Source organism: Grampus griseus (assembly GCF_964374135.1).
Source record: "Grampus griseus genome assembly, chromosome: 3".
Lineage (NCBI taxonomy): Eukaryota > Metazoa > Chordata > Mammalia > Artiodactyla > Delphinidae > Grampus > Grampus griseus.
In genome coordinates this window covers 163,190,620-163,330,896 of record NC_139019.1, presented here as the reverse complement: position 1 = coordinate 163,330,896, position 140,277 = coordinate 163,190,620, and the positions used below count along the sequence as shown (strand labels likewise).

Below are 140,277 nucleotides of genomic sequence, written 5' to 3'. Positions count from 1 at the left end.
AAGCACTGGGAGGTGGTGGCGGGAGGGGTCCTGAGAACCCGGGGCCCCTGTGAGTCCCCAAGGGGCTGCAGTGGGGGGCGGAGGCTGAGGAATGCTCCGGCTAGGTGGCCCAGCGCCTGGGAAGGGGGTCTTCCCAAGCCCCCCAGGCCAGCCCCTCCCTGTGCCTGGCCTGGTGAGTGGGGAGACAGTTGCTAGGGATTAGGAGAGGGGGAGCAAGAGCCCCCCGACTGTGCACGAGTGTGTGCTAGAGAAGGCAATGCAGACCTCGCACCACCTGCCGTCCTCTCCCAGCCCGGATCCCTGATCGGATTGGGGTCAGGGGGTGGGACGGGGAGGCAGAGGGGCCAGGAGCATGCAGTGCCCCCCGCGGGTCCTGGGGAAGGACAGACAGTAGCTCGTGACCAAGATGGTGGGCGGGTGTGACAGGAGGGGGAGTGTGACAGCCCCGCGGGAGGGTCCGCTGGGGGTTACTGGAGGGCCTCCTCGGCCGAGGGGCCGGCCTCGCCGTCATGGCTGGCCGTCTCGAAGCCGTGCTCCACACCCATCATGTCCGGCTCTATCTTGCCCGTGTAGCTGATGAAGGTGGTGTACGCGTCACCCTCGGCCATAAGCGGCTTGACCTTGGGGATCCAGCTCTTCCTCACAACGCGGCGGGCATTGGTGCACATGTCGGCTGCGATGGCGTTCATCTCGCTCTCCTTGAAGTTGGGAGCAAAGTTCTGGCAGTAGTCTGTGCGGGCAGAATGGGTAGCTCATGCCGAGCGTAGCCTGGGCCTCCCACCCTCCCAACAGGCACTCAGCCCCCACACTGCTCCTGAACACCCCCCGGAACCATGGCACCCCTGAATGCCCCCCTTGGAGCTGAGGAAACTGAGGCCTTGCGGACAGCACGCTACACCACATCAGTGGGCCCAGGACTGACAGAGCTTGGCCATGCGTATGGGATGTGTGGATTTGATGCGGGATGGCCCAGTGCTCTTGAAAAACGTGGGTCATTCGCCAGAATTCAGAAACTGGGAGATTCCACTTGAAAACCTAGACTTCCCTCCTGACAACTGGCTGAGGCCTGGCCACTTCATCACTCTGATGACCAGGATAAGTTTGAGACCCCCCCCTCCCATAGGCTTCGTGGCTTTCCTTCAGTGTCCTACCCACCCCCTCAAGAAATCTCTAACCAAGAACCCTCTAACCAATCACAGCCCTCTTCCCACAAGCCTAGACTGAACCTCAGAATCCTTCTTAATACCAAACCCTACCTACCCATCCATCAGGGCCAACACCAGAGAAAAGGACCACCTGCCCGCCCCAGACCTCCATCCCCCAATCCCGACTCCAGAAAGGTGGACACTTACACTTGACAGCGTGCAGGACGCGGCTATCCAGCGGTTTGCGGCTGGGGTTGTTACTGGAAGAGCGGATGCCGGTGCCACAGCTATTGGCCAGCGTGTTCCTGGGCGAGGGGTATGGGAGAGGGGAGTCAGGCCCCCTGTGGTGGTGGTGAGGGGCATGGGGCACCCCGTCCTCCCCCACATCTGGGCTCTGGCATGGGCCTCACCGGTCGAAGAAGGAGGCCAGGAGGCGCCGCAGCAGGACCTTGTGCCGCGTGCCCGCGCTGACGTGGCAGTTCATGAGCTGCGCCCTGGTGATATACACGTTGGTGCCTGGGGGGGGGAGCCAGAGGATGATGGGCAAACCGCCATGTTCCCCACTCGGCCAAGCCCCGTCCTGGGCCCAACCAAGACCCCCCCACCCCGCCCCAACCACTCAACTTAGAGCGTCCTCCTCAACACTCAGGAAAGGACAGAGACTGTGGCGCCACCATCCACAGGGCACCCAACGTGCCGGGGCCCTTGCCCACAAAACCACCAGCATCAGAAAGAACAGGCAGCAGATGCTCGCACCCTGACACCCTGAGTCCGAGGGCCAAATTCTTAACCACCGTGTTGATCAACCCTCAAACCACGCTATGAAGCCACTGATCTACTCCCATGTGGCCAACAATGCTGGCCCACACTTACACCAGACTCCGGGGTGGAAAGCTACAAGCCAGTCTTTGATTTGTATCAATGCAAAGAGGTGTCAGCTGCCCCAGGACACAGCCAGTGGGCGGCAGGGCTGGGGTTGGACCTTGAGCCTGGCTCCTAAGCACTGTGCTGCAGGCTGCTGGCCCAGAGGGCATTGAGGCCCAAGGTGGGGGAAGGGGGAATTCAGGGAGCAAGTGAGGCCAGCCCACCTGTTACCAGCTCCAGCTTCTCAGAGGGGTCACCCTCATCGTAGAGCTTGGGGTGGCAGCGGTTGCCGATCTGGTTGATGAGCTCAGCAGGGAGAGACGCCAGGTCTTGCCGCACTCGGATGCGGTTCCGGGACTCGGGGGCCACCTGCTCAGGGAGGGCCTCCACCTTCTCGGCTGTCAGGGGCGAAATTGGTGTGTTGGGGGCAGGGCCGGGGGCGGGGGCGAGGGGCCAGGCTTGGGGTTGTGGTGGGGCACCTCACCGGTCTGGCCGACGTTCATCATGCTGTACATGGTGTACATATTGCAGATCTGCCGGTACTGCTCGTCTGTGCCCTCCTCGCCCGCGTCCTCCTCCTCATCTTCCTCGTGGTAAGAGCCAGGGCTGTCGCTGGTGTAAGCGCTTGAGGTGCCCGGGCTGGTCCGCTCCGACGTGCTGGGCCCACTCACCACTCCGCCTGCCGCTGCTGCCACGCCCCCTGCCGGCTGCCCGGCCCCGGGCCCCCCCGCCACTCCGGTGGGCTGTGCTGCCGCCACGACCGGGGCCTGCTGGGGCAGCCGGTTAGCGGCCAGGTCCGGGGTGGAGAACTTGGCCATCTTGCGGCTGCCGTTGCCACTGCTGCCACCGCCGGCCTCCTTCTGGCTGCTGTCCCACAGCCGCTTGGCCACGGGCGTGCACTGCACAGAGTCCGACTCCTGCTGCTCTGTCTTGACGCGAGACACGAGGGGCAGTGGGGTGCCGCAGGCCGGCCAGCTCGACGTCTGCGCCACAGGGCTCTGGGGCTCGGATGAGGGGGCCTCCTCGGCGTGCAGGCCCTGGGAGTCACAGCTGGGGGAGCTCACCTTGAGGAAGAACTCTGTGCCCTTCTCCATGATCTCCTGGATCTGCAGGAAGCCCGCTGTGTACATGAGCAGGAACTGGTCGCCCATGTTCATGCTCAGCCGGCCCGTGTAGCAGAAGCTGAGGATCTGCTGGAAGGACTGGGGCTGCACAGCCGCCGGCAGCTCCACCACCGCACTCCGGCTGCTGTTGAACAGGTCCCGGAAGTAGGAGCTGCTGGCGGCCAGCACGGCCCGGTGGGCCTTGAAGGCATGGCCCTTGACCACCACCGAGACATCACAGTACAGGCCCTGCAGCCGCTGCTCGTTGAGGCACTCCAGAATGCTGTTGCCGAAGTTCGGGATCTCCATCTGCAGGGTCTGGGCCATGGCGGCGGCGGCTGCGCAGGGGACAGGGAGAGACGGAGGGACAGGGTCAGATGGCAGACTCAGCCCGCTGCAAGGAGACACACGGGAGCGTGGACAGCCACATGGTGGAATTTGCCACGACTGTAAGAATCACAGGTGCCGCCCACTCCTGTCCCAGCATGGCCTTTCCTCTGTGACAGACTGTCAAATCAGCTAAGTCAGCTATAGGCCGGGGTGGCCTATGCCGTCCCTTTGCAGAAAGGAGGGCAAAGGCATACTCACACGTCTGTGCTTGAATATTAAATGAGATAACACAGTGAGCCCCCCGTGAGCATTAACCACCACTAGCACTACACACATAGGGTAACAGGCATAGAGACACCAAGAAGGCAGAGTCATCCGATTTTTCACACTGCGTTTGCAGTGCTGAGCACGTGACGCTCAATCACCATTTGCTGAATGACTGAATGACCACTCGAGAAACCCTGAAACTGCATGAGAACATCACTAGTCATCAGGGTAATGTAAATCCAAACCACAATGAGACACCATTCCACACCCACTAGGCTGGCTAGAATAAGAAAGATAAGTATTGGTGAGGATGAGAAATGAACCGGAACCCTCCTACACTGCTGGTGGGAATGTGAAATGGTGCAGCTGCTGTGGAAAACCGTTCCTCAAATGGTTAAACATGAAGTTGCCATGTGACCCAGCAATTCCACTTCTAGGAATTATTCCTGAGAAATGAAAACATATATCCACACATACACCTGTACGTGAATGTTTACAGCAGCACTGTTCACAATAGGCAAAAGGTGGAAACAACCCAAATGTCCATCAACTGATGAATGGATAAACAAAATATGGTCAATCCACAATGGAATACTACTCAGTCATAAAGAGGAATGCACTACTGCTACATGCTACAACTTGGATAAACCCTGAAAACATTATGCTAAATGCAAGAAGCCAGACGAAAAGACCACATATTATACAATCCCATTTATATGAAACGTCCAGAACAGGCAAATCGATGAGAGACAGAAAGCAGATTAGTGGCTGCCTGGGGCTGGGGGTGCTTGGAGGATTAGGGGAGTGTGAGCAAACAGGTGCAGGGGTTCTTCTTGCCCTCGTGAAAAATGTTCAGAAATCGTGGTGATGGATGCACAACTCCGAATATACTAAAAACTCCTGAACCTGTACACTTCAAACGGGTGAACTGCTTGGTATATGCATCTCAATAAAGCTGTAAAAGGACGAAAGAAACCATAAGACTAATGTCCTCTGTGTAGAACTGGGGATGAGACTTACCATGTACATTCTTAGGGTCTTTTTTTTTTTGGCCACACTACACGGCTTGTGGGATCTTAGTTCCCTGACCAGGGATTGAACCCAGGCCCTTGGCAGTGAAAGCTCAGAGTCCTAACTGCTGGACTGCCAGGGAATTCCATCTTAGGGTCTTTTAAATTTTGAACCTGGTGAATGTATTACCTATTTACAAAAGTAAATAATATTTAAAATAAAGTGTGTGGGACTTCCCTGGTAGCGCAGTGATTAAGAACCTGCCTGCCAGTGCAGGAGACACGGGCTCAAGCCCTGGTCCGTGAAGATCCCACATGCCACGGAGCAACTAAGCCCGTGCACCACAACTACTGAGCCTGCGCTCTAGAGCCCGTGAGCCACAACTACTGAAGCCTGCGCGCCTAGAGCCCATGCTCTGCAACAAGAGAAGCCACCGCTCGCCTCAACTAGAGAAAGCCTGTGCACAGCAACAAAGACCCAATGCAGGCAAAAATAAAATAAATTTTAAAAAATAAAATAAAATAAAAAAATAAAGTGTGTGAAATCACACCACAAACAATTCACCCCAAAGTGCTTGAGGGGTGGGTGGAGAAAGAAATGTGAATTTAAGGAACTGCATGAGATCCTGCTCAGGGAGCCCACCCCCATCCTGACCTGTGAAGTACCACCTGGGGGGCCCTGGCACCTCTCAAATGTGTGACCTTCTGCATCAGAGCCTATTCCATCAGTGCATGTTCCAACCCAGGAGGAAGAACTGGTCGGGTGAGGACAGCATGTCTGATGCTCTGCAGGCAATCATAAAAGGGCTCTGGGGGAAGATATGGCTTTACAAGTGCCCCCACTGGTAAAACTGAGTCCCCTGCCATTCTATAGTTGTGGAGGGCAGTTGTCCTGAATGGGCAGGTATGGGTGAGAAGAGAGGCCTGAGCAGAGTGTCAGGCTGGTGAGAAGAAAGAGGAAAAAGGTGAAGAGTGTGTGCAAAGGCCCTGAGGCAGGAACTAACTAGAGCCCCCAGCTGTTCATCTCTCACTCCCATGTTAGCTCTCATGCATCTTTCAGTTTTTTTTCTTTAACCAGTCTATTCTAAGCTGCCTCGATGGGCTGAGGATTGGGGATGCAGTGAAGACTTGGGCCCTACCCAGGTTCATTCAGAAAGGGCTACCTGGAGGAACACAAGGGGCCATGCGCCCATGGGCTCAGAGGTGCACTTCAGGGCAAGGGTGAGTCCTGGCTCCCCCAGATCTGTCTGGGCACTGAAATCCATGATTCCCCTCTGCTGTACCCTCCTCTTCCTCATCAAAATCATTGTCGCCACCGCGAAAAACAAAAAGGCAATCAGGAGGGGGAGGCAGAGACAGGGAAATCCTAATTAGACGGCAGCATGCACGTCCCAGGAGGTCAAACTAAGGGCCGGACAGGCTAGGAGCTGGTGCTTCAGTTTCCCCTACCGCCTCATTCAGAGCTGGGCCTCTGAATGAGGCGGTAGGGGAAACTGAGGCACCAAGAGGAGGCAAAGGATAGAGCCCAGAGAGCCTCCTCCAGGGCCCTGGTAGCCCTGACCCGCCTCCCCAGGCTGCCAAACAGAAGACCCCCCGGGTACTAGGGCCCAAGTGACCAGGGCCGAGGCAGCCAAGGAAGAGGCTGCCTGGCCTCTAGTCCCTGGAGGGGTGCTCTAGACCCCTGGCTTGGAAGGCTTACACCCCAAGGGGGAGGACCAAAGCAGGACATGCATGCGGTGGAGCTAGAGTCCCTCAGACCTGGGTTCTGCTGCTAGCCCCACTCTGAAGCTGCATGACGTCAGGCCAGCCGCTCACCTCTCTGTCCTTCAGTTTATGTGTAAAATGGGGAGGTATACATCCAACCCACCCGATGGACTGCAAGGTGCTGGGGACATAGCCCTGAAGAGGACTGGTTGTGCCCACATGTAGCTCACTGTCTAGTGAGGAGCCACAGGGCGTGATTTTAGTTGGGGTGAGTGTGTCACTGAGTGAGCGAGGTAAAGATGGGGAGATGGAGAGAGCAACCAACAGTCCTGGGCAGGAAGGAGCCAGTGTGGCTGGAAAGCGGCACAGGGTGTGGGACAGGTGGGCCCTGGCCTGGTGAGGATGAATGTCTGAGAGTGAGCAATGGGAAGCCCGGAGCAAGGGAGACTGGGCCCAGACCAGCTTTGGGAGAATTCCCAGCATCAGTGGCGGGGACAGAGAGAAGCGGGTGAGTGACTCAGGAATGAGCCTCTACGGGAGACAGGGTATTGTTTTAAAAGTTGTAGACAGGGGACTTCCCTAGCAGTCAAGTGGTTAAGACTCCATGCTTCTACTGCAGGGGGCACGGGTTCGATCCCTGGTTGGAGAACTAAGATCCTGCATGCTGCATAGCGCAGTCAAAAACAAGTTGTGTAGATAGGTACTCCGCAAGGAGACTGTCAGCTCCAGAGGGGGCAGGCATGCTGGCAGATTTGCTCATGATTAGCTCATCAGAACAGAGAGAGGCGGTCAATAAATATTTGTAAACGTGTCAGATAGTGTACCAAGGCAGGAATAGACTGCTCCTGTCTGGGAAATGGCAGCTGCGGGGTGGGGGTGGGGAAGCATGGGGGAACGGGGGAAGGGGGCTGAGGCAGTACACATATGGGTGTGGATGCTTCTGGGGCTACGGAGGGCGTTGCAAAGTGTCCTCCTAACTGTGCTCGGTGTGACGGACACTGTTGCACGCATTTCCGGAAGGCTACCAAAGTGCTCACAGCACTCCACAGTGAAGGCTAGCAGGGCCCCACTTTGTGCGTGGTGATCACAGCACCGCCCTGCCCCGTCCCAAGCAGTTGGACTTCAGGGTCTGACCCCTCACCGGGAATTGGTGCAGGATGGCTTTGTGGTGAGCGCTCAGCATGGGGGCGATAAGGTTCTCAACAGGAGGGAAAAGAGATGCAAGGAGGAGGGCTCCCGAGGGCGAGAGCCAACCTGACACTCAGTCTGGGGTCCCCAGGCCTCGTGAACCCCATGGGGCCTCAGAGCCCAGCACCCAGGGCTTTGAAGCCTTCAACTAGCAATGGCGGCGGGGGGCGGGGGCACAACTTCTGCAAAAGGCTGATGCAATCCGTGCACAGGCACGCACCCTCTGCAGTGACAGGGAGTGGGGTGCTAGGTCTGCCTCGCTGCCCCTGTAAGTAGGACAGGGTATGGGGTGGGGGGAGGTGGAAGAGGCCACTGGAGACCACTAGAGACCCACCCCTGGATCGTGGCACCAATCCAGGCTGCCAGACTCAGAAGAACAATGGCCGGTGGTCCTGCCCCTCACCTACACCAGCTGTGAGGGAGGAGCCGTGGAGCCAGATCAGGCTTCCAGAGGAAACAGGTCGAAAGCAGCTGGCGCTCGGCCTGGGTCACCTGCTGGTTGGGAAGTGGTAGGATGGAGAGCCGGGGTGGGGGTGGGGGTGGGGGGCGGTGCGGTCCTCTAAACCAGCCAACAGTTCTGTCCTCACCAGCCCGAGTCCCTCGCCTGTACTGCACGGTTCCCCTCAGCCAGACCTTTACCCAAGCTGTGCACCCTGCCCGGAGCGCCCTTCTCCTCCCACTACCCGCATCTTCCTCATTCACCCTCAGCTGCCCCGTGCTCTGAGAACTCACCAGACTGGAGAAGATGCCCTCTTCGGCACTCCCCGCAACCCCCAAGCCACAGGGCCCTTATGCTTACCTCTGAGAACATTAAATCCCACTTGACTATAATCTCCCCAGGGGCAGAAAACCGTATTTGAATTCTCTCTCCTCACAACTTGGCACATGAGCCGGCACATCTTCTGGGGTGCCCAGATCCCCCTGCAGGGAAGGGGCGGCCCCCAGACCCACACAAGGCCAAGGGGACCCTTCCATCGCTACTCCTGGCCCCGGAAGAGAGTGGGTTTCCTGACGAGACGCAAGGGCACGACACAGGGTTTCCATGACCTCTCAACAGTCACTCAACAAATATTTGCCAAGCGCCTTGCCTGGGGCAGGAAGTGCCCAGAGCCTGAGGCAGGCCACCACTAAGACAAGGCCCTGCCTCCGGAGCTCATGGTCCAGGAAGAGACATGACCATTCATCCAGGGTCACACGGATCAACGAGCTGCAGGTCTGCGCCTCTGACCTCACCCGGAGGAGGGGACACTGGAGCTGAGGTCTGGGGGGCACAAGGGGGTGGAGGTGGGGGGTGATCTAATGGGGCAGTGGTGGGCTGGGAGCGTGGTCCTCAAGGAACAAGGAAGGTGTGCAGAGCCCCAAGGGAGAAGCAGGCACGGCCCTTCCAGAAACTGGAGGAAGGCAAAGCTGGCTCTGGGCTCAGTCTTTAGTCTGCTTCTCTCCTTGGGGGATCACACCCAGTCTCAGTGCTCTGATGTGGACTAAATTGTGTCGCCCACCCCAATTTCTAAGTTGAAGTCCTAATCCCCCGGGTGGCTGTATATGGAGACAGGGTCTTATTTGAAGGTAATTAAGGTTAAATGAGGTCATAAAGGTCGGGCCCTAATGCAACAGAACTCTTTGTCCTTATAAGAAGAGGAAGAGAGAGTTCTCTTTCTCTCTCCAAGCGCAGACACTAAGGGCCACATGAGCACACTAGAATCCAACCAGAACCTGACTGCGCTGGCATCTTAGACTTCCAGCCCCCAGAACTGTGAGAAAATGTCTGTTGTTTAAGCTGCCCAGTCTATGGTATTTTGTTATGGCGACCCAAGCGGACTAAGACAGGCTCAAAACACCATCTACTTGGACTTCCCTGGAGATCCAGGGAAGTTAAGACTTCATGCTCCCAATGCAGGGGGCACAGGTTTGATCCCTGGTCAGGGAAGATCCTGCACGCCGTGGCCAAAACCAAACAAACATCATCTACTCACCCCACAACTCCCTCATGGAGCCCCTGGCCTGGACCTCCCCTTGGACGGCAGACTTGCACATACCCCAGATGCCCACACAATGCATCCTCAGCCGAGCCCTTCTCCCCTCAAGCCTGCTCTGGCTGCAGTGCACACAGGCTCTATCTAGCCCTCCTTGCTTGGGTGAAGAGCCTAGGATTCACACCTCCGATTTCTTCAAAACCAGTTCTCACCACCTGTGCCCCTACGATGTGTATGGGGGTCCTGCACAGTAAGGACTGCCTGCTCTCAGACCTCTTACAAGGCAGGCCCCAAGATGGTCACACCCCTGATCACCTATCTCAGATTTCCAAAGACAGCCTTTGCCAACCCCAATTCCTCCGGCCACTTCTGCTTCACTTTTCCTCCTTGGCACTTCCCACCATCTACCAACTAGATGTGTCCCTGGCTTTGTGTCAGCTCCACCAGGGCAGGGCGACTGCCTGTCTGGTTCACACTACTATGTCCCCTGCCCCTACAACTAGACAGGCACACAGTGGACGCACAATCGTTGTTAGCGGAATGAATGAATGATTTGTTACTTCCAACTACACTCCCCTTTTAGTCGCACTGTGACTAGAACAGAGTGGGACTTGGAAGAGGTCTCTGAGGCTGGGCAGGGGTGCCACCCGCACCGCAGTGGGGGCCGCCGGGGCCAACGCAGAGGGTGCTGCTCAGACAGACACCCTCCTCTGGCAGCCATAGCAGGTGGGTGGCCTGCAGTCAGGGTCCCACTTGGGGCTCAATGTAACTGAACTTGGGATTCCCACTGACTGCTGTCCTACTGCCGGATCCCGCTAGGGTGCGGCAGGCTTGAAACGGAGGTGCTTGTGTTGCAGTGCAATTCCTAGGGGTGGAAACTGCCAGCTCTTTGAAGGAGCTCCGAGTACCCCAGCCAGCAGTGGCTGGGGGGCAGATCTATGTCTGCCTCACCAAGGACTGTCTTTTCTGGCTGACTTTCCAGGGAAGTGGTGAGCTGCCCATTGACATGTAAGCTGGTTAAGGGAACCCACTAACTCCAAGCGTAAGAAGGACAGAGGCCCCTGGAAAGCCCCACAATCCTTCACCCAGCTCAGCATGAGGTCAGAGTGACAACTGGGGGCAGGAAAGTGGCACACCCCCCAGGCTGCTCGGAGTGCATTCCTGGCCCAAAGCCATTCGGACCCTCTGCAGGAGCCGAACTGGAAGGTAGTTTAGGCAAACATTAGCTAGTGAAGAACAAGGCGATACCCGATTGTACAGATCTTTTTAAGGTACATGCACATTTAATTCATTTTCTTTTTCCCTGAAAAGCTCCTGTTAACTCCACAGTGGGTGACAGGATTAGCAATGGTTGGTGGCATGGAAGTTGCCCCTACTGTGCACCAGCACCCGACGAGGGCTCAGCTATTCCTCTCACCAGTTTCTGAGGAAGAAATGAGTCTTCCTGCCATTTTACAGATGAGGAGAGCAAGGCCCAGGATGGCATCCAGGCCACGTGGCTCCTGTCCAAGAATCAGGAGATAATGGCAGTTGGGGCTCCCTGACCATGGCTGGCCCAGGCTGCACTCATCCTCCGCATGGCCCTGCTGCTCCCTGTGGCAGGCGGCCACCACAGCTAGACCCATTTCATGACTGGGAAAACTGAGAAACCAGAGCTGAGAAGGGAAGCCGAGACCCGAGCTGGGGTCTGCTGCCCACCTGAGGCCCCAGCCCAAGGGTTCTAGGTGCTATTCCCGCTCCCCCTGAAGCCTTCTTCTTTCCCCCAGCCTCCCCCAGCTACTCTCTACTCTTCCTCCCCTCACTGCCACCTCCGGGAAAGAGCAATCCAGCCTGCTGCCTCTCCTCCCTCCCCCCTCCCACTCTCTCCTCGAAGTCCTCAGCAATCTGGCTTCTGCCTGCAGCAGCTCCTAAGAGAACCCAGCCAGGCCCCACCCCCTTCCCACTCTGACCTCAAGCCCACCTTTGTGAGTTACCTCATACTCCCGGTGTGCCTCCAGACCCAAGGACAAGGGGGCAGGGCAGCAGCTGCACAAAGGGTGGAGGGAAGTGCAAAGGCCCTGAGGTGACCTTGGGGAGGCTAACACAAAGGAGGCTGGGCGTTACTGGGGATGGGTCCTGGAGATGTGCTTGGAGACCCTGCAGGGCCTTGGCAGGACAAAAGAATCAGAATCCTGTTTTACTAGCCTCAAATATCCCTTACAAAGCTTCCCCGCTTAGAATTACGCTTTCCTTCCTCTACGCTCCCAGAAAACATTTATCTGTACTAGTGCTTACCACCCCCCACGTCAGTCTTTCCCAACTATAAAACAAGCAGCCGCCTCACAAGGCTGTTTTGAGGATTAAACCACCTTAAGGTAACACAGGTAGGTAGGCTGGTGCTGACTTTGCAGTCAGTGCTCAGCTGCTATTATTAGTTATGTTCCCCCTTCTGTCTGTCCCCCTAGCCCCTCACAGGACTGCAAACTCCCTGACAGCAGCAGAGGCATCTTATACCGCTCACCATCTCCCAGAACCTTAGGCCATTTCATGAGCTATCAGGCCATACTTACTGAGGGCTCCCTGCACTGCCTTCCCAGCACCAGCTGATCACACCCCAGACACCAACGTCTCACATGACCCTCCCAATAACCACGCAGCGGGGAGCCCCAACTGAGGCCCTGCTGCCACTGGGGCCAGATCATCCGCTGTCGTGGAGGCTGCCCTGTACATTATATGATACTGAGGGGCATTCCTGGCCTCTACTGTGACAGCTGTGACAACCAAAAATGTCTCCAGACATTTCCCAAGCATCCCTTGAGGGGGGCAGAATCACCCCTGGTTGAGAACCACTGCAGTGCAGGTATGCCTGCTTGTCCCCACTTATCAGATACTTAAACTGAGGCGCCAAGGCCACAGCATTTGCCCAGGGTCTCCTGGCTGAGCAAGGTGGCACTAACAGTGGAATCTGACTCTCCACTACACCATGTTTGCTCACCTTTACCCACCCTCTGCTTACTTCAGTCACGGTCCTCACAGAGGGCCCTCGGACCTCTAAGGATGCTGAGACCTTCACATCCTGTCTATCCTGAGGAGACAGGGGCAATGATCACAACCAGATACTGGACACAACGAGACAGCCACCTGTTCAGTCCCACCTCACAGCCTCTGTGGCTCAGAAGGCTCTTCAGGAGGAGACAGAGGGATGACACTCTTGCCCAAGGGGACCCAGGAGCAGAGGCAGGGAGGCGGGCCTGCGTGCTCATGCTAGGCATAGGCTTAAGTGATTTACAAATGGGTGAAAGTGCTCAGAGCAGCGTGACACCCAGGAAAGGGATGGGAGTGATGAGAGGCAGGGAGGACCCAAGAGAAGGAGCAGAGGCTGGTGCAAACACCACCTCCATGTCTTCAAGGCCGGCTCACCTTTGCCTCAAATGCTGCAAGCCCCACCTGAACCTGGCAGGCCCTCCTCCACCACAGTCTCTGGCAGTGACACTGATGAGCCGGGTCAGACTTTCCTGGACCAACCCGCAACCCTCTCCAAACCCCATGCCTCCAGGCTGACCTCCATGACGGGTCCTGCCAAACTGACCGAAACTCATTTCCTTGCAGCCCTGTGCAAGAACCTGCTGGGGCTCCCCACTGCTTGGCCGGGGCAACAGATTTTAGAAGGCCTTGGATGTAGGCCAAGGGGTCTGGACTTGCATTTGGGGGCAATGGGGTGATCCAGGACACCCTGAGATCAGACGCTTCTTTTCTGGGAACGGCACTAAGGGTCTCTTATCTCCACGCTAGGGTCACCCTTCACTCCTTCCCTCATGAAGACAAAATGTTTAGAGCACTTAGCAGGAGCCTGGCACATGCTAAATAAAGGCTTTCAATGTGTTGTCCTGTCTGCCTAGAACATTCGCCCCTCCCTGCCGCAGCTCCCCCACCAGCAGGCTGATCTCTTATTATTCAGAGCTCAGCTCGCCTGGAAGCCTTCCCTGACCACCCAAATCTAATGCTTTCCACCCACCCCAGCACCATCACTTCTCTTGGTTTTACTATATTCATGAACGCGCGGATATCAGAAATGAGCTTGATCATTTGTTTGTCTGAGGTCAGTCACCTTCAGACAAACCTTTGTCTAACCTTCACTAGAAGTTGCTGAGAGCAGTTCTAGGAGCTGCTTTTCAGGGCTGCTCCCCGGGCCCCAGCAGGGAGTTGGCACCCATGTGAAATCAAACTGTCCCAAGGGTCCCTTAACTTGTTGCTCTTGCCTGCCAGGCTATTTTGGCCTCCTCTGGCGCCCCAGGTCTGGGCACCCTAAATCCTCACAGAAAAGCAATTATTAAGAGTGCTTTCTCCAGCTCCAGGCACAGGCTCGGACTCACTGCCCCCTTCTCTGCCATCACACACAGCGGCCAACTCCTACCAGTCTCTGCCCCCGTTCCAGCTCTATGACTGGAGGCAGCTGTGCCCAATCCTAAGTACCCAGCCCGGAGCCCCGGCCGAGGCCCCAGGCTGCGCCACGGCAGCCAGCCTCAGCCCAACCAGGCAGGGGGAAGGCTTCTTTACATGGGGCTGCTGGCCCAGTTTCTACCCCTCCCAAAACCAGGAGGCCAGCCAAAGAGGGAAGGAGGGCCGAGCCCAGGTGGGGGCAGTTCTAGGAACTACAAGGAGATTGGGGGAAGGGAGGGAATGAGGTGACAAGCCATCATTAAACCCAGATCTAGCTGATACCACTCGACCCAGCAGTTTGTGGTTCCTGCCTCAGGTACTGAGGCTCCCAAGTCAACGTTCCCAGGACACATTGGTAACAGCTTTGCAGTTAGCCCAGAGAGAAGGAACAAAAGCAGGGGTGGTCTGACTGGGGACCAAACAGAGGGAAAGATAAACCAGGAAAAAAAGCAAAAATCCAGCTCCAGAGCCAGGTTCCATCCTCATAACCACCTCCCTCTGCCAGCCCACAGCTCTGTGACCCCTGACCTCTTGGCTCCCATTATAACAGGGATGACCTTGCCTCTGGGAAAAAAGCTTCCACTGATCTGGCTCCCCGGGACACCAGCAAAACTGTCCGCAAGGGATGGGCAAGAGAAAAGTCCTGGACAGAGAATTCCCACCAGGGAATCCAGAACAGTGGGCTCTTCCAGTCACGCTCCTAAAAGGCCAGCTCTAGGGGACTGCGGGCTGGGGCGGAGGATCAGTCAATCCCAGTCGGCCACTGTCTAGCTGTGGGACCTGGGACAAGTCATGGGGTCGCGGCTTCATCCCCAGTACCATGAAGAAGGCCTAAGTTGACCTGGTGGTGGTGAGCAATCAATGAGCTCATCTAACCAGCAAGCTCAGCACAGGGCCTGCCCCAGGAAGAGCACCGCAGAGGCAGAGCCCTGGGACCCGGAGCACCAAAGGCCTGGGCCAGGGTGTAGGTGCCTGGTTTGATCCCTTTCTTGGTGACCTGCCTTCCCCCCATCAGGAGCCTTCAAGACACAATGAACAGAGCTTTATATGCTCACCTCCCAGTAACTCACCTGCGGAGAGCTGGTGCCTGAAAGGTAGTGAGGTCCCAACCCCTAGGCTTGAGCCTCAAGGCTCTGGTCACAAAAAGTGGAGAAAGAATCTTAGGACCCTAAGATACTCAGGGGCTGGGCTGCCTCCCTACAGATATATGGGGTGGAGGTGGACAAAAGGGTGGTAAACAAGATGCCCGAGCTAGGTGTTCCAGACGATTTCCCAAGCTGCCCACACAAACGCCCAGGTGGGCGGGCTAGCACCTTGGAGCAGCCAGCAGAGGCTTGCCCAAAGGGTATGTCAGGACCCAGAGCCTGAGACAGGCAGGGATGAGGTGTGAGAAAGAAGAAACCCCTCAGATTTGGCCCCAAGCTAACGCCTGGACGGGGAAGGGGGGAGGGGGTGCACCTTGGCACTTGCCTTTTGATCACACTAGTTTCTCCGGACCTGCTCCCACATCACCACTAGCCTACTTAGCGCAAAGGCTCTGCCTCCCCCGGACTCCCAAAGCTCCTACAGTAGTTCCTCAACCTACCTGATCGCCTCCGTATCAGGTCCTCGCCACCCCCTCCCCACTCTCCGAACTGAAACCTCATGTGACCCCTGCAAACATTTCAGGGATCTCCTAACCGCCCCCACTAGAACTAACTCCGCCCACACCCACCCTGCCCCACTTCCTGGGCTTCTCCTCAACCGCCCCCAGGCCTGTAACCTGACCCACCTCCTCCAGCGCCCCGACTGTACCTGCCAGCCCGGCCCCTCCCCGCCCCCCCCTCGGGGCCGTTTCCCTCCGGCCAAGCCACTCTCCCCTCCTCCGCCATTCGGCCGGCCCAAAGCCCGACTCCTCCTCCCCCTCCCCCTCCGGTCTCCCCGGCGCCTCCTCACTTTTCCTCCACCGGCCCTCCCTCCAACTTCCCGGCCCCCAGCCACCCCTGCACCTGCCCGGGCCTGGTCTCGCTCCCCTCTCGCGGGGAATGACAGGAGGAGGTCTGGGCCTGATCCCGACGCCCCCAAGCTCCGCGGCCCGGCCCGGGGCTGGACGCTCAAGGCCGCTCGCGGGGACCGGGACTCTCCGCACTCGGGCCGGGGCACAGTGCAAGCTGCTAACCAGGTTCCTCCCCGGTCGGAGGAGGCCCCCATGTCCTCCCCCCTCAACCCTTAGCCGGACCTCGGATGCCCTCCGGCCGTCCCGGCGAAAGGAGGCCGGAACCGGGCCTGGGGCGGGCCGCCTCACCTGCGCCGTGGCCGCGCTCCGGGGGCTCCCGGCGAGCTCCGCAGCGGCGGCTGGGGCCGGGCCTGGGCCCGGGGCGCGCCCCCCTGCGCCGGGGCCTCGGCGTCCGCCTCCGCGGCCTCCGCGGCCTCCGCTTCAGCAGCAGCGGCAGCCGCGGCGGCCATTCATTGTGGGCCAGGCCGCCCCAGCCGAGCGCCGAGCGAGCGCAAGGCGCGCCGCCGCCGCCGCCGCCGCCGGGCCGGGGAGGAGCGGCCGTGGCCCCGCCCACGCACCGCCCCCGGTGCCCGCCCCCGAGGCTAGGCCAGCCGAGCGCCGAACGCGCCCCTTCTCTCCTCAGTCTCTTCCCTCGGCCCCTCGGAATCCCCGTCTGGACCTTGGCTCTCCTACAGAGTTCGAGTCCCGACCTCGCCACCATCTAGTCCCGCGACCTTAAACAAGTCGCTCTGCCTTTCGGAACTTTAGTTTCCTGTAAAAACGCAAACAATAATATCTGTTGTTTATTGTGCCAGGAACTGTTTTAGGTTCTTTACGGGATTATCTCGTTTAAACTTCACAGTAGTATCTTTAGGTAGGAATTATTTTATAAACACACACACACACTTTATAGAAAATAAGAAAGGGAGGCACAGAGAGATGAAGAAACCTGCTCCAGGTCACACAGCAAGGAAGTGGTGGCGGGTGCCAGGATTCAAAACCGGGCCCAAGAAGAAACAATAAAAGTTAACACTTGTCCGATGCTTATGCGACGCCAGATTCCATTCTATGCATTCTACCTGCACTAACTCGTTTAATTCTCATCACAACTAAATAACGAATGTTAAAAAGTTCTGCCCATTTTGCAAATGGGGAAATATAAGCAGAGAGCATTAAGAACAAGTAGGAAGGCAAGCTGGGGCTGGAACCAGTCAGTACCGACACTACGGTCTCTTTTCCTACACCGGTTAGAACGTTCTGAGGGTTTGCTATGTGAGAGAGCCTACTTTGCACATTTCCCAGGCATTCTGTCGTTTAATCTCTGCTCTATCTTGGAAGCTAGGGCTCTTATTTAACAGGTAAGGAAAGTGAAGCCCAGAGAGTTTAAGTAACTTGTCAAGAGCATGTGGTAGGACTGGGATTCAAACGCAGGAAATCTGATTTCAGAGTCTGAGTTATTCCCGCAGGGTGCCCTGACATACTGTGTTTACAAAACCCAGCACACGGGAGGCGATCAATAGGTGTTGGATTTCTCCGCTTACCGCCCCTTTTCTGAGTCTCACCTTCCTCATCCGTGAAATGGGGCTAGTGTGGTGTCCCCTCCCAGGGGAGCCGCAGTGATTAAGGCCGTCACACACCACGTTCAGCGCTTTCCGCCGTGCATTTTGATCCCAGCTGCCCACTATAGGTAGCATCAATGATTGACTAAACTCTGTCACATGATCTGCCCTCCCACTGTGCCAACATGGCGGCGCCCAGGTCCTAATCTGGGGAAACGTGCACCGAGACCGATTTGGTTTTCGGTGCCGCAGGAGAAGGTGAGGGGGGCCTGGGCGACGCGGGGAGGGATCCGGAGCATGGGTGGGCCCGCTCGAGGGCTTCCGGCTTCTCAGGGACAGTCCTCCAAAGACGGGGGGTGGTGTCAATTTACTGAGGTCACAGGGTTTCCTTAGTCCCTACTTTACACTTGTGTAGGCCATCCGGCCAGGAAAGCAGCTCTCTGATGCTTTGGCTATTCTCTCCCCCGCCCTCCGAACTAGGCTTGGCGGGCAGAGGCGCCCGCGGATGTCCCGTGCGAGGATCGTTCTGTGGCTAAGCCTGAGTCTCCGCTCCGCCCGCAGCTTCTCTAGAGCCCGGTTTATGGAGGGGCAGCCCCAAGGGCCGCCAAATCCAGCGGCAACGGAGAATGGCACCGAGCCCTGCGGAGAAGAGCGCCCACCTGAGGTTCAGGAGACGACGGTCACTGAGGGGGCCGCCAAGATCGTCTTCCCCAGCGCAAACGAAGTTTTCTACAACCCAGTGCAGGAGTTCAACCGGGACCTGACGTGAGCAGAGTCCGGGGTCAGCTTGGCAGAGGGCAGTGGGTCTATGAGGATGAAGGGGTGTGAGCTGACTCTCCGTTTCCCGCAGATGTGCTGTGATTACCGAGTTTGCTCGCATTCAGCTTGGGGCCAAAGGAATCCAGAGTGAGTAGAGGTCCAGGCTCCTGGTGGGCAGGGGTGTCACGCAGGGCTCTCTCGTTGCCCCGCCCCTTCTCTCCCTTACCTTCCAGAAAGACTCCAGCCGTGTAGCAGGCCCTGGGCTCTGCTCCTCTGCCTTTCTCCAGGGACTTCGGGGAAGATTTTCTTCCCTGAATCTTCTGTATTCTGAAGAGTTGGGGGAGGTTTCTCAGATGGCGCTTTGATATCCCCTAACTCGTGCGTCTGGATGGCTGCAGTCAAGGTGCCAGGTGAGAAGGATTTGCAAAAGGTGGTCGTGGACTTGTCGGAGCAAGAGGACGACAAGGCTGAAGTGAAAGAGGGTGCAAACCTGGCCCCGGGAGACCAACCTCGAACAGCTGCCGTGCGAGATATCTGCGAGGTGGGGCCTGAACGTGGGAGGTAGCAGCCCTGGAGTCCGGTGGGTGGTAAAAGAAGGAAGGCTCCTGGAGGGGGAGAGCGATAGGAGCTGGGAGGGGGGGCTCCTTGGCGCCCAGCAGAGGATGGAGGCATGGATGTGAGTGGGGCTCCCTGCTTACTCCAACAGGAAGGGCTGCGAGTGCTGGAAGGCCTGGCAGCCTCCGGCCTCCGTTCCATTCGCTTTGCGCTAGAGGTGCCTGGGCTCCGATCCGTGGTTGCCAATGATGCCTCTGCCCGAGCCGTGGATCTCATGCGCCGTAATGTGCAGCTCAACGATGTGGCCCACCTTGTACAGCCCAGCCAGGCGGATGCCCGGTAGGTGCTGGGCAGTAGAGGCTAGCTGCTGGAAGGTGCTTTCTGGAACAGAGGTCCCTGGGGTCAAATCCTGGCTGTGTCATAATCTTGCTCTGTGACCTTGGGGGAGTGGCCTTAGCCTCTTAGAGCCCGAGTTTCCTTGTCTATAAAACAAGGACAGTAGTTTTATAGGGGTTGCTGTATGTTATAGGGGTTACTGATTATACCTGTGTGGCTTGTGCTCCGAGGTGGAAATAAGTACCATTATGGTCTCCATTTTAGACTCAACTTCTTGTAGTTTTATTCAGTCAAGTGAACCAGTGTATATCCAGTGCCAGGCACCATTCTTTCTTTTTTTTTTTTTCATTCTTTCTTTAAAAAAATAAATTTATTTATTTATTTTTGGCTGTGTTGGGTCTTCGTTGCTGCGCGTGGACTTTCTCTAGTTGCGGTGAGCGGGGGCTACTCTTGGTCATGGCGCACGGGCTTCTCATTGCGGTGGCTTCTTTTGTTGTGGAGCACGAGTTCTAGGCACGCAGGCTTCAGTAGTTGTGTCACGTGGGCCCAGTAGTTGTGGCTCGAGGGCTCTAGAGCACAGGCTTAGCAGTTGTGGCGCACGGGCTTGGTGGCTCCGCAGCATGTGGGATATTCCTGGACCAGAGCTCGAACCCATGTCCCCTGCATTGGCAGGTGGATTCTTAACCACCGCACCACTAGGGAAGTCCCCAGGAGCCATTCTGCCTGTCAGGACTGCATCGGTAAACAATACAGACAAAATCCCTGACCTTGTGGAGTTCATAATGCAGGGGTCAGCAAACTGCAGCCTGCGAGGCCCACGCCTGTTTTTTTATGGCCTGCCATCTAAGAATGTTTTTCACATTTTTAAAGGTTTAGAAAAAGAAGAATATGTGATAGGGACCATATGTCTCGCAAAAAGCCTAAAATACTTACTACCTGACCCTTTACAGAAAATAAATGAATTAAAAATGTTTGCTTTCTTGACCATATTAGAATCTAATAGGGGGACTTCCCTGGTGGTCCAGTGGCAAAGAATCCACCTTACAACGCAGGGGACGCGGGTTCGATCCCTGGTCAGGGAACTAAGATCCCACATGCCGCGGGGCAACTAAGGCCACGCACCACAACTACTGAGCTCGCGCGCCTCAACTAGAGCCCGCATGCCACAAACTACAGAGCCCACACACTCTGCGACCCGCGTGCCACAAGTAGAGGAGAGAAAACACACACCACAACTAGAGAGAAGCCCATGCGCCAACGAAGAGCCCGCGTGCCACAACAGAGACCCGACGCAGCCAAAAATAAATAAGTAAATAAATCTTTTTTTTTAAAAAAAAAGAATCTAATAGGAAACACAGATGATAACCAATAATCATGACAAATAAATAAACTGTGTAGTAAACTAGAGGTGAGAAGTGCTGGAGGCAGGGGTGAAATAACAGGGTACAAGGGATGGACGAAGGAAGGGTTGCAGTTAGAAATTACACGGTCAGGAGCATTTGCATTTTCTCACCTGCAAAGAACAACAATAGTTTCAAATCTGTGGAAGATTGTGTGATTAGATGAGTTAATACATTTATAAACCGCTTGAAACAGTGTCAGGTAAATATGTGCTGCATCAGTATTGGCTATTATTGCCATCTTGTTTTTCTGTTTTTGGGTTTTTTTTTTTTTTTTTTTGGCCGCGCTGCATGGCTTATGGGATCTTAGTTCCCCGACCAGGGATTGAACACAGGACCTCGGCAGTGAAAACACGGAGTCCTAACCACTGGACCGCCAGGGAATTCCCTATTATTATTGCCGCTGTTGGATAGGTAGACAGACCCAAGAAGGAAAAGTTAATATAGTTAGCAGATGGATAAGCCAGGATCTGAAGCCGCGCAGCTGGCCCCCAAGTCCAGGCCAAAACCATCACATTGTGTGAGTGAACGTGTGTAGGGGACAGCACGGGTCCCTGGTGCAGGGGATTGAGGACCTGGCCCTCTCGCTCCTAGGATGCTGATGTACCAGCATCAGAAGGCGTCGGAGCGGTTTGATGTCATTGACCTGGACCCCTATGGCAGCCCCGCCCCCTTCCTGGATGCAGCTGTGCAGGCTGTGAGTGAAGGAGGTGAGGCCAGCCTGATGCAAGGGCGGGGTGGGGATGGGTTGGGGGGGGTTATGTACTGAGCAGGGCTTGGGGTGTTGGAGGGTCCTCACTGCCGGGTCCCTCCCCACAGGGCTGCTGTGTGTGACCTGCACAGACATGGCAGTGCTGGCGGGGAACAGTGGGGAGACATGCTACAGCAAGTACGGGGCCATGGCCCTCAAGAGCCGGGCCTGCCACGAGATGGTGAGGGGCCTCCCAACTCTCCTCCCACCCCCAGACCTGCTTGGCCAGATCCATCCCAGGATTTCGATGACAAGCACGTTCTTTGTTTTTTTAAAAATATTTATCTATTTATTTTTTTGGTTGTGCTGGGTCTTAGTTGCAGCAGGCGGGCTCCTTAGCTGTGGCATGCGAACTCTGAGTTGCGGCACGCATGTGGGATCTGGTTCCCTGACCAGGGATCGACCCCGGGCTTCCTGCATTGGGAGCACGGAGTCTCAGCCACTGTGCCGCCAGGGAGGTCCCAACAAGCACGTTCTTTAACCCGCATAGTTCCTGAGAGCATGGCTGCCAAATATGGTCCTTTGGGGGCGGGGTGGGGCAGTAGTTTTGCCCAGGATAAGAGTGGGTGATTACATTATTCTTTCTAGTATTCTCTACTTCAACAACTTTGCAATTTTCTTTTCTTTGTTTTGTTTTTTGTTTTGTTTTTTGTTTTTGCCGCACTGCATGACCTACAGGATCTCAGTTGCCCGACCTGGGATTAAACCCAGGCCGTAGCAGTGAAAGCCTGGAATCCTAACCACTAGATCACCAGGGAACTCCCACAAAATTATTATTATTATTATTATCTCTAATTTTATACTTCTTATTTATTTATTTATTGGCTGCTTTGGGTCTTCATTGCTGTGCGCGGGCTTTCCCTAGTTGCGGCGACCCGGGGCTACTCTTTGTTGTGGTGCGTGGCTTCTCATCGTGGTGGCTTCTCTTGTTGTCAAGCACGGGCTCTAGGCGCGTGGGCTTCAGTAGTTGCAGCACACGGGCTCAGTAGTTGTGGCACGCGGTCTCTAGAGTGCAGGCTCAGTAGTTGTGGTGCATGGGTTTAGTTGCTCCGCAGCATGTGGGATCCTCCTGGACCAGGGATCAAACCCTTGCCCCCTGCATTGGCAGGCAGATTCTTAGCCACTGTGCCATCAGGGTTGTCCACAAAATTTTTTTTTTTTTTTTTGCGGTACGCGGGCCTCTCACCGTTGTGGCCTCTCCCGTTGTGGAGCACAGGCTCCGGACGCGCAGGCTCAGCGGCCATGGCTCACGGGCCCAGCTGCTCCGCGGCATGTGGGATCTTCCCGGACCGGGGCACGAACCCGTGTGCCCTGCGTCGGCAGGCAGACGGACTCTCAACCATTGCGCCACCAGGGAAGCCCACAAAATTATTTTTTAAGGCAGTTTTTCCAGGTTTGCATTTGGCTCTGGGTTCAGGTCCTAGTTTTGCTGGTGGCTTTGGGCAAGTGACTTCACCTTTTCTGGGCCTCTGTTTTTGCATCTGTGAAATGGGTATGATGATGACCCAGACCCCACCAGGTTGCTATGGGGATTCAAGAAGGTCGGGTTGGCGATGTTGAGGGGCTGGGAAAGGAGGGCTCTTGTCCTTGTTCCTTAAGGACCTTGTTGTCAGGTCAGTCTGGAAAATGCTGCCTCCTTTCCCGTGTCAGAGTCTTACTGCAGCCTCTGGCAAGGAGAAGGCCCCAGTAGTTCGCAGCACCCAGTATCCTGCCCAGAGGAATGCAGGTCCTTGTGCCCCATCACACAGCATGGGGCATGCTGAGAATGCTAGTTGGAAGAGGTTTGGTTTACTGGGCCTGTGCTTTCCTTAATCATTTTGGGGGGGGGGCGGGGCGTGCTGCACGGCACGTGGGATCTTAGTTCCCCGACCAGGGATGGAACCCATGTCCACCGCACTGGGAGCGCGGAGTCTTAACCACTGGACCGCCAGGGAAGTCCCTTCCTTAATCATTTAGCGCCAGGGCCTTAAAGAGACAGACTGGTGTGATTTCATAGATGAGGGAACTGAGGCTCTCACTTGCCAAGGGTCACTCAGGGCTGGCCTGAGAACCCGGGGAGCCGGCCCTGACCCTGTACTTGCGAGCACCTTGTGTGGCTCCCTGTAGGGGAGGTGGCGGCGGGGGCAGGACTGATGGCTGGCACCCGCCCCCCACGCCAGGCCCTGAGGATTGTCCTGCACAGCCTGGACCTCCACGCCAACTGCTACCAGCGCTTCGTGGTGCCCCTGCTCAGCATCAGCGCCGACTTCTACGTGCGCATTTTCGTTCGCGTCTTCACCGGCCAGGCCAAGGTCAAGGCCTCGGCCAGGTTAGCCTGGGGCAGGGAAGGGTGATGGATGAGGGAGGTCACGGGGCCTTTCCCGGGGCGGGGGGAGGGAAGGCTGCCCTGGGGAGCCCAAAGGGGACCCAGTCAGCCTGAGGGAAGAGTTGGGGTGCGGTGGCAATTCCAGGAACTGGTGGCCACCCTGGTCTCCCACAGCAAGCAGGCGCTGGTGTTCCAGTGTGTGGGCTGCGGGGCGTTCCATCTCCAGCGCCTCGGGAAAGCAGCGGGAGCCTCCGGTGGCCGGTGAGCAAGGGGGAGCTGGGGGGGAAGGTGAAGGGGGCATCCCAGCCAGGGTCACCACCCCCGACCTCACCCCTCTCTGTGCAGGGTCAAGTTCTCTGCAGCCTGCGGCCCCCCCGTGGCCCCAGAGTGTGAGCACTGTGGGCAGCGACACCAGGTGGGGCTGGGCGGGGGTGCGGGGGGGAAAGGCCAGGGGGAGGTGGGGGTCCTGGCTGTCCTGATCCCTGCTTATCTGGTCCCTGTGTGTCCATAGCTTGGTGGCCCCATGTGGGCGGAGCCCCTCCACGACCTAGACTTCGTGGGCCGTGTCCTAGAGGCTGTGAGCGCCAACCCTGGCCGCTTCCACACCGCCGAGCGGATCCGCGGGGTCCTGAGCGTCGTCGCCGAGGTGGGGACCGCGCCGTGACCGGGAGGAGGCCCCGCGGGTGCCCAACCATCCTTCCTCGGTCTGCCCCACACCCATCCCGTCCTCTCTGGCAGGAGCTCCTGGATGTACCTCTCTACTACACGCTGGACCAGCTGAGCAGCACCATCCGCTGCAGCACACCCAGGCTCTTGCAGCTGAGGTGAGGCTGGGCCCGGGGTGGAGCCTCGGCCTGACCCCTGGGTGCCCTTGGGCACGTCGGCTCCCTCTTGGACTGGAGTCCCCTATAAAATGGAGGTCAAACATAACCCCGGTCTAGGGCTTCTCATGCACAAGAGCTTAGAACAGCTCTTGGAAGCCATGAGCCCTGGCCACGGGGATAGTCTTACTGTGAAGGTGGTTGGCATTATGCAGGCAATGTAGTCACCAGGAGACGTGCAGCCATGCCAGTCTGTGAAACAAGGGTCACACTCACAGGTCAGCACCGACCTTGGGGTCCAGCCTTCCCCTCCCCCTCACAATCCCTCCCGGTCCCCAGGTCTGCCCTCCTCCATGCTGGCTTCCGGGTCTCCCTCTCCCATGCCTGTAAGAATGCCGTGAAGACGGACGCCCCCTCCTCGGTCCTCTGGGACATCATGCGCTGCTGGGTGAGGCCAGGCCTGACCAGATGGAATTGGGAAGGCAGGGGACGGTCAGTGCCAGCATCCTCTGACCTCTGACCTTTGCCTCCCAGGAGAAGGAGTGTCCGGTGAAACGGGAGCGCCTGTCGGAGACCAGTCCGGCATTCCGCATTCTCAGTGTGGAGCCCAGGTAGGGGCATGGCACGGATACGGCTGCCCGCAGGCACGGGAAGTAGACGACACAGACCCTTCTCCTCACAGACACACGCTCATTCTTCAAGTGAGATCCAGAATCCATCCACTTCTCTCCCTCCCCTTCTGCCCTCACCCTATTCTGGCCCCAGTACTGCTCAGCTGGACCAGTGCAGTGGCCTTCACCCTGGTCCCCCAGCTCTCCTCCCCCCACATTCTGTTCCCCCCCGCAGTGGCCAGAGGGCACCTGTGAGCACAAGTCAGATCCCGTCCCTCCTCTGCTCAGAACCCTCCGTGGCTCCCACCTGACTCACTAGAAACAATTCTATCTGCAGGCCCCGCACCATCTCCCCCTCACCTCCCTGCCCTCATTCGTCCACCACCCACCCCCCCAACTCCACACTGGCCTCCTCACCCAAACTCACCAGGCACAGCCCCTCCTCAGGGCCTCTGCATGGCTCCCAGACTCCCCATTCCCTCTACCGTGCTCTTTTCCCCAAAACTCTTAATCTCATGCCCTCACACGTTATAATTTGCTGATTTCTGATTTGCCCCATTGCTTGCCTCTCTTGTGCATTAGAATGTCAGCTTTACTGGCAGCAGACTTTAGGCACACCGTAGGCACTTGATAAATGTTTATTAAATGAATGATAGAAACCTGACGTCTGCAGACACAGTTTTCCCAAAGTACGTTGAGCTGCACTGAGGTGGGCAGGTGGCCTGGGCGGTGTGTGCCCGCCTGCCTGGTAGATGCCCTTCAGCCCCCACCCTCATTTCCCTAGGCTGCAGGCCAACTTCACCATCCGGGACGATGCCAACCCCAGCTCCCGCCAGCGAGGACTCAAGCGCTTCCAGGCCAACCCCGAGGCCAACTGGGGTCCCCGGCCCCGCGCCCGGCCACGGTGAGTGAGAGTGGGATGGGGGCGGGGCTGGGCTGGGGGGAGTGGGCACAGAGGCCAGACGGAGCCTCCGCTACTCGTCTCCCTACGCAGAGGCAAGGCGGCAGGCGAAGCTGTGGAAGAGAGACGCAAGCTGCTCCAGAATAAGCGAAAGGAGCCGGAGGAGGACCTGGCCCAGCGGGCTGCCCAGCTCAAGACATTTCCCTGCAAGAGGTTCAAGGAGGTGAGGGGCCCCCCAGCCCCCACTGAAACACACATGGGTTCGCCTCCTGGCAACAGGGCTGGGCCAATGGGCAGGCAGGGCTGGGAGAACTGGGGCCAGGCAAGTGTGTGGGAGTGAGCTCCCCATCCAGGGAGGGAACCCAGCAGAGGCTGCTGAGCTCCGGGCCAGGGTTCATTCACACCCATCATACTCCCACCAGGGCACCTGCCAACGTGGGGAGCAGTGCTGCTACTCGCATAGCCCCCTGACACCCAAGGCCACTGCTGAAGCCACCCCCACTGACTGTCCAGAGGCCCCCGATCAGAACCCCCTTGGGCCTGGGGCTGCTGCTGGTCCAGGCGAAGACTGAGCCAATAAAGACTTTTCACCTTCCCCTGACTGTCATTTGTCTGAATGGGGAGGCTGCCTGTGGTGTGTCTGTCCATCTGCTGGAGGGGCTCTGTCCATCTCTTCAGCTGCTTGTCTGGGGTCTGTTCCTCTGTCCATCTGTTTTGACTCCCTTGGGGAGCTCTGTGCATCTGGGCTGTGTTTGTCCCTGCCCGAATGAAGTGTTGTCATTGTTTCTGACGGGAGTGTTCTGTCTGTATTGGAGAGGTGGGGAGCTGATCGTCTTCCTGCAAGGTGCTTAGCCACCCATTTGCTGGCGCCTGCCATTCCCGAGGTGGCCACGGGGCGGCAGCCGTGCGCTCACGCCCGCAGGGACCTTTACCCCCTTCCCCTTCCTCCCACCCTCCCAGCGTGGGCGCGCCTCCTGGACGCAGGCACGCGCGCAGGCTGGTGTTCTAGACCCCGCGCCCGCTTATGGACTCGCGCCCCCGCCGCCGCCACCTCGCCGCCTGGTTTCTCTGGCCCAGTTCCCGCCAGGGCCCCGGTGGCGGAAGCCGGACCGGAACCAGGCGCCTCATGCATCCGCTCCAGACCAGGTGCTTCCTGCCCTGCGGCCCCTCGGGCTCGCACACTGAGGCACCCGGCAGCCTGCTGCAACCCCTCCCCCCAGGGCAGGGGCGGGTGGCAGCGTTAACGAAGAGGCCTGGGGCAGAATCCCCACCCTGCCACGTGGTAGCTGTGGGACCCTGCAAGCACCCTTTACCTTGCTTCATCCCCATCTGTAAAATGAACCTAATTCCAGAACCCACCTTGTAGGGATACCAGAGTTAACTCGTATGTTTAGAACTGTACTCTTGCTTCCCTGGGACAGTAGGAAGGTTGCTTGTGGGGTCCTGGGCTTCAACTGATTCCTGAGTGGGGGGGCGATAGTTCGGTGCTGGGGGGCAGCTGAGGGCCTGCCTGGGGCTCCTGCAGTCGCCCAGATATGCACTGGGCAAAGTACGACTGACCTGCTGGGAGGTTGCTGGGGATGAGGGACAGTGTTATGCTGACAGTGTCACTGCTTACGTTGTGGTACCCAGCACCCCTCCCTTTGTGAGGCCCAGCAGGAACTTGAGCTTTACCACCATTCCAAGATATTTACCCAATGCCTCTTTATCACTGTCCACCCTGAAGTGGACCCCACTGTGGGATGAGGGCCGAGGACCTCTGAGTTGGGGCTATGTGATCCTGTGACGTGGAGGCCCAGGATTGTGGGGACCTGCTGGGGAGGCACCTATTAGAAGGTTCTGCCAGCTCTGGCATGGGAGGAAATCTCCCCCAGCTGCGGCACTTCCCCTCACCCTCCTGGGCCTGGAAAGGTGGTGTGGATAGTGCACGGGGAGGGGGGGGCGCCCAAGACACCTGCCTAGGCTGGACACCCAAGGCCAAACTGTCAGAACTGCCCTCCAGTCAGTGCCCCACTCCAGGGTGGGGTTGGCAGAAAGGCGGGGAAGCACTCTGTAGAAAGAGGAACCAGGCAGGGTGAGGAGAGAAGGGGGCCCCTGGGTCACGAGGCCCCAGCAGGGCCGGAAAGAGCTCTCCTCCACCCCCATCAGCACGGACACAGCAAGGGGTATTCAAAGCTGGAGGACAGACCCAAGTGACATAGGGACCACTGCATCCATCCCTGCCTCAGTGTCCCTTCTGCATGCAACTGGGCACCTCACTCCTAGGGGTGTGCACCCTGGCTGGGATCCTTCAGTGCCTGGGGGAATGGAAGGTGAGGCCTTGAGGGGTGACAGTCAGTCCTGCATGTGCCGGCTGGGGGCGGGGACTTGAGGCCCGCGCTAGGAGATCCCCGCCCGCTGGTTTCCTCCGGGGTCAGCCCGGCTCCTTATCAGGCACGGCCAGGCAGCCAGGCCCTTATCTGCACTGGCCCAGCATCCTCCGGCCGCTGCGCCAGGGGTGAGAGGGAGGAAACCCGGCCGCCAGGGGCGGGGAGAGGGCAGGCGGCCCGGAGCTGCTCACTTTCCCTGGAGGGACCTACCCTGTTGCCACCGCCGCCGCGGTGGCCCTTGGGAGCCAAGGAAGCGGGGCGGCCTGATGCTGCGGCCCAAACAGGGCCTCCGGCCGCCAGCAGCACGCAGCGCGGAGGCCCGAGCGCGCGGCGGTGCCTTGCCTGAAGTCGGAACCACATCCTGGACCTGAAGGACAGAGTCACGGCCATCAGCAGGCATCCGGAGCAGTGCTGGGGTAAGAGTGGCGTGGGCCTGAAATTGGGGGATCCCGGACCCGCCTACATTCATTCATTCGTTCCTTCCTTCATTCATCTAGGGGGCCCACTAAGTGAGAGACTAGGCCTAGCTAGGGAAGACAGGGCAGAGGGGCCAGGAATCCCAGACATTGCTGGGACACGCCAGGCCATGAGGCCAAGAGTGAACAGGGATATGGAAGCAGGGTGCAAAGGGGTGGATACTGATGGGGGGTGGGGAGGACACAAGAGCCAGAGGGAGGATTGGGGCATGACTGTGCTGGGCAGTAGGGTTAGCATCTGGAGTCAATGTCAGCAGTGGGGTCACAGGGGACATTTTCAGCGGGTGGGGGCGTGGTCACTGGAGTGATTATGGAGGACTTTCAGAGTCTGACATGGAGACAATGGGAAGAGCCTCAGGGTTATAGCTGAGGGCCACATGGTCAGCCAGGGGGCAGTGATCAGTGAAGGGTCAGTCAATCGTGGAGGGATTCCAAGGTCCATGGTGTCCATGAAGGGTCTTGGGATCAGATCTGAGGGTTTAAGGGGCACCCTGTGGTCAAAGGGTCCATCATGGGCTCCCTGCCTTGCCCTTCCCTCCAGGCTCCAGGCGAGAGGGGATTCTGGAAGAAGGGAAATTTGCTCAGGGGCTCTACAACTAAGGCCTCATGGGTCACAGACAGCTCAGAAGCAGCATTGCTGAGCTCAGTGCTGCCCAGCACCTCAGTGGGCACCTCCTGTCCTTGTGTTGGACCCCCTCCCATGTCCTGGTAGTTTCTGGGCCCACCCTGCATCTGCCTTTGCCCACTGAACTGCCACCCCCTCCAGTCTTCCTCCCATTTGAGGGCTCTGTTGGGCTAAGGGTGGGGGGTGGCTTCTGATTCCCCCCTCCCCGCTGGCTTCCTTCCTCCCACAGGTGAGCACCCCCTCGGGGTCCATGTGCCCGCCCGAGGCCCAGGCAGAGGTGGGCCCCACCATGACCGAGAAGGCCAAGATGGTGTGTGCCCCCAGCCCAGTGCCTGCCCCGCCCCCAAAGCCTGCCTCCCCTGGGCCCCCAAAGGCGGAGGAGGTGGGCCACAGAGGCTCCTCGCCACCCAGGCTGCCCCCTGGCGTGCCAGTGATCAGCCTGGGCCACACCAGGCCCCCAGGGGCAGCCATGGCCACCACGGAACTAAGCACCCTCCGTCCCCCGCTGCTGCAACTCTCCACCCTGGGAACCGCCCCAGCGCCCCTGGCCCTGCATTACCACCCTCACCCCTTCCTCAACAGGTCAGTGGGGGACTGGGGCCTGGGGGGAATCCGGGGTCAGGGTCCTTACCCACAAGGCATTAGTGACCCACGACCCCTTACAGCCTCTACATTGGGCCGGCAGGACCTTTCAGCATCTTCCCTAGCAGCCGGCTGAAGCGGAGACCAAGCCATTGTGAGCTGGAGCTGGCTGAGGGTGAGTATGGGTTTGTGTTCGCCCAGCCACCTCTGCTGGGGCCCACGTCTGTCACATAGCCTTCCGCAGGGAAAGGTTATGTGACATCGCACACAGACATACACAGGACAGCCCACACAGGGGCTCAGTACTCAGGCAGGTTACGCCCACGTGCAAAACCCCAGAAAAATGGCCAGTTCCACACAAGCGCAGCCACCCAACGAGCCACAAAGGGTCGCGGCAAGACACAGCATGGCATGGGGGCTTCAAAATGACAGCCACGCACATGCGCAGGCACACAGGAAACAGCCACGGGACAGCAACCATCCAAGAGACAGCCACACAAGAGAGAGAGTCACAGGACCGCAACCACAGCCACTGAGGTCCATGGCCACACAGGAATTAGCCACACAACCACACGGCAATGATCACACACCACAGCCATTTAGATATACCAGGAGTTCACAAGGCCACCTGAGACATGAACGGCACCACAATCACTGGGAGAGAAACTCTCAGAATGAGAATGAGGACCATAGGGACAGCTCCCCGGACCGGCAGCCACACTCCCTAGAGAATTTCAGCCCTTAACATCAAGGTGTAGACAGAGGTACAGAAGGCTTCAGTTGTCTGCAGCTTGGGCCTGTGACAGTCCTTGTCTAGGCAGCTTAGAGGTGGGGCTGCGGGGGCTGCTAACTGGCAGGAGGGCTACACGTGGATCCTACGTGTGTATCCCTTGGGTGGAGAAAGGCCCAGCTCCCCGCCGGGGATGAAGTCCCATGAGGGTGCTGGGAGTCTGGAGTAAGGGCAGGTAGGGGTGCCTGCCTCCCCCGGGCCATGGCGCCAACCCTGCCACTCCTGTCCTCAGGGCACCAGCCCCAGAAGGTGGCCCGGCGCGTGTTCACCAACAGTCGGGAGCGCTGGCGGCAGCAGAACGTGAACGGCGCCTTCGCCGAGCTCAGGAAACTGCTGCCAACGCACCCGCCCGACCGGAAGCTGAGCAAGAACGAGGTGCTCCGCCTGGCCATGAAATACATTGGCTTCCTGGTGCGGCTGCTGCGCGACCAGGCAGCGGCTCTGGCCGCAGGCTCCGCCCCTCCAGGGCCCCGCAAACGGCCGGCGCACCGAGCCCTGGACGACGGCGCCCGCCGCGGGCCTTGTCGCAAGGCCGAGGTGGTGGCGCGCCCGCAGCCCGCGCCCCCAGGCAGCCCCGATGGCAGCCCCGGTGGGGCGGGCCGACCCATCAAGACAGAAAAAGCGGCTGTGAGTCCGGAGGTGCGATGACCTCCACGGTGTCGCCTCTGAGCCGAAGGGCACTGGGAACTCAGCCCAGGGCCGTCCAGGAAGGGGCGGACGACGCTCAGCGCCTGCTCTGGAGATAACTCCCCCGAAGAAGGACCAGTGAAGAGTCCCCTACAGGGGAAAGGGCCCGGGGGTCTGGAAGGGCGACCGTCGCCCCCAGGGGCCCTGCAGACCCTTTTATCGCCCACCGCCCGCTGGAAGTGGCCTTGTCCGCGTACCCCTCCCGGGGGAGAGGCCCGGGAACCAACACGTCATCGGAGCGGTCATCGGACCCAAGTGGTGCCGCATTTTTACGTGCTGGGGTCACCGAGGGAGGTGGGGAGGGACCGGAGAACCTACTCCTTTCTCACCGGCGCCCCCTCCCGGAGACCAAGAGATACGCGCTCCTCGACGGTAGCGGCCGCCGGCCTGGCGGGAGGAGAGAGGCGCAGAATCCATGCGGCGGCCCCCCCCCCCCACCGATCCCGAAACTGTCCCGCACGATCGCGTTAGCGAAGGCTCAGGCGCTCTTGCTTTTGTTTTTCTTTATTTCTTTATTTCACATACACATTAGCCATTCAATGGAGAAGCCGGAGAGAGTCAGGCAAAGATGGTATAACAGAAGCGCAGTGACGGGGGCGGGTTGGGGTGGGGCGGGGCGGAGAGGGAACGTACGGGCTGGCTGCCTACTTGCATTCCGCTAGGACACTGAAAACCCAGAAAACAAAACAGACAGTAAACTACCCTTGTTTCTTATGTATCTCAGTGCAGAGACGGGGGTGGAGGGCAGAGAGGGGGAGACCAGGCTGAAGGAAGAGGAGCGGAGGGACGGGGACGCTAAGGGGGAAGCACACCAAATCCATTAGTACTATATATAGAGATACTCGTATATACTGCGTTTCTTAGCCTAAGAAGAAACTTGTTTGACGGGACGGGCGGCCTTTGCGGTCCGCGATGCTGGTGCTGGTCGGGCGCACGGATCTCCCGGGGCCGAAGCGGGGCTGGCCCAGGCTGGCTTGCGGGGGGAGGGGGGCGCCCCAAGGGTGGGTGGGGGGGAGCAGAGGCGGGGCTGGGGTGCCCCTCGGGCTCTCGATTGGGGGACGAAAGTTCTCGTGACTTTATTGCTCCTTTATTTTCTCTCGTGTGTGTGTGTGTCGGGGGGGAGTGTCCGTTCAGCACGGTCGGGGTGGGGAAGTGGTGGGTCGTCTGAGCCACCCGGCCCCTCTGGGACCCAGAGCGCGGCGTCCGCTCCGCCAGCACGGGGGTGAGAACAAGGCACTAGGTCGGCCGGCCAGCGCGGGGGCGGGTGTGTAAGGCAGTCGACGGGGTTGGTTGCAGGGTAAGGATGGGGCTGTGTGCGGGGCCGTGTGCGTGCGTGCGTGCGTGCGCGGGCCTGGGCGAATCGACCTGTCAGCTTGGCTGGTCCTGTCCTGGAGCGTCGAGCCTTCCCCGTACTCCCCGGAGGGTGACCGGGGTGGGGGTGGGAGGGTGATGTTGAGTCGCGGGCGCCGGGGAAGCGGTGGGGGGGCGGGGGAGGGGAGAAACTACCAACTTGCTGAGCGCGCTCCTGATAATGCTGGTGAGGGTCAAGTTGGCGTCTGGCTCAAAGAAGGACGCTCGGGTTGGAGAGGGAGGGAGGGGACGTTTGTTCGTTGGCATTGACCTCTGCGGGGGAGGGGCTGGGGACCCGCCGCCGCGCCCCCGGGCCCGGACGGGGATGGGGCGAGGAGGGGGCGCTGGGCCCCGGGGAGGGGGCGCCCGGGGAGACCCGCGGCCAGAGCAGCCCGCCGCCGGGCGCACGCCGCTGTCCCGTTCCGTTAAACTCAACAAAGAAGGGATATGCGTGTTCCTAACAAGTGCAGGATATTTAATTGATTCATAAACTTATGTATAATAGTTTGTGGGTTTTTTAAAACGTACTTTATAATGTAAGAAGCACCAGGGTTTTTATGTTGAATTATCTTTAAAATAATTTTCTCTCGTCCTTTTCCTTTTTGATCTTGTGTTGGTTTTTTAATGTCGAGGTGTTGTTTTTTTATTTTTCAATTCTAAAATGTGAACGTTTCCTTCAGCCCTCCCACCGAAACCGAGAACGAACGACGAAACAAATAAAAACCCCAGATCATCCTCGTCAACGCAGGAAAACGACTTAAAAAAAAAAAAAAAAGAACAAAAAAAAAAAAAAAAGGAAAAAACACTCAGCTTTCGTTACCCCCGCACAAGGCGGGGCAGGCCCGGTTCTTTTAGCGTCCCCAGAGCCGCGAGGACATTACAACAAAAATAGAATTTTTTTTCTTAATCTCTTAACATACAAAGATAGGAAAACTCTCTGATGCATTGCACTTGGTTCAATGAAAAAAAAAAAAAAGTTCATTTCCCCCATATATATTTTTTGTGGGTTTTTTCTCTTCTAACACGTCCCCACATCTCCTGTCGCCCTCGTCGCCCCTCGCCTGCCCCTCACAACAACACTTAGGAAAGGAGCGGCCCCCAACCCCCGTGCCCACCCCGGCAGCCCTGCAGGGCGCGCTCCCGCCCCGGCCCAGCTGGCCTGCAGCTTCCGACCTCGCCTGGGCGGGCGCCCCGCAGACCCCCGCCCCCGAGGACCCACCGCGCCCGCGGCCCCGATTGTCTTCGAGGGAAGGGGCGTGTGCGGCCGGGCAGGGGGGCAGGGGTCCCTTCTGCTCCCCTCTCAGCTCTGACCCTGTTTAGCCAACCAAACTGAAAAATCATTGCACTTTGACCGCGCGTCACGCCCGGCCCACCCGGCCCCCCACCCCCCGCCCTACTCCCCACGACCCCCAGGCTCCCGCGGATTCCCCTATCCCCTGCTTCTCAGACCCGGTCCTCCTCGAGGGCTGCACGCGGATGGGGGAGGGGCTTCACTCAACTTCCAACAAAAGCCACCCCTGGGGCCAGCCACCTTGTGGCTTCCAGCTGGGGAGGAGGCACCACTCAAGCTGGCCCCTTTTGCCCCAGGTAAGAGCTCTCCTCTCCTCTCCAGCCACCTCCCTCCCCTCCTTCCCTCCCTTTGCTTGGGGCCACAGCCTCACAAACTAGATTCACAATAAATAAAGCCCATAACCCACCCCTATGTGGTGCAACGTTGGGTTGATTGACTTTCAGAGGATCCTGACCTGTGCTTTGTGTTTTCATACAGTTAAGAAGGAGAGAGAAAGAGAGAGAGGCACAAGGACTCCAGAAGGGGGCCAAGATGCAGGGAGGAGGGAGTAAGGCACAGAAAGACAAGCCAGAGGGGCCAAGTCACACCCTGGAGGCGGGCTGGGCGTGCTCTTGCTCCCCTCCCTCCCAGGGGGGCTTCTGAAGACCCTCTGGACAGGCCCCCAACCATCCCTTGGGGGAGGAGGGGGCTGTGGTGGTGGTGGTGGGGGAGAGCTACTTCTTGTGGTGTGTTACCAAATTGTTCCCAAGTTGCTCAAATGGAGGAGTTCCCAATTGCAACAGCAAAAGACCGAAACAATGAATGCCCCACCCCTAAATAAAGAGTAAAGACATTACAGCTGAAATCCAGAGAGAAGTGGCCATGGGGGTGGCGTGGGGGAAAGGGGAGGCAGAGAAAGCTCCAAAACACTTTTGAAAAAGGACGACACCCAACACCCTCCAAAGGAACTGAAAGTCGGCAAGCAGGACGCCTACCTAGCGCGGGTGGCGGTTTAGCCAACGGCAGCGGCGGCTGCCTCGTCCTCCTCGCTCGACTCCGGGGTCCCCTTTCTGCTCCACTCTCCGGCCCGGCCACAGCAGGGCTGTCTGCGTAGGGGCAGGGGCAGGGACCGATGGGGCGGAGCGAGGGCACCTGCATGCGGGGCTGGGGTGTGGGGGCAACCTGGGGCCCACCTCCCCTCACGTGTAGCATGTCAGGACGGTGACCTTCCTGGCCTGCCTTGGGAGAGAGGGAAGAGGGACCTGTCCCAGGCTGGGATGGGCTGTCTAGAGCATTCCGACCTTTTCCTATGGACTGTACAGAGGGGTTTGGGGCCCGGGGAACTGCCCCTGCAGCTCAGGGTCGGGTGGTAGAACACCCTCCATTCTGGGAGCACAAAACTAGCTCCGGGAGATGCCCCCTGCCCAGCCGGGGTTGGGGGGCTTCTAGCCCGAGGGTGGGGCAGAGGGACATCGCGAGGCTACCCTGCCTCACCCGGTCCAGAGCAGCTGGGGGAAGAAGCCAGAGGCAAAGGCAGTGAGGGAGGGAGGGGGTGGAGTCTGGAGGGGAGAGCCCTCTGGATCTGCACCCCATCATCTTTACAAGCTGGTCCTCTGAGCTCCCTAGTGAAGCTCCGGCCCTAGTCGAGGGTGGGGTTCCCCTAGGAAGGGTGAGGGTGGGGGACAGGCCCCTTCAGAATTGTGCTGGTTGCTTTGTTTGGGGATTTTGCTCCTTCCCCAGAAGGCCGGGACGGGATGTGGGGGGAGGAAGGCAGTTCTGCATCCTTTCTTTCTGTCCTCTACTTGACAGAGTCCGTTTTGCATGTTTCTTTCTGCTTGGCTGCTGGTGCACAGCTCCACCGAGACCTCTTCTGAGGCTCTCCGAGAACTGAGCTGCTTCTGGGGGCCTGCAGGGGTCCCCGGGCTGGAGGAGAGAAGGGCTGAGTGGCTGACGACGTCTAATTTTTGCTTTTCGGTGGGGCTGGGCTGGGCTGGGGGATTTTTTTCCACGTCTCAAAATTTCTTCTCCCCCCTTTTGAGGAACCTCTTCTTTTCATTTTGCCATTTCTTTTGTCGATCTTATCAGAGGAACCAGGACTGAAATGGGACGAAAAAAGAGGCGATATTGAGAATAGCAGGGGCAAGTCCCTTCTTGCTCCCACCTGGTCCTGTGACTCCAGGCTGGTTCCTGAGGCCCCTGGAGGGTCCAGCTCCAGCAGAGCCAAGGACACCAACACCTCGTGCAGAGGTACATCCCCACTCTGTCGGTCCCTCCTATGGGGATCCTGACCCCCCAGGAGACCCTGCCTCCGGTGCTAGAGTCCAGCTGGCCGTCTCGTGGGTACCGTGCCCAGCGGGTGAACCCCGTGGCTGGCACTGGCACAAGCACAGACCTGGGATCTGGCCATGTTTCCAACTGTTTAGGTTTTTGTGGGGGTCCTGGAGGGTGGGGGAGGATGCCAGGCTACAGCTTTTGTCCCCAGAGGGGTTTGGGGAGTGGTGTGGGGGTAGCCCAGCTTCTTGCTGAGTTTTCTTTCTGTCTCTTTGGATTAAAAGCAGAAATTCCCATCTGCATAGCTCAGCTAAGGTCCCACAGCCTGAAAGTCTGGGGAGGGGTGGGTACCACATGGCTTCAGTCCCTAGCAGTACCAGGCCTGGGGGAAGGGATCAGTAGCCCAGTGGGCTTGATCTTCTACCCTCCTGGGCGCCACGCCCTGTGGAAGACCTGAGGCTCCCTCGGGTGGGCATCGCTTCCCTCAGGGTGCCAGCAGGGGGCGCCGCCTTCCCACAAACAGGCTCTGGCAGCCACTCAGTACAAAACACACCTAGGGTGGACCCCTGGGAACTGGGCTGCCTGGCAGAACCCTCCACAAAAGGCTCTGGCCCCACCTCATGGCCAAGGGGCGGGGCAGGGGGTTCTCCTCTATGGTCTACAGTGCCTGGGTATGTCTGGTGGTACCCTCGGGGCAAAATGGTGGTGGGTGGTCCCTGAAAATGCATCTTGGGGCCTCTCTCCTGCTCAGGGTCACAGACTCAGATCTGCAGAGGCCAAGCAGAGCTAACTACAGAGCATGCACCTGGTGCGGACTCATTCTATCCTCACTCCAACCCTGCACAGAAGCCAGGTGAAGAGAGGGTGGCTGAACTGCCCAAGGCCACACAGCCCACAGGGCCAAGCTGGGACTCAAATGCAGCGGGCAGCTCAGACTCAATGCTCCTAACTGCTATGTGTGGCGTGTTCACAGGGAGGCAGGGTCTGTGGTGACCAGGACACCAGCACCTTTCCAAGGCTGTGGCCAAGGCTGCCACATCAGGGTGAGGGCCTAGGGTGGCTAGATCAGCCAAATTTTCAAAAGAAGCTTGAGGGGCTTCCCTGGCCGTCCAGTGGTTAAGACTCTGAGCTTCCAATGCAGGGGGTGCGGGTTCGATCCCTGGTCGGGGAACTAAGATCCCACATGCCATGTGGTACGGCCAAAAATAAATTAATTTATTAATTTGAAAAAAAAAAAAAAGAAGCTTGAAAGTCCAGACAATTTCATGTGAAATTTTTCCAATATTTGAAACACTTGTCTTGGTCACACAGATTATGCCTACAGCCCTCAGGCTCTGGTTTGGAACCGCAGGCCATGGTCCACCGTGAGATGGAGACATCAAGTTTTAGAGTTAGAAAGGGCCTTGGTTATATGAGATCATAGATGTTTACTAAACCTATCGTGGCAGTCATTTCGTGATGTATGTAAGTCAAGTCATTATGTTGTACACTTTAAACTTATACAATGCTATATGTCAATTATATCTCAATGAAACTGGAAAAAAGAAGAAAGACAGGGCCTTGGAGATCATCTAGAACTTTCTGGGACAATGGAAATATTCTCTATTTGTGCTGTCCAATGCAGTAGCCACTAACAACGCATGGCTTCTAAGCTCTTGAAATATGGCTAGTGTGACCAAGGGACTAAATTTTTCTCTAGTTATTTACTTTAAACAGCCACATGTGGCCAGTGGCTACCACACAGGATAGTGCAGATGGAGGGCATTTGGAAACACGGGGGTTTGGGGTTGCCACAATGACTGGGGGCACTGCTAGCATTTACTGGGTGGGCAGAGATACTACACTTCCTGCCATGTACTGGACAACATGCAGAGAGGAGACCTGCCCTCCTTTGATGGAGCTCCTGGAGCACCTGCCCAAAGTTCAACCCCATCGACTGATTTTAGGCCAAATGGAGGCTCATGGGGGCCTAGCAAGGTGTGGGGGAAACCCGGGCCTGAGGCATTCTCAGAGTGGCTGGGGGAGGGCTGGTTCAGCCGCCAGCTCCCAGGCTTCGGTCCTGGCCGGAGGAACAGGGGAGCTGCCCGGGTGAGCCCCCTGTCCCTGCAGGCTCGGGTGTTAGTGTTCTCTGGGACACACACACCCCTTCCCGAGGGGAGACTACACCAGAAGCCTTACACTATCACCCTGGCTGTGAGCCTGCCCCTCCCCCTTCCTGTGAGGGAAGAGGCCGGGGACAACCAGTGCAGGGAGGACCTGCTTGGCCTCAATGCCCTTGGCAGGCCAAGCCGAGGCCCCAGACTGGCCCCGTTGGGGTCTCCTGAGCTGCACAGTGGCGGGGGGCGGGGGGGACGTGCTCAGATTGAGGGGCCCTCCCCTCAGAGGAGGAAGACTCTGGTTCCAGGCCTGGAGTCAGGGACAAAGACAACTCCGACGGGACTCCCCGGTGCCTCCCCACGGGTCCCAGAGATGGGGGATCTGCTGGCAAGCACGGAGCGGCTTTTTCTGCTCACCCCTCCCTGCTTCCTGAGCCAGGTCCAAAATTGATTAAAACTAAGTAAAAAACGCTGCCCAGGGAATGACAAAATTGGTAAAATTCTCTTTTCTTCCCTCGTTCTATTGTTCTCTCTCCATCTGGTGCTCCAGAGATCAGCTAAAGTCACTGGTTACTGTGGAAACCGCCCCCCAGTGGACCCCCTGCGCCCGCCGCAGCCGCCTGCCTGCCCCCAGGCCCGAGGGCTCCCCGCTCGCTCGGCTTGTCCGACTCCGGCCCCCCAACCCCCATCCCCAGACACACCTGCCTGCTCAGGGCCCCGGCCCAAGGCTCCTTGTAGGAACAAGGGGAAGAAAAACTGTTTCCCAAACTTGCCTCAGATTCTGAGTTGGCCCCAACATCCAAGCAAAGTGAGCAGAGAAAGTGAAGAAGGGAAAGCATGTGGAAGCGGAAATGGGGTGAATGGGGAGGGCTCATGGCAGTGGTCCCCGAGAGTGAGCAAGCGCATATACAGTCAGAGCTGCAGGGCGGACAGCGGGAGGGAGGGTGGGCAGGCAGGGGCACCAGAGCCCTGCCGCCTGGTGCCAGCCCAGAGCCAGGAGGGGAGGCCCTCCTGCTGTCCCTTCCTCTGGCACCCCCTCCTGCCCTCTACCAGCAGGGCTCTCTTGGCCTCCCTGGCACAGAGCGGAGGGGGCTGGCTCCAGCCCCTGCTCGGAGCCATTGTTTTTCTTCTCAACACCCCCAAGTTCAAGTTCATCTGGGTGTTACATCATGTCTGGTTGCTCCTGGAAACCAGACGGGTCAGACGTGACTCTGGGGAAAGGGGGTGGGAAGCTGGAGGGGGTTGAAGTTCTCCTCCCCTCCCCTCCTTGCCACTAGGGAGCTCTGAAGTTTGAAGTTTGACAAAGTTTTTTGGCTTTTTTTTTTTTTTTTTTTTTTTTAGGGAGGGAAAGGAAAAGGGAAAAAAACAAAACCTTAAACCACACACACAAAACTTCCATCCACCAACTTTCTTTGGACTTGGGCCTCAGAGCAAAGAGGGAGCAGAAGCTGAAAGAGGTGTTCCCAGGGCTGAGGAAGCCTCCAAGGCCCTGGGCTCACAGGGTGTGTTTTTGTAAAATGCGCAAAAGAAAAAGGTATTTGCATGCTCCCCTCCCCTCCATTCCCCAGAAGCCTCATGCTGTAAAAGCTGCCTCGCCCTGCTCCGGAGGCTGGTCCCTGTGCCCTGAGGGCCCTGGGCTCTACAGGCTATTCTCAGCCTCTTGGGGACAGGCACAGGGAGGAGAGGACCTGCGTGCAAGTGTGTGCAAAGATGCCTGTGCAAAACCAGGTCCAGGGGCCTCCAGCAGGAGGGCTGGAGGGGTGGCATTTCCTTGTGGGAACTGGGGGCAGATGGCAGCAGGACTGGGGGCTCCAGCAGCCTGGCCTCCCCTCTAACAGGATTCACAGGACGTGGGGGAGCCGCCCCTCCAGGGCGGCTTTGAGCCCTGCCTTACCCTCAGTGCCAGAGTCTCTGGGCACATGGCCCACCAGGCCGCCTCTGTCCCTCCTCCACCCCCAACCCAGCCCACCCAAAACCAAGGAAGAGGGGAGGGCCAGGGGCTAGGGCATCCAGCCGGAGCAAAAGGAGAGCAACAAGGCAGACCCTGTCCTCCTCCGGATGGAGCCTCCTGCTTCCATCTTTGCTTCCACCAGGCCTGGCCCAGAGCGCCTCTAGCCTTGGGTCCTTGGCTGCCTTCCCCAGGGCCAGGGCTGTCAGAGCTAATTATCCAATTAGCTGATTAGCCAGGGGGCCTGGGGGCTGCCTGGGGAGGCAGGCTCAGCTGGGCATGCAAAAGCCTGAGCCTTCCAGCCCTACCCCAGCCTCTTCTCCCGGACTGCCCCAAGGATCCCTGCCTCCTCCCGGACACCAAGATGCCCCCACCCCTGCCTGCATCCACCTGGTGGGCAGGGCCTCCTACCTGAGACTGCTGTGGGATGTTCAGAAAGTTGCCGTCCCGGGGTCCGATGCTGACAAACCGGTTGGCAGAGGAGGCGCCTGTCGTTGCGAATGCTGTGGGGAGCAGGGGAGAGAGGGAGAGACCCCGTGAGGACTTGGAGCCTGCCCGGCCACTGCCCTTTGGGACTGCTGAGAGAGGGAGAGACTAGGTTAGACCATGTTGCCCGGGCTTAAGCTGGCAGTGGGAAGGACAGGCCCGAGGGGCCCCCTCCTCCTCTCACTGGACCAGGAGCACACAGTCCCCCACCCCTGGCACTCCGTTGCAGCCAGGCATCCTCTTTCATGGCCCTGGAGGCTATAGCTGAGGCCCCATGGGCCCACTTCTGTCCCCTAAACAGGCACCAGGCAGGGCCAGGGATACCCCTCGTCCCAGAGCACCCGAAGCAAATACCCTCGCTTTCCTACCGGCCCTCTTGGGTCTGGAGAAGAGGGAGCCGGGGAGGGCGGGAGTTCTGGCAGACCGGCCCCATCCTGCTTGGAGAAGGCCATCTCAGCCAGGCCACCCCTCCAACGGGGGTGCCTAGTTGGGTGCTACACCACTTACCACTCTGGGCCCAAGGACGGGGCCGGTGGTTTGGGAAACCTGAAGGGTCCCAACAGAGGGCTGAGCTGGGTGGGTCAGGGTCAGAGAGGGGTCTGAGAGCTGGCTGCTGGCTCAGGCACAGGGGTGGCAAGGCTCAGGCCCGGCACACACTCTCCTCCTTCGATGGATGAGCCAGGTCCTGTGGTCCTGCTGTTCCCTGGGACCCGAGGTACAAGACGAGGAGGAGGCCAGAGGGCCTGGCAAAGGCCCAGGGCTTGGGCACCGGGGCAACGGTTCTAGGGTCTGGGGGGCAAATGGGCCAAATACCCAGGAGCTCTTCTTGGGCTGTCTGGCTGGAGCCCTATGGGAGGGGACTGGCGCTGCACCCCCAGGAGGAAGGATGCCCCCAGAGAGGACGAGGAGTGTCACAGCTAACTGGGAGCCCCCACCCCACCACCCCCTGCACCAGATACACCCCAGGGACCCCGTGCTCACCAGATTCTGTCCATAAGTGGCCCCCAGCCACCCCGCAGCCTGGCTCCCCCTCTCCCACCCTGCCCACCTCCAATGACCATGACCATGACTTCGTGTCTTGTGGCGAATGCAGATGAGAAGATGGCATGAAGAGGATGGACAGGGGAAAAGAACTCAAACCAAGAAAAAAGAAGGTGAGACAGAGAGCGCGAGACGAAGAAAAGTGGTGAGATGGGCCACCCCTTCCGCCGCTGTCCCGAAGTCCTGGCCCACGGCCTGCCAGCCCCCAGAGCGCCCGAAGCGCTGCCCACCCCCCACCCACAGTCCCACAGACGGCACGCCGCCCACCCTCCGCCTCTCCTGTCCTTCAAGCATCGTCGGGTCTAGCTTGGGCCTCTCAACTCAGATTTTTCTCTTCCCTTTGACAAAATTTGTCATCGGTTTAAAAAAAAAAAAAAAAAAAGAAAGAGAGAGAGAGAAAGAGATGAAGTAAGCCAAGGCCCAGAGCCCTTCCTTGTCCTTGGAACATCCAACCTGGGGAAGAAATTGAGGGAAGGGAGAGGGATGGGAAGAGGGGGAAAAAAAAAGAGGAACAACGAGAAACCAAATGTGAGACTGAAGGCTGAAGGGAGGGGGTCGGGGGCTGGCCTGCTGCATCTTTAGAGGCCTGAGGGACCCAGAATGGAGGTGAGGGGGGCAAAGGCAAAAAGGGGATGGTGGTGGCGTCGCCTTGTGGTCACATTTAATTTTCTTGGTGTGGGGGGGGGCACAACGAAACAACAAAAAAATCAAAAAACGAAAAAACAAAAAATGAAAAAACAGCAATTAGGCATGAAGATGGCATGGCTGTGCCTCCCCTCCCCCCTCCCCCCCTGGCCAGCACCCCTGGCCTGTGTGCCCCACTGTGCTCCCTCTCCCGCCCCCCGGAAGGGGCCTGGGCCAGGGGCCCCAGCTGGGAGCAGCGGGCGGGCAGGGGGGCTAGTGGGGTGCTGGCTGGTGCAACTAAGGCCCAGGAGGCCGTGGTTGGGGGGCTCAGCTCTGCTCTTGTCTGGGTGGGAGGCTCCGTGGCACTCTGGGTTGGGGGGCTTTGGCAGTGAGGGAGGGGGCTTTTCTTTTTGCAGTGGAGACTGTTTGGATGGGCTGGGGACGCTGGGCGTTGTGGTTTCGGTTTCATCGTCCACTTACAAGGTGATGGAGGAGTCAAGGCGGCGCCGTCTGGGGCAGTGCTGGTGGATTTGGAATCAGGCATAGGAAGGGGCACAGGTCTGGCCACTGGAGGCGGCGGTGGTAGCAAAAATGACCCCGGGACTTTGCCCTGGCCGCTACCGTTGGGCTGCGAACAACATAAATAGAGTGACGCATGAAGGCACATCACACACAGACACACGCTCCCCTGCGCGGCCACGCCAGCTCGCTCCTGAGAGCGGGCGCTCCCGGCGGAAGATGATGCAGGACGGGATTCTCTCCTCCAGGGCACAGGGTTGGTGAGGGCGTAAGGCCTCTATTTGGTCTCTCAGGTGTTTCTCTCTTTTTTTTTTTTTTTTTTTTTAGTTCTCTTTTGAAGTTGTGGGAGGGAGGAAGGGGGATGTCCGACGGGTGGTTTGTTATTTCTCAGGGAACAGGTTTTAGGTACCGAAACATGCCACCTAGCCGTACAAGCAGCTGCACTCAGAACTCTCACGCTCTTGAAGACCTTCTCCTATGGCAGGAAAGATGTACCAGCTTACCTCCTGTGCCCCCCTAAAACACACACATGCCTCCCCTCCGTGGGCCCCTGGGGTAGGACCAGCAGACCCCACCAAGGACCACAGGCCCACCAGCATCTGCCCCATGTCATGGCCTCGGGGGGATGCCAGGGAGCATGCCCTGGGCTCTGGTAGCCTGAGGACAGAGGGGTGCTGGCTTGTCTGCTACAGAACAGCCCAAGAGGAAAATCCATTGCTGGCAGCTCTGGTTCCCACAAGGTTCTCTGAGTGGCTTTCCCTCAGAAGCTGGGGATGTCTGGTCACCAGATCCACTAATTGTCCTTTATTCCCTCTTGTGCCCTACACTTGAGTTTCCTCCTCCAGGCCCCATGTGCGGCCTTGTGTTCAATCAGCCTTTGGGCTTCAGGGGGTGTAGGAACCACAAGGAAGGGCAGAGGTCCCCAGCCTCTGGCAGACACAGCTTCCCTGGCTCCACACCTCCTGCTGCTCTGGGCAGTGCCCTCGATGACCACCTGCAGCCTGGGCTCAAGGGGGCCAGGCCACAGCTTTTCATCCTAAACTGGTCCCTCTCCTGTGGGTCAAACCTCTGCCCTCCCAGCCACCCAGGTTTAGGATCTTGGGAGGTTCCTATGCTCCTCCTTCTGTTGGTGGGCAGACCCTGTGGGGCCCACCCCTAGACGTGTCCAGCTAGGTCGTCCTTCTCTCCTAACTGGTTTCACCTGGACTGTGACAGTGAGACTCCCAAGGGGCCTCCCCTCTGCCGACAGTGTGCTCAGCAGCTCAGCACCCTTGGCACCTGGCTCTGTACTAGGCCCTTCACTCAGGTTGTGTCCGATCCTCCAACCACCCTGTAAGGCAGTGGTTCTTGCTTCGGGGCAGTTCTGGGTATTGACAGTGTCTGGAGACATTCCGCTTAGCACAGCTTGGGGATGGAGGCTGGGGATGCTGTTCAACACCCTACAACGCACAGGGCAGCGCCCAGGACAGAGGCTCATTGGCCCAAAGATTAACAGTGCTGTGGCTGAGAAACCTTGCTGCGAGGGAAGCTCTACTCTCGGCCTTTCACAACAGGGGATACTGAGGCTCTTCATGATTAAGTGGTCTAGCCAGAGTCACCCGGCTGTCATTGGAAAGGCCTGAGATTCAGAGTCATGTCTGTCTAACTCCTAGGATCCTACAGATTCTTTCCAACAGACTCATTAACCCTCTTCCCAAACCCAAAGGAGTTCAGACTTCTCCGATGCCCTAAAACCTTCCACAGCTACGACTACATCTGACATAAAACATAATCTCCCCGGCCAGGCACGCAAGGCCGCCGTGATAGAGCCCAGATGGGGTCTTCCACCACTCATGCCCCTACACTCCCTCCCCGCCGAGTACTTCCCATTGTAAACCTACTGGGGTTTCCAGAACACAGCCTAAGCAGTCGGGGCTGCACACTTGCTAACTGCAGAACCCACTGTTCTAGAATGCCCTTTCTCACATCCTTCAAAGCCTGCTCAGAAAACACCATCCCCAGCATGGGGACCAGCCAGGTGTCCTGAATCACCGTCCATCTCTCTCTCTCTTGTTCTTCCAGGACACTGTTGACCTCCACTGGAGCCTCTGAAGCAGACTGCCTCCAAGGCTCCCCAACAAGCAGGTGGAATGTCACCTCTGTGTGGCCCAAGCATGTAGCACTCAAGTCCCACTGACTGAGTTGAATCAACTAGTCCATCCTGCTGCACTTTAAAACCATAGAGCCCCATGGCTGAACCGCGCAGGCCATGCCCTTCTGAGTTTCTGCTGTCCCACCCTCCATCCTTCACCTCTAGTGACCAGTCACCTAGGTCTGACACTGTCCCTCCAAACGGTTCCCTCGACTTGATCTTTCCTGCCCACTTAGAGGCCCGTGACAAAAGCGAGCAGTGGCTGCTTCTAGTGCTTATTGGTGTCCTGGGCTGAAGACCCTTTGTGCTGGGTGTCATTTTGGAAATGGACCTTTCAGTTCCAAGCAACAGCACCGGCCAGAGAGCAAGGGTTTCCGGCTCTCCAGGGTGGTTCTGACATACACGTGGAAACTGCCTTCCCTCATTTTCACAGTCTATCTTGTTCCTATCTCATTCTTCCATCAGGGCAGGAAATGGAATGATCCCAACAGATTCACAGCCTCACTTCTTCTCTCCGGGCTGTCCTGAGCTTGGGCTCCAGGGGGCTGGGACACGGGAGCTTTCCAGGCAGCCCTTGCTCCCATAGGGCAGCCTCTGGCTCCTCAGAGCCTGTCTCTGCCTAGGAGGATCTAAATCACTAATCCCATCCAATAAAGCAAATCCTAGCCCAATATGGCCAGACATCGAAACCTGCTGATTTACAACATTCAATTTCCGGAAGCAAGTCCCAGCCAGGCTAGGATGTCTCAGCTCTGGTTGGGGTACAAGTTGAGGTTTTAAAAATCTCAAGGTCTTGTGACTTTGCAGTGCCTTAAGACCTTGTGAGTTAAGATCTTAGAAGGAACCTAGGGGCTGGGATAGCTCCTCACATTCATCTGACAGATGAAGATGTGGGCCTGGCCATTCTGGCACTGGTGGTCAAGGCTGAGCTAGTAACCAGGCTTTCTGCCTCCCAGAGTCATACTCTCCCATCAGGCCCTGCAACTTCTCCATCGTGCTCACCTGGTGGCCTCTTCTCTATGACAGAAATACAGCTAACCAGGTATCCTCTTTCTGCCCTTTGCATGTCCTCTAAGTGGTGTCTCCATTTGACCTTGGCCTTTACCAATGTGGTTTTCTCAATCAGGGCCTTATGCTGAGGTCTAAGAGGTGCCTGGGAACCATTCTTCAAGTTGTCTGTAAAATTTTGTATGCGTATATTTTTCTGCAAAGATGATCCATAACTTCAGATTCTCAAGGAGATTAGGAATTTACTCCTCTAGTCTCTAGATCAGTGGTTCTAAAAGTGGGTCCGCTGACCAGAAGCAGCATCACCTGGGAACTTGGGGGCGAATGCAGATTCTCGGCCCCACACCAGAACTGCTGAATCAGAATTAGGTGAGGCCCGGCTACCTGTGTGTTAGTGAGGCCTCCAAGTGACTCTCATGCATGCTAGGACTGAGAACTACTACCCTGGAGGTGGCTATGGAGCAAGCACAGCCCTGTACCGCCACCGTCTGCCACCAGGTCAGCTGCAGAGCCCAGGGCCTCTCTCTGGCTCGCCCCTCCTCCATAGCGTGATGCCATCTCTAGCCTCCTCTCAGAAACTGGGCCCAATGGAGCAGACTCACTGCAGAATTCAAGCCCCACCCCCCCAACTCTTGGGCACAACAGGCCACAAGAGGAAACCTGCAGAGACTGCTCTCCAGCCGAACTAGACTCTCTGTTTAACCAGAGGGGCTGTTTGCTCCCCTATCGGTAGTGTTTTGTCTGCGGTATACTCCAAGCAGGCACCTGCCTTGAGAAGAGAACCGTCTAGGCCAAGTGAGCCCTTGATCTTTTTTTAATTTATTTTTTGGCCACGCCACACAGCTTGTGGGATCTTAGTTCCCCGACCAGGCACTGAACCGAGGCCCTCGGCCGTGAAAGCACAGGGTCCTAACCACTGGACCTCCAGGGAATTCCTGAGCCCTTGATCAGGGACAGGCTCAAGACCTGGCCATCAGGATGCCCAGGGATGGACTGACCCCCACTCTTGAGGGTCCTGTGGGTCAGCTTAGGCTCTTTGGGCTAAGTCGGTCCCCCAGGTGGCTGTCATTTTGATTCCAAACCCCAGCTGCGTCCTTAGGTGAGAAGCAGGCACGGAAGGGTTCCTGGCCTCTCTGATCCATATTCCAGACCCCAGGCCCCTTGGGGGCTGGGACACAGGCTGGCAGCTCCCGTAGACTCTGCCAGTATCTCTGAAGGAAGCACGGAAGCTGTTGGAGTCATGTCCACTTTTCCCTCCATGCCCCTAAGAGTGGACAGAGCTTGTCCAGAGAGGTGGGCGAAGCTCTGAGTGTGCTAAGGAGCTGCAGAGCCAGCAAAAGAAACCCTTGCAGGGCAAAGGGGAGAAAAAGATGAGAAAAGTGGAAGAGGAAGAAGAGCGGGAGGTAGGGAAGGAGACTGGCTTCTGTCCTAGACAGCGAGAGCAAGGAGGCTGAGCCACGGCCCTGCCCCAGATCAATACACCAGCACCGCGCAGGGCGCCCCGAGGCCGCACCAGGCTGAGCGGAGGGCCGCTGCTCTAGCTGGGCTGCCTCTGGCGTGGGCTTCCCAATGCCTTTCCCTGCCAAGGCACTTTGAGTGTCCTCCCCATCTGATCTCTCACAGTGGGGTTCCAAGCTGGACCAACTGTGGGGAAAGGAGCTGGGCCTTCTCATAGCACAGCATGCTGCTGGAGTTCCAGAACATTCCCAGAGGTCTAGAGACCACCATGCCCCAACCTGGAATGGTCTCCCAGGGACTAAACAAAGACCACTGTCCCACGGAAGGGTCACCTTTGGCCCACTGCCGTCTGGGATAATTCCTTTGCTGAGTGGCTCTGTGTTTCTGCTCATCAGTGACCAGGCCCCGGGGGCTTGCTGACGGAGAAGGACAGTGGGGCCACAGAGCTCCATGGGGAGCCAGTCTCTCTCCCAGGCTGAGGAGCAGAAGACTTCACTCCAGAACCATGACTGACCCGAGAACCCCCTTGTTAAGAGTCCTGCCAACAGGAGTCTCATGAAAGACCCTGTGGAACTAGGCCTGCCCTCTACTAAGGGCTTCTCACTGGGGGATGATGATGCCCCCAGGGCACACCGAAATCTGGAGACATTCATGATCAACACAGCTGGGGAGGGGGCGGTGTTGCTGGCATAGAGTGGGTGGGGGCCAGGGATGCCGCTCAGTACCCCACAGTGCACAGGACATCCCCACACAACAGAGAATGAAGAACCCCAAGTGTCAATAGTGGGAAACCTTGGTCTAGAACCTACCAAATCCCTGCAGCCCTGAGGTTTAAGAGGGGTGTTAGGAGCTAAGGGGCCTGGGCCCAGGTTGGACAGATCATGGGTACACTCCTGCTAGAGGAAAAGACCACAAGGAGGGCAAAAAGCCCAAGCAAGGTGGGCCCAGCCACTGCCCCCTCATCTCTGGACCGTGACAGACAGGCCCCGGCCTGATACGTGGACCCCTACTCCCAGACCCAGAAGATCGAGGTGTTCGGCACTACCGGCTCTCTGCTGCTGCAGCCCCAGGTGGGCTCCCAGCTTTTGGGCCCTCTCCCTGTGAGCCCTGAGACAGACAGACAGACGCAAAGATGAGCTGTAGAGGGGCTCGTGGGGTCCTCTGGACTCACCTGTCCGGTGGCCTGGCCCGAGCCATCCGAGCACACAAACTGCACAAACTCCTTCAGCGAGTCCTGCCCGTGGTGGTGGTGGTAGCGGATGGTCGGGTGCGTGAAGTATGGGCTCGACTGCTGGATGATGGATGTGGAGGGGAAGTGCAGCGCTGATGCTGTGGCCCGTGGGCTCCCTGCATGCACGTGGCAGGAAGAAAAGGGCATCGTCAGGGCCTAGGAGGCAGTGGGGTGGGGAGCACTGAAGACAAGGAGAACTGCTGGTCAGAGCACTTTGGATCCAGAGAACGGGCAGGAGCAGGGCAGGGACCAGAGTGAGGAGAGCGAGGCACTGGCCGCTAGTGTGAAAGTTAAGATGGTGCCAAATAACTCAGCAAATCAAGATAAATAACATTTTAATGCAATATTTTAAAAAGTCAGATTGGCAAACCGGGACCCACAGACCAGCTGCTTATCTTTGTAAATAAAGTTTGATTGGAACCAGGGCCAGAGTTAGGGTGAGGGAAGTGAGGGTCATGCAAGCGCAAGGTCGGTCCGATCTTTTATTTAAAATATTGACATTTGCTCATCGTGTATCTCTGCAATCGGTTTAATTTCTGGAAATATTGCATTAAAATAAAATGTATCTTGATGACTGAGATTTTAGGGGCTCCCTGACATTTTGCGCCGAGGTGAGTGCCTCACTCGCCTCACCCCGGTCCGGGGCCCAGGTGGGGAGCCTCGATGAGGAGACAGACAGTTCTGTGGGGCTGCAGATAAACACACAGCCCTGCGCCAGTGCAAGAGGGGCCCCTGCAGTGCACACACACATCTCCTGCGTGCGGTGGGTGTGCACCTGGCTGCTGCCGCCCAGGCCACATTCTTCTGTGCTCAGCCCCATCGCTCGTACGCACGTCCCCGAACGCACAACTCCCACCCTGGAGCAGGCCCCAGCTCTTCCCTGGCCAAGTCCTCCCCCTCCTGTCTGTTTCCAATCAGCTCCCTCTTGCTCTCAGTTTCATTAGGGGCCTGAAGAAACTTGGCTTCTCTCTGGAGTTCATAAAAGCTGAGTCGAGCAGGGCCTGCTGCCCTCCCGCTGCCTGTGCAGAGGGCCTGGGCTCCCCGCCCCCACCTTGCGGCCACCACGCCCTGCCCCGCTGCTGGCTGCCTCTGGGTTCCCAGCCAGGAGGCCCTGAGGAAGAAGCCAGGAGGGTAAACCTCAGTGTTCTCCGTGGAAGGCCCAGGAGACAGAGGGTGGACACAGGACACAGGGCAGTGTTCAGAAAAAAATCCAGGCCTCTTTCTGCCAGACAGGTGCCAAGAGAGGGAAGAGGCAAGTGGCTGAGGACTCAGCTTCCACAGCTTCCTGCCTGATTCCATCCCCTCCAGAACATGGAGGCATCCTCCCCTCGAGCACTCTCTCCTTGAGACTGAAGCAAGAGAGCTCCCAAGGCAGCAGGGCCAGCTCCTTTCCCTGAAGAGCAGCCCAGGTACCACCTTCCCCCTTGGCCTAGCCCTTCACTTCTGGAAAAGAGCAGGGAGGCCCCGAGAAGGGAGCCTGGGCTCCTAGGAGTACTGTTCTCAACCTGTGCTCACACCAACCTGGGCTGGTGCTGGGAAAACAGGCCCCGGGCTCTGTGAGGAGTTGAGAGACAAGAGCTGAAAGGAGGGCAGAGGGAGAAGCCTGTGCTATCCCACCCACAGCTGGAGGGAGGACAGGAGAACTGCGTAGGAATGGGCCTGAGGCTTCTGCAGTCAGGGGTAAGTGGGAGGAAGCCTCAGGACAGGCCTGTGCCACACACACGAGCACACACGCATCCGATGCACGTACACAGCACCTGCACACGCACACAAGCAAACACACACACTCGTGTGCACGCACAGCGCACAAGCATGCATCATGCACAGGGGGTGTGAGAAGCAAGTGGGAGAGTGCTGAGGAACAGGGTGAGGAGGCCCAAGGGCTGGCCTGGGTCTGGAGGAGGCGCTGCTGCGGAGGGAGGGCCCGTTCCCATGCCCACCCACTGCCATACCATTGCCCATTCAGAGAGCCTGGGGCTGTCACTCAGGGTCGGCCCTGGCCCCTTTGCCTGGCCAGCTGCCCATGTGGGCTCCTCTGCCACCCCCACTGCCCCCCTCCGGGCCCTCCATTTCTCACCTGGTCTGACTCCAGCAAGCACAGGCAGCGGGTGGTGAGTGAAAGCCATGCGCGGGGAGCTGCCCTGAGAGGAGAGGGCACTGCAGAAGTCCAGCTTTCCTGACTTCTTTAGAGAAGCCGGGCCTGGGGGGAGGAATCAGCAACACAGGGCAGGTTTAGCTGGGCTGGGGAGGGAGCAGGGGAAGGTGGGAAGCCAGCAGCTCACTCCTTCTCTCCTCGGCCCCCTCCCGGCTGCCCCTTCCCCCACCAGGCTCCCTCCTGCCTCCTTTGCCTGACTGTGGCTCTGTTTCTCAGGCCGTGTGCAGACCATCCTGCCGTGGGTGCTGCCGACAGGAGAGGAAAATAAGGCCCTTCGGTGCACTGGGCAGGGAGTGAGCAAGGGGGCCCATCTTGCCCCCTGACAAGCAGATAAGGAGCTCAAGGGGAACAGAGTAAAAGGGGGGATGCAGGGCCAGAGGGCAGGGAAGGTGTGCAGGAGGAGCCCGGGAGAGCAGCTTCAGAGCGAGCCGGCCCAGGGACTTCCCTGGCGGTCCAGGGGTTTAGGACTCCCGGGCTTCCATGCGGGGTGGGGTGGGGGTGAGGGCGCGGTTTTGGTCGCTGGTCAGGGAACTAAGCTCCCGCGCAGCGCGGGGCCCTGGGCTCTGGGAGGTTCCGATGGGAAGAAACCAGAGCTCCTTACAGGAAGGGAAAGCACAGCCATTGGCCCTTGGGAAGGACCACAGTGGAGAAACAGCATCTGACCAGAGAGCAGGGAGGAGGCTGGAGGGCCTGGGCGGGTGCTGGGGTTACGGCTAGACAGGAAAGGACTTCCTCAGTCAGGGGACCCAAAGGCCGGACTGTCAGAGCATGGGTAATTCCAGGGCTTTGCTCGGCTCCCAGTACCAGAGATGGGGTGACATTCAGCAGGAGACAGGGACACAGAGGATACCCCATTTGAGCTCTCCCTCTAAGAGCCTGATGTTGCCAATCAAGGTCATCTCTGTGCCCAGTGGGCATGACATCCAAGATGCTATACAAAGCAGGGCCCCCAGGCCAGGTCCCCCAGGGGAGCTTGTCTCCTGTCCTCAGCTGGGCCTTGAGGCTATGCCCAGGCTGGGAGGGATAAGGGGAAGTCAGGGCAGATATCCAGAGCTGCCATCATTGGGACACAAACCGAATCGGTTTGGGTGGGGTGTGTGTGTGTGCTGGGTGGCGGGGGGTTCGGGGGGAGGCTTCAGAACACAGAAATAAGAGCTGTCTTAACCACAGAGGGAAGAGGCGGGGAAAGGGTGAACTCGCAGCCGCCAGCAGAGGTGTTATCTGGCAGCAGCTGTGTGCCACCTGATAGCTGGCACGATGGGGGGAGCGCCTCCACCAGCTGTGCACAGCTGTCCCCATGGCCGCACAGTGCCTCCCCAGCTGTTCCCAGTCCTGCAGCTGGGCTGCTTAATTGGTGATTTGTCCCAGAACAGGAAAACAGCACAGGGTTGGTGGGAGGAGGGGAATGAGTACACAGGAAAAGGGGGGAAGGCGAGGGAGCTGGGGGTGCTGCAGGAGGATGCTGGGGCCGTGCGTGGCAGGACTGCTGGAAGGAGCAGAAGTGGCAAGCTCGACAGCAGGCAGCCAAGAAAAGGAGAGAGAGGGAACTGCGGAGGGGAGGGTTCCTCGGGAACCAGGTCTGCGCAGAGGGACCTGGGGGCCCATGCCTCAGGAGCCAGCAGTAGACATGGCCCTCAAGGCACACCAGTCCTTGAGGAAACACTTCACTGAGGCCCTAGCTGGGGAGTCTCCAGGGCCTTCTCAAGCCCTTCTTTCTGCACCTCCAGAGGTTCCCCCAGGGAAGCATCTGTGCTGTGCTGGCCACGACACCCTGGGAGGGGCACCCAGAGTCGTGCCGGAGCGCTGTCCGGCAGAGGTGAGCCTTGCTGCTGGTCTAACCCTCTCCCTCAGCCCAAGGCCCGGAGGTGAGTCCTCTCTTCCTCCCAGGTTGCTGAGAGCAGAAGCCAGAGGTTGCATCTGGGGCAGCAGGAAAGCAGAAGCACGCCCTTGCCCTTTAGTCTTGCTTCCCCCCCAGCCCTGGCCCCTGCCCATCCACTTGGCCCTTCCCGGTAGGGGAACATCTACAAAATACCAAGCAAAACACCATCAGGTAGACCCTCGTCTTCCTGCGTCAGAGAACAAGGCCCCTGTCCCCAGGCCTGAGCAACGCAGACACACCTCATGCGCATCCCGTACACAGAGGTCTGCACTACCTGGTCCCAAGACACCCATACTTTGAGGACACACACAGGCTGCACCAACAATATGTCCGGCAGAAGCACCCTGCAGGCAGCCTCCTTATGCACACCTGTGCAATACATACACACACACAGCCCCCCTCTGTCCCGCCTGGGCTCTCCAGGTGTGCCCATACCTCCTGTCAAGACTGGAGGTGAAGGTGGGTGTATTCACCAGCAAGGGTGTGGTTAGAGAGGATCGGGAGGCCTGAAACAATTCTGCTCGCTCTTTACTAGGCTCTGCTCCTCTCTGTGAAGGTGGGCCCTTTAGACCAGCGGTCCTCCACTTAGGAAGGTCCTGTCCCCACCCAGGGGACATTCAGCAATGTCCGGAGACCTTTTCGGTCATCACACCTGGTGAGGAGGTTTGCTCCTGGCATCTAGTGGGTGGAGGTCAGGGCTCTGCTCAGCACCCTACAGGGCAAAATGGCCCCGCTCCAGAGAATACCGTGGCCCCAAACGTCAAGAGTGCCCAGTTTGAGAAATGGCTTTAAACCATGAAGACCGTAGAACCGGGGCAGCCTCTCTAAAGAAATACCAAGAGAAGGAGGATGAGGAGGCTCTGAGCGGGAGGCCACGGCCCCCACTGCAGGGCCCCGGAGGCTCAGGGTCGGGGCCTCTGCTTTCCTTCTGCCACATCTGTGGGCTCTACTGCCCACACAGGGACAACCCAGCTGCTCGCCTCTGCTCTCCTGGTCTGCCCTCCTCTGGAAGCTCAGGGGGTGAAAAGACAGGCAGTGCCACCAACAGGAGGAGGAACGGTGGGAGGTTTGCCAGGTAAACTGAGGGGGAAGAGGAGGCTCCATGCTGCCCTTGCTCCAGGTCGGGCCTTGTGGCGCCCATACCTGCATCCACATCGTTGGGCCACCCGCTGGACTGGCTGCTGCCAGCTGCTGGGGAGCGGCCTGTGCCAGGATAGAAGACGTCATCGACAGGGCTCTCCATCTCGCTGTCATCGATGGACTTGGGGCGCTTGGTGGTGCTGGGGAAGGAGGAAAGGGGTCAGGTGGGCCAAGGATGAGCTGAGGTGCTGGTACGCAGGTCGAGGAAGCCTGCACTGACAGTCTTCCATGTGGGGAGTGGGTGCCCACTGTCAGCAGCACTTCAGGGCACTCGCTGTGTGCCCACCCCCCAAGGCCAGACCTACAGCCCCTTGGGCCCAGCCCACCCACTCCTCCTTGAGCCCCTTCTCAGTCACAATACCATCCATCATCTATGGAGCTGCCCAAGTCAAAGAAGTGGGCAAAACCCTCAACTGCTTCCTCAGCCCCACCTTCTATTTCCCATCAGCTCCCACGGCTAGGCGAGGCGTGTGAGGCACTGGCCAGGGACAAAAATGCCAGGGGGTGACACAAAACTCAGTCATCGTGATATTATGTTATTTTATGTTAAAGTATGATTAAATATGAAAACATCATGACATTTTAATGCAATATTCTAACATATCAAAATGAATGCCTAAACCTCACAATGAACCAAAATGTCCAAGGTTTTTTTAAAAAAGGACAGGATCCCACCTTGCCCTGCGTGACCAGGGCCTGACCAGGGCCTACTATATCTACCTCCCAAATATCTCTCAACTCCATCCCTCCCTCTCAGGCCAATCCCCCATCTGACTCAGGCTCTCCTCCCCTCCAACCTGCTGGGATAGCCTCTAACTTCTTCTAGAAGTACTTTCTAGAACACATATCCCCAGCATCTTCTACTTAAAAGCCGTCAGTGGATTTTAAGCCCTAAACACCCTCCTCTGGCCTCTGAAGTCCTCCGTGGGACAGTCCCGCCAGCCCGCCCAGCCTTGGCCAGGTTGAAGGCTGCTCTCTCTACCTCGAGCATCCACCCCATGCCTGTACCAGACCCCTGGGCTCAAATGTCACATCCCCAAGAGAGAGGCCTTCTCCAATGCCCACCGGGAGCACCTTCTAGGCAAAGCCATGCCTTGTTTGAGTTTGTGTCCCCAAGGCCGAGTGCCTGTGTCAGCACAAAGCAGGAATCTCAGGGGTTGGGGAGCATAGTGAGCCCCAGCTCTGGAGCCAGTGCCCTCAACAAAGGATGATGTTCTGAAGCACCCAGGCCACAGTGGTACAGCTGCCCAAAGCGCCTGAGATGCCTGGGGGCTGGGGGAAGGCCGGGGTGCGGGGCTCACCTGGTGGAAGGAGGGGAGGTGATGGACCGCCGCCCCAGGGTCACCTGGTTTATATTGTAGTAGCTGGGACTCTCCAGGTCTGCCAGCGAGAAGTTGGGCCCTGATGCTGTCGCAACAGGAGCTGGGAAGAAGGGAGAGTGTGATGAGGTTTGGAAAGTGTGGGTGCCTGTTTTGTTGCCATGAGCAGCTCCCCAGAAGCCCTGGGGTGAGTTCACTGTGAAGGCCGCTGAGGAAACCTCCTCCTGGCTGGAGGTTGTTGGGAAGAGTCCTTGGTTACGATTTTTTTCCTCCAAAGCAATGGAGGTTAGAGGTGGGGCTCTCTGGATGCCTCCATTCCACCCAGCCCCATGCCAGTGAGGCCGAGAGCGTCCCAGGAAACCTGTCTGCCCCCGCCCCAACCAACACCCCATCAGTGGGGGGCTACGTGGGGTCCAAGTCCCACCGCTTCACCCCCATCCCTGCTGACTCAGCCCTGGCCCAGAAGGAAGGACTCACTCTGTGATACTCTCACCAGCTCCGTCACATTCCAGACCCCGGAAGTCACAAAACAGTCCTGGAAACTTAAGTGCCCTGAGGAGGGAAAAGGGCAAGTGAGTGAGTGGAGACAAGGCCAGGAGGGGATGTCTGCCTGTTTCCCCAAAGCTCTCCCCACCCTCCACTTGCTCCATCCCCTGCCCCATGTCCCAGCCCCTGGCTGGCCCTCGGGGGTCTCCGATCTCCCTGGGAGTTAGGGTGTGCTACCGATGAGCGCCCTCCCCCTCCGCATAGCAGCCCAAGTTCAGTCGAGGGACAGCTGAGTGAAGGGCAATGGCAGGGGCAGGCCTGCCCTGGCCGGGGAGAGCAGAGAAGGGTGTGGGGAGGACGTGGTGGGCACGGCAGGCCAGGGAGGCTGGGTACAGGCAGGAGGGCAGGGGGCACTGACCGTTGGGCAGTGGTTTGATGTCCGCATCTCCTTGCTGGTTTGAACTATCTGATTGTCCGGATTCTGCAGGAGACACAAAGGGTGGGGATGGGTCAAAACCAAAGCGCTCCACAAACACCAGGCAAGCAGTTGCCCCTCGAGCCTTCTAAACCCCTTCACTCTCCTTCCCTCCCTGAGCGGCCCGAGGAGACCAGGGACAGAAGGAACCGCTGCCGCCGTGGTGGGGCTATCCTGGGCTCTGCAGGGTGTTTGGCAGCATCTCTAGCCTCCACCCCCCCACTAGATGCCAGCAGCACCCCAGTTGTGACAACCAAAAAACCGGTCTCCAAGCACTGCCTGATGTGCCCTGGGGGCAAGCTGCCCACGAGTGAACGCACTGGCTGAGAGTCAGGGCAAGGAGGCGCCCAGGAGAGAAGCCAGCGACTGTCTCTTTGCACAGCTGGGATGGACCCAAGGGCCCCCCATTCTCTACCCAGCTCAAGCTCCAGAGGAGCAGCCCCTTCTCTCCCTTCATTAATTAGAGCCGTTCCTGTCTGCCCACGCCACCCCCACCTCACCTTTATGCTTATGGGCAGTGCCTGGCAACACGGGGCTGGGGGGGGGGGAGGTTTGCCTTGACGCTGTCGCCTGCTCTGTGCCAGCCTGTCTGGGCTGTCTCATGCCCCAGTGCCACAGCTGCTCGGAGGGAGCCCCGAGACAAGGGCCCATTGTGCGGTGGGAGCTCACAGAGGGCTGGGGGCAGGGTGGAGTGTGTGTGTGAATATTTTGCTGAGCTTGGGAAAGCCCCCCGCCCCTGCCCCCCAGGTCCTCAAAGCTTTGTGTACCAGGGGCACAACGGGGACCTCCAGAATGCTTGCCTGGGCACGACAGCTGGTGAGAGGGTGGCAGAGGGGGGCCAGGGCAGGTTGTGGGGCAGGGGAAAGGCGGGCATTGGGTAAAGAATCATCTTCTCACACGGGGATCGCATGGGGTGGCCTCAGAAAACCGGGCCCCGGTACTGGCCAGGGCTTTGCCCGACTCTTTGGAGTAACCCTGCCTCCACCACCCTCACCCACCACCTCACAATCAGCCGGCTCACCAGGGTGTCCATCCTACACTGGCCTCACAGTCGAGCTGCTCACGTTGGGGAGTGACCAGCAAGGAGGTTCCCGAAGACTGACATGGGCCCAAGAGATAGAAGTGGGGGGACCCTGCAGCCACTTGGGAAGGAAGGAAGAGCCCTGGGTGCTGGGGCTGGTGGGCATAATAGTAGCCTTTTCAGAGCCCAGGACCTACTGCGGCTCGACCAAGTTCCTAGCCTCCTGCCTCACTGGGGCAGGTGGAAAAAACACAGGCTGCCCCCAGGATGGTTACACTTTTTTTTTTTTTTTTTTGCGGTACGCGGGCCTCTCACTGTTGTGGCCTCTCCCGTTGCGGAGCACAGGCTCTGGACGCGCAGGCTCAGCGGCCATGGCTCACGGGCCCAGCCGCTCCGCGGAATGTGGGATCTTCCCGGACCGGGGCACGAACCCGTGTCCCCTGCATCGGCAGGCGGACTCTCAACCACTGCGCCACCAGGGAAGCCCACTTTTTTTTTTTTTTTAATTCTAAAAAAAAAAAAAGTAATAAATCTAGTCACAAATCAAGAAAATGGAGCTTTATAAGTGCTAACAGGGCCCCTTACACCCTTGTGTTTGGGGTGTGTCCTTCCACACCTCCCTGTGCACTCACCCCTGTGGTGTGTTTAGGGATGGCGAATCCCACCCCAGGCCACTTCTCTGCTAGTGGCACTCTGCTCTGGAGAGAGCCCACAGGACTTCCTCCCATGCTCCTGGGAGGGCAACCTCTTCTTGTTGTTCTCTCACCTCAGCTCATTCCTGACTCTCTGGGTCTGATTCAAGCCCCAGCTGGTCCAGGAGGGAGCGGGCAAGGGGCTGAGGCAGTAGGCAGCCCACCTTAGGGCCTCCTTGGACCAGGGCCCTGAGCCTGATGTCTCTCAGGGCCGTCCTTTCCCAGATTCATACATCAGGAAGAGCACAGCTGCAGCACCTGCATGTGGAGCCCAGCGAGGGGCACACAGTCAAGGCTTTGCTGCCGAGGGGGTCCCTGCTACCGACCCCACCTGTCCCAGGACCAACTCAGTCCCCACGGAGCCCTCCAGGCCAGAGACAGCGGAGTAGGAGGAAATGGAGGAGGCTACTCAATGAGACTGGTCCCAGCTCTTCCAAAATGGCCAGGTGGAGACAGAAAGCCGCACGCATGCGCACACCCAGCCCAGGGACAGAAAGACGAGAGAACCCGACAAAGAGATGGAGGTGGGCCAGCGACAGAGGCAGAGACAAATGGGGCTCCAGGAGAGCGCGACAGACAGGAAATCCTTCTAAACCAGGACACTGCCCTGAAACATTACTGCTGCTATTACTATTATCTCCACGTAAGGGAGAAAGCAGGAGTGAGGATCCAGCGCAGGCAAGGCCCGCTGCCACGCGCCTCCAGGCGCTGCTCCGGGCGCTGCTGGCAGCCATTTTAGCCCTTGGCAGCCATCTTACGGCTGGCGGCCCCAGCCAGCATCCCCGCAATGCCACCACCGCCGGCCCCGGCACGCTCAGCTCAGCTCCAGGACAAAAGGCAGAGACACTAGAAATCTGGACCCGGGCTCAGAGGCAGAAGAGCCAGCCCTGCGGCAGGGGCAGCTGTGGCCAGGGCCCCACCATCCTGCTCAGGCGGCACCCCCTTCACCCTCCTGGCCAATGCCAAGTGGAATGGGCAGGGAGGGCCGAGGCTAGGGCCCACTCAACGTGGCTGAGGCCCCCACGGGCCATCGCCAGGCCCAGGGCCCTCAAACAGTTTACCAAGTAAACCCCTGCCCCGACGAGGTGACGGGGTCCTCAGGGAGTCAGGGGGCATGATGGGGGCAGGCCCTTGTCCACCCAGTTAGCTTGGGGGCACACCTTGGGCACACAGGGGAAGGGGGCTGGCAGGGGCCCAGTCAGTGGCTGCAGGGCCCAGAGAGGCCACTAGGACTGTGGTGGGCAGGCTCCTGGGGAGGGCAAGGAGATGCCCTCCCCACCCAGAGGCGGGAGCCAGCCTGGCCAGCTTTCTTAAATGATGTGCCCTTTGGGGAGCTGTGCCCTCGGGTCAGGGCCTGCTCTGGACAGCCCGTGGGGATCCGGAGCTGCACCCCAGGCCGGCACATCAGGGAGCATGACACCCCAGCGCCTGACTCCTTTGCCTGTCTGGGCTCCCTAGGGAAGGGAGGGGATAACCCCAGGCCTTGGGACAGAAACAGGCAGGCCCCTTTATGACACCCCTCCCCAGGCACCGCCTCATGGCTGCTTGGCTTTTATCTAGCAGAATGGGGCTTATCAGAGCCACCAGCTGAACAAACACACAAATCCACGGTTAGTGAGAGAAAACCCTCTGCCTGAACTCTTTATCTCCTGTTCGCAGGCCCCACGCACTGCCCCCTGCCAACGGCACAGGAGGAGCCCTGACTGCTGTGCAGTGAGGGATCCTCTCTCTGCCACCCCCCTTCTCGCCTTGCCCGACCCAGCACGGGTGGCTCTCCCCTGGCAGTCCCTACCAGGCGGCCTTGCATGAGTGAGCTCCTGCCACATGGGAGCCCCCCTCCAGTGTCTGATTTCTCACTGGGGACAATGGGCCAGCTGGTGGCCTGTGGGCCAGTGGAGGGGCAGGGAAAGTGTTGGCTGGCACAAGGCGGGCAGGTGCCCGACTCCATTTTTATCCTCTCCCGCCCAGCCCACGCCTCTGAGGCTGTCGCTCTGATTCCCCAGCCTTCTAGGGCCATGTCCCCTGGCAACTTTTCCAGCCTTGGCTTTCTCTCCAGCCTAGTTACCAGAGCAGTAGGGACCCTGACCACACACCCCCAGTTCAGGGCCACCCTGACTAAACCCCAACCCCCATGCCTGCACCCCTCTCCAGGGACCAAGGCTGCCTTCCCCTTCTGGAGAGACTGGAGATGGCACAGAGGGACCAAAGACACTGCTACCTCCCTCCAGTCCTGAGATAACATCTTCCTGCATCCTGGGGCTCAGAACCAGAGAGTGCCTTCCGTGCTCTAAGCTTCCTTCCACTCAGCCCATCAAATGCAGCCTCCTCAAAACCAAGTCCAGCCACTTTGTCTGATGATGGATGCCTGGGCGTGCAGGCATCAGGCCCTTGCCTGGTCCAGGTTTGGGGATGAAGAGAATTTTGGAAGCCACAACTCGTCCTTGATGCTGCCAGGGTGGAAGGGGTGTGTTCAGGCTGGCTCGTGTCATACATGAGAGCACGCTCTGCCGTTTTCCTCTCAGGACTGGGGCTACTCGTGCAATCCACACCTCCGAGGCAGAGGCCTCGCCTGCCAGTGGTGCCCCAGGACTCAGACCACTGCAGAGGCTTCCAGAAGGGAGGGCCGTGCAGGGGCAGGTGACGAATCTGGACTCGTTCTAGGTGTGGGCCCAAGCAGGCTCCGCAGAGCAAGGCTCTGAAATGGGATTTGGCTCACGGGTCCAGGGCTGCTCTCCATTCATCCCCACACGTCATCAGTCACTCCCCGACCCCGGGTCAACGCTTGTGGACCGGAGGCCTTGTGCAGCACCCAGACCTGGGCCAGGCTCAGCCAGAGGATGGCAGCGTGGGACCCTCTCTTCCTCGGGGTTCCTCCATCTCTCCTGGAACAGCCAAAAAGCCCCCGAAATGCTGTTTTTCTCACCCCTCCACCGGCCTTACTCATTCTCTACCTCTTCTCAGTTCTCGAAGCCCCCCTACTTCATCCAGCTCTTCGCCTTTCCCTCTGGAATCCTATTTCTGGTCTCATTTCGCTCTGTCTTGGCTCCATGCCCCTCTCTCTGTCCTTCCTTCTCCTTCACTTTCCCTCTTTTGGGCCCCCTTTCCTCTCCCAATCCTGCCTGTTTGCACGTGTGTGTGTGTGTGTGTGTGTGTGTGTGCACGCGCACGTGTGTGCACACGTGCGTGTGTTTCCGAGAGGGCTCTGCCTCTTCATCAGAGCTCTAGAGGGGAAGCTCCAGCAGCCAGAAGGAGCCCAGAATCGCACATAAACCCCAACTGACAGCATGTTTTTAATATATATATATTTCCAGCCATAGACAGGGAGATATTTATGGCTCCTACTAGGTGAGGGAGGAATTCCTGCTCACTGCAGCAAATGCTCTCCCTCGTCTCCTACCCGAAAGAAATTCTCTCTGAGAAAGGGGCCACATGTAATTCACCGGCTGGCTGCCCCCACGCACATCAAAGATTGAGTGCGTTTTTCGGGGGCTGAGAGGGGCGCGCAGGCCCAGCTCAACCACACCCACACGTGCGTACCCAGGCACGTGTGTGCACTAGGGCGAACACTTGCTATGCATCCAGACACGCACATACACACACTTAGAGATGCCACCAGCCACTTCATGCTGTCCAGCAGGGATGGAGTGAGATGGTGTGTCCAGAGCTGTGGTTAGCATGCTCAACGCTAAGAGGAACCCCCTTCGGCTCTGTTCAGACCATTGGCCTTTGAGGGCTGGGGAGACCAGCCCTTGGGGTGTGCCTGCCTTTCCCCTCCCCTGGCCCTCCCCAAGTCTGAAGTTCGAGAAGCAGGTGAGGGTGTGCTCTGTTCTGGGGGTACCATACTCTGAACGGCCAATTCGGGAGCTGATCCCTGGCCCTACTCAGTGTGGTATGCCCCCCCCGCCCCCCACACACACCTTCTCTGCAATTCAGGAGCATCCAGGGCATGAGAAACCCAATCTCAAGGGGAGCCAAAGGCCTGGCCTGCAGCAATCAGAGCTGGAGAATGTAACTATTGTGCCTCTTGAAACCCAAGTCCGAGAATCTGAGACACCCTGAGGAGGGGAGCGGCAGACGGATGGGGGGCTAGGGGAACGGGTCACAGAGGGGTTCTCCCTGTCTCTGCAAACAGGAGACTCAAGACCGAGGAAGTTCTTGAGAATGCAGGGCAGCCAGAGGACAGAAGGGGGTTGGGCTTGGCCTGGACCAGGCCCAGGGGGCTTCTAGATCTTCCCCTCCTTCCCTCCACTCTCTACACCACCTCCATGAGCCAGGACATGGGGCCATCCTGAGGTTTTTCCCTCCTCTGTCATCCCTAGACCCCCACATGGCTGGAGACAGAAGCCTGACCAGGAAGCACAGCTCTGAAGCTGTGGGTGGGGTGTGGGCAGGGGCAAGGCGGGGAGACATGTCACTCCCCCCCGCCATCACCCTCCTCTCTTCTCTCATTTCCCCTCCCCTCATGGATGCAAAGGGGCTCAAGCCCTTGACTTGAGTCACCTGCTGGGGGGAAGAGGAGATGAGTGACAGGGAAGAGAAAGAGACCAAGTTACAACCTCGACACACATGTGGTCTAGATCTGCTCTGGCTGTCCCTGGGGCCTAGGTTCAAGGAAGGCCATTGGGGGTGGGGTGGGGGATGGGGACAGCAGATCAGGCCACGGGGATCTGGCAGGCCAGGGGCAGCCGCCTCAAGATGGGACATTCCACTCTTGGTCCCTGACTCCAACCGTACTGCCTTTTCCACCTCAACACACCCTGCCTCCATGGTGGCTATCTGGGGTCCCCTGGGGAGCAAGGGCCAAGTCTGGCTACAGCAGGGCTCATGGCCTGGCAGTGAAGCTGTGGGATGGGAAGAGAAGGCAAGTCCACGGGCTTATCTGGTGCCCAAAGGACGAGCAGAACGGGATCTGAAGGCTGGGCTCGGGCAAACAGCTCCAAGCCCCCCAGCCCGCTCCCTGGTGTGAGCTGCTCAGTGTTCTCTGCCCTGCACCTGCCAGAAGAACCTTTGTTAGCACTGCCCCCAGGCCAGGGAGAACTAGAGATGGGGCCTGGGCACTGAAGCCTGGGGGAACTTGGTGCCCAGGTGCTCATCCCCAAGGCATGACAGATAATGGCCAGCAAAGGAGAGCGGAGGGACATACCCCGGTGCAGAGCAAAGCACCCAGCAGGTTGATGGAGGGAAAGAGCCCAGGCCCATCAGCCTGTCAGCTGCCCCTCCAAGCCCAGCCCAGTAGTTAACGAACGAGACCCCCACCTACAGCAGCACTAGGAGTTGCAGGTGGGCCTGCAGGCTCCTCCTGGGCCTGCCCTTTGCAGGGGACCCAACACTGTCCCCAGCACCTCAGATATCAGTGCTCCGTGGCTGTCTGCAGACTGAACGGGCAGACCCAGGGCCGGGCAGTAACACCATCCTGGATGTTCCAGAGATGCCCGGGGGCTAGGAGGTCCCGTCAGAGCAGAATTCACACCAGTGAGGGAATGAAGGTGAGACAGTCACTAATGCAAAGGGAGGGACCTGTGGCAAGACAAAGGGAGGCAGGTGCCCTTGGCCCCAGGCCTGCCTCTGCCTCCACCCTGAGCCTGCCCTTGGCCCACCCAGGGAGGTACACTTCGTTTGGACCCTGTGCCCACTAAGGGCCCCGGCACGGAGGGGAAAGAGGGGGCACACCAAGGGCAAGGGGAGGGAGGAGGTGGGCAGCCAGCAACAGTGGAAAGGGGCTACCCTGAGTTCACATCCATGCTCTAGAACCTACCGGCCCAGTGACTTTGGCCAAGCTCTGAACTGTTTCCTCGTCTGTAAAATGGAGATACCGCCTGCACCCTAGGGTTCCTGGGCGAGGAATAAATGAAAAAACAGGGATACGGTGCTTAGTCCAGGGCCCAGCTCATAGTAGGGCTTCCATAAACGTCAGCTGTCCTTCCACTGGGATCACCAATTCCCTTCACCCCTCCTCAGCTAAAACTCCACCCCTCCTTCTGGGCTCAGCTCAAATGCCACCTCAGTGGGGAAGCTGTGGCTAACCCTCAGCTCTCCTCCCACAGGAGTTCATATTCTTTATGATACATCAAGTACACCCTAGATGACAGTTTTTGGTGTCTCACCCCAGAGACCACCACCAGCGAGCAGAGGGGTTCCCTCAAGACCTGGCCCATTACCATCAGCAAAGAGGGGCAGAGAGGTTTCTCTGGAATAAAAGGCAAAACAGAACGCCTTCTACAGGTGCATCCCTCCCTCCCCAAATTCAGCAGCCACAGTAAATGGTCTCAGGACAGTCACGATGTTGGAAACAGTAGGGGAGAGGCAGGGAAAGGAAAGCCCTGAAGATGGGCAAGCTAACAGGAGAGGGGAGAGAGGCTCGTGCCCCTGGATTCTGAGGGTGCTGAGCACAAGGCCCTGCCCATCCTAGCTCAGCGCCAGGCACGCAGAGAGCTGAGGGCACCAGGAGCACAGGTACTGCCACACAAGAGGCTGGGTGACTCTCCTGGCAACACAGGCTAGTGCCACAACTCAGCCAGCAGCTGGAGCCAACATTTCCAAGAAGGCCTGGGGCCACAAGTCATGTGATGGTGGGGCCCAGAAAAGTGGCCCCCAGGCCCTGAAGGTTCTGTTCCTTCCCAACCTGATGGATAGAAACTGATAGTGGAGAATGCCCTCCACATTCCACAAACCAAGACAAGACAGGGACCCGCCAGAGAGGGCATATCCAGATAAGGGGCCTGCAGAGCTGCTCCCCTACCCCTGTCCACTCTATTTCCAGTGCTGCCCTTTCTGGCCCTTAGAGCCGTCCAGGCCAGGCCTGGCCAGACAACTGCCCCCACCCCAGCTGCTCTTAGGACTATTAATAGTGTCCCTACCTCCCAGGGCCAGGCGTCACCTTCCCCCCAACCCCTAAATACACTTGCCCTTGGTCTAATTATTTGTAAGGGGACAGAGTCCTCTGGGTGCTAATGCCAACTTGGGATGAGAAAGGGGAGGCAAAGGCTCTGGAGGCCACTTGAGGGACATTCCTGAGACAAGCAGGAATTTAAGGGAAGGAGGGAAGAAGGCAGTGAACCCACGAGCAAAAGAATGACAAAAACACAAAATTATAACGAAAAGAGAAGGAGGGGCCAAGACAGAAAATCAGAGTCAAAGCCAAGTGGGTCAAAGAAAGAATAAAGAACCTGAGGGACTTCCCCGGGGGTCCAGCGGTTAAGACTCCGCACTTCCACTGGGGAACTAAGATCCCGCGTGCCGTGAGGTGCGGCCAAAAAAAAAAGAAAAGAAAAAGAAAAAGAAAGAATCAGAGAAGTGAAGTAGAACATTATAGGAGAGACAGGGAAAGGGGAGCAAGCAGAGAGAGAAAGAAAAAGCAAAGGAGGAAATGATGCATTAAAAAACAAAAACAGAAAGGGAGAAAACTTTCCTAAAAATACTCAGGAGTGGCTTCATGAGCACAACTTTCTGGTCTGCATCTAGCTGCCAGCATCCCTCTGTAGGGTGCTCGGCAAAGCGAGGGACTGGGCAGACTCCATGCCAAGGAACCCCTACCCACCCACCCTCACAGTGTCCTTGGTAAGGGAGGAGATGCAGGGAAGGAATAACTGACCAGGAAACGAAGGTCGGAAAATCGAATCCCCAGGATTAGGAAATTCACTCTCAGTCCCGGGAAGGGGAAGGCCCCCACAGGAGCCTCCTCACCTATTGCAAAGGGAGCCAGGCAGGACAGAGGACGGTGGAAATGGGGAAGCATCAGGGCCCCCTGGCCTCCCTGCGCTCCATGTTCCGTCTCTCCTTCTGACTGTGAGCAGAGTTCTGCCCCCACCTGCCTCCCACTGTCCCCTTTCCTTGGGAGAATCCATCCAGGAACCCTTGGGGCCTGGAGAAGAAGAACCCACCTACCTCCATTCTCCTTTGGGGAAGCAGAAGCGGACAGAGGCCATGTGCCTCTCATCCTCAGGTGCTCTAACTTCCTCAGCCTCCTAAGAGCACCTGGTACCCAGGCTGGTAACCCTAAAGGAGGCTCCTCTACCAGGCACTTGCCTTGTGGAGGGAGTCAGACTTGGGCTCATGGAAGAGCAACAAACACAAATGCATGCCATAAGCAAATGCCTAAGTGGAGAGCTTCTGCTTGGAGGATAGAAGCTGAGCAGCCCTTCTTTCAAATCCCACCCATACTGGGAACCTCTGGCTGGCCAGGGCTGGGGGAATAGGAGACTCTGGCTCTGGACAGCTTGAGAGACCTAAGGACCTGGCCAGCAGATCACCTAGGCTGGTGATTCCTGGCCAGGAGTGCCCCACCAGACCATCAGTCCCTTGGGGTCAAGGCTTATCAGCGTTTTGTTCATTACTCTCTCCTCCACACCTGGAAGTGCAGTTTGAGTGGATAAAAAGACTCTGAAGAAAGCCTTCTAGATCCTTCTTCCAACCGTGGCTACAAAGACCACCCAGGAGACAGAAATGTCAGCTAGCTGGCTCCTTCCCACTCCTGAGAGAACATCTTTCCTGAAGACCCAAACCTCGACACTCATACCCAAGGAATTGATTTGGAAAGCCCAGAACCACTAATACTCCTGCAAAGCCCAGTTGGGCCTGGATGCCAGGATTGGACACATTGGCCTTCATGCCCGATGACTGGACTGACCAAAGGAAGGAACAAGAGTCTCCCCATGAAGGTAAGGGCAGGGGAGCACTCTTGCAGGCCTGCTGCACTCCCCATCGTGGAGGCCTTAAGGCAGCTACTGTCCAGAGCTGCCCAGACGAAACATGAGGAATTTGGGACTTTGATTGCAAATCTCCAACTCGGAGCCCTGAGAGCCCAGGCTGGGCCGAATGGGTGGGCAGGCAGGTGACCTCCCTGGGGGCTGAGATGGCTCTCTGGCTGCTGGAAGGAGCCCTGGGCTTGGAATCAGGAGCCTGGGGTCCAAATCCTAGACCTGCTGCTATTCGGCACCCAGCATGTCTCCCGGGCCTCCTCTCCCTCTCTGTGCAACACAACCCCAGGCTTACCTCAGAAGGCACGGGGACACGCGAGCAGGAATTTTGACAGTGAATGAAACGGGAAGATTTTATACACTATAAAGTGCCAAGCATACATAAGGAGCTATTGATAGGGTAAAGGGGGCAGCTTCTGGGACTGTATTTCAGGGTCTTGAGGAGCAGCAGAAGGGCATCTTCCAGAAGCCCAAATTTGCACAGAGTTCAGAGGCTGGCGTAGGAGGCAGCTACCCAGACTCAGGGCTGGGACAATTCAAGCCGCTAAAGGGACAAAATGACATCGGTCCTACAGAATGGCAGGTGCCAAATTCCCCACTCACGCTGCTCTGAAGTACCAAAAGGGTCTTCCCAGGGCGGTGGGGCTCAGGGGCCCGCACCCCCGAGAGCGGTGTGCTGCACTCCCTGACTCGGCAGCTAGGTGGCACAGCGAGTTAACACTAGCTGCCCTCCGCAGGCTGCGGCGGGGGCGGAGGCGGCGAACTTGCGCACAGTCCGCCCTGGGCTCCGGGGGCCTGGGTTCCCCTTGCACAGCCACAAGGTCCGACCTGGAACGAGGAGGACGCGGCCAGACTCCGGCCAGTCGGACCCAGGGTTGTGCTGCCTGAGGCAGCAGCTCTGGTTGCTGCCGCTGCCAAGCACATCCCGTGATGTGATATGAGGGCCGAGCTTCCCGTTCTCATTGATTAGGAACAGCTTGCGGTGCGGGGGCCGGATGCAAGGGGGCCGGGGAATGGGCGAGTGAGGAGAAGCGGTGGGGGGCGGGGGGAGGACTGCCAGGTGCATGGCTGGGAGAGGTAATCCAATGAGCTCAGGCCCACCCTGCGCAGCCGCCACGCCACCGCAGCTGAGTCCCGGCCTGCCTCCCCCAGAGCGGGGCTGCCCTGCATGTGGGCAGGTCTGCGGCCGCGTGACCCCCAACACGCCCACGACGCCCCCACCTTTCGGCAGCACAGACGTGCCTCTGCGCCTGATAAACGCCTTAAGAGGAAGATTCCTTTCTTTCTCTTTTTTCACCCCTCTCAAAAAGTGAAAAATGGAGACTAAAAGTCAGAGATCGGGAACCAAAAAGAGGGATAGAAATGGGAGAAAAGTCAAGAAGAAAAAAAAAAAAAAACCCACAGGCCAGTGCTCTCTGCAGCGGTGGCAGCAGTCGGGCAGGCACACCCTCCCAGGGCAGGCGTGGAGAAAGGCTCCTTTGTTCCGCAGGGAGGTTAGCCGAGGTGAGGCCCGCCCCGCCCCCTCCCCCCTGACCCTAGGCTGCGCAGATCGCTTCTCAGGGCCCCCGGACTGGGCCCAGCTGCTTCTCCGGCCCCCCAACCCTTCTCCCAGCCCTCCTGCCAGCCAGTGGAACAGCCCAGCAGCCGGGGAAGGGCTGCTCCCTACCCTCTGCCTTGCCCAAGCACCAGGAGTCACACATGTGGGGCTGGGCTCCTCCAGTGGGCCCCCTGGATACCCTTGCTGCCAGCCACTAACAGCTCGCCCAGGCTGCTCTTGAACTGTGGGGCTTGGGGGGCAGATTCTGCACACAGCAGGACCCCTGCCAAGGCATGGGGAAAGATGGTGACACATCCTAGGAGATGGTGCCCCAGGCTGACTGACCATGCCCCTCTTGCCCACAGTGAGGCTCCAGGGCATCTCCTGTACCATTCCAGATATGGGCCCCTTCCAACACCCTCAGGCTCTGGAAAAGGGGTGGCTCGTGCAGGGCTTCCTCAGAGCAAGGTCTGGGCTGTGGTGCTGGGATTGCCCTCAGCTGAGAGGCAGGGCCTGAGTTCACTCCATCTGTTCCCTAAGGAGGTGCCAGAGTGGGGTCACAAAGGGGGGCTGAGAACAGGCCCACCCCCCAGAGCCTGCCAAAGGAGAGACTGCAGAGGGGGTGGGAAGGGAGAGGTATTGAAAAGCATCCCTTTTGCTCTGCAGCACATCCCAACCCCCGAACCCCCTAATGGCTCACGTTGCACAGGGGACCCGAGGGATGGTAGTACTGTGTGCCACACACTGTGTGCCCTCCACCGGCACCCCCACCCTGTCAATTAAGGCTCCTAGCCACTCCAGCAGGGATGCAGGCTCCCCAGAGCCCTCGGACCTTTCAAGCAGAGCTTGATGGCTTTACACTTGGCCAAGACGTTTCCAGCCAGCGGCACTCTCCAGCTCCCACCCCATCCACAGCAGCAGAAAACCTGGAATGAAGGACTGGCAGGATCGTTCTGCTCCAGTCCCCTGGCTTCAGGTTGAGGGGTACCTGCTCCACAGGAGGCCCTGGCCTCCTACCAGCAGTATTGGAAGGCAAGGTGGTGAGAGAAGGGAGGAGGAGTGAGGTGTTGCTGACCTTGCCCTCCCCAGGTGGGGAAGTGGGCGAAGGAGAGAGGGGAGAGGAGCAGCAGCTGGAATCGCAGGGAGCCTGAACCGTCCTCTACAGCACTGAAACTGCTGGAAGAAGCTGCAGCTCTGATACACAATGTCCTGCCAAACCCCAGTCCTTTAATTCAATTAAGCACGGGACAGACTCCCCAGATTTTTCTGTGTGTTCGAGAGCATGTGAAAAACCTAATGTGTTGAATCCTGGGAGCTATAAGCTTGTGTGCATGTGCGCACACATGTGGATGTGTGAATCCTGATGGTGGGGGAGGAAGATGAGAGGATGCAAATGTTGAGGGGCGGGACAGGGGTGGGGCAGAATGGCTCAGGGGAAGAGTGAATACCTAAATCTTTTTGGAGGGCCAAACTCCAGACCAGGGTTCTCAACCCCCACCCGATGGACCGATGGACCGTTCTCTGTGGTGGAGCCATCCTGTGCCAACAGTAGGATGCGAGCATCTCTGGCCTCTGCCCACTAGATGCCAGTAGCATCATGCCCCCTCATTTGGGACAACCCAAAATGCCTCCACCATTGCCAAACCCCCCCCCCCACCGCAGGGCAGAATCAGCCCTGGTGGAACCCGCTGCTCTTGGGCACCAGATGAAAACCATGGTTTGTGTATTTACTACCGGCACTTTGCCTCACCTCTCTCCCTTTGGGCTTAAGTCCCAGGGTGCTTGGCTTCCCAAGTGTCTCGGGTATGGCTGTCTTTTCCGGAGCCATTCTCCCTACCTTACCCATCTGGCCAGAGGAGGTCTAGAGCTACTCAGGCTCAGCGATGGTTTTATAAAGCTCCGAGTGCTAGGAAGTGTGGCGGTGGAGGAGGCCCTTGGACAGGGAAAGTGAAAGCTCAGAGCATTTAAAAGTCACGAGCCTGAGGTCATGCCTGGGTCCAGAAAGAAGCCTGAGCTCTACATCGCTGGGAGCAAAGCCCACAGGAGAGATGAGGACTTGCTTGAGTACAGACCCCTGGAAAGGTACCCTGCTCAGCCCCTGGAGGTCAGTGAAAGTAGTGCACAACTCTAGCCATCAGACTACCCTCCCGCTTGGGGGCTCCAGAGAAACAGGAGTTTAGGTGTCCCCAGCTAAACCCCAACCCAGGCCAACCCCCCTCCCCTGTTCCTGGGGTCACCTGTAGCTGTCCTGGTGGGGGTGGGGGGACCCAGTTCCAGCAGCCCTTCTCCCCTCAGGGCCAGGGAGCTTGCCTCTTTCCCTGGCCCTCCAGGAGCCCTGAACAGCCCCCTTCTGGGAGCAGAGCCAAAAAGATGGAAGAAGGATGTTTATAAGCTGCTAAAAGGGAAAAGGAAAAAAGTGGGAGGCGAGGCAGAGAGGCCTAGGCTTCCAGGTAGTGTGGACTGGGGCCTCAGCGGGGAGGGAGTGATGCCACCTTCCCCAGGGATCATGACATGGGGCTAATCGGCTAACTGGTGAGGTGGCGCCCCCTGCCCTGCCTCACTGGGCCACAACAGGGCCTAACAGTGTGCACACGCAGGGGTCTCTCACCCCACAGTGGCCTGCCAAATGATGGTTTCTTGACACTCTTATCCTGACGCACAGGACTCTGAGACACTACTGGTTTTAGCTTGTCCCCCTGCTCAGCCTGGGAAGGGCAGAACTAGGGAAAGGGGCAGGGCCCTGGGGATCCCTGGCTGGGGGTGTGGTGACAGGAGCCCGGCTTGGTGGGAGCGAAAGCCAAGTCCCCAGCTCCTAGGGCTCGGCACAAAGCTAATGGGAGGCTGGCAGTGGCAAACTGTTGTTTACTTTTAATTAAGTAAACAATGTCAGCTTTCCACCTCCTCCCCTGCCATCCCAGCCAGTAATTTGGGGGATGACAATGGGGTTGTTTCCTTCCTCATGCCTCTTCTCTCCCTCCAAGCACTCCTGCTCGTCCTGCCCTGCTCCGCACAGCACAACCACTGCAGCTTGCTAGTGCCGGGTGAGGCCCCACGGGATGGGGGTAGGGTGTAAGAAGGTCCAGGCTGACCCGCTGCCTGCTGGGCCCAGTGGGCGGCAGGTTCTACCTCATGGGGCATGTTTCCACCGTCAGGCTCTCTGGAGGGCGGCAAGAGGAGCCCTGTCCTTAGACTCTCTAAGCATGTAAGCTGTAGCCCATTCTCTCTCTGCCCCCTCCCCACACAGCCCTCCTCCCTAACCACCATCTCTAAAATCCAGAAAATGGGTGATCCAGAGTCTCTGATGGAAGCAGCAGCAGAGACCAAAATGAGGTGAGGAAGAGACTTTCCCAGAAATTGGATAGGTCTCCCTCACGAGTAACCACCAGGTGGAACCTTCTGGTCTACTCAGGCAGAGCAGGGTCAGGCCCCAGGTTGGTCAACCTCTGGGGCCAGATCTCACTTAGCCCACTGGCCGCCGGGCAGTGGGTACCAGCTTTTCTCGAAGCAAGGCCATGGCTTCACGGCCCTGGTTTCTGCTCTTCCCGTTGTGAAGTTCTTAACTTTCGAACAAGAGGCCTTGCGTTTGTTCTCATTCTGCACTGGGCCTTACAAATTCTATGGGTGGTTCTGCTGAAAGGCCTAAGTGAGTGAGGAAAGGGAAGGAAAAAGAAAGCTAAGCCAGCCTTGGCCTTTCACTGACTGGGTCCCCTGGCCTGGGGTGCAGGCACTGGGCTCCCCTGAGTGAACAGGCAGGCCAGAGGGGCCGAACCCTGCGTCTCTGGCGGAGGCTGGATTTCAAATGACTCCACTTGGGTAGACAGGCACAGAGCATTTATGTGGAAACAAAATGCTCCTCACATCCTTTCTCAGGAAGACTGTAAATGGGCCCACCTCTTCAAGGGCGCTCCGCAGATGCAATGGCAGAACTGAGCAGGAAGCAGAGGATGGGAATCTCTTAGTCCCCTCTCCCGCCCCTGCCTCCTAAGGATCAAGCATTCAGGTCCTGAGCCAAGCCGGGCCTTGGAGCTCACTCTCGTCCCCTCCTCCCTGAGAGGCAGAAGACTCTCTCCGAGGTGTTGGGGGCTGGGGGGCTGAGTCGTGTGCAAGCCCTGCTCCTCCCCCTGCCCCGGACTGCTCCCCCACCTCCTTCCGAAGGGTGGGACTGCGGCGGTGGAGTTGGCTGGGGCTGGATGCAATTTCAGCCACAGAGCTGGGCTCCCTGGCTGGAAGCAATTTTCTCATTAGGACCCCAGGCCTGCCTGCACGTTGGTTCTCAGCCCTCACTCCCCTCCTGCGAAACCACACCCCACAGGCCTCCCCACAGACCACTCACACGCACAGAGAACCACCACACGTGTGCAAGTCAGAGGGACGATAGTGGGGTCAGCGCAGTAGGGGTGCAGGAGAGAGGTACTGGCACGAAGCCCCTGCAGGGGAGGCCCACGGAGAGGTCAGGGCTCCTCCCGAGGCTCCTAGCCACCCGCTGCCTGCCGCCTGGTTCAGGCTCCCACACACAGACAGCCGGCCCCTCCTCGCCTGCTTCAGGGAGTGAGGATCCCAGACCCTAGGACCGAGAGAGAGGAGGCTGGGGGTCCTCGAGCCTGAGGGCTGGCCTCACACAACACTCCCGACTGCTCAGCCATCTTGCCAGCCCATCCCCTTCTTTGCTCATCTGGCTGGGGGCAAGCAGATGGGCTGTTGGGAAGCAGACCCCCTCCCCCAGCCCCAAGGCTGCGCAGAGTAAAGGGTGGTCTTTACGAGAAGGAGGGGGGAACTGAGGCCCCGTGAGGGGCGGCTCCACGCTCTTGCTCCGCAGACACATGTGGTTGGACTTAAAAAGCTATTAGGGAGCGAGGCGCTGGCGGGAGTGTGGCCGGCCCTCGCACCAGAGGCGGGGAGGGGAGGGCAGATGCCGAGGTGGTGAGCTCAGCACCTCCCACTCCCTCCCCGGCAGGGCCCCCGGACTCCAGGAGAACTCAGGGGACCCTCACTCAGCAGGAGAGTAGGGGCGAGCCCTGGGGGTGGGGGCGGTGCGGGAGAGCAGGCAGGCTGCCGGGCCTGGGTCCGGGCAGAGATTCCAGGAAGTGCTGCTATCTGAGGGCTCGAGGCCTTGGAGGGCAACCTCCGGGGGCAGGGGGAAGGCAGGGGTTGTGCCAGGGCTTGCCTGGGGCCCAGGAGGGCACAGACAGGTTCTCGGCCTTACTTCAGCTTTCTTGGGGTGACAGCTGGCTGGAGGTCTCCTATGTGTTTGGCAGGGCTGGGGAGGGGCGATTATTAGGGGAGCAGGAGAGAGAGGGAAGGGAAAAGTGAGCCCCACCCATCACGAGGCCAGAAAGAACCGACGGAAAGTTCCCTAGAGCTGCCAGCTTGTAAAAAGCTTCTTTTCTTTCCAAATTATGAACATTTTTTAACGACGGGGGTTGGGGGGGGGAGAAAACTCAGAGCAGCAATCTAGGACTTCATTAGGACCGTGTGTGTGACCACGAGTGACTGGTGACTGAAGGTGACGGGTGTGTATTTGATCAGTTTCCAAAGAGTTCTACTCCAAAAGCCCAGCCAACACTACCTGGGGCTCCCAGCCCCACCCCGCTCCTCGGTCCCCTTATTTTCAGAGATCTAAATCCCCCTGCCCCACGCCTAACTCAAAGAGGGCTGCTGTTACAGGTGGTTGCCAGGACGGGCAAGGGGCACAGGGAGCGGAACCAGGCCTGGGATTGGTGAGTCACTTGTTAAAGACCCAGCTCCGTCCTTTAGAAGGAGAACTGCCTGGGGTGCTGGCGTTAGCACCCCCAGGAGTAGGCTTTAGGCTCCGGGTCTGCCGTAGGACTGTAGAGAAATGCCCCCACCTCAGGCTCTTGAGATCCTTGGAGCTCTTCAGCCACCCACTGAGGTCACTGACAGCCCCCCAGCCCCCCAGGGTGCAGTGCAGAAGTGGGGAGCTCAAGTTACACAGTGCCTCCGCTGTGTGGCAGGCAGGACCTGGGTGTTTCGGAGACATTTAATCTGCCTGACAGCCCCATGGGGTGGCTGTTCTTTTCCCCAGTTTTAAAGATGAGAGTATCAAGGTTCAGTGGAACCAAACCGAGATCAGCCAGAGCCTGGATGGATGGAATCTCCACAGGCCTGGTGGCAGAGTTCCCAGGGCTCTTCCTTCTCGGCCCAGATCTGTTGATGGGAGGCATGGGAGCTGTGAGGGGACCCCAGGCAGGGCAGAAGACAGGAGACTGCTCTGAGCCCCCGAGGAGTTGGGCTGGTGGGGGAGGAGCTGACCACGGAGCTGGTGCCGGGATCTTGCTCAGGAAACACGCAAAGAATGCAGCTGGCATCAGGCCAGTGGGCCAGGACCACAAAGAGGCCTTTGTTTTAGGAGGTGTCCAGGGAGTGGATGGACAGAACAGCAGAGGTGGGGGCAGCACCCCCTTGGGGGTTTGACTGGGGAAGGGCAGCCATGCCTGCACTGTCCCCACACACCGCCCCCTCCTGTCTTCCCCTACTCCTGGCCCCAGCAGTGGTGGGATCTCATATCAGGCCCCAGACTCCAGGGGAGGGAGCCCCTGGGGCCAGGTTCCCCCATTCTCAGCTCCCACTTCCCTTGGCTTGGGGAGTGCTCTATGCTGTATCCCAAATCCACCCTTCTGAACCCCAGAAGTCACTTCCCTTGTAATTTGATGCTGCAGTTCTCCTCTGACTCTGCCTCACAAACGCTGGCTGCAGGGTTTCTGAGTGAGGATGAGGGGGTTGGGGATGGTGAAGGGGCTCCCTGACCTCCAGGTGGGCTGTATGAAGTACCAGAGTCACCCCACTCCCCTAGCTGTCCCTCTTTTCCACCACGGGAGAGTGGGGAAAGGCCTTGGAACATGTTCCCTCCTCCTTCCCCCTCTGCAGTTGCAGGGTTTCTCCAGCCCCTTCTTGGCATCTGGAAAAGTTTGGGAAACTTAAAAAAATTTTTTTGAAGAGTTTGTCTATTGCTCCCCAGCCTTGGGGAGGCACAGCCAAGAAGAAGGGAAGGGGGAGTAGGGGACGAGTAGAAACTCAGAAGAGAAGCAGAGCAAGCAGGGAAGGCGGGGAGACCCAGAGGTGCCCCACCAGCCAGGCTGACCCCTGGCCAGCCTGACCCCTTGGCCTACCAGCCTCTCCACAGCCAGAAAGATGGATCCCCGCAAAGCGCTCTCAAGCCCACCCAAGCACACCAAGCCTGTGATGGCCGCTCGCTGCTGGAGTCCCACCCAGTGCACTGCTCAGCATCTTCCTCGGGCCACCCCCTGCCAGACACATGTGCACCCAGTTGGAGGGGCAACCTGTGACTGTGACCCCCAGGAAAGGAGAGGATGTCTTAAGATGGGCAGCTCCGAAGGCGGACTGAAGAGAAGGCAGGTGGCCTCCAGGCCTGTGGGGTTTCTATCTAGGTTTTCAACTCCCTGTGAGCAGGACGAGGGCAACATGGGAACTCACAGACCCCCACGGGCTAGGCAGAACAGGAACGGGGATCAATGTCCCTGTGCCCAGCATTCTCCCTCCTCTGGTAAGTGTGTGAACGGGGGTAGGGGCTGCCCCCAGCAGCACAGAGCAGCCAGGTAGGGCTGAGACGGCCTATGGTTCACTCAGAGGGTAGGGTTAAGGGCATGTTATAAGCAGAACTCTAGGTTCATCGCAAGAAAGGGAACACGTGTGTGACACATGACTGTTTCTCTAAGAGGACCCAGATCATCATGTCAGGAGGGTGCATGATACTTCTCTCACCCTGACATGGTCGCCATCAGAATCATGACCAGGGAAGGCAGGAAGCTCCCTTTCATGACCCCAGTGTTACACCATGGGTCCCTCCTGGCAGCCCCTGTGTTGTCACCAGGCCATCCTCAGGTGACCCACCCCGTGCTCTCAGAATGCAGTGATCATTCAGGGGGGTTCTTGCCCCACCAGGACAGCTCCCATTTGAACGCCCTTCCCGGGTGGCCAACAGTGTGCCTCCTCAGCCTCCAGGTGAGTGTTGGGGGGGTGCAGCCTGGAGGAGGGGTAGCAGCTGGGAACTAGCTGGAAATGCAGATGCCTTCTGGGGCAGGCCCAGGAATCTGTGTTGTAACAAGCCCTCCGGGGGAATCTGATGCAGGCTCTGGCGTGAGGATCACTGGCCAAGGGGGAGGATCCTGAGCGGGACTGCAAATGCGAGGAGGAGAGAAAGAGAGGGAAGGAGCGCAGTGGGGGAGGATGGGGCACAGAGGCAGTGCCACCTGGATGCAAGGGGGCATTTGGTCCTAAGTCCTACAGGCAAAGTGGAGAGCAAAGACAAGACAGAAGGGAGTGGTGGCAGAGGGGGTGGGGGGCAGTGGGCAGCAGGGGATCTGCTGAGGAAGAGCAGGAAAGGGGGAGCAGGAGGGCGGGCACAGTGGGCAGGGAGCAATGCTGCGGAAGCTCCTTCCCACCGCAGCCAGAGCTCCCAGGAGCCACCCCGCCCCCTCCAGGCACCTGCTAAGGCGGCAGCAGCGGGTTGTGTTTCTTTAACCCCTGGGGCCTGTTGACACAGATTAGTATCGCTGGTCAGGGGTCAATAGGGAAGGCTCTTGAGGTCAAGACCTGAACAACTGGAGTTGTAATGAGCCACGTGGGGAAGAGGCCCAGGGAGAGGAGAGGGCTGAGGAGGGAGGAGGAGGAGGAGGGCTGGGCTGTGCCTAGGAAGGCAGCGTCTCCAGGAGGGGGGCCACTGGGCTTCCAGCTTGCCTGGAGCCTACCTGCACTTGGGGCTTGGAGAAAATCAGGCTCACTGATTCAGGTACAGGAGCGATGCATTGCTGGCTGACCAGAGCTGGATCACCAGCCAGGGAAGGACAGGGATCCAGTGAGAGGGAAAGACAAGAGATGAAGTGTGGCCTCACCTGACCGCTGACTGCTGCGGACCCCCTCAGGTGCAGACAGCATTCTTCCCCCCTTCCCCATCTTCTGTACCCTGAGTGAGCGTGCCCCTGCTCCTCCCTGAGCCTGCGGTGGGTTGGCTGGGGTGGCGCTGCTCCCACCTGAGCTACCCGCCCATCCTGGGCCACCTGGCAGAGCCTGAGCATAGTGACTCATTTGGAGACCGAGCGAGGCTGGTGCGTGGGCCAGGCCGTGTCCCAAACACCTGGTGGGACCACTTCTGCCCCACCTTCTGCGACAGGATCTGGGATCCAAGATCCAAGGCACCCGCCCAAATCTGGGGCAGCTACTACCCTGCTCCTCTGCTCACCTGCTGCCCTGGCCTCAGGAAGGTCCCAGAGGTTCACAGGTGCTCGAGCCCAGCCTATGCTAATGGCCAACAACATTGGGCCCTGGAGGCCACCTCCAGAGAGGCTGGCCTGGATGGGAGGAGTGGACAACATGGGGCCGTGGAGGTGGAGGAGTGAATGGGAAGACACTGACACCCCAGGGTCCAGAGGGGATTGGAGACAAAATGTAAGTGTATGTTCATTTGTATGTCTGCAGGGGCACTGGGGTGGGTCACACACAGATCTGTGACATGCAGGAAAAGCAATACAGTGCCTTAAGGTTAATTTGACAAGTTTGTTACGCACCTATTACCTGCTAGATGCTCTCGAATACAGAACCAGAGAAGCTGCCCTGGGCAACTCCCCCTGCAATTGGAAACTGGGTGCATAATGGACAAAATACAGCCCCACCCTGACCCTGCAGAAGAAGAGATAAGCTCTGGGGGTGGGAAGTGATGTGGGAAAAGGCTGCACGAAGGGGGGTGACAGCTGAGTTGGGGTGTGAAAGATAGAGGCACTTGGACAAAGGGGAAAAGAGAAAGGCAGACTGAGAGAAACTTGAGCAGAAGCCCAGGGAGGAGGAATAGCACAGCAAAACAGCAGGGCCTGCAGACAGCTCCATTTGCTGCAACCCACAATGCCTGGGAAGTGATGGGAAACGATGCTGGAATGGTCAGTAAAGGCCTGTCAGAGATCCTGTGTGCCCGCCCAAGAAGATGGCGCCCCTGGGAGACAGTGTGACCAGATACCAATTTGAAGGTGGTTACAAAACTCCAGGAGACAGCAATTCCCCTACTAGGTGTATACTCAAGAGAATCAGAAACATATGTCCACATAAATACTTGTATACAAATGCACATAGCACCACTATTCATAATCACCAAAAAGTGGAATTAATCTACGTGTCCGTCAGCAGGAGAATGGATAATCAAACTGTGGTATAGCCATATACGATGGAATATTATTTAGCTATAAAAAGGAATGAAGTTCTGACACAGGTTACATTGTGGATGAGCCTTGAAAACCTTATGCTCAGTGACAGAAGTCAATCACAAAAGGCCATATAGTGTATGATTCCACTGATACGAAATGTCCAGAACAGGCAAATTCATAGAGACAGAAATCAAACTAGTAGTTTCCAGAAGCTGGTAGGAAGGAGGAATTGGGACAAATTGTTAATAGGTATGGGAGTCTTTTGTTGGGGCAGAGCGTGATGGAACGGTTCAGGAATTAGATAGTGGTGATAGTTGCACACCATTATGAATGCGGCAAATGCCACTGACTGGTACACTTTAAAATAGTGAATTTTATTATGTGAATTATAACCCAACAAAAAACAAGTCCAAAAGAGAGGAGAAGAAGCTGAATTCGGAAAATGACAGTGGTAAAGAGGCAGAGACACTCTGGAGCTGCCACAGGGCCACAATTGTGAGGGCTCATGAGCTTGGATAGCTGGTGACACCCCCAACCAAGACTAGGCAGGGAACAGAGAGAAAAAAGGGGAGCTGGGAGTGTGGTGAGGTCACTTATGGACACAGCGTGGGGTATCAACTGGATGTCGGCCTAGGAGCTGGAAAGAAGAGTTTGGAGAAATCAGATCTCAGATATGCCAGGGGTATCAGCAGTGAGGGACAGGTGTGCACAGAAGGAATGGGCGCCAAGCTGCCACTCCCTAGTGCAAAGCCTACAGAAAGATTCTTCTGTGCATTGGGCTTCCAGGCATAACTCAAGGATTATAACAGCATCTAGTGTATCAGACTGTCGTGGACTTAAATGAGATGGGGCTCAGTGACGCTGACAAGTAGCATCACCGATTACAGGTGAGAGTGCAGGAGGAGAAGAGGAGAATGAGCAGACCCAGGAAAACCAACCTTTCCAGGGCAGGCAGAGCAAGAGGACCCAGGCGAGGTGCATGGAAATAAAGGGGCCAGGATGCCTCAGGGTAGAGAGAAGGGCCTCTCTTCTGTGGGCTGAGGGACCAACCAGACCACAGGCAATTGCATATGGAAAGCCAGGCCTGGGAGAGGAGGCCAAGTGGCAACTTATCAGGTCCTTGAACAAGTCACGTGGGATGTGTGGGAAGTAAGCCACTCATCCCCAGAGCCTCCTGATCCCATGCTTCCACCCTCCTCACCCTGAGCGACAGCCCTGCCCACGGTGCTGGGCCCTGGAGCTCAACACATGGCACCACTCAATGGTTTCTGGCACCAGGGAGGAATTTATTTCCTGGACGAAGCAGCCAAAATCGTTCTGCACCTTTGTTCACGAGCATGGTACAGTCGGAGCCGACATTTTCTAGCGGGGCTGGGGAAGAACAACTCAAAATGGATTCAGGGAGGGTGTCGGCTGAGGAACAGCTGAAATGCAGAGCATTCCGTGGTCTGGAAGGCTGATGGCTGGGAAAAGGATGTGGTCAAGTTTATAAAGTCAAGTAAACCAGGGTTTTTAGTGAGTTTGCTCTAAGTCAACTCCTGGGATAGGTAAGCCACCTGAAGCTTAAAAAGGGACTGATCTAATAAGGCAACAAGAATTTTTACTTTTAAAAAAAAAAAAGTAGAACAGGAGTGGCCTTGCAGACTGTACTACCTAAGAGACAGCCTCATGTCCAGGGAACAACGGGCTCCCATTCATGGGTGGCAGAATGACATTGTTCCCAAGAATCTAAAGTGATCAGTTGATGCTGAGAATAGTTCCCTCCAGGACCCACCTCTCAGGGCCTAAGAGTCCTGGATACCTGAACTTCAAGGTCAGGTTCCAGACCTATGGCCTTAGAAAGGAGGATGGGCCCCCATCCCATCCCAGCTCTCTGAACAGTTGGCCCAGGGCCACTGTGGCAGGCAGTGGCTTTTTCTGAGGGCCCTCTCCTGATAAGGGCCTGTGATTTGGACCAAGACCATATCCCAGAAGGAAGAGAGCCATCCCAGGGCCCCCGGAAGCCATCCCTCTCCTCTCTCCTCCCTTCTTCCTCTCCTTCTCTTCCCTTTCTCTCTGCTCCTGACACTCACACGTGGAGATGTGCACAGACACAAAAAGGCACTCTGGTGCACAGGGATCCGTGTAGAGTCATCGCCTCACAGCCTATTTACAGACATTTTACGAAACAAAACATCAACCCCCAATGTTTGACAGGAAGCCCCTCCCCTCTTGTCAGAAGCGATCCCTCCTAAAGGGGGTTCCCAGCGATGAGCAGCAAAAACCCCAGGAAGGCGAGAGGGAAAAAAGGAACACACAGGGCGGGAGAAGGTAAAATTACAAGGTTGGAGCTGTCAAGGCAAAAAACGGGGGAAAAAGGCTAAGCGACTCCACCATTAGGGACTCGGTGTGAAACACGGAACTCACAACAGCCGAAAATCTCTGTGCTTTGTCTGCGGAAAACAGAGACACAGCAGCCTAAGGGCTGGGAGGGCAACAGGAGCAACACCACACAGCCTGCTCGCAAGCAGTGCACATACCCTAAGATACAGGACCCGCAAGCCACTCCCCACTGTGCCTCCTATTCGAGCATCCTGTCCTCTCTCCCAAGGGGCACCTTGGAAGGGGCCCAAGTTGGAAACAAAAGTGGGAAAGGGGCAGTACTGCCCTTTCTGTGGACAGGAATAAATGGTGGAGAAGCCTATCCAGAAAAGAACAAACTCCACTTTACTGATGAGGGGCCTCTGTCCTGCTCTGCTCCATGCCTCAGAGGGGAAGCTGGGCCAGATGTCCTTTCTGGAGAAGCCAGGATGTGGCCAGTGTCCTTGCAGGATGGGAACCAGAGGGTTCAAGCCTTTCCCATCCTTGCACACCTTCCTCTCGCCTCCTCCCACTCAGAGAGGCCTATGAGGCTCAAACTGAGGGAGAGGGTCTGAGCCCTTCACTCCCAGGTGCCTTGGTGGGCAATGAGGACATGAAAGGGGGGAGCAAGGGCAAGTGTCCCGATCCAAGTCCAGCTCTTGCTGCTGGAAGAGGAAAAGGCCTGCCAGAAAAGGGAGGGGAATGGACACGAGGGCCCATGGCCTCCAGTCCTCTGACACCCACCACGGGGTAAACACACTGGGGTTGTCAGCCTGGGATTCGCCCTCTCCTACCTCCCCAGGGACAGACCTGCTAAGCACCCTGGGCTGAGGTCTCCAGATGCAGCACCAGGCAGTCCTTGGGTCCCTCCTTTGTCCTGACTTGCCCGTTGCCATCACTTTCCGCTGTGGTGGTCAGGGTTTCCCGGCTGTGACACCCCTGACATTGGGGCAGGATCATTCTCTGCTGCGGGACCTTCCCATTCATTGTAAGACAGTTGGCAGCATTCCTGGCCCTAACCCACTAAACGTCAGTAGTGACCACCCCCCACCCCCATGCAGTGTCAACCAAATAGGTCTGCAGACATCGCAGAAGTGCCCCCACTGAGAAGCCCCATGCTTTACGATCGTCCGCGTTCTGTCCTGCCAGGATCATGTCACATACAGCTTTGGACCCATGCCAGCACAGACCAGGTACTTAGGTGTCTGCACCAATCAACAGGAGCTGGTGGCTGTACAGCCCCCTAAGAAGAGAGCTATCATCCCACCCTAACTGCCACCACGTCTCCTGCATTCTGTGCCTGCAAAGGCCCATCCCTTTAGCATGGGGCCCGTGAGGACAGGGTGCCTGAGGGCCTCCTCTGCCCTCCCTGTCCTCAGCCCTGATGACCTCTTTATGTCATGCCAGAGCCTTAGTGGGACCCCAGCCCACCTGCCCATCCCCTCAGGAAGGGCTGTTATCCCTGCACCATATCAAAATATGGGGCTTTTAATAGCAGCTTCTTGTGGGGCTGGTCTCCCCCCACCCTTCGCCTCTCACTCAGCTCTGCTCCTGCTGGTGGAGACGCAGCGCCCTGTAATTACAGCAATTGTAATCTCTTTTACTAACAGGTAGATTAATAGTGAGGCAGGTTCACAAAGAGCCCCAGATAGGAGCTGCTTAGCTGCTGAGAGGGCTGGAAAGGCATGATACTTCGCAGCAAGTAAGCACACCACTGACTCAGATGCTCACTCCAGGCCCAAGGGGCTCAGAGCCTGGAGTCTGGGCTGGCCACGCCCCTGGGTGACCTGGGTACTCACTGGGTGACTGGGGGCAGGTAACTGCACTCTCCCTAGGCTTCTGTGTCCTCGTGGGAGCAATGCGAGTTTGAACTTCATGACCCTCAGAGTTTACTCGTACGTCCCTGGGGTGTGACTCGCACTGACATTTACACACACACCCCAACCCACACTAGTACACAGATACCCACCTCCTGACACTCGGCTACACATGCACAGACACTCACAGGGTAACACATGCTGAACACCCCCAGAGTTAAAAACGAACCAAGCTCCATAAACACAGGAGTCCCTGCCACGATGGTGTGACCACGGGCCCTCTAGGCACTGGACGCCTGGCACTGCCACTGCAACAAGAGGGAGAAAGGCTTCTACTGCCTCTCCCTGTCCTGCACGACCCCTCCGCTGCTGCACCTCACAGGCTTCCCGCTGGGCCTCAGGGGTCATTTGGAAGTTCCTACTACACAGGGCCCGAGGATAGTTAAGTTCTGGGCAAGATGGAGCATCAAGTAGAAGGGGCCCAAGACACTGCAGCCTTGATGTAGAAGGGTTCGAAGTGAATGAATACACATGTGTACATGCAGACGCAAAGGCATGTGACTAGAGCCAGTGGGAACTGAGCCCGACAAGAGCATGCTCACATACCTATGCCTAGGGACTTTAGGGAAGGAGATGGCCCTGGCCCTGACCCTGGCCCTGGGGCAGGACGCAAGGAGCTGTGTGTCCCAGATATGTGATGATACCCCTGGGGGATGCCATCTTTGGGGCACAGGGTGTGAAAGTGTGTGTGTGTGTGTGTGTGTGTGTGTGTGTGTGTGAGTGAAGGCAGAGTCCACAGCTTGGAAGGAAGAGCTCGCCCTCCCTTAGCCTCCCCTCCACTCATAGGAGGACACGCACTTCACCAGACAAGCCCAGGGTCCTGGTGGCAGACAGTGGGGCTGGCCTCAGGGATGGGGAACAGCTGCTTCCTCAGGAACTCTTGGGGCACTTGCTGGTGGCCACCATGGGCGGCGGCGCTGGGGGGCTGCTGCCATTAAGATGCCATGGCCAGCACCTGCTCACTGCCAGGCAGTCCCCAGGCTACCCTGCCAGCTCCTGGCCCAAGAGAACCGACACTGCCATGCCTGAGGCCCTCAGAAACCTTCTACTTCTAGCAGTGCTAACAGAGAGAGGCCTGGGAGAGGGGACCTCAGACTCACAAAAAAATACAGGTTGGAGGATGTGAGTGTGTGGGGTGATGTCCAAGATTAGCTCTTTCATTGGACGATAGCACGCATCCATCAGGGGACATGTGAGCTGATGCAGTGGACGCACACCTATGACAGGGATGGGATGTGGGTTCATAAAAAGCACATCCTCATGTGATATGGACATGACACGTGCGTGATGGGTGCAAATGATGGTAGTGTCTTTCTGAGGCGCTGGGTAGCACAAACAGGGTACAGCTGGGGATGTGGTGAGATGGACCCTCACGTGCCATCTGTGGGCATGAAATTTCCAGACAGCAATTTAACAACATATGTGACAAGTCTTTGTAAGAGTCTATACCCTATGCCTGATAATTCAACTGTTAGGAAGCCTTGTCTGAAGTTCATAAACAGAGCTACAAAGCTTAATGCACCCGGATGTCCATACCAGCAGAATTTACAACTTAGAGGCCTGCACACATGAGGGATTACATCAACTCTGGAACACTGAAGTGTCATGAGCTGTTCAAAAAGCATGTTTGTATTTTTTAAAAATAATCATATATTACATTTATAATAAAAGGTAATTTCTTATTTCCCAAATGAAAAGAGGATAGAAGTCACTAGAAATGTTGAGAATTAGGGACAATGCAGCTAATAATAAGATGCTAAACCACCACAAAGTATTTTTTGAAAAATTGTGACATGGTAGAATGCACAAATTTTTTATAAGTAGCACCCTAAAGTATTTCTATCATAAACTCCAATTTTTAAAAAATAAAATATGTGCATGAATAGGTATAAAAAATGCAACAAAAGGCTATTAGTGGTTAAGTGGTAGAATTTTGATCATTTTCATTTATCTAGACTTTGTGCTTATTTGGTATTTTTATGATGGAATGGGCACTAGTCTTATAACCAGAAAAATGCCTTTCTTAAAACAGTAGATGGATGAGAGTCCGTACGTACGTGATTCTCTCCCCAAATCGTAGCAGAGCATAATGAGGTGATGGCAAACCACAGCCCTGCGGGTCCAGCCACATTCGTGTTCGCTTGAGCCAGGCAGGCCTCCGCCTCAGGAACTTTCATGCTCAGGTGGACTCCAGGTCAAAGGACACAGAGCAGGAAAGAGGGCAACACCCCCAAACCCCTGTCACACTGCAACACTCCTGCACACCACACTCCTAAGACTACTGGGGCACCAGGCCACCCCTCCACTGACAAGTAGAACTTTGGAAGGGAAAGCAGATCTTCAAGAAAGTCAAGGACAGGCACAGGGGGCCAGAGGAAAGAGGTTCAGGACCAGGGAGGAGGTGCCTGACTGGAGATTCTTAAGGTGGAGGGAGGAGAGCTGGGAATTCACTCCAAAACTAATGGAACCGACTCTAAAGTCTGAGGCAAGTGAAAGGGCAGCAGCGGCAGAATCGACCATAGAATCGGCTCAGAGAAGTGGCTGTGCGTGTGCGAGTATATGAGAAACGCACTGTTCGTGTTCCTTTAATAATTCATTGCTAAGAACCAAATCTAGCCACCAGAGCTGGGAGCATATACACCAGCTGGGGAACGGCAGCCATCTTCAGCCCAGGAGGCCTGGGCCACAGGGGTCCCCAGGAGAGAGAGGGAAGGAAGAGCCAGCCACGTGTCTGCATCCGCAGCCACATGAGGAGCCTGCAGGCCAGGGCTTCTGGGGAAAGGGGAGGGGATGAGGGGGAACCCCTAAGCAAAAGGCAAACAATCTCCATGCCCCGGGGCTGCTCCCTGCCAACCTGTGCTACAGGGCATCTGATAGGCTAGCAGGGTGGGGAGGATCTGGCATGGGAGGAGTTCCCTTCACGGGTGGGCTGGGGGCTGGCGGAGGTGGGGGTTTGGGGGGTCACGTATGTTTTGCCCCTTCTGTCTATTAGGACTAGCCAAGGAGACAGAGGGAAGGCCTGGGCGAAGGTGGGACCGGCTAAGCTGGAGCCTATGACCCGCCCAGCAGCGGCCCGTCTAACAAGGGGACCAGGGAGAGGGCTGCTCTTTCCCCATTCTCCTGACACCTCATTCCCATTCTCAAAAAGGGGAAAAAAGAAATTTGAGAAACCAAGTCCCTTTCAATCAATTAACCTACGGCTTCCCACTTGCCTGCCACATTCCTTCCAGCCTTCCAGAAGCTTCCATCACTCATCTGTCCGTACTCTCTCCTCATGATGCCCACTCAGAAGGCACACCAGCCACTCTTCCCCGCTCCAGCCCTTTCGTTTAGCAGCCCCATTTCTGATTTTTATGCCATTTCATGCCTTTGCATCATCTCAAGGATGTGATGGGCCTTCGGCTGCTTCCCATCTGAAGGTAATTCAATATTCAAAATGGGTTTATGGGGTTGTATAAAACTATACACTGGGCGAGAGCCAGATGCCAAGGCAGATAAAACATAGTCCCAGTTCCAAGATTCCAGCCTAGCAAAAGAAACCTACAAAATTAAGTGCAAAGTGTCATAGGGGAGCAAAATTACCCGGCCCTCAGCCAAGCCTGGGTCCAGCTTGCATTCAAAGGGGGCCTTGCCCAGCTGACTGCTCACTTCTACTGAAGACTCTGCAGAGGTGCCCGTCTCATGACAAGATGCATAAAGGCAGGACCTGGCACCGTGGGAATTCCCCGCCTCTCCCAGGGAGGGTGCACTGAGGAAGCCAACACATGCCTTCAACCACCATCCATAAACCAGGGAGTAGGGCTCTGGCTCACCAGGGGCGTCCCTGCAGCCAGAGTGCTTTGTTGGAGAGGAACACAATTCAAGAGGCCTTGCCAAGCCAGGCTGGCATTTGAGTAATTATATTAATGAATCTCTGAGTTTCAAAATCTAATATTAGACGGTGGCTTCAGGACCATCATCCTCCGTTACTGTCCCACGTCCCAGGAACACTCCTGGGTAGCAGCACGGCTAGAACCAACCGTGTGTGTGTGTGTGTGTGTGTGTGTGTGTGTGTGTGTGTGTGTGTGTGTGTGTGTGTGTGTGTGTGTGTGTGTGTGTGTGTGTGTGTGTGTGTGTGTGTGTGTGTATGTGTGTGTTGTTTAATTTTTTTAAAAATGCATGTATTTGAAACTATGCCCAGAGATCTGTATTCTGGGCCCACTTTATAAACCACAATACCATGAATAAGTGAGAGAAATCTGGCCTATCCTTGGGGCAGGGGCCTCTCATTTGGCCATATCTCTCGGGTTGGCAATACCCTGAGGATTACTATTCCATGCAGCAATGGCCTTTGTGTTTGAAGCCAGCACTGTTCCCCACAGAGTTCCCCTTGGCACAGCAGGCAGGACTTGCCTGCAAACCCATGGGCCCTGCTTTCCCACCCGTGCTCATTAGCTGTCTCAATCCTAAGTCCAAACTCAAAAGTTGGGCTCGACACACACAAGAGGCAGCTGATCCTCTTGCTCTGGCTAACTCCCTGGTGCAGACCAGACCACTGCACCACCATCCTGGCCATCATCTGTGGGCCCTGTCCCAGGCCAGCAGTAACGATGACCCAGTTGGCCACACTATGCATGGTGTCGGGGCCAGAGGGGACCAAGTAAACTGCAGCCAGGTAGTAAACGAAACAGGCACTAAACAAAGGTGAGAAAGAAAGAGTTTGCTATACTCTTGTGATTATATTTCACGTATGCCGTGCAAAATGTAATCTGCTATAAATGATATCAGGTAGATAGAATCCAGATTTCTGCAAACTCCACATGCCAGAATAGAATTCAGCTCCCTCATCTGTTCCATTTGTGAAGTCTCATTGGGTGGCAGAGACTGGCCCTGGTTGCTGAGTCTGGGAAATGGGCTTTTGTGGAAACAAATTCTCATCCTGGGACTGGTACACTCAGGGGGCGCCATGACCCAGAGGCTGCCGTGGCCTGCTCAGGTCTATGTGGGAAGAGCTGGCCTGAAAGACGGGGGGTGGGGGGCGGGGAGCAAGCACGTCTTGCCTCTCGGAAACTCTTTGGTAGGCAATAAGGGATCGCTCTTTCATGATTCTTTCATTACTATTAGTTTTTTAGTAACAGGCAAAGGATCCACTCAGTGCCACACTGCCAGGTGGGGCTCACTCTCAGCACCGTCTTAACTGCAAAGGGACTCTGAGCTTTGAGAGGGCAAAAGACCCTCTCAGAAGCCCCGGGATTCCCTAAAAAAGGTCTCCCAGCCCCAGAACCCTACTCACAACCAATCAAAACATGGAAAATAGAGCTGCAACAAATTCAGAGGGGAGGCCCGGCAGGGGTTGGGGGCCTCCGCTAGCAGAGGCAAGGGATGGCCGTCGTAAGGAGAGACACACAGGTTCTGCTCACCCACCTCCAAGGCAGGGCTTCTCAGTCTCACCACTACAGACAATCCATGACTTTTGATGGTCTGACTCACAATTTTTGACTTTACGTGGTGCAAAGCAACACGCGTTCACTAGAAACCATACTTCAAATTTTAAATTATAATCTTTTCCTGGGCTAGCGATATGCAGTACGATACTCTGATACTCCCTTGTGATTCTGGGCAGCAGCAGCGATCCACAGCTCCCAGTCAGACAGGCAATCAGGAGGGTAAACAGCCGATGCACTTATAACCATTCTGCACCCATACAGTCACTCTGTTTTTCACTTTCAGTACAATATTCCGTAAATTACGTGAGCTATTCAGCACTTTATTATAAAATAGGCTTTGTTAGATGGTTTTGCCCAACCGTAGGCTAATGGAAGTGTTCTGAGGACGTTTAAGGTAGGCTAGGCTGAGCTATGATGTGGGTTAGTATATTAAATGCATTTCTGACTTAACAGTGTTTTCAATTTATGACGGGTTTATCGGGATGTAACCCCACTGTAGGTTGAGGAAGATCTATAGTGACATTAGGGGCCAGGTGATTCCTTCTTGAGAGAATGTCCTGTGCACTGGCCTTGACTCACTAGATGCCAACAGCACCCTCCCCTGGTTGTGACAACCAAAAGCGTCTATGGACATTGCCAAATGTTCCCTGAGAGGCAAAACTGCCCCTGGTTAAAAACTGCTGTTCTAGGATGACCAACCATCCTGGTTTTCAGGGGACAAAGGGCTTTCTTTGGGAAGAGGGACTTTCAGTGCTGAAACTAGGAGACTCTTGGGCAAACTGGGACAAGTAGGTCACCCACCCTCCCTCCCAACTAACTTTAATCCCTCTACCTACCATCAAAACACATTTCCGGGACTTCCCTGGTGGCGCAGAGGTTAAGAATCTGCCTGCCAATGCGGGGGACACGGGTTCGAGCCCTGGTCTGGGAAGATCCCACGTGCCATGGAGCAACTAAGCCCGTGTGCCACAACTACTGAGCCTGCGCTCTAGAGCCCGCGAGCCACAACTGCTGAGCCCGCGTGCCACAACTACTGAAGCCCGAGCACCTAGAGCCCGTGCTCTGCAACAAGAGAAGCCACCACAATGAGAAGCCCGCGCACCACAACGAAGAGTAGCCCCGCGCGCCGCAGCTAGAGAGAAAGCCCGTGCGCAGCAACGAAGAGCCAACGCAGCCAAAAATAAATAAATAAATTTATCTTTTAAAAGAAACAAAAAAACCCACACATTTCCTCGGGACTTCCCTGGCAGTCCAGTGGTTAAGACTCCGTGCTTCCAAAGCAGGGGGTGCAGGTTCGATCCCTGGTTAGGGACCTAAGATCCCACATGCCACGTGGCCAAAAAACAAAAAAACATTTCCTCCTCTACCCTCAGGGGTGTGAACAGTAGCTCTTCACCGCCCTATATGAAACTACCGCTCACACACCTAAAAAGATTACATCCTACCCTATAGCTTCTTCTGGGACCAAAATCTTATCCTTGTCTCCTCTTTCTTCCCGGGCAGTATCTCCCACAGCCATGACTTCCACGAGGCTCTCTGAGCCATGAGCCGAATTGCTCACATATTTCTTATATTACTAAGGCCAAAATTGACCTAAAACGTCTGCTAGGAGAAATGGCCCCACCCTGGGGAGGACATTACTGGGGTGCAGAGCTCCGGTGTGCACACATTCAACTCCCCTTCAGCAAGTGGCCCCAGAGCCAAGGAGAGATCACCTGGGAGATGGAAGGATGGGGAGACACCATTTGACTCCCCTTTTGTCCCTGACACTCGGCTGAGTCTCACATGACCTGCTGGACACAGGGACAGGACCTGAGACCCTCTAAAGACGACATGAAAGGAAATGGCATTTTCTGCCCTGGTACTGGTTGAACACCTGGGAGTCCTCTGCACAGGGGACCCCACTCGGTCAGCCCCAGGTTTGGCAAACCTCCCCCCCCCCCCCACCAAAGCTTTCTATCCATTTGCCTCCTCCCTTTAAAGGCCTCCTTTCATTTGGTCCCCCAGGGAGCCATCTCGTTACTACAGAAACAATGACGTCATGTGGCTGGGTGGGGCTGCGGGTCCCTCCTACCACTCCCTAACTAGGTATCGCGCGCCTGCCTACATCACGGCTCAGAAATTTATAGCCCAGCGCTGGGTATTTATAAGGTGGCTCTGGTGTGACCACAGATTCAGTGCAGGGCTGGTAACTATTTATAGCCAAAGGATATATACTTATTACATGCCCCCCCTCCGTCTTCTGGGCCACGTGTTATATAACTGCCATTATGCAATAACGCCCATTACATAATAATTATGCACTAATAGGGATATAATCTGCAGGCATAATAAGGACACACTCCCCAAGGGCTGCACTCGGTAGGCCTGCCTCCAGGGGTCTCCTGATGTCTCTGCACACTCCACCCAGTCGAGAAGAGTCACCAGGTGTCACCCTACTCCCACTGTCATCTGCAGCCTCCCCTAGACCATCAGACCCAGCTGCAAAGCTCTCTCCAGATTCCTTCCTCCTGTCTTGTCCCTGACCCTGGCCTGAAGAGAACACCTCTGCCTATCTTTAAGCCCGACACAAAGAACTGTGAAGGGATAAATCCTGGAAGGTTAAGGGACACTCTCCATTTCAAGAAAGGAAAAGAGCAGCAGCAGTCACCCCTGGAAGGAGCCTGCAGGGTCTAGAAAAGCCTCCAGGACGCCAGGCCAGTTGGCAGAGGGTTGGCCGCACACAGAGGAGCACCGTGGCCCTCCAGGAAAGAGCTGGAAGGAGGCAAGGACTGGGGCCAAGCCAGCACAGTCAAGCAGGCCACTTCTCAGTGGCTCCTCCTTCCCTCATCACCCTGTGGTAGCTGCGCCTTTGGTAGGGCCCTTTGTGTCGGGCTTAAAGATATGGCAGACAGAAGTGTTCTCTTTAGGCCAGGGGCAGGGACAAGACAGGAAGAAGCAATCTGGAGATTTGGTGGAGCCCTGACTTCTGCCATCGGAGTTACGCTGCCAGCAGGAATGCCCTAGAGCAGGATCCTGGCTGCTCAGACAGCAGCACATGCTCTGCTGGTCACCCTGCTCCCAGGAAGGACAAAGAGAAACTGTCACCTCAGGGGAAAAGAGTACAGGGACATGGGCTCTGCACCAGGGGTGATGGGGGACACAGGTGGAATGGGCAGGGGATAGGAAAACTTAAGACCACAATGGCACTCAATGGAGCCAGTTCAATTAGCCCAAACATATCATCTGCTCTTAAAATAGATATCTCTGTATTTAAAAGTTGTTTGATGAAAAGTTAATTGATGAAAAAACCAGAAGAACCTATATGGATCTGGGAAGTAAGTTTCTCTCTGGTGCAGGAGGCTGATTTGGGGAGCCTGTCTCTTACATTTCTCTATTGTTTGAATTTTTAATAAAGAGTGCGTTTTACCACCGTAATAAGGAAAATCAAATAACTTCCTTTAAAAAGAACAGTGCTGAGGCTCAGGAGACACTTCTGATCTCTGCTTCCCATGCTGCCGAAACAAATGTCTGCTGTTCTTTGGGGTCTGGGGTGGGCCTGATGCGGTCAATGGCTCACTACATAGGCCTGGGTCAGCCGAGTAGTAAATCCCCTGTTCCAGTCCCCAGAACAGCATCCCTGGCACACAGAGAGACCATCATGCAAGACATCAAGAGGGATGTTCAGTGCGAGACTCAGAGGGGGACTCACGATTCCCAAGGGGAGAGGAGCCCCCAGATGGTTTCAGCCCAGGGTCCTTCTGCCCAGAAAGGGGAAAATGGAACAGGACATGCAGGGGAACAGCCAGGGCTCTGAGGTTCTGTTGCCATGTGAGAAAAACGTAAATAAGTTCCTAAACTGGAAGAGAGGCAAGAGGTGAATCTGGGGTACATTCTGTCTGAATTGCTCTGTTTCTTACAGGCCAGAGGGTCTCAGCTGGGGCAGCTCTGTCCTCAGGGACACTTGGAAATGTATGGAAATATTTTGGTTGTCACACATGGGGCGGGGGGGTGGGGTGGGTTGCAACTAGTGGGTCAAGGCCAGAGATGTTGCTAACCACCCTATAATGCACAGGGCAGTCTCCATGACACAGAAGGATCTGGCCCAAAAGTCAATAGCGCCATGGTTGGGAAACCCTGCTCTATGGGACCTGATTCCAATGGTTAAGAGGTCAAGTCCCTATCTTCTTAGCCACGGAAACAGGAAAATCTCCAGCAGTAAGCTAGCCTCTCTCACAACCCAGCCACCCCTCAGCATATTGGAAGAGTTTTTATATACACAGCCCCAAAGTTTTCAAACTTTAAGAAAGGGGTAAGAATGAGAGTCTACGAGAATTCAGGAGCATAAAAGGCAATGAAGAGCAGATTACTGCAAAACTTCCAGCGATCATCTGGTTAATTAGGATAATTACATTCATTTTTATTTCAAACTGCAATTCCAAGCAGACTCCCAGGAAAAAGGCGTGACAGAGCAAGGATCAGGGATCCCAAGATCCAGCCGAGCCCGCCTGACCGCACACCTGGACTTCCTGCACACTCTACCTGCCCTCCCCACGTTCCAGGATGGGGTGCCAAGAAGCTGAGCTGGCCACAGCAGGGTGGGGGCATCCAGCCGAGCTTCCCCGGTCTACGCTAGCATGCTGCCTCTCAGGTCAGAGGCAGGGGGCTGGCCGGCGGGAAGGGAGACCAGTGTCAAGGACAGGCCAGGCTCCCGCCTGCTGTTTCCACCCCACATGCTCAGCAGCTGGGGGAGCCCTTGAGCTGAATCACAGGCTAGGCTCCAGCCACTCTGTCTCAGCTCCTAGAGAGCAAGGGAGACCACGGGGACCTGCTCGGCTTTCTCCTCTGAGACTCCACCAAGGCCAGCAATCCCCATGAAGTTCAAGGAATGGCAAGGCCCACGGAGGGAAGCCAAGGTGCTCAGTGACCTGAAACCTGGGGTCCTTCTGCAGGAAACTGATTGTGTGACCCAAGCGCCCTGACATCTCTGTACCGGGTTCCCTTCTCTGTACGGTGGGGATAATGATACCTGCCCTGCCTATATCACTCAACCATTGTGAGGAGGGAATCAGCTCAAGGCAAGCTGAAAAGGCTCAGCCAGCTGACAAAAACCAACTAATTCCTCACTGTCTTTCAAAGTGCAATTCAAGCAGGTCATCTTCCAGGAAGCCTCCCAGGTCCTCGAGTCTGGTTCACCAATTCCTCACTACACACAAACACCCCTGTGTGTGTCACCCTAGTGCACAGGCTCACAGCCGGGAATGTGGGTTTAAAACTAGAATCAGTGTGAGAATTTGGGTGGTTAACACACGAACAGGACTTAACACGGTGCCTCGGCCATATTGGGCCTTCAATGGAAAAATGGAATTAAAGCGAGGGATGGAGACCACGGGTGTGCCCTCTCCTCCACCGACCGGGAACAGAAAATTGTTTGGAATCTGGACAAAGGAGTGTCTCTTAAGTTACTGGATGTCCCCCAAATTTAAAACAAGTGAGGCACAGGGAACTCTACTCGATACTCTGTAATGAACTATATGGGAAAAAAATCTAAAAAAGAGTGGACATATGTCTATGCATAGCTGATTCACTTTGCTGTACACCTGAAACTAACACAACATTGTAAATCAACTATAATCCAATAAAAATGAAAAAAATAAAAAATAATGTCCCTGACCCTGGGGCAGTGGCATGCCGTGTCATCATTAAGACATCAAAAGTGAGGAGGGGAGCCGGAACACCCCCACCACCAACAGGCCACGGTGGCTGGTGGGGGGACAAGTCACTTGGGAGACAGGCCCACAAAGGGCAACCCCAAAATATTTTTTTAAATCCCCAAAGGGCCAGAAAATCAAATATTAGATATCCATACAGACAAAGTAAGGAACCCAGGTACCCAGGGCGGTAAGGCCCAGTCCAGCCAAACCCCCCTGCTGCAGCCCCTCCACCTGCTGGGACCCTTTTCTAATGCCAACACCTCTTCTGCTCAAACATGCTTAAAATGGCGACGGCGGCCTGCAGGGCCAGGCGTTTGTCGTACTGTTTGCCACGGTGCCCTCAGTGCCAAGAAAAACCTATCATGAGAAATGCCATCAGCTATATTTATCTATCTCTCAGCCCCCCAGCCTCCTCCTTCCGTCTGCCAACCAGGCCCTGCGGAGCCCCCCTCACCCAGTGGGCACACTTCCCTGTTGCTGACGCCCGTGACCACCTGCCCAAGCCTTGCTTTCCGGCGCTCTCTTCCCCAGCCCCTGCAGTCAGACCTCCACACAGGCGCAACGACCAACAGGCTGCACCCCTTCTTACTGGTATATCAGGGCGTGCCCACGTGTGCTTAAAGTTTGCACCCACACAGGCGTTGGTCGCCGTGTCTCTAGTCCCAAACCACAGGCACCGGTGGTCCTCCATCTCCTTTCAGCCTCAGCTCCCTGCTCCTCAGGCAGGACCGGCCTGCCCTCAAAGTCCTCCGTGAGCCATGGGCTGGGTCCTCTGGGAGCGGTACCTATGCTGCAGCCTCTCACAAGCCAGACATCACGGGGAGACAAGAGGCGCGGGGTGAGAGAGCAAGCCCTGGGAGGACAGGGTCTCCTCCCGGGCCTGTGTACCACTGCCGGCAGGACGCCCGGCTGCGGGGTAGACCTCTCACCCTTCCACTTCCCTGACTGAGAGTGGGGAGCCACAGCCTGTATTTCAAGGTGCTAAGAATTTCCAAGGAGTGTGCATGTTAAGAGGACCCCCACCCCCTTCCCCTCCAACCAACAGGGAAACGGCAGAATCTGGGATGATAAAGGGAAAACGGCAAAGTCAAGGTTCAGGACTGCTCAAATCCTACAGCTGTGACCAGGCCGTTGCTAGGGATGCGGCTAACAGGACAATGTCCTTTGGTGTCAGGCACTTCAGACCTTTCTCTACACAAGCAGCAGGGCTCCAACCTGACCCTTCTTACCCTCAGGCCTAGCACAGAACATCTGAAGGTGAATCAATGACTGTATCCTAATCCCCCAAACCTCCTCCTCTTGCTTCAGGAGGCAGTGCCCACACCCCATCCCAGCCTTCTCTCCCCAGAAGGCTACCTCCCGCCTCTGAGCCCCTAACTCAGAAAAGAGTTCCAGGGAGCCAACTCCTCTGAGAATGAAGCAACCCAAATAAAAATTTTAAAACCCAGAAGCTCTTTCTCTCCTGCCCCCTCCCCCTCTGCTGGCAAATGAAAACAAACAAGAAATCAAAGAGGCCTTTTGTGCGAGCACTGCGCTGACACTGCTGGGGCCTTTGAAAGGACTTCTGAATCGGACACTGAAGGATAAAATAACTGAAGCGTGGCAGCTCCTGAGACAGGGGGGTGGGGTGGGGGTGGGACCGACGGGGCAAAGAGAAAAAGGGGTGGGGAGGGAGACACCTTCTTCCCAGGGCAGAAAGGGAGATGTTTAGCTGTACCCTCTCTGCCCAGCTGCTGCAGGACGCAAGAACGGGGAGAGACCATGGCACAGCCTTCTACCCCCCTGGCCTACCCTTCCTCAGCACCCTGGGCCCCTGCAGCTCTAGAAGGTGGCTGAGATGGGCCCTGCCTCCTTCTTCACAGCCCACCTGGAGCTGCGCCTGATGAAGCTCTGCTGGGTCTTCCCTCGCCTCCTGCATGGATCACTGTTCGTTCACATCTATAGGACGGTGTCTTCTAGAATTTATCAGGAGGCCTTCACCCAAACCCTGCAGGCCACATGTAGGAGTCTCTGATTCTTAGAAGGGCCTTGCTCCCAGTAGGTTCACCAAATGCATACGTATTTCATGAATAAAGGAAATTCAACCATCCTCTGGCAGTGCCAAAAAGTAAACTGAATCCTCAGGAAGTCCTTCTGTACATCTGGACCCCAGCTCTCCTGCTACAGAGTGGCCCTGTTTCCTCTGGGTGGGCAGTGGAGCACAGCTGGTCACCATGCTTGGGCTCCTAGGTCCCCTCCAGCTTATTCATGGGCAGAACTCTGCCAGCTCAAAGCTCAGACAAAGGTGGTTCTTTTTTTCCTTGAGCTACAGCTTCCAACTCAACCATGAGAGTGAGCACTCCACCAAGATGCCCTGCACATCACAGCCAGTGCGGACCCCTGACTGGCTGGACAGACAAGCTACAGACAAAGGGGATGCGAGCAGATGGTCAAGGGAGTCCCAGAATGAGACCAGCCCAAGGAGTGGGTCTGAGTATTTCTGAGCTCCTCTTTTGGGTCATGCCCCCTCCAGAGCCAGCCTGAGCCGCATCACCCTTTTACACCACCCAGAACCAGGCACCCCACGTCACATTAACAGAGCAAATGTAGCCTGGACAGACCTCTCGGATATGTGACCTGGGCAGTCACACAGACCCTGTGCTTGGTTTAATGATCCAACTGTTGTCTCGCTGTAATTCCTCATCATTTTGAACTAGGAACTCCTCATTTTCGTTTTGCACTGGGCCCTGAAAATTATGTAGCTGGAAGGCCCAGCAAATCGTGTAGCTACCGTGGGATCGGATCAAACTTGGACTTTCCTTGTTCAATACAGAACGCTCCGGTTTAAGAGGGCCTCCAGAGGGTGATGACCAAAATGGCAAGTGCGCAAGGAGCTGTATCAAATGTGGGAGGCGTGAGAGCCTGGCAGCGTTTGGCCTGGAGAACGGACAGCTTCCTGGGAAGAGGGGTGGAAAGGAACCATGAGCCCTGTCTTCAGCACTTGAAACGCTGCTATGTTACAGAAAAGTTAACTGTCACTTAGTTCATCCCTTAAGGCAGAAATAGTACCAACAGGTAAAGGTGACAGGGAGACATCCTTGGGCTCACGGAATCATAACAATTGGAATTGCAGCAGCTGCCGTCCACTGCTTTTCTGCTGTGTGCCAGTATCTTCACATATTAGCCAGTTTAATCCCTTTAACCAACTTCTGAATTAGTTGAACAGAAGACTCTTACAATGACCAAAGTTCACCCTCGAACAACAGTGACATCTCTTCTGGGTTGCTCTGAAAGGCATCTAACCCTACATTGGTATATCTTGCTAATTTTAGGAATCTGGTAACTAGGCCCTGCAGTCTTCAACAGCCCTGGCACCAGATGGCGCTGCCTCAAAAACGCAGACCAGTGGCATTTCTGGGCCTAGAAAAAAGAGGCACGGGTGAAGTGGTACAGGGGCCTCAGGAGGAGTTAGGCCTCCGGAGATGGTGGCTGGTATGCCTGTGGCCACCCCCGTGCACTCACCCAGAGCCACCAGATGGGCCAGGCATCCAGCAAAGGCTTGGGGGACCTCACTGGCATCAGCCACATCCTGGCAGGACTGACGTGGCGAAGCAATGCCTTCCACTGCTGAGGAAGGACGCAGACGTGGAGCCCTCCCTTGGACCAGAAAACCAGTGCTCACCGCAAAGCCCCAAGTCCTGAAGCAGACAGCGAAAACCATGAAGCTCTTATGCTGAGAAGGGCAACCTTGCACTTGAAAAAGTTCACTTAGACAGATCCTGAGGTGCTAATCCATTTCCTGCGACAGGTGAAGGCCCAGCTATCCCCGGACCTGGAGGTGAGGAGGGAGGCGGAATCTCCTTTCAGAGCGGCACACTGAAGAACGCAGGGGAACACAGCCTGCAGAGTCCAAACAGGGAAACCCTACCGGATAAACCATCAGGTTCCTTCCACAACAACAACCCAGAAACTGCCAGGAAAGAAACCAAGATGAAAGAGGAGGAGGAGGACCACCTAGAGATTATAAGACTTCAAAGATGGAGCAACCCACTGCAATGCATGGACCCGAGTGGGATCCTGATCTAGACAAACAAAATTAGGAGATAATTAGGGAAATGTGAACACTGACCAGCTATTCGACCATACTAAAGAAATCGTTTTAGGTGTGACAGTGATATTGCGGTTACATTTTTCAAGAGTCCTTATCATTAGAGACATGTACAGAAATATTTACAAATGAAAAGCTATGATGCCTGGGTTTTCTCCTAGACAGCCCAGTGTAAAGCTGGGCAGCAGGGGGCTGTGGATGAATTGAGACTGGCCATAAGTCGGCCCTGGTGATGGGGGTTCCTTCTATGTGTAAATTTCTCTGGAATGAAAAAGCGGAGATAAAGAAAAGAATACCTGGACTTCATGGACCTCCACGGTGGGCCTGTTGGAGGGATCTGATGGGGAGAAGCTGACATTTCCATCCAGTAGAGCATCTTATTACTTTCAGATTGTTTTTCTTTCCTAGGACCGAGGCCTAGGTTAAGGAAGGTCTGAAGATGCCAGTTTACCTTCAGACTCCCGCAGAAGCACTGGAGATAGTCTAGTTGTGCTTCCAGGCCAGTTCAGCCATCCTTCCTCACACAAGCATCCTTCCTCCTGGCCCCAGGCTCCCCTCTGTCTCCAGCCACTGCCCTGGGACACCCCCTTTGGATGGAAGGACATCGGCAGGAATGTACTACCTTCTCCCCGTGGCAGTGCTCTCTGACCCTGCTCTGCCTCAACATCCCCTCCTAAATGGAACAGACACACAGCGACATTCCTTCCCAGCAAGAAGGCCACCCTCGTGAAGGGTGCAAAACACTCTGGGTGGCCTTTTAGGGCCGCGTATTCTGGGAGTGGAGCTCCTGACGTCACACACACACACACACACACACACACACACACGTCCTTTAGTCCCTCTCAACCATGCCACCTCCTAAAGCTTCATGTGGGACAAAAAAAAAGCATCCACAAGGGCCATGGATGACAGATGACAATGGTGCCTGGAGGCGAAGCCATGCCCCCATGCTTACCATCATGTCAAGTTTGCTTGTCATCAAACCTGGCACCACCAGCTCAGCCCAGATCAGGTTCTTCAGCCCAGTTTGAAAGGAAGGAAAGCATTTCTTTTAGAATTCAACCTACCTCTTGTCTGAGCCCTTGCCAGCCCAGCTCCCAACCCCAGTTTATACTGGAAGGAAGGAACAAGTGGCACCCTACTGAGTATGTCTTTGCGTGGACATGGAGAAGGAACGTCGTGCTATTGGACTGACACTGTTTGGAGGCTCAGCCAGAAGAAGACATTTTCTAGCAAACTGGAGTGGCTTAGAGAGAAAGCCATGCCCACTCCACGCCATCTCGAGGCCACTTACCCAAGGGCCACTGGTAGCCCATGCCTCACCAACTCACCCCCACTCCTTCAGTAAGGCACCCTTGAATTAAAGCAATTTCAGCAACAAAAATCCTACCTTCCCTGAAACTATCTGGAGTCCAGGGACTTGAATTATAGACAAATTATAAGAAAACATCCTCAGTTCTCCACTCAGCTTTTGTCAAGGAACTCGGCCTCAGCTGGGACAGAGGTGGCCATGGCTGCATGCAATGCGGCATGAATTTACTCATATTCCTGGGCAAATCATCTCATTATGGCTAGGGGGCAAGTGGGGGCGCCTCCCTTCCCCTGACACCTGCCTGGTCAGTCCAGGACCCAGGTGGCTGGTCAGGAAATGGTCTCCATCACACATACTTCATCCTACCTCAGCCCCATGCTGGCAGCAATCAAAACTTTGGCCTAAAATAAGAGAAGCCAGGGAAACAGCTCAGCTACAGGGATCCAGCTACAGAGCAAGGTAGGAGGAAGCCGGCTCAAAAGGAAGATGAGTATTAATTTCATCTTAGAGGCCCTAGTTCCAAAATCGGAAGGTGCGGAATCCCCTCTCGGAGGAGCTGACAGACACAAGCTCAAGGGTCCAAGTCTGCCCCAAGCCACTTCCAATACCACCAGGCACACACCCTCCCCACTCTGATTTGCCGAGTAGACAGAGAATCAGGGAATAACTTTTAATTTTTTCTTTGGTCTCTTTTCCAGAAAGAAAAAGGATGAACGAGGAAGAGGACCGGCAGTTGGTCATTCTTCGTGAGTGGGCCATGACAGTCACACAGGGCCAGGTACAGGCCTAGAAAGATCCATGGAGGGAGGGACAACAGGAGTTGGGGGGGGGTATCCACTGCCTCCAAGCAACTACCAAAGCCACCTCTCAGAATGAGAGAATGAGCTAGAAGAGAGGCCTCAAATACCACCTTTTCCTCCCCAGAGTTCTCCAACACATAAACTCTCAGTGCTAATCCCAGTCGAGGTTCCACTGCTGATGCAATGCTGAAAGTGCCCAAAATTTCCTTTCTGGATTAAGTCATACCTCTCCTCCCAACATCCCAAACAGGCAAGGGGGTAACCACAGCAGAAAAGTGACTTGCTTTTCTTTTTTGTGAATGAACAGGAAGGAAGATACACACACACACACACACACACACACACACACACACACACACACACACACACATTTGCGGGAAAGAACATTCACTAGAGTTGAAGTTAAGCCACATTCTCTTACATTCGCATGAAGAGAGAAAGAAAGGGGGAAAAAAGGGGGGGAAATACTGGAATGGTGGAAAGGAAAAAAAAAAAAAACACAGAGAGAGAGAAAGGTTTGGTAGCCCTCTCATTACAAGTTGGTTGGGCATAATGTAAACACACTTCTGCCTTGCTTAATCACAGAGTGCCGCCCGTTTAGGTTTCAAAGGCGGCAGTAAATTGGGCGTAGCTGAGTGGAGGCTAAAAATTAACCAGCCATCTCTGTTTCAATTTGTAAGAAAACAAAAGCGGAAAGAAATTATAAAAAGGGAAAGGGTAGGGGGGAAAAAAAAAGGAACAGAGGAGGAGAACTGAACCACACAACCCAAAATGCAGGGTGAAATTGGAAAAGCAAAGAGGAGAGCTGGAACTACTTGGAACACAAAAGGAAAAGGAGATTTTACAGAGTTTTGATTGCTTGTTTGTTTCTTTAAGACCTTCCACAGCAATGCCCACTCCCTGGCGTGCCTATGCTGGGGAGAGCCTCTCTGCCCCCCAGCAGAGGTATGGGGGCTGCGGGCACCCATCCGGGGGTCTCGCCACTTCAGCTGAAAAGCGAAGGGGAAGGGACAGTGAAGGGCAAGAGCTCGAGGAATCTCGTGCTCATTTTCACTCTCTGTGAAATTGAATGACTTTTCTCCTCTCCGTCAGCCAAATCCCAGGCGAAACAGCTCCCGCCTGGGCATCTGGGCCTCAGAAGCTGCCCGCCTCTGCCTTCTTTCCTCTTTTCTATTCATTCTGTCTCATATCCGGGGGTTTTACACGCCCCTCTCTCCACCGAACTGCTGCCCACCCTGCTTGTGCCAAATCTGGCGTTTCCCCAGGACTTGAGGGGACGCTGCAGGAAAACCAGTACCTGCCCCCCAATACTTCTTCTCATTTTAAATCAGAGCAAGGAGTGATTTTTTTTTTTTTTTTTTTTTTTTTGGTGGTAGTGGTGTTCATCACAAACTCTCACCATCCTGGATAATTCTGGGGCATCCTGGCCCCAGTCCTAGGACCTGCAGCATCTTTTGGGTAAGATGAGTCCTCCAAAGACGGAGGGGCACGACAATCAGTAACACACGGCAAATGTGTAAATGAGCAAAGGAGGAAGAATGGAGAGAGTGGAGGGAAACAGAAGGGAAAAGGGAACATCAAACGTGCTTCAGGCCTCAGCAGGACGGACGCACCAGTTAGGCCCATCGCGTCTATGCATGTATCGTTTGGAAAGAAGAATCAACAGAACAAATGCCAACCAGTAAAATAAAATGGGGTGGGCAAAAGGGGGATTGAGAGCAACCTACCCGGAGTGTGGACAAAGTAAGCCAGATAAAGATCCAGTTCTTTGATTGTGACTCCAATGTGATGTGGCTGCACGCACAGGCCGGGGTTCGAGCACTGGGGCGACTTGTAGAGCCGCTCCCCGTCAGTACTTTCCAGGGGGATCCCCTTAAACAAAATCACCATGACCAGGTCCAGCCGCCACACCTTGTCGGCCTGGCGAAGGCAGTCAATCCGCCGGATCTTGCCCTTCTGGTCGGGGTTGGAGAGCACACAGCAGGGGGGCTTCTTGCCCGTGATGGTCAGCACAAAGTCCTCTCGGAACTCGGGCCGGATGTCTTTGCGCAGCTTGGCCAGCAGCCGGGATGCCCACTTCTGCTTGATCTCGGGCTTCTCGCCCAGCAACTCGTCCTTCACCGCCCGCTCCTCGTCCTTCGACATCCGCTTCTCGTGCTTCTTGAAGTACTTGCGCTTCCGCGCCTGCAGGTTGAACCAGGTGTAGGAGAAGGCGCGGACGTGAGGCAGCAGCGCCTCGATGAACGGGTGGAACTCATCCTGCAGGCGGCAAGCCGGGAGCATGCGGGGCGAGGGAAGACAGGAGGAGGGGAAGACGGGGTGAGGGGGAAAGAGAAAAGGAGAACAGAAGCGTTAGAAGGGGGGCACAAGAAAAATCGCCTTCTCCTCCTCCGCCCCCCGCACAATTTTCTCTTGCGATTGTTCTAGGAAAGTGTGGTCTGGAGCTGCCACCAGCCTAGCCAGCCGCTTGCTCCCATCTCAGCCTCAGCAGCCAGACAGAGACACCCAGAGCCTGAGCACACACCTATTCTCTCTCTCTCTCTCTCTCTCACTCACTCACACACACGCGCGCACAGACAACGTTGCCGTCCACACACACACGCTGCTGGTATCCCCGCCAGGCTCTGTCGCGCCCATGACATCTCCATGTTCTATCGCAGCCTCGAACTCGTCTCAGCTCGCCCCAGCACAGTGTCCAGTCTGCACAAATGCCCGTGGACGCACACGCAGGGCATGCGGGGGCCACCTCACGCCCGGACACCGGTAGGTTTTTGGCCACCCCCAAGAAGAGAGAACATGACATCCACGAGCCAGCGAGCGAGGAAACGGCTTTGGCTTCCCCCTCCCCAGGCTGTTTTCATTCTCTTTTCTCCTGCTCCGATTGGAACATCCACCCCAGCATTTTAAAAATCAGATCTAAACCCTAAATATGTGATTTCAGCTTTGTTATCAACACCAATACTAATGTTAATCTCAGTAATAAGGAAGAAAACGCTCCTTGTTAACACAAATAAGGTGGTGGTATCAATCAACCACATTAGGGTTAAAAGCTACACGGGGCATCCTGCGCCCCATCCCCACTGACCCCTTCACCCTCCTTCCCACTCAGTCAGGTGACAGAGGGCCGGGCTCTCGGTTTTTGGTTTTTTTCTTTCTTCTTCTTTTTTTTTTTTTTTGCTTGTTTGCTTGTTTGAAGTTTAAATAATAATTGATTTCTGTTTACAAAAATAAAACTGGAAAAAATTAAATAATTACCATTGATCTGAAGCACCCGGCAAAGCCCAACGCCCGATTCTGAGCTTCTGGACTCAACAGAGTTGTGAGTTGGGGGCGGGTGGGGGGAGGGGGGAGGGGGAGGAGCAGGGGAGGAAGGTAAATGTTTTAAAGGGGGTTATTATTGGTGTTCTGGGGAATAGGGGCCGGGCTTGGGTGGATTCTCAAACCCTTCCCCCTCCTCCCCCCCACCCATGCTCCACTGCACAGAAGGGGGAAATTAATATTTTTTTTAAAGGAGCAAAAAGAAAGAAAGGTCAGGGATAGCAAGCAGAGAGAGGGAGCGAGTTGGTTACCACACACGCCAGGTAAACAAAAGCCAACAAAAAAATTTTTTTCAGTTTCACCCCCTGTGCATCACCTTCCAGTTAAAAATAAATAAATTAATTAATTAATTAAATAAAAATATGCAAAATTTAAAAGTCAAAACCTACCTCCCACCCGCCCCCCCAACACACAACACGCCCTACCCCACCCCTGTGCAAAACAAAAACAAAAACAAAAACCAGGAGGGGGAAAAGCGGCAGCTGAAGAAAAAGGCTTTCGGCTTTGGCAGCGGCACAGGGATATAAACTTCGAGCTGCCTCCCTCCGCCTCTGAGCCTGATCGCAGGCAAAGGGGGAGCTCGCAGATTCCCGGGGAAGAGGACGAGTTCGGACCGGCTGCAGATCGTCGCTGGCAGAAGCGTGCAAAAGAGGGAGGGAGCAAGGGAGGGAGGGAGGGAAGGAGAGAGAGAGAGAGGGAGAGAGAGAGAGGACGTGGATGGGATGGGGCTGTGTGTGTGTGTGTTGTGTGTGTGTTTGTGTGTGTATGTATGTGCGCTGGTTGGGTTTTGGATTTTTTTTTTTTTTTTGCTTCTTTTCTCTCTCTCAAACTCCCTCTCTCTCTCCCCTTTCATGCTCAATCCCCATCCATTTGCTTGTGCCAAAGCCAGTAAAAAAAAGGGGGGGGGGAGGAAGGGGGGAGGGAGAGAGAGAAGGATCCACCTATTTGGCAATGAGACATCCTCGAGCAGCCAATGGCTGCGTCCAAGGGGAGGAGGGAACCGGGCAAGCCGAGAGGGTGGGGAGAGCCCCCGGCAGTTGGAGACCAAAAACAATTTGCCCAATCGACAAGTTCACGTCTAATGAACAAGCAAAGTCCAGCAGTTATGAATTTTTCATTCCAGGCTCCCACTCGGGTCCATTTGGCAGCGGCCACCCAGCAAATCTGAAGGGGGTGAGGGGGACTGGGGCTGAGGAAGACACAGAATTTTTTTTTTTTTTTAAGCCAGAAAAATAAATAAATAAAGGCCTGACTCCGGGCAGGCTGTCGGGCGGGAGGGAGCCCCAGAAGGCCTTGGGGAAAGCAGCTGCGCCTTCTTCTCTGTGTTTTGGTTTCAGTCTCTTTCTCTAAGGCCCGCACACTCTTTTTCTGGTTCTATTTCTTTTTTTGTTTATGGGACGCACAGGGGCGAGTGGAAGTTTTCCTCCCTGGCCATACACACAAGCCTGCCTGCCGTGCTATGAATAGAAAGAGAAGAAGAAAGAGAGCTCGGAAAGTGTCGATGCCAACAGCACTTCCAGGGCAGGGACCTGGCGCCCAGGGTGTAGCCACCCTTTCCCCCAGTCTGGCTGCTGCTCACAGGAGCACTCCCAGACGAGGGAGGCAGGCCCCCCCAGCACCTCACAGCCTCCCTCTCCCCAGCCCCCAGCAAGCTCAGTGCCTCCCTCGGCGGCGGCCCACACCCAGCCACGCACGCTCCATTAGCAGTGAAGAGGGATGCCAACGCAATGCAGCTCTGCTCGAGAAACTGCAACAGTTTATTAAAATAGCCTCCTGTCACAGCACTCCACTGACAAGCACTACACGCAGCCACAAACACAACAGCCAACCCCGGGAGGAAGTGACAAAGGCACGGAGATGGACACTACTTCCAAACACAGGGTCCTGCCTGTGCACGACCACCACCACCACCACCACCACCACCTCCTGAACTCTTGATTCTTTGCTTTCTCCAGCTCTGCCCTCTCCACTTGGTCTGTGTTTAGTGTTTCTTGGTTGGAGGAGAGGGAACACTCACCTACCTGTGCCCCGTTCAATTCAGACTAAAGGGCCCAAACCATACGGAGGAAGGTGCAAGAGCGTGAAATAAGAGCCCTAAAGGAAAGGAAGAGAGCTAATAAAGGAAACAAGAAAGCAGGAAAGAGCTCTATCAGGAAACGTGAGACAACCTTGGGGAAACCGAGTCACCAGGAAGAGCTCCCCAGGGGAACCCCTGCTCTGGACCTTCCACCCAGACAGGAAAGGTGAACATGGGGGAGAGAAGCCAGGAGTGTGGAAGCCTCCACTGGGTCCTCTCCGGTAGGGGCCCTTGAGCAGCCATGCTTTAGGCCTTTGAGAAGCAGTAAGGAGGGGACAGTTATTAAAGAAATGGAAGAGCAGAGGAGGACATGAACACAGGCAGGGAGAGACTGATCCTACTCAGAACCCAGTCCCTATAGCTGCCCCGTCCCCAGGTGGGGCTCAGCCCTCAGCTGGCAACAGAAAGGTCACTGCTCACTCTCGCCCCTTTCTTCCCCATCTGAAACCCTGTGCTCGGTGGCCTTTACGCTCAGCGGAAAGGTTCGAGGAAGAGGGCCCGGGGTGTGCCCAAACAAAACATGCAGCCCTGGGCTGGCGCGGGACCCAGACAACAGGAACAGTGCCGCTCAGCACCTGGGACCCCAGTCCAGGCCCTGACTGGCCTGACTGGCCGAGAGAAACAGTTAGAGGCGAGAGAGCAAGAGGCAGGTGTCACTGCAAGACAGGCCTCTTAGGGTGGTGTTCAATAATTAACATCACGTTAATAACCAGCTTGGGTCCAATTAGTCAAGGATATTAGCTGAGTAACATAAGGTACCAAACCCTGTCTCTCTCCACCTTGAGAGAAGCAATGTTACTTTCTAAAGATGAGACGAAACAAACAAAAAAATGTAATAAAGATGAGATGGTAGAAACTACAAGTGAGTTTATATTTGGCACGGGGGTGTGTTTTTCTGGTATTTTGATTCATACTAAATATTAGACACCAAACAGAAAACGGCCAGCGTGAGCCTCCTAGAGAAGTCTACCATGTTCCATCTCACAGACCACCATGCCGGGTGCTAAACATGGGTCGATTCTGAATCCGGTGGTGCAACTGGGTAGGTGGCAAGGGAGATGGTGGATGCAAGGATCCACTTGTAAGTTAGGGAAACAGGACAAGATCCATGATTCACTCCTGGATGAAGGGAGAGGTCAAAGGTCGATGGAGTGGTGGAGAGACTGCACATAAAAGTGGCCCAGGAGGACCAATGGAGTGTCTCCATGGAGCCGCAGGGACCCACTGCACCCCCTCAATTCTCCCTTAACAGGAAGAGCAACAGGCACTTCCCAGGGGAGGAACAGGGAAGGAGAACAATCATCAATTGTCCTTCACCTGCCAGTGGCCTGTAACCTTGAAGGTGGGCTGAGAGGATTCCCAGGCAGCGCTCTCCCCTCACCCTGCTCCCGCAGAGGCATCTGGCTCTCGGGGCGGGGAGGCCTGCCTGGGTGAGCAGCCAGGGTATTTCTAATGACTGGGTCTCTCTCCCTCCTGTGGGGCACACAGAGAAGAATCGCTCAGGTTCCAATAGAAACACTTGGCGAACCCGACCCCTACAGCCCCCTCCTCCTGAATGCCACTGATGGCGGCTTTCGGTCCTGGACACGCCCCTCAGAAACCCCAGACAAAAGGGGACTGTCCCCCTTTTGTTAAGAGAGTAGAGGCTCCTGTTGGAAGATTACCTGTCCCAGTCTCGGTCTTGGCTAGGAACTCAGATACTCTGCACCCTGCACCCCGATCAGAGCCAAGGCAAAAAAAAAAAAAACCTCTGAGGATTCAAGGCTTCTCCAGGGCTGAGCCACCTGAAAATGTAAGGGCTCAGGGGATGGAGGGAGCAAGGGGACAGGCAAGCCTTGGAGAAGGAGAGGGGAGGGGAGAAAGGGAATGAGAGAAAAAACGGAGGGGTAAGGAAGCCAGTGATGCTGGTGACAATAGTGAGCAAAAAAGAAAAAGACAACAAAGAGGAAAAATTAAGGAAAAGCAGGGAAATTTGAGGGAAAAGGTATTTTCCCTCATTTAACAGAAAAATCCCAGAAGCCAGAGATTCGACTTTTAAAATTCACATGGGCTTGTAGTTTGTGGAGAGGAATTTTTCTGCCTTTGTGAGAGAAAGACCTCTCTCATTACTGTCACGTATATAGAATTTGATTTTTTTTTAAAACAACAACAGTTTTCACTGAAACATTTCTGAAATACCCATGCTGGTTTCAGCCATCACTAGGAAAAATGTGCCTCCAAAAGAAAAAGAATGAGCAGGCCGTAGGAAGAGGAGGAACAGGGGGAGGGGGAAAGAAGGAGAGAAGGAAGCCCAATCCTGAGAGAGCAAGACAAGCTGGGCCCAAAACTGCAAAGAGAGAGAAGGACAGAGATGGAGGGAAAGAAGACGCAGCTGAAAAGGGAAAATGAGCAAGGAGAAAAGATAAGGACTCTAGGACAGGGGGAAGAAGAAGAAGAATGAGAAAGAGAAGCAGAAGGGGAAGAAAAGAAAAGAAAAACTAGCTAAAGTGACTGCTTCTAGCTTGAGAAAGTTAAATGTGTCATTTTCCAAAAATCCACAAAAGAAATGAGGCCTTCTGGATTATTTAAGGGAAAACAGGGAAATGTGTACAGAATCTCACTCATATACACAGTATTCAAAAATATTCAAGGAAACAAAATAATTTTCCCAGCCCGAGACGGGTTTTGCAACTGGCCTATACCTGCCAATAGTAAAACATCTAGAAGCACAAGAAGTTATATCTTTAAAAACAGGGCCACTATTTGGAGGTCACTTTATCTTTAAAAAAAAAAAATCCTATTTGTCCACATTCTGCTTGCTTTAAGGCTCAGATTTATTCTTTCAGACCCTGGACACATGCTAGTTTTATATATGTCCGTGTTAATTTGGATAACTGTACACAGTGCAAATAACTGACAAAAACCTACATAGGAATTACCAGATATATCAGGATCCATTTTACTACTGCATATCTGCAGCCTGGGTGAAAAAAGATGCAGGAAATTTTAAAAGGCCACAAATAGAGCCCTGATTAGCCTGTCCAATTCCCGGGATTTTATAATTCAGCGTTGGCCTGAACCGAAAAGAAGCCAACTTCGTACCCCTGAGATCTTCCATCTTGTCCCAAAGAAGAAGGGATACAAGAAAGCAGTGGCCCGACTCCCGGACAGAAATGGAAAGAGAACCCGTAGGCAGCAAAAGGAAGGGGCCGGCTGCTTATCTGAGAGGTGGGTGGGGCCTCCCCTCTCTGGGTGGTGGGGGGGGACGGGCAGGCAGGAAGGGGCTCTGCAGCCACAGTAAAATCATCCAAGAGTCTGGAACCGCCAAGCATGGAAACCAGAATATGCACATTGCGAGGAGGCTCGGAGAATTTGGACAAAGCGGGTTTTTGGCTGACTTGGGCCTGTTTTTCTCTGCCCAGGAATGGCGGACCGGACGGGGGTTTTCTAGCATCCTCAGCTTGCTGAATGGATTTGCCCTGCACCCCTTGCTGGGTCTAGGATGAGGCCTGCCTCAGAACCAGGCTGCACACTCCTATAAACCAACACCCACCCCCTTCCCTTCCTTTTCTCCTCCTGACTACAAACCGGGAGCGGTGGCCTGGGATCGGGCCAACAGGCAGCCTCATTCTGGCTCCGAACACTACCCTGCTCCAGGCACATCTCCCCTCTCCCTCCTGGCACTGAATAAAATCGGGCAGGAATAGAGGTATTGGGGGAAGACGATCTATTCTCTCTAGTGCAACTGGAAATTGTTTACTTTCATCCTCTACAGAGTATGGGAAACAAAACCCTAGTCTTTAATTCACTATTTTGCTTGAAACTTTCTTGTGTCACCAAATAGAAGTAAAAGCCGGGAAAGTCAGAGGCCGGTCGTCCATTCAGGGAGCTCTGTGAGGACGGGACCCTCCGAAGGTCAGAATGAACCAACGCACAGGACAGATGACAGTCAAGGGCTTCAAGGGGCAAGGGCAGTGCGAAGCCTGAGCCTCACCCACCAGGTCGGTCTGGAAAGTGTCACTCCATCGTGGTCAAGGGTCCGGGAAGAAGGAAGAACCCCACAAGCCAACTTCACAACTTTCTCTAAAGAAAAACTGACAAAACGCATGGTAAGGGGAGACTAGCAGGTGAAGATGAGGTCTGTGCCCAGCTCATTGAGAAAATATCTGGAGGGCAAGAGAGGAGGCCAGAGCAAACAACAAAATGTTGAAAACTCTCGCCCAAGGCCCGGCTGCCAACTACTGACCCCAGAAAATGCTTGGGGATCCTCCAGGGAAGATGGTCCTCTCCCCTCTCCCCACCACTCGCCCTGCACTTTGGAGACAATTCCTGTGGCCTTCCCAAGTCCTCTTCATGAGCTCCAAGAGTTCCGTCAGGATGTTTTGACACCCCCTTGCTTTGCCAGGTCTATTCCCCCTGCCACAGGAGAGAAGGGCCAGGGCAAGAGGAGAGTTTCTCTGAGCTCCGGGTGCCCTCTGCCTGGTCTGCACTCCCCTAGACCCAGAGAGAACCTCTTTCTTGCAGTTGCTGTGGCAACAGGCAGTGCCCAGAGCCTGGGGCAGAGAGCCGGTGGCCAGGATGGGAAGAGCCCGAGGTTTTCACTGCTCGAGGGCTCAGGGGAGCTGGATGGGCCCTGTCCAAGCAAGCGGCTTCCCCCAAATGTACAGTTTTAGGAGTTGGAAGGAAGACATTTTTCAATCCCTCAAAATGTATTGTTCTCCCCAACTATTTTATTATCAGGATCATTGCCAAGGAAACCCGAGAATCCTTATCCCCCCCGGTGTCTAGCCCCTTCAGAGGCTGGCACCAGGGTGCCCAGAGCTTAGGACCATGCCCACCCCTCGGCCACAATCCGTCCCTCACTGGCTCCCTTTCTTTCTTACCCTCTCTCCCCCTCTGTGTCCTCCAGCTCCAACACAAACTGTTTGCATGGGAAGTCTCCCTCTATGACCCGATTCAGCACACACAAGAGAAAACTGTGGGCGACAGACCCAACGTCCTAACGAACTTGAGTTAATTAATGCTAAGGAAGAAAAGAGGCGCCCTCGCTCTGTTGAATCACGGTTCACTAGCCCTTTCAGTTTGCTGTGGGTGGAGGAAAAAAAAAAAGAGGCTTTTTGGTTCAAATATTTTTGGGGGGCGAAGGGAAAACAAAAACACCGCAGAAGGGCCGTGGAGGGCGAAGCTGTCAGTACCTGCCCAAAGGAGCAGAGGCAAGAGCGGCCAAGCGTTCTCCCTCAAGCTTCTGGCCTGAATGGTGCTGGAAAGGCCAAGAGGGGAAAGAAAAGGAAGGGGATTATCAACTGATTGCGGGCCTGTTCAAATAAATCGCTCCAAAAAATTATACTGTCAGACTGTAAGATACATACATATACATACACATTTTTTTTAAAAGCCCAAACCCAACAATTTGATTTCGTCAGAGCCGTGAAAATGTTTTAACAGTGCAGAAAACCGAAGTACGAATGGCACAAGTACAAAAAATTTAAGTGTGCAGAAAAAAAAGAAGAGGTGGTAATGGGGAGGGGGAGAACAGCTGCAATTTTGCTTTCCAGATGTTGAGAGCAAAATGTAATTGGCATGTAACTTCTTCCTTACCAATTTCTATCCTTTGGTCCTGAGATGTTAAAATCCTACAGCTAAACCTAAGTCTGCAGGTGGTTTCCAGGCACTCCGCACATGTGGAGGAAGGAAGCCTCATGGGCCACATGCCTGAGAGGTTTTTTATCAGCCCACTAATTTTTACAAGCTCTCCCACCATTCCTTAGTGGAGAGGCCTGAGCAAAGCAGGCTGGAGAACTTTCTTATTTAAATAATAATAATGATTATTATTATTTTGTAACCCTCGGCCTTTACTTTTGAGGCTGTGCCTTCCTTTTTAAAAAATAAACTTTTTAACTGAAGTGTGGCACACAGAAAGAAGGCACACAGTTCTAAGTCTTCCACTCGATACATTTTCACAAAGTGAACACACCTGTGTACCTCCACCCAGATTAAGAAATAGAACATTTTCAGCACTGCTCAAGGCGCCTTGAGTGTTTCAACTACAGAGTCCTCATAATTCATATGCCTTAGAAATAGCTCCTGCCCGCACCAGCAGCCTCAAAATTGAGCACCTATGTATACACGCACGTTACAGAGCCAAGTGCACTACTCATGTGACCACAAAAATTCATAGTGAAAAGAAGCCGCTTGAATCCTCACTGCTGCAGACGGGTTTCTGCGCCTCTGTCTGTCTGTCCGTCTCTCTCTGTGCCTGCCCAACTCTGATCCCATCAACAGGGCAACCAACTATGCAGCGGGGTTAGTGGACAAGCAGGGCAAGTGTGGGAGACAAACTGGGCCCACCGAGCTGAAAGCTGACTGACGGGAGTAAGCAGGCAGGGACTGGGGGGCCCTGATATTAGGTGGTCATGAGGGAAAAGTGGCTCTGCAGAGGCAGGGGTTCCTGAAGAGTGAATGAGCACGCAACAGGACAGGCTCCCCTCGTCCCTGTCCAAAAGAGCCTTGCAGGGAGAGGAAGGGAGTAGCAGTGGCAGAAGGGGGCCTAGAGAGTGAGGGGGTCCTGGGGTGGAGCTGCCGCGGGAAGGGAGGCCCAACTCTGCTGCATCTGCCTCCCTCTTTCCCTGGCTCCAGCCCCAGCTGGCTCCCCCCTCACTTTCACTCGCACTAAATTTACTTTAAAATTTTAAAATTAAATTTTAAAAAAAGCAGGAAAGAGAAAGCACTGAAGGCAAAATACCTCCCACAATATCTTTCCAAGGGGAGAAAAAAGTTTCTGCTTATGTAAAAAAAAAAAAAAAAAATGCAAGGGATCGCTGAAAAGTCTAAGCACCGAATAACAAGGTAAATAAAACAGGAACCCTTTTAATTAAAAACACCTGAAGCAAATAAATAACTCCCTTTGCAATGCGAAGCCACTGCTCAGCCACTGGTGCCTGGGGCACAAGCCCCTACCCCCAATTTCTTGCCCTCTTTCCCCTTTCTTTTCTCACAGGAGCTGCGTCTTCCCCAAGCACCACCAAAGCCTCTTTTTCCTTCAAGCCCGTCCACCCCACACCTGGGGGAATGACCAGGACAGTGGCTCAGCCTCCCACCAGCCTGAAGCAAACCTCTGCAGCCCTGATGAAATGTTTCTTCTTCTGTTCCTACATCTCCCTAGGCTGTGCCCACCACTGGCCCTGGACCCTGCTCTCCTGCCCCAAATCTAGGCCCTGTGGGTAGTGGCACCATCCTGGGGCTGGATGCCAGCCCCAGCCCAAGTAGACAGCTCTCTCCCCTACCAAGGGCACGGGGCTGCCAGGGCAGGCTCTCGAAGACCGAATTTTCTCTTCCTATTGCATATGAGGCTGGGAAGAAAGAACTGTTCGGCTTAATTTAAAATATGACAAGGGATCTGAGCTCTCTGAGGCTTCAATCTTTAGAAATACTGGATTACTTGATCCTTTTTTTTGGCGGGGGGGCGTGCAGGGTAGGCGGCGAGACTGTGCATCTGAGACCCCACACCCGCCAGCCACCGGGTTTGACTCTCCCACCAGCCGGCCGCCAGGGAAACGCGCCCTCGGCTGGCACGGGGGTACCAGAGCCCGGCTCCTTTCTTCCTTTCTTTTTTAAATCGCTCTAGCGAAAACCAGGCAGTGGGTCAGGGCCCAGAGGCAGGGGAGGGAAGAAGAGAGGGTTGTCTCTGAAAGAGGGGGGAAAAAAGGAAAGCGAGCCTCCAACTCCGGGAGAAGAACGGCCGCCGCGGCAAGTTTCCCGGCTTGTGCCAGTTTGGGGATTTGCGAATCAAACCGGAGCGGAGGGAAGGCGATTGAGAAATAAAGCCCGCATTAAAACTAACTAGCTTTGCCTAAAAGTGCGCTTTCCACCCTTAAATAAGACAATACCGAGGGGAGAGGAGAGACGAATTATTTCTCACTCTTTAATTATTCCAATGCTTAGCATTATTAAAAAAAAAAACCGCACACATTAGCCAATGATATATTCTAACCCTCAACAAAGCTGGTATTTTTCTCTGATTACAGACTTTGCGGTGGCAAACCCGGGCTCCGACGACAGAGGCAGTGCAGAAGCGCGCTCCTAAATGAGACACAATTTTATTAAAATCATAATAATTCCTCGTATTTCTATAGCGCCTTTTCACGGGCAGAGATCCCAGGTGCCCCATGCCGGTTCTACCAGGGAACCGGCGACCAAAAGCTCAGTCGCCAAGCAGGCGAGGCTCGAGCTCCACGGACAGCCGACATGTATTTCTTCCTTTCTCTTTTTTTAAATGCCTGTTTCCATTAAACAGCCTCTGTCTCACGTTAAGAAAAAAAAAAAAAGTACAAAAACTCCTTACAATTTTTAAAATAATTTTTTTAAAGAAGAGGGAAAAGATGACCTGAAAAATAAAAGGGAGGGGGGAAAGGGGAGCTAAGTGTGGTCTGGGAGCCTGAGGGGAGTGGATGCGACTGGGATGGGGCGCCTCCCATCCCATCGAGGGTGCCGAGCGCCGTGTCAACCGCTGCCCCGGGTCACCTCCCCAGTCGCAGCTGGAGCGGGCTGAGTCATCCGCACGTGGAAAAGGAAAAGGACCTAACACCATCAAAGCGCCCTTAAGTAATTCGGGCGATGAGAAGTCGGGTTTATGACTGGCTTCCGAGGGGCAGATCGGGAGGCCCCTGAGTGCTTTCTCTGAACGCCCGGGGGCTGCTCGAGCTCCGGGGGTAGACTGGGGGGGACGCCTTCCGGACACTAGCTTCCCTCTCGAACAGGTTAAGTCGGATCCACTCGGCGCACACGTTCTTTTTCCACTTTTCCATCCTCTCCCCCGGCCTGCCCAGAAGTGCTGCAAAATGGCTGGAAGCAATGGGTGGAGAGGCCTTAGCGCCCCAAATTCAAGAAGTCAGCGCCGAGGGAAGGCGGTGTCGATCAGAGGATATCTGAGGGGGAAATTTTTTATAAAGGTTCTTAGAAGCTGCGCAACTCCCGCGGCCTGAGGGCGGAAAAGAGGGAAAGGGAAAGCGCATTTTCTAACACTTAGTCACATTTCTTCCCTGTGCTCGCTGGAGGCCAAACGCCCCCAAACCCAGCCAACCCTTGAAACAAACAAAATGCTCCCCTGGTAAATTTCCCCGCCCTTATTCACACACAAAAAAAGAGGCGACTTGGGGAGAAATGGGGAGGCTCTTCCGAGGCTAGGGGTCTGGAGGCTGAGACGCGTACGAGGGATTCTCTCCGTAAGGACGCCCCAAAGTTGCCCTCAAGATTCTGGGGCAGTTAAGCTCGAAAAGTCCCTCAAGCAACCAAAGAACAGGAATCATTAACATCGCATTCTCCCCAAAGCCCTCTCGTTATCCCCTGTCGGGTATCAAGATGGCACAGGAGGAGGGACAATGAGGAAACGGCGGCCCGGAACCTCACGTCGCACGCCTGGTGAAGGGACCGAACCCGCCTCGAGGCCAAAACGCCGCCATTTGAGCCCCTTCTGGCGCAGGCCTCTGGTGCTGCAAATGGCGAATGTCCCAGAACGCGAACCAGGCCGGCCCTCGACGCCCGCACCGGGTTACTTTCTGCGGGGTCGCGGGGAGGGGTTGGGCCGCAACGGGGCTAGAGGGAGCCGCGCCTGCGCAGTGCGGGGTCCGAAAGGCCGCCACAGACCCCCTCGGGGTCTAGTTGGCATCATTCTGGTGCTTCTGGCTGCGAACGCAAACGGCCCTAGGCCTCGCCTGTCGCCGCTGCTCCTTCACACCCATTCCCGGTTTCCCCTCACCTGCCCACGGGGGCAGTGGTCCTCACTCCTCATTCAACGCCTGGAGCCGTTCCGCCTGCCGAGCGACACAACCTTGTGCCACAGGCGCTTTCCACATCCGGGGCTTCAACGCACCACTTCCCGCCTTTTCGCCTCGGCGCACGCGCACGCCCGACTTTAAGCGCTGGCCCTCAAACGCCCTCGGGTCCCGGCCGTCCGCACCTTGGAGGGCTATGCTGTCCCCTTCTACCCTGTGGTGCGCGTTGCAGGTGACAACGACAGTCAGCACCCAAGTTCCGCGCGTGGAAAACACCCAGCCCTCCCCTTGCCTGAGCCCAGGGGAGGCCTCGCCACGACCCTCACCCACCTATGTTGCCCCCCAAGCCAAGAGTGAGCCAATTGCAGCGGGTCGGGGAAATGTCACGCACTTAAAGAATACCCGGGAGGTGACAATGAAAGGAGTCGCAGGAGGCGGGAGCCTGGCGAGGGGCATACGCTGGGGCTAGCACACGGGCATCGGGCACCCGCTGCACGGCTCTGCCGGAATTTCCACAAACACACGCGGACTGGGGGGCTTCAGGGCGACGTGGGGGACGGTCTGGATCCTCCCCTCGGGGCGCTCTGGAGAAGGCACGGAAGTTGATCTTTCTTCGGCGGGCGGGGGCATCCGGAGCGCTTTAGTTGGGCAGTGGGGCCGTCTAGGGAGTCTTGGGACGCCCTCCCCCCACCTCCGTTCAGCGAGGCGCTTCTATTTTAAGACATCTCCCATCCCTCCAAAACCCACCCACACTCGCTCCTGAGGTCCACGGTGCTCACAGGGAACCCGCCTCCAAGCCCCGGGCGCACCTGAGGGAAAGTCCAGGAGGGCTGGTAGCGCGCGGCCTGAGCTGCCAAGCTGGACTCAGGGGGACAAATGGAAGTTTCGCCCGAGAAGTGGGGGGGGGGGCATTAAATGGCCTCTTTGTGGAGAGGAATTGCAGGCCGTCACTCAGGATTAATTTAAGCAGCAACAGCAAACACACCAAAAAGCAATGTCTGGCCACCAGCACCCACCCCCGCGATTGTGTTTCGGGGAGGGCTTGGGGATTCGGTGATGTAGCTCGGCCTTTCGTGGGAAGGGGGTCCCTAGCCTTTAAGAACGAGGGGCGTCCACAGTGGGGAGGGGGGAGGCTGCTCCTGCCTCGCCCCACGTCCCTGCTTGGAGAAATGGGGTTTTTTGCAGGTTTGGGAAGAAGCCGAATAGGGATGGTAAAACCCAAGTATAAACGTGGAGCGGGAATGGGGGGAGGTTCTTACATATAAGAAATGTATATAAAGGTACACATTTCCAATATAAATATAGCACATGCAGGGGCGCCACTGGGCAACAGTTCTGGGGCGTCTCACCTGCGCCCCGGGACATTTGGGGAGGCGGGTGTTCTAAGACAGATGGGGGCGGTGGGAATTAGGCCTCCGATTCCCAGTCCCCTCCCCCAAAACCTGAATGCGGTTTTGCAGCCAGGTGCCCTGGGCGGCCTGGCAGGTGTGCAGCTCACGTGAAATACACGCGTGTGCAGACTGGGGAGGTGTGTGCCCGCGTGGGCCTGGAGCCACGTGCGTGGGCACCGGCAGTTCCTGCAGGCTCACCTAAGCCCGGGACCCCCGTGGGGACGCAGGGCAGTACCAGCGCTCAGAACCTCGGTGAGGATGCAAGCAAGAGCGCATGGGTGTGCGTGGTGTGTGTGTGTGTGTATGTGTGAGCGCGCGCGCGCCGCGACCCCATCTGAGGTTGGGAAAGGGTATTATTTATGGGGGGGGTGTGCTCCCAGCAGTCCCATTGGGGCGTGAGGCCCGTGTATGCGTATAAGCTGGCGGTGCCTGGGATCCCGGTCGGGGGCGCCTGGCTAGGGCACACTGGCGACCGGGGTCTGAGCCCCTGTGCAGGAGCGTGCTTACGTGCAGTGCGTGCGCGCGGCCGAGTGTCCGCTGGGGCTTTGGACCTGGGATTGCGCCCGCCCGGGTGCCCCGTTGGGGCCGATGCGCCGGGGTGTGCGCATGTGCTTGCCCTAAGGGTAGCCACGTGCGCCGGGGCCGCCGTCGCCGCCACGCCGAGCCAGGATTTGGCCCCTGAGCGGGCCAGGGGGCAGGGCCCGCCGCCGCCCGGCGGGTCTCAGCGGGATGTCGTTGGAGCGGTGTTGGTTTTGGCCGTGGCAGCGCTAACGGGGGAAGCCCCGGGGAGCGGGGCGGGGGTGGGGTGGGGGTGGTGGAACAAAGAAGGGGAAAGCGAGCTGCAGAGGAGGAGGAAGCGCCCTGGAATGCGGAGGGCCCTGGGGAGTAGGGGTACAGGGCAGCCCGAGTCTCCCGGGCATGGCTTGGGCCGAGGGACTTGCCTGGCAGCCTACGGCTTGCCACTCCCACCCCCAACTGTGGATGGAGACAGAGGTTTTGAAGACCCAGGACTTCTCTGCCTTCCAGAACCCTGGCCCCAGCCAAAGGCTCCTACATATGGAATCCAGCAGAACCGCAGGCTGCAGCCACCGCGGTCCAAAAGGAGCAAAGTAACATTTGGGCTGGAGGGCATGGCTCACACTTCCTCAGGTGAAGGCAGACAGCGTGAGCCCTCTTACGCAAGGGGCCAGGAGGCCCCTTCCCCTGTTTCCTGGCTGGGCTGCTTAGAACCTCAGTTTTTCCCATCTGGGGAATGGGAAGGGAACTCCCATGGTGGGGGGGCAGAAGGGGGAGTCTCAGATGGATAGGAGTGGGTTGAAAAGCAGTGAGATCTGTTTAAATGTCGCTTGCCCCTGGGGGCCTGGCTGAGTAATTCCTGCCACCCCACTTCTAGCCTCATGACCTTGGCACGTGACCTTCCAGCCTGTTTCCTCATCTGTAAAACAGGTTACTCATACCTGCCTTATGCTGAGAGGGTTACAGGAGGTCACGTGCACCCGCCCACCCACTGCCCAGGCATAATTGCTCGGGAGTTGGTAGCTGTTATTTTTATTGTGAGGAGTCTATGGCTGTGACAAGCTGTGACGCTTGGTGTGATCGCGTGAGGCTGGCTGTGTGTGTGACTGTGCCGCTGTGTGTGTGTGCGTGTGTGTGACAGGTTGTGTGTGAGACTGTGCGTGGACGACAGATTGTGCCGGTGTGCGGCGGTGCCTGTGACAGGCTGTCACTGCGCGACAGACTGCGGGTGGCGGGGTGTTGCGGGTACCGACTGTGAGTGGAGATGAAGCGGTGTGTGGGGCTGGGACCAGGGGACCCCCATAAACCTATCTCAGTGAGGGTCTGGCTGACAGTGAGATGGGGAGGCTCTCAGGGCCTGGGGGTGGGTCAGTCCGGTGTCCTGTCCAGCCTTGGGCTTTCTATTGTCCAGCGGGATCCCATCTGCTTACAAACCTCAGGAGGGGATGGTTCAGAGGGACCCTGTGAAGGATCTTCCCCCTCCCACATTGTGTCAGCTCAGATGCCCACCCCCCAGCTTCTTGCCTGAGTTTGGGGAACTCCAGGAGGCTCATCAGGGACCTCAGGGCATGGAGGACCCCAGGCCTGTCTGGCTTCGGTGAGGAAAAACACACCCCAAGCCTGTTTCCCACGATTTCCCTGAGCTCCAGGCCTGGGCAGGGCTGGTGGAGACCCAGAGAAGGAGGGATTTAGGGAAAGATCAAGAAAAGCCAGGAGAGAAATGGAGGGAGCGGGGAGAAAAACAGAGACCTCCCTGGGAACTGGCAAACCTAGAGTTGCTGGAGGTCGGGGTCTCCAGTCAGGGTGGACACCCATCAGGTTTGCAGAAATGCCAGATGACACCTATGAGCACTGCTCGTAGCCCACGACTCACGCTCAGACCCAGCTATTAGGGACTCACTCCTCCCTTCAATGATTCCAACCCAGGCACTCTTCTCATCAGTGTGGGATTCTGCTTCTCACACCCTCTGGGCCCAGCGCCTCCTTCTACAGTTGGAGAAACTGAGGCTGAGAAAGGGGAAGGGACCCATCTGAGCACCCACTCACGCCCACGAGACCTGAGAATGCAGGACTCCAGGCTTCGTGGCCATGCACTCTCCCAGTGTGGAAAAACCTCACCAGCTGGAAAAACCCCAGGGCCTGTGGGCTGGGGGCAGCACACTCCAAACCCTCCCCTCCCCCCTGGGTGTGTCAGTATGTGTGTGTTGTGTGTGTTATCAGTGAGCGCTATGGTCCTTGCCTGTCATGTGTCTGGTGTCGCAAGCTACGGCATGATGTGTGTGTCCCTCTGCCGGTGCGGGCCTCTGTGTGTCTATGTGTCCGTTCAGGGCCAGCCCCTGCCAGAGAGAGGGGAGAAGCGTCGAAGCACCCCCCCACCCCCACCCCACCCCCCCGAAAGTGTGTCTTTGATACTTGCAGCCTCGGCAGCGAAAAACAAGTTTCCACAGGGCCGCCTTGGGCTGAGGCCAGGCCGTCCTCAAATAACATTTGAAGTTACTTAGCAAACTTTGTTTAGTGCCGAGAGAGGCGGGCAGCGAGCTGGGGTTGGGGGGGGGGGCAGTAAACCGGTTCCTCCGAAGTCCCTTGTCCCTCTGGGGGCACGAGTGCCCAACGTGGGGCTTGATTCCCCCACCCCTGGCTCTGGACGGGGGGAACAGAAAACTTGAAGTCCCGAGGACGGGGGTGACTTGGGGGAGGAAGGGTTGGAGCACCCTACAAACGAAGCCTTGCTTTTCCCAGTCCAGACCCCCGGCTTGCACAGAAATGCCCACCTGGTCTCCCAGTGGCCCAGAGGCTGACACGAAGCCCCGGGGCCGGTCAGAAATGGGAGAGTCTGCACTTCTCCGCCACCCCCTTCCTGCAGCCCAGCTCTGCCAACCTCAAGGCTGGTTGCACGAGCTGGCTCGAAGCATGTTTCCCCCTCCAGACACACACTCACACAAGCACCCAGAAAGCCCCCCTCATGCCCATATGCTCGGCCCCCCAAACTCTCTCTTCCAGGGTCCCAGCCCCAGGCAGCAGAGGCCAGAGAGCCAGCAATGGCGGGTTTGGAAGTGAGGTTGGCGCCTATGGGAGGGGGAGGGGGAGGAGATGCCAAAAATGGTGAGCCATTACAGGGAAGCAGGCGAGAGAGCGAGGAAGCGAGCAGGGAAGATGGAAGCCAGGCGGGCATCCTCGCCGAGCTCCAGGATGCAAAGGGGCAGCGGGAAAAGCAGCCCGGGCCCTTCCAAGGAGTAGGCATGGGGGACAAGTCCCAGGTGGCACGGGGCGGGCAGGGGGCCGGGAGGTGCCCAGCGTTCCCCCACCCCCACTCCAAGCTTCAAGATGGAGACTGGCAGCAGCAGCCGCTCGGCTCTGCCCAGGCATGGGGTGGGGGTGGGGGGCAGGCAGGGTGCCAAACCAAATGCCACCAGGCTGGGCATGATGGTTGCCAGCCAGCAGTGCCTACCCCACTAGCCCCAGCCCAGAGCCCTCACACCTGGAGTTCTGGGGGTGGAAGGAGATGGGGACCTAGTTGGAATCGGGGGTCCGGCAGACAAAGCCAGGTCCCCTCAAGCCCTGGGCAGGTCCCCAAGACCCTACAAAGATGGCACGGCCTGGCACTGCCAGGGTGACAGGCTGGGGTAAAAATAAACTGGACCCGCCCCAAGGGAGCTAAATTGAGGGGCCCAGGTGGAAGTGCCACTCCGGGCCACCAGCTGCCCCAGCCCCACCCCCCAGCTCAGAGCGGCACAGTCGAGAGTGCCCGGTGCCCATTGACGCCCAGTTTCTGTAGAGAAGAGGCGCCGGCCATCTTGTCCCCAGGTCTTAGGCGGGCAGCCTATGGTGTATCCACAAGTACGGATAATGGATGACCTCAGACAGCAGCGACAACAGGCTGTGCGTTCCGGGCAGACGGTGGGGGCAACCATGCTAAGTCACGTACCCCTGACCTCTGCACCGCCCCCTTGCAGAGGGCAAAGGGCCTGGGAGGCCGCACTTGAGCTGTGGCAGAGCAACAGAGTTGAAAGTCAACACCGAACACCGAGCCACGAGGCCTCCCAGACCACCTCTGCTAAAACCACAGCTGCCCAGCACTTCCGAGGACCCTACTGTTGTTCTCTTTTCCCCATAACACCTATCGCTGTCTCAAGCGCTGGACCCTCCCTTGTTTATCGGGTTCACGGTCTACCCTCTCACCGGGGCTGGCACCCCCACTGATTTTGCTCCTCGCCGAGCCCCCAGGGCCTAGAACAGGGCCTGGCACCCAGGAGGTGCTTAACAAATATTTGTGGAAGGAATGCACAGGTCCCTGGCTGCACCCCCAGCACGAGGGCTTCGGCTAGGTGCCCAGCAATGTGTGGGAGAGGGTGTTGGGCCCTGCCAGGAAGGTGAGGGCAAGCCTGGCCAGTGGGTGTGCAGAGGGGATGAGATAACCATCCACTCTCATTCTGAGTCCTGGACAGAAAAAGATCTGAAGGTCAGAGCAGTAAGGATGGTTCAAGGGCCAACAGCAGGGACAGACTTCAAATGGGGGTATGGAGGCCTAGAAGCCCACTCCGAAATTTGGTAAAGGCCAGAGAATAAGCTGCATTTTTGTCCCATCAGTAGGATTTAGGATGGTGGCAATCAGAGAAGAGGCTCAGGCTCCACCACTTTTCTAGCCCTTGGCCTTGTCCCAGGGTGCTGCTTCTCTGAGTCTCAGTTTTTCATCCATAAAATCAAGCACTTACTTCACATCAAGCGCTGTTTTAAAGGACTCTGGATAAGCCAACTCCTTTCTGATCCTTACCACAACCCTGTGAGAGGACACGGAGGCCCAGAGAAGTTGAGCGACTTGCCCAGGTCACACAGCTAGTGAGTAGCAGAGCCAGGATTCAAACCCAGGAAGTTGGCTCAGAGGCCCCATTCCCCTAATAATGTCCAAATGTCCCAAATGCCAACAGTGCCAAAGTGGAGAAACCCTGCCCTAATATACTGTCAGACACACACATGGGCACAGCTAACCCTTGCCACACCCGCCTCACGTGGAAGGATTCAGGGAGACAAGCTAGGGAGGCACTTAGCACAGGTCGAGACACAGCGAGCACACAGCACACTTTAGCCATTGCTGTGATTTTTAGGACAAACGCTCATTCACTTATTATCCCACAAAACGCTTTCTTCCTGTATGATTCCCCCAGTCATATTTCTCCAGAGTCAGAAACGAGGAGTCAACGGCCAGAGGATTAATGAGACAACCACACGGCGGACAAGAGTCTCAGAGGCCAGCCTCGCCTCCATCCTGGACGGTCTCCATGGCTGCCAGAAGCAAGACTGTGAGACGGGGGCCCCTAGCCTCTAGGCCCAGAGGGCCAGGGTCTCCTGGGCATGGGTGGGCATGTGGCCTCCCAGCAGTATCCCCCAGGCCTCTACAAACCAGCACAGGGACTCAGAGCTCCCAGTTCCCTCAGGAGAGGCTGGGGTGGTTGGATCTGCAGCTCAAAGACAGCCAGCAGGGCCAGCAAGTAGAGGGGAGGTACAAGGAGGGCAGGTCTCGCCTCTCAGGTGCCATTTCCAAGGAGGGCCAGGTGTGGCCCAGGTGTGAATGGGTGTGTGGGTGTGACCCTTGTCCCTGTGTGCTGGAGCAACATGGGATTGTGTACATGCCACACCATCTGCACCTGGGCTTGTGTGTGTGTGTGTGTGTGAGAGGTGGGGGGCCCTGCATTTGTGACAAAACCTGGGTCGTAGTAAGCAAGACACTGTGAGATACTGTGTCAGCTGGACTCTTGTCCGTGTGTGTGCGCGCGCGCGCGCAGTGGGTGTCAGGGGTTAGCTGGGCCCGTGTGCGTAACTGCTGACATTGGGGGCTGGATCATTATGTGCGGTTGGGGCCGTCCTGTGCACTGTGTGGTATTGGGCAGCTTCCCTGGCTTCCACCCACTAGGTGCCAGTGGCAAACCCCCCTCCAAGTGTGACAACCAAATGCTTCCAGACATCGCCAGGTGTGTGTGTATCACCATGTGTCTGACAATGTCACCGTGTGCGTGTGCCGTGGGCTTCTCACCACGTGTCTGTGGGGCCGTGAGCTCCTGTGTGTTGGGCGGTGGCAGTGCCTGTGTCTGTGCTGTGTGTCTCACGGTGTGACCGTGTGACCATGTGTGCCCCAGGGTCTGCACCCACATGTGTGTCCCTGCGTGTGTAGCATGAGCCTCTGTTCAGTGTGGCGGGCATCCCTAGGTGTCTGGGTGCGAAGGCGAGCCTCTGTGTGGGAACGCCTGTGTCTGTGTGCTGTGCCAGGGTGTGCCGTGCCTGTGTGACAGCGTGATTCTTTGTGCCTGTGTGTGCCAATGAGAGTGTGCGACTTTGTGTGAGATGGACCCGGAATAAACCCCCGAGATGATTCTACTGAAGCCGATATTTGGACGGACCCTCCTGGATGATTCGGCCCCCACCCCCAGCTCCTGGCTGCCCCGGACTGAAAGCCGCTTCCTGGGGCTGAGGGGGTGGGGTGCGCCTCTGAGCTGCCCCTTACTCCAGCTAGGCTCCTGAAGATTCAGGTGGGCACAGACCCCCCCCCCGCCCTTGCCCGATCTGTGCCAGGAAGGCTGGCCCCGAGCTTTCAACCAAGGGGGCAGGGTCCTCGGCGGCGGTGGTGGCATTGCCCCCTACCCACTGCTGGACACCAACCCCAGCTTCCCTCAGGGTGGGGCCCAGTGGGGGGAGAGCTCCCCAGTGCAACCCCGGCTTCCGATTGGCTATGGAGCGCCGCAGTGCCCGCCACCCGCCTCCCCCTCCCCGCTGGCGCAGCCACATCGGTAGTGATGGCAAACGCAGCTTGGCGTTCTGGGCACAGCTGCGCCTCACAGAGGCCTGCCAGCCCCACCAGAAGCCAGACACCCCAGCTCCGTGCCCCCGACCCCTCCCCACCCGGCCGCCCGCCCAGCCGGGCAGCATGGTCACCCCGGCCACCACTCTCTCGGGCTGCCAGGCCCAGTCCACCCAGCCCCCTCGCCCACCAGGCCTGTGCCCCCTTGGCCAACCCCGCTTGGGGGCCCAGGCCCCTGCACGCGGCCACTCCCGCCCTCAGAGGGGCTCCTCCAGAGGGGGGGGAGGCAGCAAGGAAGGGGGGCGGGGAAGGGGGGAGCTAGCCCTTCTTTTAGTGAACGCGCCCAGAGCTGGAGCCAAAAATCGAGGAGGAGAGATATTCAGACGGAGCCAAGATGCGTTTGGCAGGAGGAGAGAGAGAGAGGGAGCGAGGGAGCGGGAGGGGGGAGAGAGAGGGAGGAAGGAGAGGGGGCGGGGGAGCAGGCAGGGGGCCTCAGTTTCCAAATCCGCGCTCTCAGGGCCTCGGAGGGACAGCGGGCGGCACGGAGGTGTGGGACCTGGGGCAGTCTTGGCCGCTGGGGACGGTAGGGGGCGGTGGGCTCTGGCCCACAGAGACAGCTGGACACCCCAGCTGGCCAGGCCAGGACGGACACAGGCAGAAGCCAAGATCAATGTGCGCCGGGCAGACAGAGGGAGGCCTGTGGGCGGCCCAAACACACACCCGCACCTCGCCACACAACGGGCTTCTGTCCATGCCGGGCCAGGGGCACGGGTGGGGCCCATAGCAGGGCCACCATGGCCGCCCCACCTCATGGGAAGCCTCGAAGAAGCCAGCCTGCTCCCAGACACTAGCTTGGCCGCCATGGTGGGCACTTCACAAGGTGCCAAGAGGCCAAGGGAGGCCAGGGAGAGGGGCCCATGCGGTGAAACACACATTGATGGTCACAGGGACAAGCCCGGGACGCACAATGCCATGGGGGCGATACCTATAGGCGCACGCACTGACACAGGTATGTCAACACAACAGGCCGCCACGCACGGTAAGGCACACGGATACAACGCTTGTCACGACGATCAGACACCCAGAGGATTCGATGATTTGTTTAGTGACATACCACAGCGGCACCGTGACACAAAGACCACATCAGGTATCCCGACACACACGGTGACACACACCACCAACCCCACTGTCACCCGAATACACAGAGACGGAGCTTGGAATGGCCCTCAGAGACACCAGGCAGCACCCAGTGACATACCATCCGGAGACACAGGGACATTTGGAAAGGGACCCACACACACACGCACAGCCACACTGCCGTCCTCGGGAAAATGGTGGCTCTAAGGCTCACCACGCCGACGGACGCACACGCGAATCGGGGAGAAGCCGGGGAGCTGCTCAGGGATGTCTCCCCTGGCCCCTTCGCCTCCACATCCAGGGTTTTGGGGGTAGGAAAGTGCAGACGCCCCCTCCTTTCTCCCACCTCAGCTAGGAGGGACAGGAGCCCCATCCTCAGCGCCGCGTTGGAGGGAAGCACGGTTGTCCGGGCCTCCTCATCCTCCGTCGGTTCAGCTGGAGGAAAGTGTGAGACCCCACACTTGCACTTCAAGAGCAGAGGACGGGAACCAAGCAGACCAAAAAGGCCAGGCTCCCAGCGGGTTGGAAGTGGAAGCAGGTGGTCAGTGCGGGGGGGATTTCACTGTCAGCCACAGCTGCATGCCCACCCCCTGCACATACCTGAAACGCCCGCTTGACCCTGCCAAGTGCCCACACAGGGTCCCGCACATGCATCCTGTCCCCGTGGTGGTCCCAGGTGACAATGCCCTGATGCAGAAATGATTCTGGAGCCATGCAGACATCCCTAAGGTCACCACTGGGACCCACCCAGGTCTCTAGGCTCTTTGCCCCACTCACATTTGGGCACTCATGTGCACAGACACTCCTGCACATTCTGGCACAAGGCCTCAGAGCCCAGACCCAAAGCGGGCCTGGTCGAGGTCAGGAAAAGGGGCCAGGGCAGCCAGAGCCCCCAAGAATGGCATCTGGTCCCCACGGGGCAGCCCAGGCCTTGGCATTCTCCCTGCCCCCTCCCCTACCCCCCATCATCACCTCTCCCTGCCTTGCGCCCCTGCCGTCCCCTCCTTGGCCTACAGGACCCCACCTAAAGGAAAACCGCTGGGCCATGAGCTGGCCTCTTTCCTCCCGAACTCTTCTCTTGCTTCCTCCTCCAGACAGTCCATCTGGATTTCTATGGTTGGGAGGTGCCTGACCCTGGCTTCCATCCCTCTGAAGCAGCCTACCCTCAGCTGGGAGGGCCTGGGGCTGGCCTAATGATGATAACCAAAATGACACGTCATTCCTTTTCTCGAGCACATGCCATGTGTGCCAGGCCTGACACTGAACCTAATCACAGCATGAGAGGTAGGTACTATTATTGACCATTTTGTTTTTTAATTTTTATTTATTTTTTTATTGCCCATGTTACAGACCAAGAAAGTCCTGTGTTTCGGGTCACAGGATTTAAGATGCAGAGCTGGAGCTCAAACCCTGTGCTGTCTCATTTGCAAAGTCTAACCCTCAACCTCTGCTCCCACAGCTCCACCTGGGAGCCCTTGAGGCCACACAAGACATTCTTGGCTGGGCCAGGACCCCTGGCTCCAGCCCCCAGAGAGAGGGGAGCCTCTTGCCCCCGTGTTAACTCAGCAGAGCCCTCGGCTCTGAGCTCAGTCTGTCCAAGCTCAACCTAACCCCAGGCATGGCCTACCCTGTCCCAGCTCGTGGCCACACACACCTCCCACCCCAGCAGTGGACGTGAAGCATGCAGGGCCAGAGCCAGAGAGAAAATGCGCCATAAAAAGGAGGCCCCTGCTGGTGCCGGGACAGGGAGCAACAGCTACACAGGGACAGAGGGGAGAGAGACCCAGGGAGAGAGCTGGGGGGGCATCAGGGAGGCCCCAGTCCATTCCCCTCCCCTGAAGGAGTGTGTGTGTGGCTGCGTGGAAACAAGGGTACGTGAACGTTCCGCTGCTCCCGTGGGGCCATGTGGCAGGTAATGTCGGCGAACATGCGTGTCCGTATACACACCCAGGTGAGCCAACAGCCTTGTGTCCTGTGTAAAGGTATGTGCCCTTGGGTCTGTGTAAGTGTGGGGGTGAACACACACTTGAGTCAGCCTGTATTTGAATGTGTCTGGACGGTATCGCCGTGTCTCCGTGCGTTTATGTCGGTATACACATCCCATCTCAAGGGGTTTGTGTGTGTGTGCCAGTGGGGAGAGAACACAGGTCCACCGTTTCCTGTGTCCGTAAGTTCGTCTGTCCATGGCCGAACTTGCTGTGTCTGGACATCAGCATAAACATGTCGTTCATGTCCTCATCTTGGCGGCAGCGGTGGTGTATGTGTGTGTCCACATCCTGTGTGCCGCTGTCTGTTAAGGGTGCGGGGCCATCCATCCACCCCTTTCCCCTCCACCGAGGACTCAGGCCCGTGGCTGCAGTGGGCTCAAGCAGCTCCAGTAAGCACCCCGCCCAGCCGCCCTGGATTTCGATGCTTTTTCCAGAAGGAGATTTCCCCCCACACCCGCCCTTCCCCCTCGCCCACAGTGCCTTTCCCCACCAGGGCCCCGCTGCTCCAAGCTCGTTCCTGCTCAATCATTTATTGACTTTAAAATCGAAGCCAATTCTGGTTTGAAAAAAAGAAGAGAGAGAGAAAGAGAGACACACACCACACACACACACACACACACACACATACACACACACACAGGCCAGAGAAGAGACAGAGTCCGAGACTCAGGGGGAGGGGGGGAGCAGAGATGGGGCCAGAACCAGAATCAGAGAGAGACAGGGAAAGACAGGGACAGTCAAAGATATAGGACAGAGAGACGGATGGAAAAGGGGCAGACAGAGATAGAGGAAAAGACAGAAACTGGCAGAGCAAACTATGGAAGCAGAAAGATTTATAAAAACAGACTAGCTCCCAGAAATGTGGCCGTCAGGAGGGGAAGGCTGGACCCTGCTGACCAGCCAACAGCAGCCTCCTACCCAGAGCTGAGGGGCTCAATCTAGCGAGTCCGTGCCCCCTTCTCTCCCCCAACGCCCTGGCATACTCAGGCCTGTGACACAGAGCTGAGCCCTCGCTCCCTTCGAAGGTGTCAGAGAGCCAAGCACTGGCCATCACCCTGAGTCTGGGGGCTGCCCCAGCCCCTCCCTAGTCTTGTCACCAGTGGATCAGCTGGTACTTTCTTTCCCAAGGTCTGTGACATCTGAAGAACCAAGTTCTCACCCAGGCTGAGGAGGAGGGTAGGCCAGGGAGCCGAGGTGGCGGCTGGTGGGCCAGGGGCCGCTCACGCATGAGGTCTTGGCCCCACTAGGCCCCGAATATCAGCCACATCGGCCAGCCAAATGCGGCACCAAAGGCAGCCACAGCTCAGACCCAGCTAGGTGGGTAGGGTCGTCATGCGGGGGCCCAAGATGGGTGGCCGGCCAGTCAGAGGCACAGATATGGGGGTCCCCCACACTGCCATAGTGGCCAGAGTGCCTGCTCACACCTGCATGCACACCGTGATACATACGTGCGCATGTGTACCTCACCAACACATACTCACATCCTATACAGGAAGACCCTCACCCTGGGCCATACCCGTGTCCATACACACAGGGCTGCCCACGGCTGATCACAGGGCCACAAGCAGACCCCCAAGATTGACTCACACACACACTTGCATCTGTGGATACGAGAGTGTGGTGTGGGCATTCTGTTTGTTACGCGGGGGGCTGACACACACCCCTGACATACCCTGTAGCCCCTCGCCAATACCACACCCACAGAGCAGCCATATTCACAGGGACTCCCACTCCCAGCCTGGGCACACTTGGCACACAGCTGGCAAGGCTCAGACTGGCAGAGGGGACAATTAGGACCCAGGCCTTGCCTAGAGACTCCCCCCACAAACGCAGGCCCTGCTGGCAGGCACGGTTAGGAAGCCCCCAGGTGTCGCCTCTGCGGAGTCTGGGATGCCAGCTATAGCGTGGCCCAGCAGACAGCGCTACCAGGGCTGCTGTGGGGCTCTGGGCAGCTTCTGTGCCCTCTCAGAGCCAGGAGCCACCACCGGAGAGGGTGGGGTGGCAAGGCAGGCATCCCCCGGGCCTTTGCCGCCTGCCGAGCGCGGTGCAGAGAACTTCGCTGGAGGCGGGACGCGCTTTCGCAGCGCGCCAAGGTCGGCATAGCGCCCGCGGCTGACCCGGCGGCGTGGCCCCAGCACCGTCGGCAGTGTCCGCGGCTCCCGCCAGCCCCTCCCGCCTCCGGGCAGCGGGATGGGATTCCCCAGACCCGCCTGGTCCACCGAGCGGCAGCCGGGGTGGCTGGGGCCGGAAAGTTTAAGCCGAGGAAAGTTTTTTTTTTTTTTTTTGGTGGGGGGGTCGCCGCGGCTGCCGCGTCCAGGGTCGGCGAAGAGGCGCGGCCAGGGCTGGCAGCCCGCCCGCCCCTCCCTCCCCTCCCCTGCCCCACAGAAATTTGGGAGCCCCGCCATTTTCTTAGCCCCGCTCCCATGTGAGGCCTGAACAAAGACTTTGGGGAGACGCCCGGGCTGCTCGGCCCGCCCGGGGCACCCCGGCGGCACGCAGGGGCCACCACCACGCACGCCGGCCGCTGCCACCCTCGGGAACCGCTGCGCCCGCCCCAGGGAGCGCCGCCAGACACAGTCCCCGCACTGCGCCCTCGGGACCACCCCCTGCCACTCTGTCATCCCGCAAACACTGCCAGCGGCCACGCTGTCCGGGTGCACGCCACAGCCGCCCACAGGTCGGCGGGAGTCCCGCTGCCCACTGCACCCCAGTCGAGCGCGCGCGCGCGCGCACACACACACATACACACACACACACACACACATACACACACACACACAAACACGCACTCCCGCTCCGCGCTACAGGGGCAGCGCCACGCACGCAGCCGGCAGCCCCCGGAACCCCCAACAGGAGTCTGCCTCCTGGCCAGGGTCGCACGCGCACGGGGGCGCCCGCACGCGTGGCCGGACTCCCCACCGTACGGCTTGCACCCCTCGGCCGCCCGTGGACTCACTCCCCCCAGCCGCCGCGCGCCCCCTCCGCCCTCCCGCCCGCGCCGCCGGCCGGCCTCCTGCGCCCGCTCCCCTCCCGGGTCGCGCGGGGGCGGCGGCCGGTACCTGGGTGAGGCAGTACGGGGAGTACATAGCTGGGCGCCCGGGCGGGAGCGCGGCGGCCGGCCGCGGCGAGGGGAGGCCCGGCAGGCGGCGGCCGCGCTCGGGCTCCGGCTCTGGCTCGGTTCCTCCGGCCTCCGCCGCGCTGCGCCCGCCCGGCCCGCGGCCCCGCGCTCGGCCCGGCGCCGCTCCGCGCTCGCCGCTCGCAGGCTCGGCCCCGCCGGCTCCGGGGCCGCCGCCGCCGCCGCGCTCGCCGCTGCCTCTCGCGTCCGCCGCCGCAGCCGCCGCCGCGCGTCTACTCCATGCCGCCGCCGCTCGGCCGGTCACCCTCGCCCGCCGCCGCCGCCGCCGCCGCCGCCGCCGCCGCGCTGTGAAAGTGAAAGTTTAGACAAAGTTTGGAAGCGGCGCACTCCGGGGAGAGGGAGCGGGCGGGCGGCGCGGGCGGGAGGAGGGGCGCGGGGAGGGGCGGGCAGGGCGGGGGAGCGACGGCCGGCGCGCACACACACACACACACATATGCACGCACACATGCACACACACACACACACACACACACTCAGACACGCGCGCGCGGGGGCGCACGCCAACACGGCCACCCCGACACGTGCTGGCCCGCGTTCCAAAGCAGACACACGCTGACACGCAGTGAGGTTCGGAGCCCTCCATACATGTCACGTACAGAACGCATTGCCACACGTTCCACATTCCAACAAAGCACTCGCAGTCACCTACGCGCACACAGCATAGGCACACAACCCACACACATGCACCGACACCCCCCCAAGACTAGGAAAGCAACCCACAACCCACACACTGACATGCACACAGGGCCCACCATCACAGGATACCCACACATATGCATTTCAACAACAAACCATGTTTAGACTCCCAGATACAGGTGGACACACTCCAATATGGGCCTCACACAGACACACACTGATACACACCAAGACACACACACCAGTGCATGCTGACATCTACAGATTCATGCTGACACACTGACACTGGCATGATCACACAACCACATCCTCACACACTCCAGGCACACAACTCCTATACATAGACACCCGAATGCACACACAACACACGCACAAAGCGGCACCAAAACAGATGCACTAATGCACTGTCACACAAACACAAACCACCAGACACCGGGACGTACATGCCAGACACAGGGAAAGCTCTGACCCTGACACAAAGTGACACTGGCAGAGACAACAGCACACAGGAACACACATCACACACCTGATGCCCAGATGTACACAGGTATCACATGCATACACCCAGGCCCCTTCCACGCCCCACTCCCAACACACACACGCACACACACACACACTTGTACTTGGCCCTGATCATGGACACACACACAAATCTAACAAGGACCACACAGCCCAACCATCAGGGACAGAAATGGACATTGAGGCCTCAGGGACATGTATTCACACCCCCGGCGAGGCTCCATTCCTCTCATGCAGGCCCCTGGTCCCCCATTTCCAGAGCAAAGAGGAATGGGGGGAAAGGTTTGTGCTGAGGACCCTGGCATGGGGGCAAGAGGAGCTCTTAAGTGACCCCCCAGGGTGGGCGGGGAGGTGGTGTCTGCAGCCCCTAGGCAGCTCCTGCCGAGGCAAAGCTTCCTCCTGCTGCCAGGTGCAGCCGGCACTTTCTCACCCTCCTGGGGCAAGAAGCCGTGGCAGTTCTCAGCTATGCATTGTCTGTTGGAGGGGTGTCGATGCCCAGGTGTGTGTGTATGTCCATGTGAAAATATGCCTGAGGGTATGTGTTCCTGGTCACATTGCGTCTTTGAGGCAGGGTGGCCAGAGTTGTGTTCTTGGGAGTCTGGGTGGGTCCGGGTGTCCTCTGGGGGAAAGGAGGTGCAGGTCAGTGTATGTCCGTCTAGGAGTCTCTTTGAATGGGCCAGTGTGGTGTAGCAGTGATGCGGGTCTGGCTGTGTACCTGGGGTGTCTGTGAGTCAGAGGGTGAGTGTCTGCCAGGCTCTGTGCCTAGCACTGGGGACATAGTAGGGAACGAGACAAAAGACCCTGTGCTGGGGGGCGCTGACATTCTAGTGGGAGTTAGGTGTAGAGGTCACCTTGGCAGTGTCTGGTCTTTGACAGGAAGTGCTGGTGATGTGGGTGCCTAGGTGAATATGCGTGTGTGTATTGAGCTGACCACAGTGTGTGCATCAGCTGTGAGGCTCTCTCTGTCAGAAAGTGTCAGTGTACATAACAAGCTTGTGTGTGTGTGGCAGGGACGCGGGTCTCTCTACGCGTCCCGGAGTGTGTGTGACCCAGGGGGTCTGTCTGTAATCAGGGTCTGTGTGGCTGAAAGTGTTAATGGGTGTCACTAGGAATGTTTCTCTCTGTTGGGTCCGTGTGAGTCTGGGGCAGTGATGAAGATCTGTGTGTACCAGAGTATGTGTACACAGGTGACTGTGTGTGTCAGGGAGCGGGGTTCTGTGTCTTTTCAGAGATGTGGGTCTGTGTATCGGGCTGTGTTGGTGTGTGTGACTAGGTGTGTGTGTGCGCATGTGTGTCAGGGAGGGAGGTCTCTGTGTGCCTGAGGATGTGCCTGGGTACATGTGTGTCTGTCATTGCCGTACTTGGGGGGCTCTATCCTGGGATCCCGCCGATCCGACCCAGCCTTCCCCCTCTGCATCGCAGCCGCTGCCGATGCAAGGCCGTGGCAGAGGGAATCGATACGTCCTTAAAAATTCAAGGGCTTCTCGTAAACAGAAACTTTTAACACCGTTTAAAGTTTCAGGGCCGCCGCTGCTGCCTCCCGGCCACAGCCTCCACCGCTGCAGTCGGAGGGCGTGCGGGAGGAGGCACCGGAGGGGGGGGGGCGGGTGCCGAGGAGAAGGGGCGGGGCTACATGGGGGGGTTGGAGGAGGGGCTGCAGGAGGGCACTGGAGGATATGTGGGACTGAGGGGAGGGACAGGAAGGGGATTTGGGGATCAAGGGGCTGGGGGCTTGGATGGCTCAGGAAAGGGATGTGAGGGATAGGTCAAGGGGGAGGGAGATAGGGAGGAGAGGGGAGCAGGAAGTTGGGGGGGGACAGGGATGGGTCTGGGGGCCTTTGAGGAGGCCCAAGAGAGGCTGGAATGTCTGGGAGAAGGAACTGGGGATATGTAAGCCCAGGAGAGGTTTGGGGTGCCAAGGTGGGGCTTGGATGGCTGAGGGAAGGAGCAGAGGATAAATCTGGGGGGTTACGGGGCCTGGGTGAAGGGGACATTGGAGCAGTGTGGGCCTGTGGGGGGCTGGAGGGGAAGGCAATAGGAAAGGTTTGGGGAGGGGGGAGGAATGGTTGAAGGGTTTGGGGTGTCTGGGATCTTTCATGTAACTGGGGAATTGGGGAGACCTCGAGAGACAGGTGGACCCTCCTTGCCCCTCTGCAAACAGCCATGAAGGGGTCACCCCTCAGAAGCCCCATCAGCTTTGGCCCAGTCCTCTCCCCACCTGCCGACCTGTCCTCCCAGCCCTGTTCCACCATCCGTGCCAGGCCCTAGGGCTGGGGTCTGCCCACTCCCCCCTCACCCTCCCGGTCCGCCTCTGGCGCCAAGCCTGGGCTCTGCTTCAACCAGCATCCCATACCCACTTCACACACGCATTCCATTCATACACACACACACAACACCCATCCTTCCATTCACACACCCTCACGCCACAACACCCTCCCTGTGTGCACACACACCCCCTCTCTCTTCCTTACACACTCGCACATCCATCCATGTTCCCACAAACAAAACATTTCCCCCATATTCATGAGCATATCCGCACTCAGAATTCTCTCCACGTTGCTCAGACCACCCCCATACCCACAACAAACACCCCCCCACGCCATGCACACACATCCACATCCACTCTGCTCCCCCCTCCACAGCTGCCAGCTGGGAGGATTTTTACAGAGAGGCTGAGGGGTTGCTGTGGAGGACACCCGGGCCCCCCCTCCCCCCACCAGCCCAGGTCTTAGGACCACACCTGGCCTTCAAGAAGTCACAGGGGAGGAGGGTGTTTCCGGGGGGCTGTGTACAGCTGGGATGCCACAGCTGGAATCTCCCACATTCCTCCCTGCCAGGGCTGCCCACCTGGCTGCGGCTGGCAGCAGGTGTGTTCTTACAATGCAGGTGTGCCGGGGGAGGAGGAGGGAGGAGTGGGCACCAGGCCCATGGCATTACCCAGCCGGGATGCTGGGGGCAGTGGGAGGCGGTACCAAAACATCTGGGCTCCACCAGCCAAGTCCTGGGCCACCAAAGGTGGGGCCAGGCAGTGCTGGGCTCCGGGGCAGGTGGGCAGGCCTCTCCGCAGAGGAGGACGAACACCTGGTACACGAGATAAGTCAAGAGCCAGGCTGAGGGTGCTGCCAGGGTCGGGGAGGGGTGCTCCAGGCCCTCCTGGCAGGACTGGGGATCCCTACTCCCCAAGAGGGCCTTATGCCTCTCCTGCCCAGCCTGGAGGACATGGTCTGTGCCCAGGCTGGGGTCCTAGCCTTGCGCTCGCTGCCCCCTCCCTGGGCTGGGAACCTGTAGTGGGGAGTGAAGAGTTACAGCCCCACTGTCAAGGCACCTGCGTCCATGCCACACACACACACACACACACACCCCAGACTCCTACAGTCACGTGCACACAGAATCACAAAGACACACACAGGCATGCTCAGACACACAAAGATACAGACCCTCCTCCTCCTCTGGGCGGTCATGTAAAATGCCATAATCACACACAGACACAGGATCACCCAGAAATGCTGTCGCACACCCTTAGTGCACGGACACACAAGCACACAGCTGCAGAGAGAATCCCACACAGATCTCCCCCACAGAGTAACACCAATAACACTCCAGTCACACACAAAGACCTTCGCCATCACATAGACCTCCCCCACAGAGACCCAGATTGACACTGACTCACAAAGACAAACCCAGTTACACAGACTCCCAGACTCATACGCTGAGTCCAGTTACACAGGTATACACAAAGTCACACAATTACACAAAGTGTTACAGACCTTTTGAGTCACGTACACAGATGTTCTCAAAATCGTCCGTAGACGTGGCACACGCAGGATGCCACAAAGATACACAGATCACATATACACAGACACACAGGATCGTCCATGGTCACAACTGATCACACACTGACACCCAAACACACACACAGGCATCCCCAGATCACAAATGGGGATACTCAGGCCAGCCCGCAGCTGTGCACAAGGTGGCACAGACGCGCACTCACACGTGCCCCAGCAGCACAGCGTGGCTAGCGCCAAGGACAGGCAGGCGGCAGGGCTTCCTGTGGCTAACGCTCATCTGGAGGCAAGGGAAGGAGCTGGGGAAACATTTCATTTGCAGCCCGCTGGAGACCCACCCCACCCGTCCTGGAAACCTGGCCCTGGCTCCTGAATGGGGCCTCTGTGTGCTGCCACCACCCAGCCGACCAGGGTGTGGGTATCAAGGGGGGTGAGGCCGGCCGCACTGTGTCCCTGGCTGAGCACCAGGGGCCACCCAGCCACATACCAGGGCCCAAGCTGGAGTCCCCCAGACCAGAGGAGCCCCCCTCGCCCCCATCCCCACCGCATCTGGAGGCCACTCCCCAGCCCAGCCTGCAGGGGGAAGACACAGCAGCAAGGCAGAGCCCCGGCTGGCACTGGGTCTCCAGGTATCCCCCATCTCAGGCCCGCGTGTGTCCGCAGGCTGAGCGGCTGCCAGTCCCATGTCACAAGCCCCCTCGATCCAGCACAAAGGTAAGACACCACGGCTGGATGTGACAGCATTGCTGACGATGTGACAGTGTAGCTGTGTGTGGCGGTGTAGCCGGGCTCCCTGTGCAGCCTTGGGGTGGGGGTGGGGCAGTCAAAGCCCCTTGGCTCATGTCATCACACACTCACTGTCACACACATAGTGTCACCATCACACCTTCAATCACACAGCCACACACAGCCACACTGTCTCATCTTCAGTCACACTGTCACACACCACCACACTGTCACATATGCTGTCACACCTTCAACCACACACAGAGTCACATTGTCACACCTTCAACCAGAAACCCTGCCTGTCACACCCCCAGCCACCCTGTGACACACAGAAGTACCATCACAGCCTCAAGGATTCTGGTCACACATGCCTTCAACCACACTGTCTCACACATCCTCACACTGACCCTGACACGCTGACCCTCACACTGTATTCAGTGTCTGACCAGCAGGGGCACACTCACATACCCGGTCCGGGTGCCCCTTCAGCTGTGTTAGCCACGTGGCCACACGGAGTCACTGCCCCACTAGGTCACAAGGAGGGGAAGCAGCTCTGAGCACTTCATTCCCAGGGTGTGGTGCACAGCTGCCCCTCGAGCAATGTTTGAACCCAGCCAGTGGCTCCAATAACGCGACAACACACCCTGATGGTCACAGAGCAGGTAGCCAGCAGGTACAGGCCACTGCAGAACTGCTCACAGACATTCTGATGACGTGCACTCAGCATCTCACTGTTGCAGGTGACAGGTACACATCTCGCACTGCCCAGAGTCCCCGGACAGAGCTACAAAGAAACAGTGGGGGACAGCCACACCACGGTGACAAGGACATCCTGTCACACAACAGTCATTCTCCCCAATGCCTGTCACAACGTTGAGACAGTCCCGTAGCCATCCCAACAAGCAGCGAGGCACACTGACATGACCCCCGCAGTAGTCACTAGGAAGCCCTCCAGCCCCCCAAGTCATGGAGATGGGGAGAGGCCCACGCTGCTACCCCCTCTCCCCACTGCAGTTGGTGCCTGGAGAGCAGGGGGGCTAATAGACGCGCAGCTGTAGGCGGTGGGTGCCAGCCCCTCTGCCTGATGAATATTCATCAGCTGGGGCTCTCCTGAACCTGTGGGGAGTGGGAGGTCCCAGGCAGCTGGGCACCCCCTTCTGCGCCAGGAGGCCCTCAGGTGAGGGGGCGCTTAGCCAAGCCCTGGCAGTCCTTGGAACCTATACCCAGTACACGCATAGGCACATATGAGCTTGTGAACACGGACCCCCAGACCCACAAACAACCGTCACACAAACTCGCAACCACACCCAACGACGGAGCCAGCCACCATCACACACACACACACACACGGCATGCAAACACAGGCACACACACTATCACACGAACCCATAATCACAAACACAGAATCACACCCAAACCACAGACACCCACCATCTCTCTCTGTCTCTCTCACATCCACCCCTCAGGCATGCAAACACGGACACACACACTGTCACATGAATTCACAAGCACATAATCACACCCAAACCACTGACACACACACACACACACACACACACACACACCCCAGGCATACAAACACAAGGGCACACCGTCAAAAGACCACAAACACACAGATACACCATCACACCCAAACTACACACTCACCAACACACACAGGCATGAAAACACACACACACACAGAAGTACACAGAATCTCACTCTACCCATCCCCGATGTTTTACAGAAGGGGACACTGAGGCAATGAGTGGCTGAAGGCCCCTTGAAGGAGCCCTGACTCCAGGCAGAGGGTACCGCCGAGCGCCCCCTGCTGGCCCGGCCCCTTCACGAGCGCGCGGGGCGGGCACGCGCCTGACGTAACCATGGCATCCTCTTGGCACGAGCGGCCCGCACGCGGGGCGGGCGGGGCGGGCGCGTTGCCATGGCGCTGGCTGGCCGCGTGAATGGGGCATTGTTCGCAGCGGCGCCCGGGCCGGGCTGTCCCGGACCCGCCCGGACCCACTCGAGCCGGCAGAGACTGGGAGAGATAGAGACGGGGAGAGACAAGAGATGGAGACAGAGCTGTAGATGGGCAAAGACACTTAGAAGCCGAGAGAGAGACAGAGATGGAGAAAGAGAGATGGGAGAGACCTGCAAGAGAAACGCACAAATAAGGAAGGACAGAGGGAAAGGGCCAAAGGGAGGCAGAGTTGGAGATCGAGATGGAAGATGAAGGGCTGGAGTGGGAGACAGGACCAGCCAGCCAATACCCACAGAGCACACTGTGCCTGGCAACAGGATGAGGCAGAGGACCAGGACCCACAGACAAAGTCAGAGATGCTGAGAGGTGGGAAGAGACGCTGCCGTAGAGAAACCCAGTGAGAACGAGGGTCAGACACACCTAGGGAAGAAATGAAGGAAATGCTCTGAGCGCCTCTGGTCCCACCCACCTCGGTCCCTTCTCGACCCCCTTTTGGACCACACGCCTTCCCTGGTTCGACACTCTCAGAAGGCACACCTCTTTCCTACACATCTTCACACCCCAACTGACAAGACATCATTGACACAGGGTCCCAGTCTTCGGGAACCCTCCCCCAGACACTCCAAGACACCCTCACGAGCACAGTGACACCCACAAATACACCCACAGCCACCCAGTGACCCAGTCATGGTCATAGCCAGACACACCCATATGACAGGGATTAGTGCCCCACACCAGAGTGGCACTCACAGTTATAGATACGGCCCCTAGATGTGCCGTCACATGAGGATCCTGCCAGACACCTAGTCCCCGTAACACATGGCCACACACCACCACACAGGCTCACGCTCCATGGGAACGCTGTTATATGTGGCCACTCCAGACACACAGTGCACTCTCACACATGCACAGATGTTTCCCTACATTCATTGACACCTTCACAGACACACACGTGCCTTCTGCCCAATCTGCCCCACTGACTGGGCACCCTGTCCCTTGATCCAGATTGGTATCTATGGGGATGCTGGGTCCAGTTCTCCATGTTTGACAGACATCAGTCACCGGCTGACACTGGGAGGGGTGGGGAGGGAAGTGAAGTCCTGTCCCCGTCCCCCCTCAAAGAGCCGTGTCAATCCGGGCTAGGGTGGTCCCCTAACTCCTGTGTCTAGGTCAGCTTGGCCCAAATCTGAACCAAGGGTGTCCCCTGGTGGCCATGCATGTTATCTGCACCCATCAGGTTAGGGGGTGGGGTGTGTGTGCAGGAGATGGTGGGCAGCCCAGTGGCCCTGTCTGAATAGAAGGGCAGAGAGGACAGGCCAAAGTCAACACACAGAACCCAGAGACGGGAAGCCAAGGTCCAGCAGCGAGGACCCAGACCCAGAATTCAGAGCCTGGAATCCAAATCCCAGAATCCAAAACCAGATCTCAGAATCCAGAATCGGAACCTAGATCCCAGATACCAAGATCTAGAATCCGAATCTAGATCCCAGATACCAAGATCTAGAATCCGAACCCGGAATCTAAAATCCAGGTCCAAGCGTCCGCCATCCACAATCCAAACATCTAGATCCCATCCTCCAGAATCTAGAATCAAGGACCCAGCGGGAATTCCTCGGCAGTCCAGTGGTTAGGACTCGGCGCTGGCACTGCCAGGGCCCGGGTTCGATCCCTGGTCAGGGAACTAAAAAAATCCCACAGTCCACGTGACGTGGCCAAAAAAAAAAAAAGGGTTGCTGAGGACAGGAACAAACTAAAGGGGCAGGAGAGGAGCCCTGCAGTGACCACACAGAGCCTCTCCCAGCTGCTGCCCCTGTGCATTCACACACACACACATACACAGTTCGACGGGATCTTATACACAGACCCACACACCCAAACATACAGCCTGTGACCATCAGGTGTACAGCACCACACACCCTCAGATACACATGCACAATCACACACACACACACACACACACACACACACCATCATGCATTCACCCAGACACACCGTCACCCAAAGACACCTGGAACTGCCATACGCTCCTCTCCCAGCACATGAACACATGCCCATCTGTGTACCCACATGATCTCAGAGCTGCCCCCCAGCCCTGGCCATCCCCAAGCTCAGACACACAACCACCACGCCCAGAGACACACAAAAACCCATGACTCCCAGCCCTGCACGCAGATATGCTCACTCACAGAATTGTGGAGGCTGGCGCGCGCACACACACACACACACACACACACACACACACGAACTCTCCCAGGCACAGAGAAGCCCTGTGCCTTGGCAGCCACGCAGCCCCTGGGAACGGGACCCCCGGGACGGGGCTCACCGCACACCCTCATGCCCACCCCAGCCCCCCCACCCCGCCTGGCCGGCTGGCGGGCTTTAATACAGATGCCAAACTCGTAATTGTAACTGAGGGTGACAGGGTCACCTTGAGCCCCAGATGCTCGCGCGGTGACAGATGGCGTTGGCAAACCTGATTATCGGCCCCTGTGCCAGCGCCTGTG

At 56.9% G+C, this 140,277-nt stretch overlaps 4 protein-coding genes across 5 annotated transcripts in view; 2 read left to right on the top strand and 2 right to left on the bottom strand.

Annotated features, from left to right (window-relative positions):
• The window catches only part of NACC1 (nucleus accumbens associated 1), a 19,662-nt gene extending 2,029 nt beyond the window's left edge, over positions 1–17,633 (bottom strand). Inside the window, exons 1-6 of one of the 2 annotated variants that reach the window (XM_082651034.1) lie at positions 17,541–17,633; positions 2,494–3,450; positions 2,234–2,407; positions 1,556–1,661; positions 1,353–1,450; positions 1–730 (exon numbers count right to left, since the gene is read on the bottom strand). The exon at positions 1–730 is cut by the window's left edge and continues 2,029 nt beyond it. In XM_082651034.1, coding sequence (XP_082507160.1) covers positions 468–730; positions 1,353–1,450; positions 1,556–1,661; positions 2,234–2,407; positions 2,494–3,439 — 1,587 coding nt within the window. In that variant the 5' untranslated portion in view covers positions 3,440–3,450; positions 17,541–17,633 and the 3' untranslated portion in view covers positions 1–467. Of the gene's footprint in view, positions 731–1,352; positions 1,451–1,555; positions 1,662–2,233; positions 2,408–2,493; positions 3,451–16,287; positions 16,344–17,540 lie in introns of those variants that run through there. The other variant, XM_082651035.1, reaches the window with a different exon arrangement.
• Positions 17,634–17,710: 77 nt separating this feature from the next.
• On the top strand, positions 17,711–26,548 carry TRMT1 (tRNA methyltransferase 1; the record flags this gene model as incomplete). The annotated part of the gene is made up of 17 exons (XM_082652280.1): positions 17,711–17,795; positions 18,018–18,302; positions 18,388–18,443; positions 18,695–18,837; positions 19,003–19,190; positions 21,182–21,297; positions 21,407–21,519; positions 23,498–23,646; positions 23,818–23,904; positions 23,989–24,058; positions 24,155–24,289; positions 24,382–24,467; positions 24,804–24,912; positions 24,999–25,075; positions 25,860–25,979; positions 26,070–26,199; positions 26,399–26,548. The coding sequence occupies exons 2-17, from the start codon at positions 18,043–18,045 to the stop codon at positions 26,546–26,548; spliced, it is 1,989 nt and encodes a 662-aa protein (XP_082508406.1). The 5' UTR covers positions 17,711–17,795; positions 18,018–18,042.
• Positions 26,549–29,696: 3,148 nt separating this feature from the next.
• On the top strand, positions 29,697–34,191 carry LYL1 (LYL1 basic helix-loop-helix family member; the record flags this gene model as incomplete). The annotated part of the gene is made up of 3 exons (XM_082652248.1): positions 29,697–30,028; positions 30,112–30,203; positions 31,051–34,191. The coding sequence occupies 3 exons, from the start codon at positions 29,697–29,699 to the stop codon at positions 31,464–31,466; spliced, it is 840 nt and encodes a 279-aa protein (XP_082508374.1). The 3' UTR covers positions 31,467–34,191.
• Positions 34,192–34,243: 52 nt separating this feature from the next.
• On the bottom strand, positions 34,244–125,672 carry NFIX (nuclear factor I X). Its single transcript, XM_082652249.1, is given in 14 exon segments — positions 34,244–35,877; positions 35,880–35,935; positions 35,938–36,003; positions 36,006–36,048; positions 40,852–40,943; positions 43,072–43,219; positions 48,879–49,054; positions 51,016–51,138; positions 54,116–54,252; positions 55,414–55,534; positions 55,909–55,983; positions 56,336–56,398; positions 101,770–102,301; positions 125,621–125,672. Coding segments are annotated over 13 exon segments (1,578 nt in total). The 5' UTR covers positions 102,188–102,301; positions 125,621–125,672; the 3' UTR covers positions 34,244–35,817.
• Positions 125,673–140,277: the final 14,605 nt, after the last annotated feature.